This window comes from Gopherus flavomarginatus, chromosome 18 (genome assembly GCF_025201925.1).
Source record: "Gopherus flavomarginatus isolate rGopFla2 chromosome 18, rGopFla2.mat.asm, whole genome shotgun sequence".
NCBI classification, from domain to species: Eukaryota; Metazoa; Chordata; order Testudines; family Testudinidae; genus Gopherus; species Gopherus flavomarginatus.
The window spans coordinates 24,797,087-24,922,570 of NC_066634.1; the positions used below are offsets into that span (position 1 = coordinate 24,797,087).

General features: G+C 65.9%; 3 protein-coding genes and 1 long non-coding RNA gene across 13 annotated transcripts; 2 read left to right on the forward strand and 2 right to left on the reverse strand.

Moving 5' to 3' along the window:
- Window positions 1–936: 936 nt before the first annotated feature.
- Window positions 937–7,962, reverse strand: BLVRB (biliverdin reductase B). Its single transcript, XM_050928662.1, has 5 exons — window positions 7,830–7,962; window positions 3,552–3,713; window positions 3,113–3,202; window positions 1,814–1,945; window positions 937–1,543 (listed from the first exon to the last, which is right to left on the reverse strand). Exons 1-5 carry the CDS (start codon window positions 7,909–7,911, stop codon window positions 1,380–1,382), a joined length of 630 nt encoding a protein of 209 aa, XP_050784619.1. The 5' UTR covers window positions 7,912–7,962; the 3' UTR covers window positions 937–1,379.
- Window positions 3,907–6,437, reverse strand: LOC127037176 (uncharacterized). The gene is made up of 2 exons (XR_007770288.1): window positions 6,126–6,437; window positions 3,907–5,601 (listed from the first exon to the last, which is right to left on the reverse strand). It is a non-coding gene; the product is annotated as an uncharacterized LOC127037176 (long non-coding RNA).
- Window positions 7,963–11,397: 3,435 nt separating the features above from the next.
- On the forward strand, window positions 11,398–85,713 carry SPTBN4 (spectrin beta, non-erythrocytic 4). 8 transcript variants are annotated; one of them, XM_050928321.1, is made up of 38 exons: window positions 11,398–11,451; window positions 21,675–21,837; window positions 22,239–22,390; window positions 22,947–23,120; window positions 23,712–23,803; window positions 25,596–25,676; window positions 26,184–26,299; window positions 26,867–26,979; window positions 29,853–30,040; window positions 33,584–33,701; window positions 34,211–34,369; window positions 38,152–38,454; window positions 39,766–39,916; window positions 40,884–41,754; window positions 42,838–42,975; window positions 45,567–46,323; window positions 48,872–49,074; window positions 49,435–49,525; window positions 54,457–54,591; window positions 59,320–59,583; window positions 61,367–61,591; window positions 62,919–63,008; window positions 64,114–64,392; window positions 65,892–66,022; window positions 66,104–66,308; window positions 66,757–67,134; window positions 68,352–68,596; window positions 70,338–70,476; window positions 71,886–71,970; window positions 72,506–72,702; window positions 73,482–74,149; window positions 75,773–75,842; window positions 76,214–76,491; window positions 77,051–77,224; window positions 79,799–79,841; window positions 80,455–81,534; window positions 81,779–82,181; window positions 82,736–85,713. In XM_050928321.1, the coding sequence occupies exons 2-36, from the start codon at window positions 21,690–21,692 to the stop codon at window positions 80,614–80,616; spliced, it is 7,623 nt and encodes a 2,540-aa protein (XP_050784278.1). In that variant the 5' UTR covers window positions 11,398–11,451; window positions 21,675–21,689; the 3' UTR covers window positions 80,617–81,534; window positions 81,779–82,181; window positions 82,736–85,713. The 8 variants fall into 8 exon arrangements, with proteins under 8 accessions (XP_050784278.1, XP_050784277.1, XP_050784279.1 ...); XM_050928320.1 differs by having other exon boundaries at window positions 80,455–82,181; XM_050928322.1 differs by having other exon boundaries at window positions 80,455–82,181; window positions 82,920–85,713.
- A 2,717-nt stretch (window positions 85,714–88,430) lies between these two features.
- On the forward strand, window positions 88,431–107,036 carry SHKBP1 (SH3KBP1 binding protein 1). Of its 3 annotated transcripts, XM_050928434.1 has the most exons (18): window positions 88,431–88,510; window positions 88,615–88,668; window positions 91,566–91,611; window positions 97,511–97,584; window positions 97,905–97,963; window positions 98,740–98,820; window positions 99,042–99,212; window positions 99,623–99,713; window positions 100,975–101,165; window positions 101,273–101,388; window positions 102,242–102,329; window positions 102,655–102,771; window positions 103,259–103,429; window positions 104,042–104,197; window positions 104,482–104,578; window positions 104,850–105,028; window positions 105,611–105,743; window positions 105,951–107,036. In XM_050928434.1, exons 1-18 carry the CDS (start codon window positions 88,443–88,445, stop codon window positions 106,495–106,497), a joined length of 2,439 nt encoding a protein of 812 aa, XP_050784391.1. In that variant the 5' UTR covers window positions 88,431–88,442; the 3' UTR covers window positions 106,498–107,036. The 3 variants fall into 3 exon arrangements, with proteins under 3 accessions (XP_050784391.1, XP_050784392.1, XP_050784393.1); XM_050928435.1 differs by lacking the exon at window positions 99,042–99,212; XM_050928436.1 differs by lacking the exon at window positions 100,975–101,165 and having other exon boundaries at window positions 88,466–88,510.
- The last annotated feature ends 18,448 nt before the right edge of the window (window positions 107,037–125,484 follow it).

Genomic DNA, 125,484 nt, shown 5'->3' on the forward strand with positions numbered 1-125,484 from the left:
AGTCGCTGCATTGCTCCGTGCCTCGGTTTCCCCAAATGGGACCTGGGTGCTATCCCTTTAAACAGTCTGCAGCCCTGCTGAGGTGCTCCCTGGGGTGCAGAGCCCATCACAGGACACTGTGGCTCTGTGGCTTGGCCTGGCACCTTGTACAGGATTCAGAAACATGGTTATTAGTCCAGGTCTCCCACGTGCCCCAGGCCGGTGGTCTAACCACTAGGCCATGGTGCCGCTCAGCCCCCAGCAGAGCCCATTGTTCTCAGGGGCCAGTGCGATCCTCAGTGGACTAGCCCTTCCCTCTTCAGCAGCCGGGTCCCCCTCTGGCACGTGGGGATGCCTGCCTGCCACGCAGGGCACAAGGGGCTAATTGGCTAATATCTGTACAGCTGTTTGGGGGCTGAGGAATCACCCCACCCCACCCCTCGGATCACACCAGAGCCCATCTGGCCCGGTATCCTGTCTGCAACGGGCCAGCAGCAGCTGCTCCAGAGACCCCGCAGTGCCGTCCACAGGGAGACGTGAACTCTCTTAGCTGGAGGGTTAGAATGGTGCCCGGGCAGACAGGACACTTAAGGCCTGTTCCCAGCTAGGGCAAGTCACTTTCCCGCTCTGTGCCTTGATTTCCCCAGCTGTAACATGAGGATAATGGTCCTGCCCCGTCTGTGTGAAGTGCTTTGAGATCCAGGGCGGAAAGGTGCTTGGAGCGTGACATGACGATGCTGCCCTGCAGCCAGGGGTGCCCACTGTCCCAAATTCTCCACTGTAGTTTTAATCCCTGCATCCGGAGCACTGGCTATTCCTGCTCATCGGAGCCTTGTTTAACGCTCCATTGCAATCCAGTGGCAAGGAGGTGCACAGGCTAATCCCGCAATGACCCCCACAAAAACCCCCACGCGCGCTGCGGAGCTGGCTGCTCAGAGATGAAAGAGACTCACGAGATGCAGTCTGAGAAAATAGGAAATCTTTACTCGTCCCTGCGCGGCAGGTGGGCAGAGGCTCCTGCCGCCTGCGAGGAGCAAACCACAGCTGAATAGCAAAGGCAGCCCGAGGCCTGGGCTCGGCAGCAAGGGGTCGCCATGGGGTGAGCAGGGCAGCTCCAGCCGGGGTGGAGCACTGGCCCTGAAGGAGCTTCGCGAACTGACCTGTGGAAAGACGCTGGGGAGCTGGAGGCTGAATTTTCTCTCCTGTCACGGGCCGTGGAGGACAGACCTGAACTCAGATTAGCTCATTTGGCCCCCGATCCAGGGGCCCAGCCAGCCCCACTTGCGCTGCGGTAGTGGCTAGGAGCTGGGCCGAGCCCCCCGGATCCGGAGCAGGCAGCGAGGTTGCGGGTAAGTGGTGGCAGGCAGCTGGATCCAAGCGGCAGGGGCAGCACGGCGCCCTCACACCTTGGGGTAGTTCCTGGAGAGGTAGACACTCTGCCCGTCGTACTCCGAGGTGGTGAGACATTTCAGGAAGAAGTGGCCGAGGTCGTGCTTGGAGATGACCCGGGCGCCGCCGGACGTGTTCACCGTCACTGTATAGTCCCCGGTCAGCGGCTGGTCGTCTGGTGGGCAGAGGGAGGGACAGCTTGGGACAGAGCCGGCACGGAGGGTCACCGGCCCCTTCTTCCCATGCCAGCCCCCTGCTCGGCCAGCGAGCCCGTCTGGGGGGTGTATGCGTGTGTGCGTGACGTGGGGCCCCGCTCCAAGTCACCCACCCACTCAGCCCTCCAACTGGGAGGGGGTATCCTGCCCCCCCATTGCCCCCCGTGACCCAGGGGGGAGCCCACCCGGCCCCCCACTCCAGCTGGTCCCAGCCAGAGCCCCCTACCCACCGGCGATGTGGGGCGGCATGACGGAGACGCAGTCCAGCCCCGACTCCAGCAGGATTTGGTGCATGCGGATGTGATCCTCCGTCACAGGCAGGAGCTTGGCTGGCACCTTCTTCAGGTCCCACATCAGGAAAGCTACAGGGGAGGGGCATGAAGGGAGAGTCAGAACAGGGGAGGAAGGGCAGTGGCGGCAAAGCCCGGACTCCTGGGTTCTCTCCTCAGCTCTGGGAGGGGAGGGGATGGGAGGGGAGGAGGGGCTAGTGGTCAGAGCAGGGGGAGTGGGAGCCAGGACTCCTGGGTTCTCTCCCCAGCTCTGGGAGGGGAGTGGGCTCTAGTGGCTAGAACAGGAGGGTGGGAGCCAGGACTCCTGGGTTCTCTCCCACTGATTTTCTGTGTGACTTGGGCAAGTCCTTTTGTCCCCCAGCTGAGAGGTGGGGCTTACCCCGAGGGATGCGAGGATAAAGCCGCTGGTGACTATGCTCTGCCCATGGAGGGAGACGGGGGTATCCGGTAAGGCAGGGACATGAGGCGCCTGCAAGGCCCGTCAGACAGTAGCAGGTAACCCTGGAGTGTTGCACGTGACGAAGCTGCCGGGCGGCCCTGCGGCCAGATTACCGCAAGGGGCTCGTTTCTCCCAGCTTGGGGCAGCCCCACAGCCCCCAGGACACCCGGGGGGAGCGAAGGGGCGGACGTGCTACTGAACCCGAGGCAAAGGGGTTAGGAACCCGCGGGAGCAGGCCCCTCCCTGGCAGGGGAGGAACGACCAGGAGGGGAACCCTCCCAAAGACCCACGAGGCATCGCTGTATGACGGGGCCAGTCCAGGACCATGTGACGAGGGAGACGCCGATAACCCCCCACCCCAGGGTGCTCTGCCGGACGCAGCTGCTCAGCTCCCTCTGGGGTCTCTCCCCCCGGCACTAGGCCAGAGGGCTTGGAACGGCGCCCGCTGAACCAATTCCATGGGGTTTCTCCTACGAGTTTGCGGCCGGCCGGCCCCCAGGGCTCCCATCTGCCCCATCGTTCTGCTAATCCCGGAGCTGGCACAAGAACCTGGCAAACCGGAGCCGCTAACGCGGGGAGGGGCTGAACCAGAAACCTCCTCCATAGCCTGGGTGCAGGGCAGGGTCCCCCCGTGCTCAGAGAGCCGCTGAGCCCAAAGGCTGCACAGCTCGTGGAAGGACCTAGCCGGAATCCGGCCCCCGCATGGCCCATGCTGGCCGGCCACGAGCCCAGGGAGCCGCTGGCAGGGGCATGCACCCAGCTGGTGCCCCACAGCTCAGGGCAGGGGCCACTGGACTCACCCGACAGGCACACGACCACCTTCCGGATCCCGTGGGCCTTCATGGCAGCCACAATGTTCCTGGTGCCCTCAGACATCATGGTGGTGGGGCCTGGATGGGAGAGCAGATGGGTCAGGGGGGCTCCAGGGGTTGGGGGGCAGTGCCAAGGGTAGGGGGATTCGTTGGGCATGGGGGCTTTGTGGGATGGGGCAGGGGGAGCTTGGGGGGGTGCAGGGGGTGGGTCAGAGGGTGCAGGGCTGGGCAGGAGGAGCAGGGAGCACGGGGGCTGGGGGAGGGGCCCAGGGGGGAGGAGTGGGGAGCGCAGGGGCCGAAGAAGGGGCCCCAGGGGGCAGGAGGAGCGAGCAGCGCAGGGGCCGAAGAAGGGGCCCCAGGGGGCAGGAGGAGCGGGCAGCGCAGGGGCCGAGGGAGGGGCCCCAGTCCCTGGGGGGGCGCGTAGTACTGAGGTCGTTGCGGGTGCCCAGGATGATGATGACAGCGTCCTGCCCCTGAATCGCCTTGTCCACGTCCGCCGGGTTCAGCACGTCGCCCACCACGACCCGCGCCGGCCGGTGCTCCGGAGGCAGCCGTGCTGGGTCCCGCACCAGCACTGTCACCTGGTACCCTGCCAGTGGGAGAGACAGCGAGTGGGTGTGCGCAGGGGGGAGCCTTGGGTGGTGCCAGAGGGAGTGGGGTCTAGTGGTGAGAGTAGGGGGCTGGGAGCCAGGACGCCTGGGTTCTATCCCCGGCTCTGGGAGGGGAGTGGGGTCTGGTGGTTAGACCGGGGGAAGGGGGGAGCCAGGACGCCTGGGTTCTATCCCTGGCTCTGGGAAGGGAGTGGGGTCTGGTGGTTAGACCGGGGGTAGGGGGGAGCCAGGACTCCTGGGTTCTGTCCCTGGCTCTAGGAGGGAAGTGAGGGCTAGTAGGTACAGTGCGGTGAAGGGGTTTGGGAGCCCGGACTCCTGGGTTCCCTTTCTGGCTCTGATACTCACTGTGTGGCCTCAGCCTTGCCACGTCCCTGTGCCTTAGTTTCCCCTGGCTATTCACAGGGGACAACACCTTTGACACCAATCTCTTGGCAGTTTGCAAAGCGCTAGGAGTTATTGTCAGTCTCTGGCTGGGTAGTGGGACCCCTCTGGTGTGGGAGCTTCGGCCAGAGACCCAGCAGCCCCCTGGTCCCATGCCCAAAGGTCACGCTGCACTGCGCAGGGCACACCTTGCACCTGCAGCACCTGCTCTGAGCCAGTAGAGGGGGAGCTCAAGCCCCCTGCGTCTCCCCCAGAGCAATCCTGGGGCGTGGGGCCGCCCTGGGGGTGGGGGAGTGTGACTAGGCTGTGTGGGTTGGGGCTGCAAGGAGGTCGGTACATTGAGAACCCCCCGGTCCTACCGAGAGTCCCTGTCACCAGGGTCTCTGTGCCCCACTCCGCTGATCGAGGTGCACTGCGCTGTGGCTATTCCCTGCCCCCTGGGGCCCATGGGGGCGGAGCGGGAGTTAGAGCAGCCCTGAGGCTGCTGTACCGACTCCAAAGCCAGGCAGGGCCCAGGATACGGGGCAGCAAAGCGGCTTTAACCCCACATCCCTGGCCCCCACGGAGGACCAGAGACCCAGGCCTGGGGCCAGCAGGAGCAGGCTGTTCTCCCCTCCCCTATGCTCCCCGCCATGGGGTGGTGAGAGAGCACCAGGGGGCAGGGGGAACCCGTGACTCAGCAGGATCAGGGAGCTCTGCCTTGTTGGAGCATCTGAGCTGCGGGACCAGACGGACCCTCCCTCGCTGGCAGCTCTGACACAGAGGTTGAGTCGCTCCGGACCTGTATGACACCAGCGCACACCAGGTGTGAGACGCTGCCCGGCGCTCGGCACGTGAGACGCCAGTGCATACCGGCTGTGAAATGCATTTGACACCAGTGCACACTAGGTGTGAGATGCTGCCTGGCGCTTGGCCGGAGTCTGGGCAGCGTCCGGTCCAACGGGGCCCCGATCTTGGCTGGCGCTTGGGCAGCACCCGGCGTGATGGGGCCCCAATCTCAGCTGGGGTCTGGGCGGCGCCCGGCGCGACAGGGCCCCAATCTCGGCCGGGGTCTGGGCGGCGCCCGGCGTGATGGGGCCCCGATCTCAGCCGGGGTCTGGGCGGCACCCGGCACGAGGGGGCCCCGATCTCAGCCGGGGTCTGGGCAGCGCCCGGCACGAGGGGGCCCTGATCTCAGCCGGGGTCTGGGCGGCACCCGGCGTGATGGGGCCCTGATCTCAGCCGGGATCTGGGCGGCGCCCGGCACGAGGGGGCCCCGATCTCAGCCGGGGTCTGGGCGGCGCCCGGCACGAGGGGGCCCCGATCTCAGCCGGGGTCTGGGCGGCGCCCGGCACGAGGGGGCCCCGATCTCAGCCGGGGTCTGGGCGGCGCCCGGCACGAGGGGGCCCTGATCTCAGCCGGGGTCTGGGCGGCGCCCGGCACGAGGGGGCCCTGATCTCAGCCGGGGTCTGGGCGGCGCCCGGCATGAGAGGCCTTGGGCAGCTCCTGCAGTATAAATGGTTTTGTTGGGTTAATCCTACCCCAGGTCCAGCACAGCACTTCCCATTAGCTGACAACTCTACAGAAGCTGCCGGATGCTCCTCACTGAGGAAGTGAGACTCGGGGGGACCTGCCCAAGTCACGAGCTGGTCACTGGTGGAGCGGGGAAGAGAACCCAGGCATCCGGACTGGCCCTCCCCAGCTAGGTGGCATTTCACACACAGTCCTAGTGGATGGGGGCAAAGCCGGGACCTCCCACGGACAGAGCCAGTGCTGCAGGGCCAGGCTCTCCTTCGGCCTGGCCCCTGGCCCCTGGCCCCAGCGATTGCAGCCTCAGGGAGCTTTAGGCCACAAGGGACCCCACCCAATCTGCCATTGTGGTAACACAGGGTGGAGGGTCGCACCCAGCCCGAGCTGGTGGCCTTGCTGGAGGGGGGCTGTTGAAAGAGACGCTCGGGCTGGATCTGCAGGCGCTGGCTGCTGGGGGTCCCCGTCTCCCAGGTCATTTGCTGCAGCGCCTGGGTACCAACCTGCCTGAATTTACTCGCTGCAGCGTCCAGCCGCTGGGTCTCGTTCCTCACTTAGCGGGGCAGGGCCCGGCTGTTGTGGGCCGTGCAGCACCCGGCACCGCAGGGTCCGGCTCCAGGACTGCGGCTCCCTAGTGCTGCCGTAATACACCTAACCGCTCTGCCTTTGTCTCCTGGAGTCTCTGGTGCCCAGCGAGCCCGATCCAGCCCCTCTCAACCTTCACGGCAGCAGCGTTTCCCAGGGGAGTACCGGGTTCCTGGCCCCAGCTGCTCGCTCTGAGGGTCCTGCAGCCGAGAGCCCACCCGCTGGCTCCTTGGGCACTCACCCAGCGCTGATCCTGCACCGCTCGGGCTGGGGCTCGGGGAACCAGGGCACAGCATTCAGGTGCCTTGCGCGGCAGCCACACCAGGGCCGATCGCTCAATGCACCAGGCTCGTGCGGTGCCGAGATGGGGACGGAGGCAAGTGCTGCCTCTGGGAGTGAGGGAAGCGTCCCATTCCCACGCCTAGATCTGTGCTGGGGACTGGTGGCCCTCCACGAAATCTGCCACCAAGTCGGGCCACTGGTAGCGTTTGACCTCCCAGAGCGAACAGGGCTGGAGCAGAGAAAGCCCAGGCACCGGTTCGTAGCCCCTTTCATCAGAGGGGCAGCAAAGTGCTCCACCCTCCCCATCCCGCAGCTGGGGAAACTGAGTCACGCAGTGCCAGGCTGTGTCCCATTTCTGCAGAGTCAGTGGCAGAGCTGAGCCTAGGACCCACAGACACCAAGGCCCTCACCCTGCGAGCCTTTCGAGTGCCCGCAGCACCAGGACAGTCTATGCTAGCGCCAGCTCAGTGCAACGCAGGCTAAAAACACCCCACCCGTCTACGCTGGCTCTGTTCAGCTGTTTCTGGCCCCTGGCAGCCCTGATACCAACGCCCCCATCTTATCTCTCCAGCTCACATGTGCCTTCCCCACCCAGAGACCCAGAAGTCACGTAAAGCCTGGGCGCTGCCCAGACCCCAGCTGAGATCAGGTCCCGTCAGGCTGGGCACCACGCAGACCCCAGCCGAGATCATGGCCCCGTCGGGCCGGGCGCTGCCCAGACCCCAGCCGAGATCAGGCCCCGTCGGGCTGGGCACCACCCAGACCCCGGCTGAGATCAGGGCCCCGTCGGGCCGGGCGCAACCCAGACCCCGGCTGAGATCAGGGCCCCGTCGGGCCGGGCGCAACCCAGACCCCGGCTGAGATCAGGGCCCCGTCGGGCCAGGCACCACCTAGACCCCAGCTGAGATCAGGGCCCGTCGGGCCGGGCGCCCCCCAGCCCCTGGCTGAGATCAGGGCCCGTCGGGCCGGGCGCCCCCCAGACCCCAGCCGAGATCAGGGCCCCGTCGGGCCGGGCGCTGCCCAGACCCCAGCCGAGATCAGGCCCCGTTGCGCCAGGCACCACCTAGATCCCAGCCGAGATCAGGGCCCGTGGCGCCAGGCGCTGCACAGACACAGCAAGACGCAGCCCCTTTCCCGAAGCGCCCCCGGTCGCAGCAGACACGGGGAGGATCCGCTGCCCGATGTTCGAGGAGGGGAAAGTGGGTCCCCAGCAGAGACCCCGAGAGGAGCGAGTGACGGAGGCAGGACTGGAACCGGCAGCAGGTGCCTCCCTCGGACTCCGCCACCCCGTGCAGCCCCTGTCTGTGCCCGGGCACCGGGGGGCCCCGCGCCCCGCTTACCCGCCTGCAGGGCTTGCTCCAGGGTGGCCAGGCCGGTCATGCCGGTGGCCCCGAAAATGACAATGTTCCTGCAGGCTGCCATGCTGGGCGGCTCTGCTCCGGCTCCGGCTCCCGACTCCCCGTGCGGGGAGAGCCCTCCCCTCGCAGCTCCACCCCCGGGGGCCGGGCACAGCGCGAGCCAGCCCCCTGCCCCGGGCCCCCATGGCCGAGCTCCGGGTTCCCCGCCTGTCTCTGGGGGCTCTGCCCGTCTGCCCCCACCACAGCCACAGGCTTCGTCTCCCTGCCCCCAGGGCCTTGTCCTGCACTGCCCGGTGCCCGCGGCTGAGACCCGAGACTCCTGCCAGGCCGGCCGCCCGCCGAATGCCACCTGCCTGCGTCCGCCCAGCCCCGGGCTCAGAGGCCCCCGCGCAAAGGGGGGCCCCGTGGCCGTTCAGAGCTGGGGCCAAGTGTCGGGGGCACAAACGAACTCAGGACTGGAGCCCACCTGGGGCATCGAGTCCGGCACTTGCCACGGTGTCCTGTCAAGTTCACGGGAGCGGTCAGAGCAACGGCCCCTCCAGGCCAGTGCCCCGTCTCTGACAGCTGCCGGAGCCAGGTGCCCCAAGGGAATGAGCAGAAGAGGGCGGTTATCAGTGATCCATCCCCTGGCATCCAGTCCCAGGTTCTGGCTATCACAGATCTAGGGACACTCGGGGCACGGCTGTGTCCCTCAGCATCCTGGCTAATGGCTACTGATGGACCCAGCTCCAGGAGCTCATCTCACTCTGTTTTGAACCCAGTTATACTTTTGGCCTTCACAACATCCCCTGGCAGGGAGTTCCACAGGTTAATCGTGTGTTGGGTGAAGAAATACTTCCTCTCGTTTGTTTTAAACCTGCTGCCTGTTAATGTCATTGGGTGACCCCTGGTTCTTGTCCTTATGAGGAGCAAATAACACGTCCCTAGTCACTTCCTCCACACCCATCACTATTTTGTAGCCCTCTATCCCATCCCCCTTAGCCGTCTCTTTTCCACGCTGAACAGCCCCAGCCTGATTGATCCCTCCACACACAGCAGCCGTTCCAGATCCCTCAGCATTTCAGAACCTTTTCCAAGTCCAATACCTCAGCTGGAGATGGGGCGAGCACATCTGCCTGCAGTATTGCAGCTGTGGACGTCCCATGACTGATATGAGAGGCAACATGATATTTTCTGTCGTATTCTCTCTCCCTTCCCTCCTGGTTCCCAGCACTGGTGGCGTTTCTGGTCACGGCTGCCCACTTCTTAGCAGATGCACTTCATGCCTCGGGTGGCACATGACCAGGATTCACCGAACCTGGCCTCTGGGTCGGATCATTGACCTCCTGGGTGTTTCCGGAGAACCAGCCACAATAACTCAAACTCACTAAACTCCATCTTCAAACCTGCCGGGCTGTTTTCTGCCTCTGTGCGGACAAACCTCCCTCCTCCTGTGACTGGAAACCATCTCCCCCCTCCAAGCTGTGCTGCCTCCTGGCCGGGCTCCCCCCATTTCTTCTGGTGCCAACGCTCCGGCCGCGCTCCCCAGAGGCTGCTCAGCTCTGCCTCCCATGGCAGCCCCTCCTGCCGCCTAGAACCGAGGTTCCTCCCCAGGGCGTGCGGGGAGCCCGCAGGGCTGCCCCTCCAGCCAGGCCACGTGTGGCCAGGCCAAACCGGAGCGTTGGTGCCACCTGGCCCCCTGCGTCACCGCATGGCCCAGGGCTGGCCCAGCGGCCCTGGGCTGCTGCCTAGTTTGTCTGCAGTTAGAGCAGTTCCCCTGGAGGCATTTCCAGGGAGCAAACCGATCCCTCCTCCCCCGCTTGGCACGCCGTTCCCCACAGCCTCCCAGCCACCCTTCTCTAGGCCAGGGCCAGCTTCAGTTCCTCTCTCCTGACCACGGGGGCCTGAGCTGGCCGCAGGGCCCCAGGGGAGGTGGGGAATCAGAGCCCCTGTCCTTTTCTTTGCCCTCAATCCTGTCCACCCTCCCACATCACCCGCGCGGGATCAGGGGGTCTCAAACTGGGGGTCGGGACCCCTCAGGGGCTCACAAGGTTACTACATGGGGGGTCACGAGCTGTCAGCCTCCACCCCAAACCCCGCTTTGCCTCCAGCATTTCTAATGGTGTTACATAGATAAACAAGTGTTTGTAATGTGGAAGGGGGGGTGGCACTCAGGGGCTTGCTGTGTGAAGGGGTCACAGGACAGTCTGAGACCCCCTATGCTAGATGCACAACCAAGGTGCACTGTGCCTTCCTGAGTCTGCAGAGAGCCTGGAACAGTAGCTGGAAGAGGGGTGAACTGCTCCGGCTCTCAAAACTCTGGCAGAGGCCACAGCCAGACAGGGCTACAGTATCGGAGAGGCCCAGTAGGATGGACCTTGTGACCCAAATTATCTTCATTCAGCCCCATGTCCCTGGTCCTGCAACTGGCTCACGGTAACCAGTGGGAACCAAGGAAACAATCCAAACCCAGGCACAGGTCAAAAGGCCAGAGTCACCGGCGCTGCTCCCTGGAGCTCCTGGCTTCAGCTAGGCTCCTGGGGGGGCAATTTTAACAGCCCCATAAATCTACAAGGGGCAAACTCCCCTTTCCTGCTGAGACTTTAGTCCATGGAGACTGGGCTGGTAAAATTCTTTTATTAAAAAAATTGTAAATAAAAAATCCAAATTTGGAGGCCCCAACTGAGATCAAGTCCTGCACTGTGCTGGGCGCTGCCCAGACCCCGGCCGAGATCAGGGCCCCGTCGGGCTGGGCAGTGCCCAGACCCCAGTTGAGATCAGGGCCCCATCCGGCAGGACGCTGCCCAGAGCCTGACCTAGATCAGGTCTCCATCCGGCTGGGCACTGCCCAGAGCCCGACCTAGATCAGGGCTCCATCCGGCAGGACGCTGCCCAGAGCCTGACCTAGATCAGGGCTCCATCCAGCTTGGCACTGCCCAGACCCCAGCTGAGATCAGGGCCCCGTCAGGTCTGGCGCTGCACAGACCCCGACCGAGATCACTGCCCCATCGGGCTGGCGCTGCCCAGACCCCGGCTGAGATCAGGGACCCATCGTGCCGGGTGCCCCCCAGACCCCAGCTGAGATCAGGGCCCCGTCAGGTCTGGCGCTGCACAGACCCCGACCGAGATCACTGCCCCATCGGGCTGGCGCTGCCCAGACCCCGGCTGAGATCAGGGACCCATCGTGCCGGGTGCCCCCCAGACCCCGGCTGAGATCAGGGACCCATCGTGGCGGGTGCCCCCCAGACCCCAGCTGAGATCAGGGCCCCGTCAGGCCTGGCGCTGCCCAGACCCCCAAGGGCCAGACCCCGCTTGGCAGAGCCCACTGACACTCGCCCCCAGTGGAGGGGGGGGGTTGCTCGCGGCTTGCGGCAGGAACAGGACCCAGGCGCCCTGCAGCTGCATCCCGAGCGCATCCCGCCCCTCTGCCCCTGGCGCGCCCCAGCCCCGCGCCTCGCTCCGCGCTCCGGGCCGGCCAAGCCGCGGCAGCCGGGCGGGGACGGGGGGAGGCTGCGCCGCCGAGCGGGATTGGCCGGGCGCGGGGGGCGGCGGTGACGGCGGGGCTGCCTGGCCGGGCGCTCTGCGGCGCGCACCGGGCCCGGATGCTGCGGGAGGCGGCGCCGGGGTGAGTCCTGCGCCGCGGGCATGGGGGGCGCGGGGATGGGGGGAGCCCCACTCGCGGGGGGGGCGCGGGCATGGGCAGGTGGCGGGGGAAGGGGGGCGCAGGCATGGGGGGGTCGTGGGCAGGTGGCAGGGGAAGGGGAGACGCAGGCAGATGGCGGGGGAAGGGGGGCGCAGGCAGGTGACGGGGGAAGGGGGCGCAGGCATGGGGGGGTCGTGGGCAGGTGGCAGGGGAAGGGGAGACGCAGGCAGGTGACGGGGGAAGGGGGGGCGCAGGGATGGGGGGGTCGTGGGCAGGTGGCAGGGGAAGGGGAGGCATGGGCATGGGGGGGAGCCCCCTCGTGGGAGGGTGGAGGGCACCACCCCAGGGTGCCAGCTGAGCTCTGGCTCTGGGTGCTCACTGCCCGTCGGGGTCACCAGCCGGAGCTGGGTGTGTGCCAAGGGGGGGCGCTTGTCCCTTTGCCCCCAGCCAGCTGAGCCCCGAGCTGCCCTGCGTCTCTGGGCCCCAGGGGAGCTGGTGGCTGGGGGGCAGGTTGGGATTTTGGCCGGGCTGGCGTTTGCCAAGAGTGTCGCGCCGGCTCTCTGGGCCCAGGCAGGTGGCGGCCCTGGCCGGACCCAGGCAGAGGCTGTTATTTATTCTCTGCCTTGTGGCCCTGGTCGGTGCCCATGGGACGAGGAGACCCTGTGGCCCCCCTGCATCCCTGCGTCAAGCAGCATCTGTCCCTCTCCCGCACCGTGGCTGCTGAAGGTGAATGGCAGGGCAGAGACGCTCCTTGCTGTGAGCTGAGCATGGCCCCCCCAGCCGCTGTTGTACCCTGGGGCCTGGCCAGGAGCCAGCTGGCTAGCACAGCTCCGGCTGGGGGCAGACGCTGCGGCCAGCCGGGGAAGGTCCCATCCCAGCCTTGCCCAGGTTTTAATTTATTCCTCCAGCCCCTGGGGGGCAGGGGGGGTTGCTTTCCCGGTCGGGTTGGAGATTGTGGCTAAAACAAAGCTGGTGGCATAGGGAGAGCGTGGGGCCGGAGGCTGGGTCCCACCTGTGCGTCTCTGTATCTACCCCTTGGCAGCCTGTCTGTGTGTCCCCCTCTGTCCATCTGTCCCCAGCTGTGTCCTCTCTCTGTCCTCCCAACGCGATTCCATCTCCCCCCCCCGACTGCGTCCTCCACCGTCCATTGCAGTAGCCCAGCTTGCTGGCATTTTCCAGGCCGCCAGCTGGACGAGCGCCTGGGGACGTATGTGTGAGCGCGGGCAGGCAAGGGACAGAGCGACTCGGCTCCCTACCTGCCTGCGGCCTCCGGCTGCACCGGGGCTTGGGTTGGGTCAGGTGCCCTGCCAGACACGGTTGATTTGCTGCTCCTTGCTGGCTGGCAGACCCCAGCGGGCCTGGCTGGCCGGGCGTTCTTTCCAGGCATTTCCAGGCCAGAAGGGGCCAGGCGGACTCCTGCATCACCCAGCTCAGAGCATCTGCGGCAGGCTCTGCCTGGCTGGCGTTGGTCCCTGGAGGGAAATCCGGGCACCAGGCCTCCTGTTTTGCCCAGGATGAGAGGGAATCATTCAGTTCTGAAATGGTGCCAGGATCCTGCCCTGTGGGGCTGTGCCCCAGCACCGGAGCAGGGGGGGGTGAGAATCAGGCCATCCACCCCCTTGCTCTGCTGCATCCTGACCCTTCCGAGGGAGACGGAAAGACCCATGATGCTGCCGGGACCTTGGGCAGGTTCACGTGCTGCTTTCAGGCCAGGCAAGCTCCTTTCCAGCGCGGGGACCCCGTCCCGCCCTCTGCCAGAGACTCAGCGTGACCAGCCCCTGTGGCTAACGGTGCCAGCCGCACAGCCACCTCACCAGGCCTCAGCTCCTCCGGCTCTGGGTACGGGAGCACCTGTGAGGCGAGAGAGCCCCGCTATCTGGGCCTGGCGCTGAGCAAGCCGGTTCGGGGCAGCGCTCCCTGCCATTGGACACTGCAGGGCACTGGACGGAGAACGGGCCCAGCTTGGGTGCGAACTCGGGGCTTGGAGCCGGCGAAGGCAGCAGCCAGACGCTCGAGCAAGACGAGCTCAGGCTAGAAATGACGTGCAGAGCTGTCGGCGAGGGGCTGGGCATCTCCTTCCCCAGGCTCTGCTCCAGCACAGCCGAAGTTCTGGGCTGCAGGCCGGGCGCCGGGGTGAGGGGCTCCAGCTTGCGCTAGGCACGAGGCCCCTCCAGCAAGGCGATCGCAATCCCTGCCCGGCTGGGAACACGGGGATGAGCCCGTTTACCCGGCTCCCTGCCAGGCGCTGTCCCAGCTGGGTCCTTGCTCAAAGAGCCCCCGGCAGCGGTTCCGCCCCCGCTTTCCTCCTGGCGTGGCCTCTCACGGAGATCGCCGCGAGCCTGGTGGGTTTGAGCCTGGTGGGTTTGGCCCTGGCTCTCAGGCTCGTCTCGTTGTGACGTTGCACTACAGAATGTTTTGTGGAAATGTGCTGATGAGGGTGAGTATGATGTAACTGGAATATGCTTCATGCAAAAGGTCTCTTGTAAGGTGGTATTACGAAGCTTATCATCTCCCGAGTGTGGGCAGCCTGTTTGTGTGAATGTACCAGTCTTGTATCTAGGAGTATGAAGTTAACTCCGAGTCCTACTGTAATCATGCGAAGTGGGGGCCATTAATGGTGGCTTGGAAGCTTGACAGCTCCCATTGACCGGGACAATTGGGTGTAAATGGCTCTGTTTACCTGGGAGTCAGGCCAGAAGAATGGAGGCCAGGGACATGTGATCATGTCACCTGGTACAGTGGCACCTTAAAGACTAACACATTTATTTGGGCAGAAGCTTTTTACCTGGGAAAGCTTCTGCCCAAATAAATCTGTTACTCCTTAAGGTGTCACCGGACTCCTCGTTGTTTTTGTGGATCCCGACTAACACCCCCTGATACGTGTCACCTGGCGCTGGAATCCATCTTAAACCTGGGGCTTTTCCATTGAGATGTGGGGGGACCCAGAGAGACAGAGGATTCCCGCCTTGGGCAAAAGGTATATGGGGGCGTGGAGCAGGACAATGGGGGCTGCAGTCATGAGAACCCCCCTAGGCACCACCTGAGCTGGGCTAACACGGGCTGTACCGGGGAAAGGATCGGGCCAGGTTAGGTAGGAGGCTGGGCTGTGAAAGACGCTGACTGGAGCATCTCTGAGGGGGAGATTTACCTGGATTCAGTTTCTTACTGTATTAGGCTGAGACTTGCGTGTTTTGTTTTATTTTGCTGGTAACTTACTTTGTTCTGTCTGTTATTACTTGGAACCACTTGAATCCTACTGTTTATACTTCATAAAATCACTTTTGTTTATTAATTAACCCAGAGTAAGTGATTAATTCCTGGGGGAGCAAACAGCTGTGCATCTCTCTCTACCAGTGGTATAGAGGCCGGACAGTTTTATGAGTTTACCCTGTATGAGCTTTATACTGAGTACAACGGTTTCCTTTGGGGTTTGGATCCCGTTGGGAGCTGGGTGTCTGGGTGCTGGAGACAGGAGCACTTCTTACGCTGTTTTCAGTTAGGTCTGCAGCTTTGGGGGCGTGGGTCAGACCCTGGGTCTGGGTTGGTGCAGGCTGGCGTGTCTGGCTCAACCAGGCAGGGTTCTGGAGTCCCAGGCTGGCCGGGAAAACGGGCTCAGAGGTAATTCACGTGACAGTCCCAAGGGGGTCTCTGTGACCAAACCCGTCACACTCATCTCACCAGGGCCTTTACCGGGGCACCAAGGAGGAAAGTATCAAACCTACCCCCAAAGAGCTGCTGGGAAGGGGAGACAGAATAGACTGGGGAGTGGAGAACAGGCGCTTGGGAAACCAGCATCTGTCCCCTGGGAGTAAAGGTGGCAGAAAGTGGCCAAAACACCTTAAGCAGCCCTGGGCTCTGCCTGGACCCTGGCCGAGATTGGGGCCCCGTCAGGCCAGGTGCCATTCTGCTGGCTGAGGCCCTGGCGGGGGTTCAGCCAGTCCTTGTGCCAGAGCCCGGGCGCCCCTTCTGATGGGGGGGGGAAGCCATCAACAAGGGCAAGTGGCTCTGTTGCTCCTTGAGGCTGGTCTGTTACTTGCTGGGGAGTGGGGGGGCTGGAGCAAAGGGGGGTGCACAGCTAGAAGCAGAGGAGAGCCCCTCACACGTCTCCCTGGCACAGCTGCCCCCGCGCCCCCCCTCAGTTTGCGGCTCCCCCGAACTCCATGGAGGGAGCTGGGGCATCGGGGTGGGGGGAGCTCTGGCCCCCCAGAAATGCCCAGAGATTGGGGCCCCGTCAGGCCAGGTGTCGCCCAGACCCCGGCCAAGATTGGGGCCCCGTCGGGCCAGGTGCCACCCAGACCCCAGCCGAGATCGGGGCCCCGTTGGGCCAGGTGCCGCCCAGACCCCAGCCGAGATCGGGGCCCCGTTGGGCCAGGTGCCGCCCAGACCCCGGCCGAGATTGGGGCCCCGTTGGGCCGGTCGCCGCCCAGACCCCGGCTGAGATTGGGGCCCCGTCGGGCCAGGTGCCACCCAAACTCTGGCCGAGATCGGGGCCCCGTTGGGCCAGGCGCCACCCAGACCCCGGCCGAGATCGGGGCCCCGCCGGGCCAGGTGCCGCCCAGACCCCGGCCGAGATTGGGGCCCCGCCGGGCCAGGTGCCGCCCAGACCCCGGCCGAGATTGGGGCCCCGTTGGACCGGGCGCCGCCCAGACCCCGGCTGAGATTGGGGCCCCGTCGGGCCGGGCGCCGCCCAGACCCCAGCCGAGATTGGGGCCTCATCTGGCCAGGCGCTGCCCAGACCGCAGCTGAGCGCCTGTCACTGCCGATCTGCACAGCGGGACCGATCCTGCCCTGCTGAGAGCCCCCGGGTCTGCGTGGCCGAAGGGTGGGATCCAGGACCCTTCCCCCAGCCCCCCGTGGAGCCCCCTCCTCTTAACCACACAGGGCTCTATCAGACCCCCCTTAGCCCCTGGGGTGGGGGCCCCGGTCTGACCTCTGGCCTGGCCTGAGAGCTCCCTTGAGGGTGGGGACACTGCGCTTTCATTCTGCTGGCTGAGGCCCTGGCGGGGGTTCAGCCTGTCCTTGTGCCAGAGCCCGGGCGCCCCTTCCGGGAGTGGGGGGAAGCCATCAACAAGGGCAAGTGGCTCTGTTGCTCCTTGAGGCTGGTCTGTTACTTGCTGGGGAGTGGGGGGGCTGGAGCAAAGGGGGGTGTACAGCTAGAAGCAGAGGAGAGCCCCTCACACGTCTCCCTGGCACAGCTGCCCCCGCGCCCCCCCTCAGTTTGCGGCTCCCCCGAACTCCATGGAGGGAGCTGGGGCATCGGGGTGGGGGGAGCTCTGCCCCCCAGAAACGCCACAGCATGAGGCCCTGGAACAGGGGACTCTCCCGTAGGAGCAGAGGTGATTCCCCCTGTGTTTGGCCCTGGTGCAACGCTGCTGGGAGCCTGGGGCCGGTTCTGGGGCCCGCTGGTTGATTGGGGGGGCCAGGAGAACAACCGCCGGGTTTGAAAGCTCCTGGGGGGTGACAGACAGCGGGAGCTCCGGCTGCCTAGCTGAGCACAGAGACGGTTCAGGGGTGCCCGAGTCCCAGCCTGGGGCTGCCCACAGGGGAACACACATTTCCTGGCAGGCTCGTCAGGCTCGCAGAGGGAGGTTGGGCGAGCCGCTGGCTGGACGCTGAAGCTGGACACATCCAGGCTGGAAATGAGACGTCCAATAACCAGGGGAACAATTCCGGGGGCAGGGGCGATTTGCCAGCACTGGCAAAATCCGGAGGGGCTGTTCTAACAGATCTGCTCCAAGAGTGAGTTCTGTCCCCAGCTCTGTGGGGCTTTAGTGGTTGGGGGCAGGGGGGCTGGGAGCCAGGACTCCTGGGTTCTATTTCTGACTCAGGGAGGAGAGTAGGGCCTAGTGGGTTAGAGCCGGTGGGAAGGCTGGGAGCCCAGGTTCATGCACAAATCCCATCCCGTCACTGTGCCTCAGTTTCCCCTGCCTGTCCAGTGGGGGTAACAATCCTGGCAGTTAGCAAAGTGCCAAGTCCCTGCAGGCCCCATGGGTGGGGAGCACTACCTGGTGCTCTGTTGATCTATCCATCACTTCTGGCACCACGCCATCTCGGTCGGGGTCTGCGCAGCGCCTGGCACGACGGGCCGCTGTTCTCAGGTGGAACCTGCGTATGCTGCTGTAACCGAGATAATTATACACAATAGCTGCAGCCTTTGCTGTCTCTACTGCCCCCTTTGTAGGGGTCGGCAAAGCCCTCTCAGAACTCCTGGTTCGTCTCCTTCAGGGCCCAGGAAACCCCCCTTTGCTTGGCAGAGGAAAGCGCCCGCCTCCTGGGTAAAGTGAGATCTGCGGCTGCAAAGCTGTAATATTTCACCCCCCCAGTCCTTTGCCGATCACAAGGGTTCTCGCTCCCCTGTGTGTGTGATTGTGTGACGGAGAAGAGCCCACGCCTTGCTGCCGACCAGGGCTGGGGGCACGTGTCTGTGTGTGCGATGGTTTGTGTCCAGCTTGCCAGGCGCCCAGACACCCACATGGGGCAGAAACACGGGGTGTTCCTAGTGAGGAAAGTCTGGTGAGGGAGTCGTTCAAACCTGGCACGTGCACAGCTCGCAGCTTTCCAGCGCCGCTCTGTCAACCTCAGCCCTGCAGCGGGAGAGGGGCCGGGGGAACTGTTTATTTGCCACAATCTGCATTTCTTGGTTGAACTAGGCGCTAATTCAGGGCAAATGCGGCGAATCCTGGGGTGGCCAGAGGACAGACTTTGACTTTTCCCGGGGCAATGGAGCTGACCTGCAAAATCAAAGAAGAGAGAAGAGAACCCCAGAAAACGAAATGTTTCGTTTGACCCACATTGAAATATTTGGGGTTTTCTCATTTCTCCAACTATAAAACCAATAATCGTCGTTTCGAGTTGGCCATGAACGATTTTTCTGTCTAGATTTTCCATCTCAGCCACCAAACGGAAAGTTCGGTTATTTGCTCATCTCTGCGTATCACTGCAGATGTTCCCAACCTCATACCTGACCCTCCGGCCCCTCGTCGCAGCGGCGTTCGGTGGCTCCGGTTTCCAGGTGGAGGGGGCAAGCGACAGGAGTCTGACCCCCCATTGCTATTTTCAGGCCTTGTCGTGTGGAAATTGAGCACTGTAGCCATGCCCAGGTAGCGCCCCGCATGGCCTGGCTGCACTGCGAGCCCCTGGGGCCCAGAATAGTTACTGTGCGGACGATGCAGTGGTAGCTCCTCCGCTGGCTTCCACACTGGAGGGGCCCTGATCGGTGGCAGGGGGCAGGTTGGCAGAGGAACTTGACATGCAGTGTGATGGGTGTGACGGGTTCAGTCACAGAGACCCCCCACTTAGGGCTATCACCTGATGTGCTGGAATTACCTCTGAGCCTGTTTTCCCTGCCAGCTTGGGACTCCAGAACTCTGTCTGGTTGAGCCAGACACGCCAGTCTGCTGCAACACAGACCCATGTGTGAACCACATGGCCAAAGCTGCAGACTTTAACAAAAATTGCTCAGCAGGTTTCCTATCTCCAGCTCCCAATGGGATCCAAACCTCAAATAAATCTGGTTTACTCTGTATAAAGCTTGTACAGGGTAAACTCATAAACTGTCCGCCTTCTGTAACACCGGTAGAGAGATATGCACAGCTGTTTGCTCCCCCAGGTATTAATCGCTTATTCTGGGTTTATCAATAAACCAAAGTGATTTTATGAAGTATAAACAGTAGGATTCAAGTGGTTCCAAGTAATAACAGACAGAACAAAGTAAGTTACTAAGCAAAATAAAGCAAAAACACGCAAGTCTAAGCCCAATATATTTAAGAAACTGAATACAGGTAAATCTCACCCTCAGAGATGTTCCAATAAGCTTCTTTCACAGACTAGACTCCTTCCTAGTCTGGGCCTAATCTTTTCCCCTGGTACAGCTCAGGTGGTAATTAGGGGATTTCTCATGACTGGCCCCCTTTTATAGCTTTGGCCCAAGGTGTGAAACCTTTGTCTCTCTGGGTTCCCACTCCTCCTTCTAAATGGAAAAGCACCAGGTTTAAGGTGAATTCCAGTATTAGGTGACATGGTCACATGTCACTGTAAGACCTCATTCTTCATTACCCACAGGCTGGCCCCCATGTCCACAAGAAGGCTTGCAGGTAAATAAACCATCTACAACCAATTGTCCTAGTCAGTGGGTGCCATCAAAAGTCTAAACCACCATTAATGGCCCATGCTTTGCACAATTACAATAGGACCTTAGAGTTAACTTCATAGTCCTAGTTTTAGATACAAGACTGGTACATTCATACAAACCGGCTGCCCACACTCAGGAGATGATAAGCTTTGTAATGATCCCTTACAAGAGACCTTTTGCATGAAGCATATTCCAGTTACATCGTATTCACACTCCAAGCATATTTGCATAAAGCATATGGAGAGCAACGTCACAACGGGTCCCGTCCCTCGTTCGCTCGTAGCTCCGAGACGGGCTAGAGAGCAGGAGGCAAACTGGGCGAGCCAGGCGAGACACGTCGATGGAATCTCTCTGTTCCCGCATACAGGGCTGGGTGCAGGATCTCTGGGCGACTCTCTGATGTCGGAGGGCAACTTAGATCATAAAGGCAACTTCTAGGCTGAAAATCTATTAGCCTGAGCAGGCCGTAAGGCCTGTTTGCAAAGCCTGCTGGGAGCTCCGTGGTGCGACGGGCGGGTGTTGCCATTGGTCGCTGTCAGGCGTCTGGATTGTGCATTTATCTAGTCACTGTGTGCAGCGAAGCCCTGGGGGCTGAGTCCTCCTTGCCCAGCCCCGTGTGCTGCCATCGAACCAATGCAAAGGGAGAGTGATGCTGTCGGCTGACGAGGGTGGCATTTTGCACAGAGACGTGAGGATGCAGAGCCCAAAGGGAAAGGCACAGATTTTAGGTGTATTACGGCCTATTGTGCCAGGTGCTGCACAGTCCCTGCCCGGGAGAGTTTCCAGTCTACATTGACGGAGAGCGGGAGGAGAAGTAACCTGCCCCACATCATCCAGCAGGCCAAGGGGCAGAGCTGGGGTAGAACCCAGGAATCCTGGCTCCCAGTGGCCACCCCACCCCCTGCAGCCCTGCTGTGCACCCTACCGGATAATCTCTCTTGCCTTCTTGGCAAGTCGGCATCTGCTGGGCAAATTCCCCCTTCCTTGGCTGCTGTATAACACCAGCGTGGTAACGAACGCATCAGGAGCGTGCGTCCTGCACCAGGCCCCGCTCGGGCCGAGATCTGCGCAGGGATTGGCGCAGCCCACGCTCGGAGAACGGGGCTGTGAGGAGGGCCAAGCTGGTGATCTCGGCTGCGGGGGCCGTGCACAGCTCTGTACAGATTACTCGTGCATCGGGGCCAGCGACTCTCTACAGCTGCCCTTGAAGTCTCCTCTGGGCTTTTGGCCTCTGCGTGCGGCGTTTTAGCTTCATGCTGGGGAGATCGTCGGTTCCTCAGGGTTTTGCTCACCTGTTAGGGCCGTGGCAGTCCCCAAAGCCCCGGTAGGCTCAGGAATCCCTTGTGCCGGGGGCTGGCCAGGCCCAGTGGACAGACAGTCCCTGCCCTGAGAATTCACTACTCAGCGTGGGCAGCGTCGTCTGGGTGACTCGCACATGTGCAAAGCCTTGGCAAGCTAGCAGGGGCCTGTGCATGCTGGGCTGTGCGTGTGCAGCACAGAACCTGCTTCCCCCCCAGGGCTCCGTGCGTGTGAACGCATGAGTGTGAGCAGCAGCACTGTCACACGGGCGATTGAGGGCGCTGCTTTGCGCGTTGCAATCGCTTGTCCGATGTTTAGACACACGGGATGGCAGGTATGTGGGCAGAAGCCAAGTGCATGAACCTGGGGTGCAGCAGGTGCCGGTTCTGTCCCTGGCGTGCCCAGGCATGGCATACACAGACTGCACGTTGGCAGTGAATCGTGTGTGCAGCTTTCCCCCATGCTGATCCCTCGTGCACACACTTGGTGCATTGTCAGTTGCACGATGAGTGATGGGATGGCATGTGAGACCCCTTCCTGGGCGGGGGGAGGGGCAGGCATGCAGGAACGTTGAGCATGTAGCATTGTACGTGCACCAGTACCTGTCATGCCCTGGTTGCTGGAAAGTGCTTGGCACTGTTCACGCTGCTTAGAAAAGAGCAGCCAGGCTGGCTACCAGGCCCCGATCCAGCTGGAGGTTCCTGGGGCTGCCGGCTGGAGCAGGGTCTCCGCCAAGCCCGGCCCAGAGCCTGTCACTTGCTGTCGTTTCTGGTAGACGTTAAACTCCCCGATGGCCAACGGAGCAGCCGAGCTGGATAACATGGAGGTGCAGCTGCAGAACAACAATACGCGCTGGGAGAACATGGACAACCAGGCCTGGGATGACACCACGGCCACCGCCAAGCTGTTTGAGTGCTCCCGCATCAAAGCACTCGCTGGTACGTCACAGGAGTCGAGGGGCCAGAACGCCTGGGTTCTCTCCCCAGCTCTGAGAGGGGAGGGGGATCTAGTGGTTAGAGCAGGGGAGGCTGGGAGCCAGGACTCCTGGTTTCTCTCCCTGGCTCTGGGAGGGTAGGGGGGTCTAGTGGTTAGAGCGGGAGGGCTGGGAGCCAGGACTCCTGAGTTCTGTCCGCAGCTCTGGGAGGGGAGGGGGGTCTAGTGGTTAGAGCTGGGGGGTGGAGCCAGGACTCCTGGGTTCTGTTCCTGGCACTGGCAGGGCAGTGCACTGTGTTGGTTAGAGCAGGGCGTGCTGCAGGAGGCCCTGCACGTGTGGCTTGTAGCCATCTCCACAGGCTGGGCGTGGGCAGGGCAGTGACCGCGCTGCTTTTGACCGCGGCAGATGAGCGCGAGGCCGTGCAGAAGAAAACCTTCAGCAAGTGGGTGAACTCGCACCTGGCCCAGGTGTCCTGCCGCATCAGCGACCTCTACGCCGACCTCCGCGACGGCTACATGCTGACCAAGCTGCTGGAGGTGCTGTCCGGGGAGCAGCTGGTGAGAACGCCTGGGCCAGCTCGGTGCTACGGGGCCCCTTCCGTCCAGCTCCGGGGGCCCCTGGGGGCTGCCCCGTCAGAGTCTGCGCTGGGGTGCCACGCTGGGATGCAGGGCACAGCTGGGGTGGCAGGACGCAGGCGCGGTGTCCCAAGCCGGCGTGGACAGAGAAACAGCCTCCGGGAGTCAGCAGCAGAAGGTGGGGTTGGGGGGTGGTTCTGCGAAGGGGATCTGGGTTGGACATGGCTCCTGTCTGTCCGTCCGTCCGTACCCATAGATAGCCCCCGTCTGTCTGTCTGTCTGCCGGAGCTCCTTCCGATCCCTCTCTTCTGCCTGGGGTGGTTGTCCTGCCCCATTACCGGGCTGTCCCCGTGCCCAGCTCTGGCTGTGCCGAGCACGGCTGGGCCAGGCCTGGCTGGTGTCTCAGGGCCCTTTGCCTGGCCCCGGGCGAGGACGGGGCATTAGCTGAGAGCTCTCCTGGGCGGGCGGGGAGCCTGCGTGGCCCCGGGGCGAGGGGCAGCAGGAGGTGCAGTGCTCAGGCCCCTGCCCTTCGCCCCAGCCCAAGCCGACACGCGGGCGTATGCGGATCCACTCTCTGGAGAACGTGGACAAAGCCCTGCAGTTCCTGAAGGAGCAGCGGGTGCACCTGGAGAACGTCGGCTCGCACGACATCGTGGATGGGAACCACCGCCTGACGCTGGGGCTCATCTGGACCATCATCCTGCGGTTCCAGGTGCGAGGGGCTGGCGAGGCCAGTGCCCAGGCGGGCGCTCGGGGGAAATCAGGTGCTCCGGGGAGTGGGGGTGGCGCTAGGGGACGCTGTGCTGCAGGGAGCGGTGTGGGGGGTCAACGGGGGCGCTCTGCCCTGCCAGCAGTGCTGGGAGCTGCAGCCCAGGAGCATAAAGGCGGTGCCGGGTGCCGTGGGGTAGTGACAGATCCCTGGGACGGCCCCGCCCCAAGGCAGGCGACTCCGCTCTGCCTCTCCCTGCCTGTTACACAGCTGCTGCTGTCCCCCCCAGAGGTGGCTGCATCCCAACGGCGAAGTGATCCCCATATCGATCACAAAGCACCGCCCCCGCCCAGCCAGGCGGGTGGCATAGGACCAGCTACACCCGCTAACCCCACGCAGAGCTCCTCCCCAGGCGGAGCACTGGAGCAGAGGAGCTGCAGCTCACTCTGTTCTCCCAAGGTGCTGTCTTAGGGGGATTCCCCAGCAGGACTTGAGGAGCAAGGGAAGGGGAGCGGCCAGTGGAACCCAGGTGTCCGGCGGGGAAGGGCTGAGCGTTTCCATGGCGCGTGTCAATCATCCTCCCCCCTCGCCCAGATCCAGGTGATTAAAATCGAGACAGAAGACAACAGGGAGACCCGCTCGGCCAAGGACGCGCTGCTGCTCTGGTGCCAGATGAAGACAGCAGGGTGAGGGGGGCTCTGGAGCTGCCTAGGTGCCCCCATGACTCCCAGCTGGCCTTCTCAGGGGGCGTCCCTCCTGGGGCACCTGACAGGCCCTGGGCTGTGACTCCTCACTTCCCTCCTGGCGCGGTCCTGAGCTGTGCCTCGGGCCTCACTTTGCTCCCTGGCAGGGTGGGTTCTGCCTGCTGGTCCCTAGATCAGCATGCGTAGGGACTGGGTGGGTGTAGGGACCGGGTGTTCTCTGGGCAGGAATAGGGACTGGATGGACATAGGGACGGGGCAGGCAGAGGAACCGGGCGTAGGGACCGGGAGGGTGTAGGGACTGGGCGGGCTTAGGGACAGTGGCATAGGGACCGGGTGGGCGTCGGGACTGCAAGGGTGTAGGGACCGGGCAGGCATAGGGACCGGGCGGGCAGAGTGTCACAGAGTCCCTGGGCGATGCTCTGGAGCTGCTCCCCACCAAGCCAGGCAGGACTTTGGGGAGCCTCCTCTCCCTTGGAGCAGACTTGTTCAGGGCAAGAAGCTCCCACGGCTTCACCTCCTGGGTCTCTCCTTGGAGCATTCAGCATCCTCTGCCCCTCCATGTGCTTCCCCCAGCGAGCCCGCCCCAGTGGGGTCCTGGGGGGGCCACAGGGTCCTGCCCCCCCACTTTGCAGTCAGACATGACTCTCAGCCAGCCAGTAACACAGAAGGTTTATTTAGACGACAGGAACACGGTCCAGACCAGAGCTTGTAGGTGCAGACAACAGGAGCCCCTTTAGTTCGGTCCATCTGGGGCCCCAGGGAGGCCACAGCCCCGTTGGGAAACCCAAGACCCATTGGGGCCCCTCTCCATTTCCCAGCCCGCTCCAAACTGAAAACTCCCCCCAGCCTCTCCCCCAGCCTCCCCCGGCTCCACCCCCAGTCTTTGTGTCCTTTGCCCAGGGTCCCTGGCAGAGGTGTCACCTGGCCTCCAACCCCCCTCCTGGGGTCTCAGGTTACCTGCTCATGTATCCTCCCTTCCCCAAGGCAGGCCCCGCCGTCCCAGCACAACACCCTGCCACCTTCCCAGGTCAGTACTCCCCACTCAGCATTCACAGAACACAGCCAGCACTTTTCCACTTTGTCATGCATAGGGACCAGGTGAGTGTAGGGACTGGGTGTGGGGACCGGGCAGGCGTAGGGACCAGGTGGGCATAGGGACTGGACAGGCATAGGGACCAGATGGGCGGTGCAGCTGGTGCCGGGATCCCGGGCCTTATCCCCCCGGTGCAGCTGGTGCCGGGATCCCGGGCCGTATCCCCCCGGTGCAGCTGGTGCCGGGATCCCGGGGCGTATCCCCCCGGTGCAGCTGGTGCCGGGATCCCGGGCCGTATCCCCCCGGTGCAGCTGGTGCCGGGATCCCGGGCCGTATCCCCCCGGTGCAGCTGGTGCCGGGATCCCGGGCCGTATCCCCCCGGTGCAGCTGGTGCCGGGATCCCGGGCCGTATCCTCCCGGTGCAGCTGGTTCCGGGATCCCGGGCCGTATCCCCCCGGTGCAGCTGGTGCCGGGATCCTGGGCCATATCCCCCCGGTGCAGCTGGTTCCGGGATCCCGGGCCGTATCCCACCGGTGCAGCTGGTGCCAGAATCCCGGGCCGAATCCCCCAGTGCAGCTGGTGCCAGGATCTGGGCTAGATGGAGGCTGGCCCAGGCTGTCCTAAGGTTGCTGCGAGTCTGGTCCCCGAGCAGAGCCGAGGTGGAACGGGGCGGTCGAATGGTTGGTCTGCGCCTGGTTGTATTGACTCGTTCCCTGCCCCGCCTTTCGGACCCCTCTCCAGGTACCCGGAAGTGAATATCCAGAACTTCACCACCAGCTGGAGAGACGGGCTGGCCTTCAACGCCCTGATTCACCGGCACAGGTGTGCAAGTGGCTGCCTCCTGCTGGGTGGTGGGGGGCTGGGCGCTCCCCGGTCCCCCCGCGCGGGGGTCCGGATTCCAAGGTCTTTTGGGTTGTTTCTGATGTGCTGGCAGCTTCCCAGCCTGGGTCTGATTTTCTGGAATACATCAGGGCAATGGACTGAAGAGTTCCTGGCTCTGGAAGGGCAGGGGGGTCTAGTGGTTAGAGTGGGGGGGCTGGGACACAGGACTCCTGGGTTCTATCCCCGGCTCTGGAAGGGAAGGGGGGGTCTGGTGGTTAGAGCTGGGGGGGCCGGGAGCCAGGACTCCTGGGTTCTATCCCCAGCTCTGGGAGGGAGAGGGAGGTCTGGTGGTTAGAGCTGGGGTGGGGAGGAGGAGCCAGGACTCCTGGGTTCTGTCCCCAGCTCCGGGAGGGGAGGGGGATCAGGAGAAATGGCTCTAAGCCGGGGGTCTGTCCTGCTGCCCCGCACGTCCCACCGAAAGTCTCTCGTGTTGTGTTGAATTCCCAGGCCAGAGATCATCGACTTCAGCAAACTCAGCAAATCCAACGCTACTTACAACCTGCAGCAGGCCTTCAACGTGGCTGAGCAGCAGCTGGGCCTGACCAAGCTGCTGGACCCGGAAGGTAACTCCACGTCTCCTGGTGCAGCTACCTCTGGGTGGAACAGCCGTGGGGGCTCGGAGACCCCTGACCGGCGGAGTGCCTGTGGCCAACTCCCTTCCCCTGTGCCCTGGGTCTGGTCACACTCTGAGCCGTACAGCAGCTGGTGCTGGGAGGCTGAGAGCCCTGCTCTCCATGCTGGCTGATATTGCTGGGTCGTGCCCTGTGCTCCTCTGGTGGCCTGTTGTCACTTGTCTTACACCTAGACTCGGGGCTCGCTGGGTGAAGGGAGTATGTTGTACAGCACCTAGCGCGCTGGGGAGCGAGTTCATGGCTGGGACATCTGGGCATGCCCATAATACACCTAATAACAATAGTAACGTGGCCTCCTGGGGCCTTGGTTCCCCACCTGTGACCCAGGGAGATTGGCCTGGCCTGGCCTCCCTGGGGGCTGGGGGGTAAATACGGTCCAGGTGGCAAGGTGCTCGGAGCTGTGGGAACAGCTGCCAGCTAAGTCCCTCGCGCTGATATCGGGTGCTTGGCCGGCGGATCTGATGTCTCTGCTGAGCGGTGCTGTCCCTCCCCCGGCAGACGTGAACATGGAGAGCCCGGACGAGAAGTCCATCATCACCTATGTGGTCTCTTTCTACCACTACTTCTCCAAAATGAAGGCCCTCGCAGTGGAGGGGAAGAGGATTGGGAAGGTGGGTGCCTTCGGGGTGGCTGCCAGGGGGCGCTGGGCTCGCCGGTTACTTATGGGTCCTGCTGGGGAACCACAGAGGGCGCTGACCCATGTGCAGGGGACCACGATTCCTTGTCAGATGTTAACAAGGGCCAGTCCCTAATTTGCAATAACGTCCTCGGTTTGGCACAGGGGTACGGCCGTGTGCGGGTCCTGGTGCACCGTGGCAGAGTGTAGAGACAGCTGAGATTGGGACCCCCCTCCTGTGCTGGGCGCTGCGCAGACCCGAGATCGGGGCCCTGCTGTGTCCCGGGGCAGTGGGGCTGGGAGTTAACAGCATGTTGCGATGGAGAGGACAGTTTGCACTCCCCAGAGCGATGGGCTCAGGCTCCCAGCAGACTCTGGCAGTGTCGCTGTGTTGCTCACACTTGGGTCACGTTTTGAGCTTTTCTTCCCGACTGTGAGCTGGAAATCTGCTGGTTTTTAAGAGAGACAAGGTGGGTGAGGTTGTATTTTTGATTGGACTGGAGCCTGTAGACGCGGGGTTTCCGTTTCCTGTGCCTCTATCTGCCCCCACGCTCCCTTCCGCTGAGTTACTTTGGCTTGACCCCAAGCGTACCCAGGAGCTGCTGGTGCCCATAATGGGCCCAGCTCCCCTCGTGCGGCTATTCACACTAGTGCAAAGCTAGTGTGAAATGAGTCTGAGAGGCCCCCCCTGCATGTGGCACTAGTGCCAATGACCATGCAGAGGGCAGGGTCCCAAGGTGGGGCTGGGTTGTACCTGGCGAGGGTATAACGGGGGGTCCGAGCTGACCCTGGAAGAGCTCTGGTGGCTGGCCGGCAGGGTGGTGGCTGGCCCAGCGACGCTGAGGGGTGAGCCAGGCGGGCACAGCCCCTGAGGAGCAACGTTTGCCTTCGGTTGGTGGTGGGCAGCAGGGGGCGCTCTCGGGGTGGTGCCCAGGGAAGGTGCCAGCTGCTCTGTGACCGGGTGCCTGGGAGCAGCACTCGCGTGTCTCCCCCACTCCCCTCAGGCGCCTTGCTGATGAGATCGCTGCTGACAGCTGGGTCCTGCCAGCTGCTCGTCTACGCCCATCTGAGCCGTCCCTCTGCAGCATCGGCATCAGCCCCAGGCTCGAGCTGCCCCTGCACAGGGCTGCCACGGCAAAGGACCGCAAGGCTGCGGAGAGATGCTGGTGGGGGCACCACACCGTGCCCGGGCTGTCTGAGCTGCCAGGGGAGCAGGGGGGCCAGGAGAAGCCAGCGCCTGGTGCCTCTAGTCCCGGATGGTCAGCGGATCCCTCCGTACAGCGGCCACTCCCAGAGCAGCAGCATGGCCAACGGGCTGTGCCGCAGGAGACTGGGCCTGTCCCCAGATCTGCCAGCCACGGTCATGGCAGCTCCCCCCACCCAGCGATGGGCTCAGGCTCTCTGCAGACCTCGGCAGCGTCACTCACACTCAGGGCAGCTCCCCCCACCCAGCGATGGGCTCAGGCTCTCTGCAGACCTCGGCAGCGTCACTCACACTCAGGGCAGCTCCCCCCACCCAGCGATGGGCTCAGGCTCCCTGCAGACCCAGGCAGCGTCGCTGCGTCACTCACACTCGGGGCAGCTCCCCCCACCCAGCGACAGGCTCAGGCTCTCTGCAGACCCAGGCAGTGTCACTGTGTCACTCACACTCAGGGCAGCTCCCCCGACCCAGCGACGGGCTCAGGCTCCCTGCAGACCCAGGCAGCGTCACTCACACTCGGGGCAGCTCCCTCCACCCAGTGACGGGCTCAGGCTCTCTGCAGACCCAGGCAGCGTCGCTGCGTCACTCACACTCGGGACAGCTCCCCCTCTCCCAGCGACAGGCTCAGGCTCCCTGCAGACCCAGGCAGTGTCGCTGCGTCACTCACACTCGGGGCAGCTCCCCCCACCCAGCGATGGGCTCAGGCTCTCTGCAGACCCAGGCAGCGTCGCTGCGTCACTCACACTCAGGGCAGCTCCCCCCACCCAGCGACGTGCTCAGGCTCTCTGCAGACCCAGGCAGCATCGCTGCACCACTCACACTCAGGGCAGCTCTCCCCACCCAGCGACGTGCTCAGGCTCTCCGCAGACCCAGGCAGCGTCGCTGCGTCACTCACACTCAGGGCAGATGGGGGGGGTCAGATTCAAGAGGGGGCTCCCAGCAACAGGCTCTCTGCAGACTCAGGCACGTCATCCTGTCTCATAGGCCCTGCAGCTGGGGGTGAAGAATGGAGAGATTCCAAGGAGGGTGGAGCGGCCTGGTGGGTTTTTACAGGGAGCTTCAGCCACGCACAAGGGAAGAGAAAGTGGAACCATGAACATTGGGAAATATCCCCCCCCCACACACACTCTGCCTGTCTGGTCTGTGAGTTTGTTGGGGCACTCTGTGTCTGTATAGCGCCTGGTGTGACGGGGCCCCGATCTCGACCAGGGTCTGGGTGACGTCCGGCCCGACAGGGCCCCGATCGGGCGGCCGGGGTCTGGGCAGTGCTCATGAGGGTTCTAGAAATGCGTTTGCTTTGTTAATTCGTGTTGCCGTTGCACCCCAGCCATAGCCCAGGGTCCCGCTATGCCAGGCACTGCACAGAGTTACCCCCCGCAGGCAGAGGCAGTGCCAGGGCCTGGCTGCTCCGGCAAAGGGGGTGGGAGAACCGACTGAGACTGGAGTAGATCACCCCTTGGGCTCTGCGGGTGCAGTGGGACATGGCTAGTCCTTCCCTTGCACTGTTCTAAAGCACCGTTAACCCAGGAGAGCCGAGGGACCGTCCCACCCTGACTCGCCTGGCCGCACCAGGATGCAGAGACGGCGTTCCCCGCAGACGGGGCGCCCCGGTGCCCGCTGCTGGGCCCGTTTACTCCTGCCATGACCTCGCCCCGCCCTCCCCACAGGTGCTGGACCAGGCGGTGGAGATCGAGAAGCTCATGGAGCGGTACGAGCTGCTGGCGGCCGAGCTGCTGGCGTGGATCGAGCGCACCGTCGGCATCATCAGCAACCAGAAATTCGCCAACTCCCTGGCCGGGGTGCAGCAGCAGCTCCAGGCCTTCACCACCTTCTGCACCCTGGAGAAGCCGGTCAAGTGAGCAGCTGCCTGCGACGCGCGGGGCGATGGCGTGGGAGCCGGGCAGGGGGGCGCTGCGCAGGGGGTGTTCCCCCCCAGATTCTAACGGGTGCAGCCAATCTGGAGCTGTGGTGGGACGTGGCTTTGGAAGTGGGGTCTCTATACCCAGCGGGCTGCAGGAGTCCTTGGGCTGAGACTTTCCTGGGATGTCCGGGCACGAGTTGCCCCTGGGCCCCCTCAGGAATCCCCCAGAGCAGAGCGGGCCCCGGGAAGAGCCTGTCCCACTTGGTGCCCTTAGTGGGGTGGGGAAGGGTGCAGTCATGGCCAGGGTGGTGGGGGCCTGGCTATGACAAGCTGTGGGTGGAGGAAGCAATGGCGGGGGGGACCATGGCTGGGAGGGGCACAATGGCGGAGGGGGTGTCACGGAGTCCCCAAGGGATGCTCTGGCGATGGCCGGGGGTGTGTGACCATGGCTGAGGGGGGAGCGATGGCGGGTGGGAAGTGATGGCGGAGGGGGAGCAATGGCGGGAGGTGACCATGGGGGGGGGAGCGATGGCAGGTGGGAGGTGATGGAGGGGGGGAGAGATGGCGGGTGGGAGGTGATGGCGGGGGGGAGCGATGGCGGGTGGGAGGGGATGGCGGGGGGTGACCATTGGGGGGGAAGCGATGGCGGGTGGGAGGGGATGGCGGGGGGTGACCATTGGGGGGGAAGCGATGGCGGGTGGGAGGGGATGGCGGGGGGTGACCATTGGGGGGGAGCGATGGCGGGTGGGAGGGGATGGCCGGGGGGTGACCATGGGGGGGAGCGATGGTGGGTGGGAGGGGATGGCCAGGGGGTGGCCATGGGGGGAGCGATGGCGGGTGGGAGCGATGGCAGGTTGGAGGGGATGGCCGGGGGGTGACCATGGGGGGGAGCGATGGCGGGTGGGAGGGGATGGCCGGGGGGTGACCATGGGGGGGAAGCGATGGTGGGTGGGAGGGGATGGCCGGGGGGTGACCATGGGGGGGAGCGATGGTGGGTGGGAGGGGATGGCCGGGGGGTGACCATGGGGGGAGCGATGGCGGGTGGGAGGGGATGGCGGGGGGTGACCATTGGGGGGGAGCGATGGCGGGTGGGAGGGGATGGCCGGGGGGTGACCATGGGGGGGAGCGATGGTGGGTGGGAGGGGATGGCCAGGGGGTGGCCATGGGGGGAGCGATGGCGGGTGGGAGCGATGGCAGGTTGGAGGGGATGGCCGGGGGGTGACAATGGGGGGAGCGATGGCGGGTGGGAGGGGATGGCCGGGGGGTGACCATGGGGGGGAAGCGATGGTGGGTGGGAGGGGATGGCCGGGGGGTGACCATGGGGGGGAGCGATGGTGGGTGGGAGGGGATGGCCGGGGGGTGACCATGGGGGGAGCGATGGCGGGTGGGAGGGGATGGCCGGGGGGTGACCATGGGGGGGAAGCGATGGTGGGTGGGAGGGGATGGCAGGTGGGAGGGGATGGCCGAGGGGTGACCATAGGGGGAGCGATGGTGGGTGGGAGGGGATGGCCGGGGGGTGACCATGGGGGGGAGCGATGGCGGGTGGGAGGGGATGGCAGGTGGGAGGGGATGGCCGGGGGGTGACCATGGGGGGAGCGATGGCGGGTGGGAGGGGATGGCCGGGGGGTGACAATGGGGGGGAGACCGATGGCGGGGGGGGAGGGACGGCCGGGGGGTGACCATGGGGGGAGCGATGGCGGGTGGGAGGGGATGGCCGGGGGGTGACAATGGGGGGGGACCGATGGCGGGGGGGGAGGGACGGCCGGGGGGTGACCATGGGGGGAGCGATGGCGGGTGGGAGGGGATGACCGGGGGGTGACCATGGGGGGGAAGCGATGGTGGGTGGGAGGGGATGGCCGGGGGGTGACCATGGGGGGGAGCGATGGTGGGTGGGAGGGGATGGCCGGGGGGTGACCATGGGGGGTAGCGATGGTGGGTGGGAGGGGATGGCCGGGGGGTGACCATGGGGGGGAGCGATGGTGGGTGGGAGGGGATGGCCGGGGGGTGACCATGGGGGGGAGCGATGGTGGGTGGGAGGGGATGGCCGGGGGGTGACCATGGGGGGTAGCGATGGTGGGTGGGAGGGGATGGCCGGGGGGTGACCATGGGGGGGAGCGATGGTGGGTGGGAGGGGATGGCCGGGGGGTGACCATGGGGGGAGCGATGGCGGGTGGGAGGGGATGGCCGGGGGGTGACCATGGGGGGGGAAGCGATGGTGGGTGGGAGGGGATGGCAGGTGGGAGGGGATGGCCGGGGGGTGACCATAGGGGGAGCGATGGTGGGTGGGAGGGGATGGCAGGTGGGAGGGGATGGCCGGGGGGTGACCATGGGGGGAGCGATGGCGGGTGGGAGGGGATGGCTGGGGGGTGACCATGGGGGGGAAGCGATGGTGGGTGGGAGGGGATGGCAGGTGGGAGGGGATGGCCGGGGGGTGACCATAGGGGGAGCGATGGTGGGTGGGAGGGGATGGCAGGTGGGAGGGGATGGCCGGGGGGTGACCATGGGGGGGAGCGATGGTGGGTGGGAGGGGATGGCCGGGGGGTGACCATGGGGGGAGCGATGGCGGGTGGGAGGGGATGGCCGGGGGGTGACCATGGGGGGGAAGCGATGGTGGGTGGGAGGGGATGGCAGGTGGGAGGGGATGGCCGGGGGGTGACCATAGGGGGAGCGATGGTGGGTGGGAGAGGATGGCAGGTGGGAGGGGATGGCCGGGGGGTGACCATGGGGGGGAGCGATGGTGGGTGGGAGGGGATGGCCGGGGGGTGACCATGGGGGGGAAGCGATGGTGGGTGGGAGGGGATGGCAGGTGGGAGGGGATGGCTGGGGGGTGACCATAGGGGGAGCGATGGTGGGTGGGAGGGGATGGCAGGTGGGAGGGGATGGCCGGGGGGTGACCATGGGGGGGAGCGATGGTGGGTGGGAGGGGATGGCCGGGGGGTGACCATGGGGGGGAAGCGATGGTGGGTGGGAGGGGATGGCAGGTGGGAGGGGATGGCTGGGGGGTGACCATAGGGGGAGCGATGGTGGGTGGGAGGGGATGGCAGGTGGGAGGGGATGGCCGGGGGGTGACCATGGGGGGAGCGATGGCGGGTGGGAGGGGATGGCCCGGGGGGGTGACCATGGGGGGGAGCGATGGTGGGTGGGAGGGGATGGCAGGTGGGAGGGGATGGCCAGGGGGGTGACCATGGGGGGAGCGATGGCAGGTTGGACGGGATGGCCGGGGGGTGACCATGGGGGGGAGCGATGGTGGGTGGGAGGGGATGGCAGGTGGGAGGGGATGGCCAGGGGGATGACCATGGGGGGGAGCGATGGTGGGTGGGAGGGGATGGCAGGTGGGAGGGGATGGCCGGGGGGTGACCATGGGGGGAGCGATGGTGGGTGGGAGGGGATGGCCGGGGGGTGACCATAGGGGGAGCGATGGTGGGTGGGAGGGGATGGCAGGTGGGAGGGGATGGCCGGGGGGTGACCATGGGGGGAGCGATGGCGGGTGGGAGGGGATGGCCGGGGGCGTGACGCTGAGCCCAGCTCCCTTGGCAGGTTCCAGGAGAAGGGGAACCTGGAGGTCCGGCTGTTCAGCATCCAGAGCAGGCTGCGCGCCCAGGGCCGCAAACTCTACGTGCCCAGCGAGGGCCGGGGCATCGCGGACATCAACAAGGTGCAGCCGTGGGGGAGGGAGCTGTGGGGGGATGGGGCTGTGCAGGGGAGCTGAGGGGGTGTGCGGGAGCCGTGGGGGGGACAGGGGAGATGTGGGGGGGCAATGGGGGGTGAGGAGCCGTGGGGGGATGGGGGAGATGTGGGGGGGCAATGGGGGGTGAGGAGCCATGGGGGGATGGGGGAGCCATGGGGTGGCTATGGGGAGTGAGGAGCCATGGGGAGACAGGGGAGCCGGGGGGGATGGAGCCATGCAGAGGGGTCAGGGGGTTCAAACAGACCCACCCCCCTGCGGTCTCTGCCCCACTGGTGCCCTGCACCAGTCTTGTCTGCGTCCACTGGGACTTCGGGGCCTGGGAGCGAGGCCCCTCGCGAGCTCTGGGCAGGATGGTGCCCACAAGCCGCCCCCAGGCCAGCCCAGGCCCCCAGAGCGTGGAGAACCCGGCCCTGGCTGCCCCCCAGCCCCCCAGGGGAGCGCTGCCCCGGCCCCTCTGAGCCCCGCACTGCCCCCAGGCCTGGACCCGGCTGGAGAGGGTGGAGCACAAGCAGGAGGTGTCGCTGCACAATGAGCTCATCCGGCAGGAGAAGCTGGAGCTGCTGGCCCAGCGCTTCGACCACAAGGCCGGCATGCGGGAGGCCTGGCTCGGCGAGAACCAGCGGCTGGTGGCGCAGGTGAGGTCCCACCCGGCTTCTCCCCAGCCTCCCACCCAGCCCCCGGGGCCCACGGGCGATCCTAGAATCTCCGGGGTGGAAGGGACCTCGGGAGGTTCTAGTCCAACCCCCTGCTCAAAGCAGGACCAACCCCAACTAAATCATCCCAGCCAGGGCTTTGTCAAGCTGGGCCTTAAAAACCTCTAAGGAAGGAGATTCCACCACCTCCCTAGGGAACCCATTCCCGTGCTTCACCACCCTCCTAGGGAAAAAGTTTTTCCTAATATCCAACCTAGACCTCCCCCACTGCAACTTGAGACCATTGCTCCTTGTTCTGTCATCTGGTACCACTGAGAACAGCTGAGCTCCATCCTCTTTGGAACCCCCCTTCAGGTAGTTGAAAGCAGCTATCAAATCCCCCCTCACTCTTCTCTTCTGAAAACTAAACAATCCCTGTTCCCTCAGCCCCTCCTCAGAAGTCATGGGCTCCAGCCCCCTAATCATTTTTGTTGCCCTCCACTGGACTCTTTCCAATTTTTTCACATCCTTCTTGTAGTGGGGGGCCCAAAACTGGACACAGTACTCCAGATGAGGCCTCACCAATGTCGAATAGAGGGGAATGATCACGTCCCTCGATCTGCTGGCAATGCCCCTACTTATACAGCCCAAATCGCCATTAGCCTTTGTGATCGTGCTGCCCGTGGGAGCCCTCTGAGGTCACTCAATTAGTGTGAACTGCAAACAAAACGGGGCAGACAAACCCCAAACGCTGGTGGATCTTCCAATACTGAGATTTACCAGCCAGCGCATAACAGCTTCTGTAGCACTTCCCTGGTTCCTCAGAATCCAAACCCTGCAGTTCCCTTCCAGTGCCCAGCCTCAGGCCTCTGTCCAGACACACATGTCAGATATGATGATGGTTACTGGAAATCTTCTCTCATCACATAAAAGAAAAGGTTTTTCCAACCCCAAAGGATCAGCCACACACCCAGATCCAATTATAACTTAGATCTTACCCACAATACACGCTTAGAGCCAGTTCTTATTAACTAAGCTAAAATGTATTACAAAAAAAAAGAGAGAGAGTTGGTTAAAAGATCAATGAACAGACAGACATGAATTCAATTCTTGAGGTTCAGACACAGCAGAGAGGAGCTTGTAGTTGCCAAAAGTCCTTTTAGAAACTGTCCAGAGGTTACAGTCCAATGCCCTTATTCAGGGTGGCTCCAGTCAGTGACTGGGGATCTCAATCCTTGTGGCTTAAGGTTTCCCCCTCTTAAAACCCAAAGCAGATCTGAGATGAAGCAGGATCGTGGCCCAGGGTTTTTATACATTTCCAGCAGCCTTTTGGCCTGAGAAAATGATCGACTAAACTGTAGCAGTGCATGGGATTCTTCCGTCCTAAGTGCAGGACTCTGACTTAGGACTCTTGCTGAACTCATCAGAACCTCGTCCATCCAGCTGAACCCAATGGCACCAGAGACAAACGGGACACAAAGCAGCCCTGACCTTACTGCCCCTCGGGCAGTGCCAGGCCTGGGTGGAGCAGGAGTGGGGTCTAGTAGCTAGAGCACAGGGGCGTTGAGAGCCAGGACTCTTGGGTTCTCTCATGGCTCTGGGAGGGGAGTGGGGCTGGTGCTTAGAGCAGGGAGTTGGGAGCCAGGACTCCTGGGTTCTCTCCCTGGCTCTGGGAGGGAAGTGGGGCTGGTGGTTGGCCCCTCTCTCATGCACACACATACCCAGCAGCCCGGGTATGCCTCTCATGCCTCTGCTGGCCCCTCATGGGATAAGAGGATCCTCTCATGGATCAGTAACTGGTTAAAAGACAGGAAACAGAGGGCAGGAATAACCGGTCAATTTTCAGAATGGAGAGAGGTAAATAGTGGTGTCCCCCAGAGGTCTGTACTGGGCCCAGTCCTATTCAACGTAATCATAAGTGATCTGGAAAAAGGGGTGTCACGGACTCAGATCAAGGCCCCGTATGGTCCATGGTGGGGGGTGCCCCTTCAGTGCAACAGCCCTTCTCGGGGGGCCACTCTCTCTCGGGGTCAGGCCCCTCCACCTCCTGGAGCTGCACCTTTGTGAGCCTCAGCACGTCTGTCTCTGCCGTGGCCCCCCCAGGGAGTCCCCTCACTCTGGACCCCCCCGGGGCCTCCACTCCCCTGTTCTCTAGCCCAGAGTGACTCTTCGCCAGCGTAACACAGGAGGGTTTATTGAGAGTTGAACCCAGCACAGGAAACTCTCCGGCCTCAGGCCTGGCCTCCCTCAGCCCAGCACATCCCAGTCCCCCTGCATCCAGGGGGGCTCTCCCTGCTCCCCCTCTCCAGCCCCGAGCCCCCCTGCTTCCCAGCTGGGCCTCCGATATCCTTGGCCCCAGGCCCCCCCGTCCATTGGCTTCTCTCCAGGTAAACAGAGTCATAAACAGGATGGCCTGGGTCTCCTCTCCTCTCAGCCCCCCTCTGGCTGGAGCCGGCTGGTCAGGTCAGCGGGGTCTCTCCCCACAGCCCATTGTCCCCCACTGGCCAGAACCGGCTGTGACTTCTGAGCTGGGTCTCTGGGTCACCGGTCGCTGGGGTCTCCATCTTCCAGGCCATCGACTGGGGTCCCCAGTTCCCTCCCCAGTCCTGTGTCCCAACAAACTCCCTCTCCCCTCCCCTCGTTAAACCAGTAACACCCGGGGACACCGAGTCCCACCCCCTCTGCATGCAACCCCCTGGGAAACACAGAAAACAAGAAAACCCCCCACTTTGTCACAAGGGGGAAACAGTGAGGTGGCAAAATTTGCAGATGATACAAAACTGCTCAAGGTAGTTAAGTCCCAGGCAGACTGCGAAGAGCTACAAAAGCATCTCACAGAACTGGGTGACTGGGCCACAAAATGGCAGAGGAAATTCAGTGTGGGGAGGTGCAAAGTGATGCACATTGGAAACCCTAATCCCAGCCCTACATATACAATGATGGGGGCTGAATGAGCTGTTCCCATTCAGCAGAGATCTTGGAGTCCCTGGGGAGAGGTCTCTGCAAACACCCACTCGAGGTGCAGCGACGTCGAAGGAGCGAACACAGCGCTGGGAATCATTAGGAGAGGGAGAGATAATAGGACAGAAAATATCATGTTACCCCTGTATAAATCCATGGTACATCCACAGCTTGATACTGCGGGCAGATGTGGTCGCCCCGTCTCAGAAAGATCTATTGAAATTGGAAAAGGTTCAGAAAAGGGCAACAGAAATGATTAGGGGCATAGAACAGTTTCCATATGAGGAGAGATTAATCAGACGGGCTGTTCAGTGTGGAAAAGAGATGGCTAAGGGGGGATGGGATAGAGGTCTATAAAATCGTGACATGTGGAGAAAGTAAATCAGGAAGTGTTATTTACTCCTTCTCCTAACACAAGAACTAGGGGTCACCCAATGACGTTAACAGGCAGCAGGTATAACACATACAAAGGGCAGTATTTCTTCCCCCAGCGCACAGTCAGCCTGTGGAACTCCCTGCCAGGGGATGCTGTGAAGGCCAAGACCATAACAGGGTTCAAAGAGGAGCTAGATAGATTCCTGGAGGACAGGCCCATCAGTGGCTACTAGCCAGGCTGGCAGGGACGGTGTCCCCAGCCTCTGTTTGCCGGAAGCTGGGAATGGGCGACAGGGGATGGGTCGCTTGCTGATCCCCTGCTCTGTTCATTCCCTCTGGGCACTTGGCACTGGCCACTCTCAGAGGACAGGACACTGGGCTGGATGGACCTTTGGTCTGACCTGGTCTGGCCGCTCTTGTGTTCTCTTTCACGCTCCCGCCGCCCCCAGGACAACTTCGGCTACGACCTGCCGGCGGTGGAGGCGGCCATGAAGAAGCACGAGGCCATTGAGGCGGACGTCTCGTCCTACAAGGAGCGCATCCAGGTGGTGGTGGAGCTGGCGCTGGCCCTGGAAGCCGAGGGTTACTACGACGTGCGGCGCGTCAGCGCCCAGAAGGGCAGCATCCTGCGCCAGTGGGGGCTGCTGACCGAGCTGGTGGCTGCCCGGAGGGCCCGCCTGGAGCAGAGCCTGGCCCTGCAGATCATCTTCCAGGAGATGGTTTACATGATCGACTGGATGGAGGAGATGCAGGTGGGCGGGGAGGGGGTGGGTAGCCTGCTTGCGGCCTGGGGAGGCTGGGCCCAGTTTAAACCAGTGCCCACAACCTGGGGGAGCGAAGGCTCTGGTGTGAACTGGTGCCTGAGGCCTGGGGGAAGGGTGAGGGACGGGTTTGGGCTGGCGCCTGTCCCAGTGCCACAGCAGGACGGCTGCGATCTGCAGCTGGTCTCCCTGGCTGTGCCTGGGTTTAGTGCCGTCTGCTCCATGGACACCCACTTGGCTGGTCTCAGCTTGGGCCCGGGGGCCCTGGGGCTTCGCTCTGTCGTGACACGGGGGCCTGGTCCAGAGAGGTGGGGAGAGGCTGCTGTGGGCAGAAATGCAGTGGGGGCCAGCAGCTGGGGCACTGGGCTGGGAACTGCTGCTGCCTGTGGGGGGACCTTGGGCTCGTCCCTCACCCTTGCTGGGCCTCAGTTTCCTTCCACTGTCTGCTCAGACGGCGAGTTTCTGGAGGCAGGGGCTGTCTCACCCTGTGTCTGTGCAGCGCCTGGCGCAACGGGGCCCTGATCTTGGTCAGGGTCTGGGCGGCGCCTTGCGCGATGGGGCCCTGGTCTTGGCCGGGGTCTGGGCAATGCCCGGCTCGACAGGGCCCTGATCTCGGTCGGGGTCTGGGCAGCACCCGGCCCAATGGCGCCCTGATCTCAGCTGGGCATCACATGGAACCAGAGCAGGCAGGGAACCTGCCTTAGCCCTGGAGCCACCGACCGGACTATTAGCAGCGGTGCTGACGGGAACCACCAGGAACCCTTTTCAACCAGGCGTTTGGGTGAAAACTGGGCACCTGGCAACCCTAACCGCCCTGCCCACCGGAGCTCCAAGCCCCCCACGGCCAGAGGAGTCCAGGCTGAACCTCCCCAGCATGCCCAGCCCCACTGCCCCGAGACTCAGCCTTGGCCCGCCCCCGCTACCCTGAGCCCTGACTGGGCAGCCAACCCAAGCACCGGCCCATCCGCCCCTAGTCCCAGGCCACTGGCTGGCCTGACTCCCAGCTCAAACCCCTGGCCACAAGCCTGAGCACAGGCCTGATGCCCTGGCTGCCAAACCAACCCCAGTTGCCCCTGGCTGCTGCTAGACAGAGTCACCCCATCAGGCCCTTGGGAGAGGAGAATCGTGCCAGGCCAGTAACTTCCTGCAGGGTTATGATAGGGGCCTCGGAGGCTGAGCCAAGGAGCGGGGCCCCGTGGTGCCAGGCGCTGTACGTAACAGAGAGGCAGCCCCTGCCTGGGGTCGCTCGCAGCTGGATCCCAGCCCAATGGTGACGGCTTCGCCCGCCTTTCGTCCCGCCAGGCCCCGCTGCTGTCGAGGGAGGTGGGGAAGCACCTGCTGGAGGTGGAGGACCTGCTGCAGAAACACGCCTTGCTGGAGGCCGACGTGGCTGCCCAGAACGAGCGGGTGCAGGCGCTCAACCAGGCCGCCCTGAAGTTCTGCGAGCTGGAGGGTAAGTGCGGGCTGGGGCAGGGTCTCCCGACTCCTGCGGTGGGGGCTGAGCGTCGGTGGGGCTGGGCTGCGCTTTGCATGGGTCTGAGTGATGGCAGCTCATCCCAGCCACTGGTCCCATCGCCAGCGGCAGGGGCAGCTCCAGGCACCAGCACTCCAAGCATGTGCCTGGGGCGGCAAGCCGCGGGGGGCGCTCTGCCGGTTGCAGCCTGTGGAGGGTCCGCTGATCCTGCGGCTTCGTCAGACCTCCCGCAGGCTGCCGCCGAATCCGCGGGACGAGGGACCTCCCGCGCCGAAGGCAGCCTGCCTGTCGTGCTTGGGGCAGCAAAATGCCTAGAACCGCCCCTGACCAGTGGTGCCCAGACTTTGGCTCCTGTAGCCAGATGAGACATCTGAGGACAGACGCCCTCTGCAGAGAACTTGCAGGCCCAGGTGGGCTGTAGGGGGGCTGGGAGCCAGGACTCCTGGGTTCTCCAGGTCTGTAGCCAACAGGCCAGGCCAGGGACTGAGTGCACAAGGCACCATGGGAGACATTCCTGTGCAAAGCCATGGGCACCCGGCTCCCAACAAGGTCTGGGGGCAGGCAGACAATTTTCAGAACAGACGCGGGCTGTACTGGGGAGGGGAGTGGGGGCTAGTGGTTAGAGCAGGTGGGCAGGGAGCCAGGACTCCTGGGTTCTCTCCCCGGCTCTGGGAGGGGAGTGGGGGCTGGTGGTTACAGCAGGGGGGGCTGTGAGCCAGGACCCCTGGTTTCTCTCCCAGCTCTGGAGGAGGAGTGGGGTCTAGTGGTTAGAGCAGAGGGCTGGGAGCCAGGACCCCTGGGTTCTCTCCCAGCTCTGGGGGAGGAATGAGGGCTAATGGTTAGATCGGGGGCCTGGAACCAGGACCCTGGCAGTGCAGGTCTTTCCCCCAGCAGCAATCAGCGGCTAAGAGATGGCCCCGGTGTCTCTCCTGCTCCCCTGCCCCAGGTTACCAGCCCTGCGACCCCCAGATCATCCGCAACCGTGTGACCCACGTGCAGACGTGCCTGGAGGAGCTGTGCCAGCGGGCGGCCCAGCGGCGCACGGAGCTGGAGGCCTCCCGCCAGCTATGGGCCTTCTTCCAGGAGCTGGAGGAGGCGGAGGCCTGGGTGCGGGAGAAGGAGCAGATCCTGGCCTCCAAGCCGTGCGGCAAGGACCTGAGCAGCGTGCTGCAGCTGAGCGGGCAGCACAAGCTGATGCTGGGGGAGCTGGGCGGGCGCCGGGCCCTGCTGCACCAGGCCGTGAAGAAGGGGGCGCAGCTGCTGGCCACCCAGCGCCCCGGCGCGGCCCAGCTGCAGGAGAAGCTGCGGGAGGTGCAGCAGCGCTGGAAGAACCTGGAGGAGGTGACGGGAACGCACCAGCAGAAGCTGCAGGAGGCTCTGAGCTTCTACCAGTTCAGTGCGGAGACGGACGACCTGCTGGCCTGGCTGCAGGACACCTACCGCCTGGCCTCCAGCGACGACTTCGGGCACGACGAGTACTCCAGCCAGGCGCTGCTCCGCAAGCACGCGGCCATGGTGCACGAGCTGGAGCGGCACCGGGCGCCCGTGCTGGCCCTGCGCGCCCAGCTGGCCCGGCTGGCCCCCCAGCACCACCAGGTGCTGGACGTGCAGATCCGCATCGTGGAGGTGGAGCAGCTCTACGGGGAGGTGGCCGAGGTGGCCGTGCTGCGGCACCAGTGGCTGCAGGACGCCCTGGCCGTGTACCGCATGTTCGGCGAGGTCCGCGCCTGCGAGGGCTGGCTGGACGAGAAGGAGCAGTGGCTCTCCGGGATGCACGTGCCACAGGAGCTGGAGGACGTGGAAGTGGTGCAGCACAGGTCTGGTGCCCCGCGATTCTGTTCCTGGCTGGGACCCAGAGCCGGGGGGCTGGGAGCCAGGACGCCTGGGTTCCATTCCCAGCTCTGGGGGGAAGGGCGGGGAGCCAGGACGCCTGGGTTCCATTCCCAGCTCTGGGGGGAAGGGCGGGGAGCCAGGACACCTGGGTTCCATTCCCAGCTCTGGGGGGAAGGGCGGGGAGCCAGACGCCTGGGTTCCATTCCCAGCTTTGGGGGGAAGGGCTGGGAGCCAGGACGCCTGGGTTCCATTCCCAGCTCTGGGGGGAAGGGCTGGGAGCCAGGATGCCTGGGTTCCATTCCCAGCTCTGGGGGGAAGGGCGGGGAGCCAGACGCCTGGGTTCCATTCCCAGCTCTGGAGGGAAGGATTGGGAGCCAGGACGCCTGGGTTTCATTCCCAGCTCTGGGGGGAAGGGCTGGGAGCCAGGATGCCTGGGTTCCATTCCCAGCTCTGGGGGGAAGGGCTGGGAGCCAGGACACCTGGGTTCCATTCCCAGCTCTGGGGGGAAGGGCGGGGAGCCAGGGCGCCTGGGTTCCATTCCCAGCTCTAGAGGGAAGGGCGGGGAGCCAGACGCCTGGGTTCCATTCCCAGCTCTGGGGGGAAGGGCTGGGAGACAGGACGCCTGGGTTCCATTCCCAGCTCTGGAGGGAAGGATTGGGAGCCAGGACGCCTGGGTTCCATTCCCAGCTCTGGGGGGAAGGGCGGGGAGCCAGACGCCTGGGTTTCATTCCCAGCTCTGGGGGGAAGGGCGGGGAGCCAGGGCGCCTGGGTTCCATTCCCAGCTCTGGAGGGAAGGGTTGGGAGCCAGGATGCCTGGGTTTCATTCCAAGCTCTGGGGGGAAGGGCGGGGAGCCAGGACGCCTGGGTTCCATTCCCAGCTTTGGGGGGAAGGGCTGGGAGCCAGGACGCCTGGGTTCCATTCCCAGCTCTGGGGGGAAGGACGGGGAGCCAGGACGCCTGGGTTCCAGTCCCAGCTCTGGAGAGAAGGGCTGGGAGCCAGGACGCCTGGGTTCTGAACGCCTCGTACGATTCTGTTCTATCCACGAGCCCCTGTGTGCCTTGGGCAGGTTTGAGAGCCTGGACCAGGAGATGAACAGCGTCATGGGGCGCATCCTGGACGTGAATGAGACCGTGCAGCAGCTGGTGGAGGGGGACCACCCCAGCGCATCCGAGGTGCAGTTGTGTCGGGACCACCTGAACGGCAGGTACCTCCCCGTGGGGCTGGGGCTGGGGCTGGGGCTGGGGGAGGCTTCGGAAGGGGGGCCCTCGGGATCAGAGGCGGGGCTGGGTTCGATTCCCGGCTGTCCGGGTCCCTGCGTGCGTCAGGGCCGCGTCGGTAACACATGGATAATGGCCCCGTCTGTGCCTGGAGATAGACGGGCTCTTGGCTCGTCCGCTCTGTTCGCTGGGTAGCCCAGCGCCCAGTTCCCTGGCCCAGAGATCAAGGGCTCGGTGGGTAGGAGCCAGGGCAGGCCTAGGGCCCGTGTGCAGCACACAGACGTGGGCAGCCGTCCGCAGGGGAGCTCCACATCCCCCGCCAGGCCCAGGCAGCTGAGCAGGGGTCTGTCTGTCTGCCGGGGCCAGTGCTGCTTTGCGGGTGGATTGAATGCCTCCAGCCGCCCTCCCTGGCGCACGGCTGCCTCCGGCCGGCATGGCTCCTGCTCCATGGGACTCACCGGGGCCGTGCGGCTGGGTCCCAGCAGCATCGGGAACCGCCCCCCCCAGAAGTGGGGCCTGCTTTGGGGTTCATGCCAGCAGCACAAGGTCGCAGAACAGCTGCGAGCACGGGGTCTGCAGACGGCAAATTCAGCTTTGGAATGTGCCCAGCTGCTGCTGCTCCATCTCACTGCAACCCCTGCCCACCCCTGGCTCCGGTCGGGGGTGCTGAGAACCTGCCAGCATCTCGTGCTGCACCCGGGCACCTCAACCTTGTGTGTCCGGGACTCTCCAGAGCCCAGTTGTCCAAGAGCCGCGCGGCCGCCCCTCCAGAACAAGCTGCCGTTCCAGAGCCGGAGGCTGTGACATGCAAGGCCCAGCCCCTCGGCTGGCAGGAAGGGATCCCCGATGCTCCCCTCACGCAGTCACCTGCCGGGGTGTCCACGCCCAAGTCATACCTCCATGCCAGGGGCCCTGCCAGCGTGCGGCTGTCCGTCGGCGCCTGCGGGGCAGATCCCCAGCGGGGGTCGCTCGGGGTCCCAGGCACTGCAGTGAGTGGAGATGCCCAATGGGATTAAAGGAAGCTGGTGCAGAGGGCAGCAGGGTGGGACCCGAGCGTGCCACAGAATCATAGAGCCACAGAATCTTAGGGCTGGAAGGGACGTCGGGAGGTTCTAGTCCAGCCCCCTGCTCAAAGCAGGACCAGCCCCAACTAAATCAAGCCTGACCTTAAAAACCTCTAAGGAAGGAGATTCCACCACCTCCCTCGGTAACCCATTCCAGTGCTTCACCACCCTCCTAGGGAGAAAGTTTTTCCTAATATCCAACCTAAACCTCCCCCACTGCAACTTGAGACCATTGCTCCTCAGTGGCTTTGGGCTCCTCATGGGGATGACTGGCAGAGATTGCCGGGCGCTGAGAATGGTGCCCTGGGCACCCAGAATCCCTGGCACGTCGGTGCGCGGCCCCTAGTGCTGGCGCTGGATGCGGAGGCTGCAGAAGTTGAGGTCACTGGAAAACGCAGAGCTGCGTCTCGTGCCGTTTGTCTGAGGCACGTGGAACGGTGCCCACAGCCCCAGCTCCGCTCTGGGCCTCAACGCCGGAGCCTCTCTGGCTGGGCTAATGGCCCCGCTCTGGTACCGCAGAGGTGACTGGTAAACCTCGCCCGGGACACAGCCCTCGATGGAGACAGAGCCATGGAACACCCCCCTACAACCCTGCCCCCCTCCCACCCCCCCCACACTCACCCCCCCCACATCCACCCCCACCCCCCCCCACACACACACCCCCTGTCCAGGAAACCTAGATGAAGCCACAGAGCAGAGCTGGGCAAACATTCCTTGTTCCCAAACCGGGTTAAAAAACAAACCAGCCAACCCGTTGTTTTCTCCAGAATTGTCTGTTTCAATGAGAAATGATCTTGGCCGATCACCAGAGCAGTGGAATTTTGCCCGTTTTTATCAGCATCTGTTACCTGCCTCCGTCCTGGTCACTGTTCCTGGACATTTGACAATGACCTGCATGTACCAGCTTCCTGCCTGCGACCTGCCCAGCCTGGACATCAGGGGAGGCCGGCGGTGCTGTCTCCCTGGCACAGCACGACAGAGGCCAGGGCTGCACTGCACACTTCCACTCACTCGACCCTGAGCCAGGGCCTTCCACTAACCCGAGCCCCGGGCTGGCCAGCACCGTGCGGCTGGAAGGGCTTCTCCCACGACGCGGCTCCTCACTCGGGGAGGCGGGTTAGCTCCGCTTTCCCATCAGCCCAGCTCCTCTGAGCATTTGGGCCTTGCCCCCGGGTCTCCCAGGTCACAGGCGAGCGCCCTCGCCCCCTTCCCCAGCCGGCTGCGCCTTCTCCAAGGGGCTTTGGTCACCCTGCCGGCCCCCAGCAAGCAAAGCTAGTGGGTCAGGCTGGAAAAAGTCAGCAGACTGGCCTGCGGCTCATGGGATGTGGTGTTTTTAGGTGAATTCCTGTTGGGTTTTGTTTGCCACCTGGTGTCTTTAGCCTTTCCCAGCTTTTCTCCACAGTGGCCGGGGTAGAACCAGCCTGGGCTCTGGGGGGTTTGTTTGGAAGCCGAGCGTCCCTGGCTTTCGGAAAGCCCAAGCCGCTCATGGGCTTCTCTCTGTCTGGCGAGCCCAGGTGGAACCGGGTGGTGGAGCTCGTGGAGCAGAGGAAGGAGCATCTCAGCTCCGTGCTGAGGATCCAGAACTACCTGCTGGAGTGCACCGAGATCAAGGCGCAGGTCCGGGAGAAGCGCCGCGCTGTGGAGTCCAGCCAGTACAGCAGCGGTGACCTGGGTGGTGTCCTGGCCTTGCAGCGCAAACTCTCCGCCATGGAGGCTGTCCTGGTGGTGCTGGAGCCCAAGCTCCTTGAGCTGCAGCAGGAAGGGGAGGCCTTGGCCACCGCCCACCCGGCCCAGGCGCTAACCGTCCTGCTGCACTTCGAGGAGATCAGTGAGGAGTGGGAGGCCTTGAAGAGGACCCTGCAGGGCTGTGAGGACTCGCTGTCCGTGGCCAGCCGGCTGCAGCAGTTCATCCAGGACCTGGACAACTTCCTGACCTGGCTGGTGAAGACCCAGGCGGCCGTGGCCTCGGAAGAGCTTCCCAGCAACCTGGTGGGGGCCGAGCGGCTGCTGAGCCAGCACGCGGCCCTCAAGGAGGAAATCGACCGCTACGAGGAGGACTACACCAAGATCCAGGCGGCCAGCGACCTGCTGGCCCCGGAGGAGGCCGACGTCCCCTGCCTCTCGCTCCAGCAGTGGCTGCAGAAGCTGGACATGGGCTGGACCAAGCTGCTGCAGATGTGGGAGAGCCGGCGGGAGGCGCTGGTGCAGGCGCATATCTTCCAGCTTTTCCTGAGGGACGTGCAGCAGGCTGAGACGTGTCTCTACAACCAGGTAACGGGCCGGGGTCGCGCCTCGCATGCGGCCGGCTTGGCCGGGGCACTGCGGGATTGTGGGTAATTCCTTGCTAGTGGCAAGTGTGAACTTCTACTTACATCTGTGAACAATTAACGGTATTCGTTAAGTATCAGTGGCTTGTTATTAACTGAGATCATTGGCCAATTACTGCTAATCCTGCAAGTTTATTAATATTTGGTAGTGATTTGCTACGTACAAATTGCCATTGGCTAAGAATTAATTTGCAGTTAGCCAAGTTCTTTATTGAGTATTTGCTAATTGTTCACTGATTGGCTAGTTATTACTATGTCAGTTGCTCATCTATTGCCTTTGCTAACTATTAGTATCAGTTAAGAATTAATTGCTAATTACTGATGTTTGGTAATTGGCGATTTCTCAATATTCGTTGTTAATTTATTGCTCTTTGCTCACTGTTTGGTATCTAAGGATTCATTGCTAATAACGACGTGGTATTTGGTAATTAGTGCATTTTGCCCTGTATTAACTGCTAATAAGTTTTGCCATTTGATGATTATTAATCGGTATGTGCTGGATGTTGCTCACTATTCTGTAGCATTTGGTAATTAGCAATAACTTTATTAGCAAATTATCAAACACCAATGAGTAATTACTGCTTAACAAACCCCTTAGCTAGCAAATGGCCTTACCTGGAGAACGGGACGTACCGAAGTGCTCGTTAGTCCTATAGCTGAACTGCTAATTCGTTGCTGTTCGCTCACGGTACACGGGTGTTTGGCAGCTGGTGCGGACGATTCGCTCCCCAGGTTCCCAGATGGGCTAAAGCCCAATTCCTCGCACCGGCGCTGGTGAGCGGCCGGAAGCCGCATTAGCTGGGTGCGAGCGGATGATTTGTCAGCCAGTTGTTGAGCTGGGACGTGGCTCATCAAACCGGCCACTTAGTGCGTGAAATCTGAGCATGGTGGGGAGCCCTGTTCCCACCCGCTGCCCCCCCCTTCGCTGCCGCAGGACCTTCCGCCCAGCCCGGCGTAGCCAGGACAGCAGGAAATGGAGCCCAGACTCTGGGGGAGGAATGGCTAATCCAGGGGCTCGACGCTGTGAGAGCAGCGATGGGCAGCCCAGGATGTGGGGAGTCAGGGCCGGTTGCAGGAAAGCACCTGCGAGTTTGGTTTGCATTATGGCAGCACCTAGAGGCGACAGCCGGGCTTAGGGCCCGTCGCACCGGACGCTGCACAGACAGAGAGAGAGACATGCCTTGTCCTAATGAGCTTCCATGCTAAACAGGCCAGGAGTGGGGGTGGGAAACTGAGGCTCGGAGATGGCAAGGACTTGCCCAGGGTCAGCCAGCAGGTCAGTGGCGGAGCTGAGCACAGAACCCAGGTCTCCTGACTCCCCTGAAACAGGGGCACCACTCTGAGCCTGTGAGCAAGTCTAGGGGGCTGTGTAAGTGCTTTGTGCATCCTGCACTCCCGGCCGTCAGCCGGCTTCTGCCTCCCAGGAGCGGCGGGAAGAGAAGGTCCCGGCTGGAGCCAGTCAGGAGCAGTCGGTAGGCCAGGCAGATGGTTACTGGGCAGCTCTGCTCCGGGGTGTCCCTCGGGCCCTTGGCAGGGCCGGGTCCAGCAGAGCTGGCTCCAGACACGGCCAGAGGAATCTCTGCGGAGAGGGAGAGGCTCTTCCGGGGTGGCACCTCAGCCGGGATCTAGGCTCAGGGATTCGCCCTGGTCTCTGGGGGTTCACCGTCTCTGGCCCCCCTGCAGTGCCCAGCACAAGGGGCTTGACCCAAAGCCCACAGGCTTGGAGCCAGGCCTGAGCCCGGGGGGAGAGGCAATGTGGGAACTGGCGTTTGACGCAGCCTGCGTCCAACTGACGCCAATGCAGAGATGGGTGCCAGGCGCCCCCGAGCGCAGTTGCCTGGGAGTGCAGACACTGTGTGCATGGCCCGAGACGCAGCAGAGAAGGAAAGAGGGGGAGCGATCCCTGGCTTGGGAAGTGGGTGAGGACTAGTGGTTAGAACAGGGGGCTGGGAGCCAGGACTCCTGGGTTCTCCCCAGCTCTGGGAGGGGAGTGATTCTAGTGGTTAGAGCGGGGGGGAGGGGACTGGGAGCCAGGACTCCTGGGTTCTCCCCAGCTCTGGGAGGGGAGGGGGGACTAGTTGTTAGAACAGGGGGCTGGGAGCCAGGACTCCTGGGTTCTCCCCAGCTCTGGGAGGGGAGGGGGGACTAGTGGTTAGAACAGGGGGCTGGGAGCCAGGACTCCTGGGTTCTCCCCAGCGCTGGGAGGGGAGGGGGGACTAGTGGTTAGAACAGGGGGCTGGGAGCCAGGACTCCTGGGTTCTCCCCAGCGCTGGGAGGGGAGGGGGGACTAGTGGTTAGAACAGGAGGCTGGGAGCCAGGACTCATGGATTCTCTTCCTAGCTTTATCCCATGACCTCCTGTGTGACCCCAGACACGTGGCTTCCCCCTCTGGGCCTCAGTTTCCCCCAGCACAGGGGGCCGGTGGGGGGAGTGCGAGGTCTGCAGGCTGCCCGAGGGCTGAGTGTTAACCCCAGCCCTCCTGCTCCCCCCAGGCGTCCACCCTGGCCCACGCGGAGCTGCCCACCACGGTGGAGGCGGCGGAGAAGGCCATCAGGAAGCACAGGGATTTCATAACAACCATGGAGCTGAGCGTGCCGAAGACGACGCTGGCTCTGCGGGCTGGGGAGAGCCTGGTGCGCCAGGGCAGCCCGTACAGTGAGCGCGCCCAGGAGGAGATGGCAGCGCTCAGAGACAAGTAGGCCCTGCGCAGCGCCTGGCGTGGTCCCCTTCCCAGCCCGAGCCACTGGGCCGGCCCCTGCAGCCAGGTTCCAGCTCCCCTGGCCGGGGGCTGCTTCTGCGGGCCTGCCCCCCTGCCGCTCAGCCCCCGCGTGCAATCCCCCACTGCGCCACAGGCTCCCTCAAGGCCCTCGGGCCCAGCTCCCTGGCGGTCTGGGGCCAGAACCCCTCGAAATCGGTGGGCCCAGGTCTCTCTGGGTTTTGGGCAATGGGCAGAGCAGTGCTGCCTGGGCGCAGGGAGGGGCTGGGAGGTGCCCAGAGGCTGCAGTGATGGGCATGGAGACGCAGGGACCCGAGCCGGCACCTTTCGTTTCTGCAGGAGCCACCGGAACTTCCAGCTGGCCCAGGAGCGGATGCAGCAGCTGAACGATCACTTGGATCTGCAGCGTTTCTTGCAGAACTGTCATGAGGTACGGACGGCCCCAGGCCCAGCCCCGTGCGGTGGCGGATGTGACGTCCTGCAGCCGGCAGGCCCCCCCGCACACCTGCTGGCTCCCCCCTGCTGCTGGCGTTTCCTAGGGGCTTTGCTACGGGCTGGGGTGCGCCCCTAGGTGCAGCGAGCAGGGCACTGACTCCGCAGGGCAGAGACTGTCACGGGGTCCCCGGGCGATGCTCTGGAGCTGCTCCCCACTAAGCCAGGCAGGACTTTGGGGAGCCTCCTCTCCCTTGGAGCAGACTTGTTCAGGGCAAGAAGCTCCCACGGCTTCACCTCCTGGGTCTCTCCTTGGAGCATTCAGCATCCTCTGCCCCTCCGTGCGCTTCCCACAGCGAGCCCACCCAGGCGGGGTCCTGGGGGGGCCACGGGGCCCTGCCCCCCCACTTTGCAGTCAGACATGACTCTCAGCCAGCCAGTAACACAGAGGTTTATTCGATGACAGGAACAGGGTCTAACACAGAGCTTGTAGGTACAGAGAACCGGACCCCTCAGCCGGGTCCATTCTGGGGGGCAGTGAGCCAGACCCCCACGTCTGCCCTCACTCCTCGTCCCCAGCCAGCTCCAGACTGAAACCCGCTCCAGCCCGAAACCCCCTCCAGCCCCTCCTCTCTGCTCAGCCCCTTTCCCGGGCCAGGAGGTCACCTGATCCCTTTGTCTCCAACACCTTCAGCTGGCACCTTTGCAGAGGGGGGCCCAGGCCATCAGTTGCTAGGAGACAGAGGGTCAGGCATTTAGGTGCACTGGCCCTTTGCTCTGCCAGATACTTAAGAACTGCCATGGGGACACTGAGGCACCAACACAGTATTCAGAGAAAACATTAAGAACATTCCCAGTTCGGCACAGAGACACAGGGACCTGTTGGGCCGGCCAGGCAGTGCGGCGTTCTGCACCAATTCCTCGCCGAGCTCCCTGGCTCCAGAGGGACCCGGCACTGGGGTCCTGGCTTGGGATGCCTGAATGGGGCCTGGTTTTCGGAGGAGGGGGGCTCAGCACTGTCTGAAGTCGGGGGGACGCATGGGGGGAGTTTGACTCCCGGTCTCCAAACCTCTTCTCCCAAGCTCCCTCGTCCGGCCAAGGGGCCTGGACACGAGGCGAATGCTCCGGGTGCAGAATCGTGGCGGGGGGCTGGGAATCCCCATCGGAAATAGAGTTCAGCCTAGTCTCCCCCCCCGCCCCCAGCTGTGCCCACAAGCACCGGCCTCGGGGGCACGGGCTGGATACACGGCAGCTCAGCCCTCGTGGGGACCGGTGGGATGGCCAATGCTCCCCGGCACTGCCGGGCCACGCGGGCTGCAGCTGGGGGACGCGCCCAGTTCTGCGGGGAGGGTGCCAAGGGGCAGGACACAGAGCTAGCGAGGGGCTGCCCATGGCACCCAGGGGGCCGTACATGGGAGGGAGGATGGCGGATGCTGTCAGGCAGAAGGGGAGCCCCATGCGTCCCAGAGCCGAATTCAGCCCCAGCCGCTGATTGTTTCAGTAGCTAAATGTATTCAGGCTCCTGCCTCATTTGTGTGGCAAGCCCTGCCCCCACCCAGTGCCTGCCTCTAATTAGGGCAGCTGGCGCGTGTTTCCAGGCAGCGCGGGCGCTATGGTGATGAATTGTGCTGGGGGGAGAGGGACAGGCCTAGCCAATGGCGCTCCGCAATCTGCCCCCTTTCTCTGAGCTGGCGCCGATGCTCGCGGGCAGTTCAGGGCCTGAGCCAGCCCTGGGCACAGCTGGGCATTGACGAGGGGCCGTGGTGCCCCCGACATTCCTGACGGGGCCCTTAGCTCAGGGCTGCCCACGGAGCACGTGAGTGCGGGTCAGGAGTGAGCTGGCAGAGCTGGGCAGGGGGAGACCAGGGCTGGGCTAGCAGGGGCTGCGGGTCAGAAATGAGGGGCACCGGCAGGGCTCGGGGGGGCCAGGCCTGGGCTAGAAGGGGCTGCAGGTCAGGAGTGAGGGGCACTGGCAGAGCTGGCGGGGGGGCGGCAGGGCTGGGCTAGCAGGGGCTGCGGGTCAGGAGTGAGGGGCACCGGCAGAGCTGGGCTAGCAGGGGCTGCGGGTCAGGAGTGAGGGGCACCGGCAGAGCTGGGCTAGCAGGGGCTGTGGGTCAGAAGTGAGGGGCACTGGCAGAGCTGGCGGGGGGGCGGCAGGGCTGGGCTAGCAGGGGCTGCGGGTCAGGAGTGAAGGGCACCGGCAGAGCTGGGCTAGCAGGGGCTGCGGGTCAGGAGTGAGGGGCACCGGCAGAGCTGGGTGGGGGAGCCCAGAGCTGGCCTAGCAGGGGCTGTGGGTCAGGAGTGAGGGGCACTGGCAGAGCTGGGCTAGCAGGGGCTGCCGGTCAGGAGTGAGGGGCACCGGCAGAGCTGGGTGGGGGAGCCCAGAGCTGGGCTAGCAGGGGCTGCAGGTCAGGAGTGAGGGGCACCGGCAGAGTTGGGCTAGCAGGGGCTGCGGGTCGGTAGTGAGGGGCACCGGCAGAGCTGGGGGGGATGGAATAACAATGGGGCTGTGGAGTCACTCGGCCAGGTACCAAGCTGGTGTAAACCAGCATAACTGCTTTGATGTAAACAGCATTGGACCAGTTTACTCCAGCTGTGAATCTGGCTCACTCTTGGCCCCAGGGCAGGGGCTCGGGATTTGCCCCGGGGTTTTGTGGGCCAGCCCCTCTGCGGGTGTCAGCCAGCCAGGCACCTGTGGTCCCAGCAGAGCAATGCTGATTTACACCAGCTGGGGGTTGGGCCCCGTGCCCCAGCGCCAGGCGCCCCGGCCACCTCTTCCTGCAGCCAGCCCCGCCTGCCAGGGACGGGTCCCTACCGCCTCTTGCCCGGTCCCAAAAGTAGCCGGCAGGTGAGGCCAGGTTTGAGCGACACCGTGTGTGCCAGGATTCAGCCCGGCCATGACCGCGCTGCTGGCGCTGGGACAGGCCAGTGGTTGAAATACGGGAGGGGGCAGCAGATGGGATTCTCCAGCCCTGCCCGACTGGAAAGACCCAGAACACTGCTCTGGGCCCAGGGACGCCGGCGAGAGGATCCCAACTATCACAGGGTCCTCGGGCGATGCTCTGGAGCTGCTCCCCACCAAGCCAGGCAGGACTTTGGGGAGCCTCCTCTCCCTTGGAGCAGACTTGTTCAGGGCAAGAAGCTCACACGGCTTCACCTCCTGGGTCTCTCCTTGGAGCATTCAGCATCCTCTGCCCCTCCGTGCGCTTCCCACAGCGAGTCCCCCCCAGTGGGGTCCTGGGGAAGCCACAGGGTCCTGCCCCCCCACTTCGCAGTCAGAGGAGACTCAGCCAGCCAGTAACACAGAGGTTTATTCGATGACAGGAACAGGGTCTAAGACAGAGCTTGTAGGTACCACGAACCGGACCGAGCCAGACCCCCCCATCTGCACTTCACTCCTCGTCCCCAGCCAGCTCCAGACTGACACCCCCTCCAGTCCCTCCTCTCTGGCCTTTGTCTCTCTCCCGGGCCAGGAGGTCACCTGAGCTCTCTGTCTCCAACACCTTTAGCCATCTCCTTGCAGGGGGAAGGGCCCCGGCCATTCTTTGCCAGGAGACAGAGTGTCGGCCATTTATGCACACTGGAGACTTAAGAAATGCAGAGGGGAAACTGAGGCTCCCACACAGTATTCAGAGGACACATTAAGAACAGCCCCACTTTGTCACAGGGGGGTTTAATAGTTAGGGGAATAGCGCAGGGGTTTGAGTATTGGCCTGCTAAACGCAGGGCTGTGAGCTCAATCCTTGAGGGGGCCACTTAGGGATCTGGGGCAAAAATTGGTCCTGCTAGTGAAGGCAGGGGCTGGACTCAATGACCTTTCAAGGTCCCTTCCAGTTCTAGGAGATGGGTATGTCTCTATTTATTATAGCTGGGAGCCAGGACACCTGGGTTCTCTCCCTGGCTCTGCCCCAGCTGCCCTGTGTGGCTGGATCTCTCAGGGTCGGTGGCAGCAGGGGGCTGGGGTGTTTGGAATACCTGGGGGAGCCATTGGCAGGGCCCAGAGAAGGTCACGGGCTGTCCTGCTCCAGGGGTCAATGCTGGGTCACACCCAGGGGCCTGACCCCCCACCACAGCCCCTCGGGGCACCAAAGGGAGGTGAATCCAGATCCTGGGGTGTCCAGAATTGACCCGAAAGCTTCCCCTCTGCCTGTCCGTCCCTCCGTCCATCCCCATAGCTACCCCTCTGTCCGTCCCCACAGCTACCCCTCTGCCTGTCTGTCCCTCTGTCAATCCCCAAAGCTTCCCCTCTGCCTGTCTGTCCCTCTGTCCGTGCCCACACCTACCCCTCTGCTTGTCTGTCCGTCCCCACACCTCTCCCTCCGTCCACCCCCACACCTACTCCTGTCTGTCTGTCCCCACACCTACCCCTTTGCCTGTCTGTCCCTCTGCCCATCCCCAGAGCTACCCCTCCGTCTGTCTGTCCCCATAGCTACCCCTCTGCCTGTCTGTCCCTCTGTCCGTCCCCACACCTACCCCTCTGCTTGTCTGTCCGTCCCCACACCTCTCCCTCCGTCCACCCCCACACCTACTCCTGTCTGTCTGTCCCCACACCTACCCCTTTGCCTGTCTGTCCCTCTGCCCATCCCCAGAGCTACCCCTCCGTCTGTCTGTCCCCATAGCTACCCCTCTGCCTGTCTGTCCCCATAGCTACCTCTCCGTCTGTCTGTCTCTGTTCTCACGTGGCCCCAGGACCGCCCCCCTCCCCGCAGCCGCCCGGCCCATGAGGCGGGGGAAGGACGGGGCGGGGGCTCGCTGCAGCAGCAGGGACGAGCGGGGCTGCGGGACCGGGGCTGCGGGGGCGGTGCGGGGCCGATCGGGGCTGCGGGGCCGGGGCTGCGGGGGCGGTGCGGGGCCGATCGGGGCTGCGGGACCGGGGCTGCGGGGCCGGGGCGGGGCGGTGCCCGGCTCAGCCCCGCTCTGTGCCCGCAGCTCGCCGGCTGGATGGGGGAGCAGCGGCTCATGGCCGGGGACCAGGCGGCCAAGCCCCACGCGCGCTGGCTGCGGCACCAGGCGCTCCGGGCCGAGCTGGCGCAGAACCGCGACTGGCTGGACAAGATCGAGCAGGTGAGACGGGGGGGAGGGGTGCTGGTGCCTTCAGCCTTCCCCCCCAATCCCCATCCTGCCCCCCCGGGATCCCCCATCCTGCCCCCCAACTCCCCATCCTCCCCCTCGGGCCTCCCCCCCAACTCCCCATCCCTCCCCAGGGATCCCCCATCCTGCCCCCCAACTCCCCATCCTCCCCCTCGGGCCTCCCCCCCAATCCCCCATCCCTCCCCCCCAATCCCCCATCCCTCCCCAGGGATCCCCCATCCTGCCCCCCAACTCCCCATCCTCCCCCTCGGGATCCCCCATCCTGCCCCCCAACTCCCCATCCTCCCCCTCGGTCCTCCCCCCCCAACTCCCCATCCCTCCCCAGGGATCCCCCCAACTCCCCCCTCGGGATCCCCCATCTCGCCCCCCAACTCCCCATCCTCCCCCTCGGGCCTCCCCCCCATCCCCCATCCCTCCCCAGGGATCCCCCATCCTGCCCCCCAACTCCCCATCCTCCCCCTCGGGCCTCCCCCCCAACTCCCCATCCCTCCCCAGGGATCCCCCATCCTGCCCCCCAACTCCCCATCCTCCCCCTCGGGCCTCCCCCCCAACTCCCCATCCCTCCCCAGGGATCCCCCATCCTGCCCCCCAACTCCCCATCCTCCCCCCCGGGCCTCCCCCCCAACTCCCCATCCCTCCCCAGGGATCCCCCATCCTGCCCCCCCGGGATCCCCCATCCTGCCCCCCAACTCCCCATCCCTCCCCAGGGATCCCCCATCCTGCCCCCCAACTCCCCATCCTCCCCCTCGGGCCTCCCCCCCAACTCCCCATCCCTCCCCAGGGATCCCCCCAACTCCCCCCTCGGGATCCCCCATCCCGCCCCCCAACTCCCCATCCTCCCCCCCAGGTTTGGCCCCGCTCCCGCATCCCGCCCCCCCGCGCTCTCCCCCAACTCCCCATCCTTCCCCCCCAAGGGAGCTGCTTTCTGACCGGCCCTCCCACGTCCGTCCCTGGGGCAAGCCCTGCCCGGGGCTGGGCCTGGCCTGGCACGGTGGCCGGACCTTGCCTTGTTCCCTCTGGGGTGGAAGGTCGGGGGGGGGCCCTAGAAGAACAGGCCCGGGTCATTCGCGTCCGTCTGGCCCGGCCGTGCCAGCTGGGGGGACGTGTCCCTGTCCTAGGCAGCCGGGCCCGGCCTGGGCGTCCGGGCTGGCATCTCTGCTACCGGCTTGCAGGCGCCTGCACGGTCCCTTCTGGGCGCTCTGCAGAGAGCGGGAGGGGACGGGGCTTCTCACCTCCCCGGGCCCCTGCTCTCTGGGGGGGCTGTCACAGCGGGACCCGGGCCTGCAGGCGTGGGTACACGGGGCGGCCCTGCCGGGGGCCCGAGCCGGGTGCTGGTGTCCAGCTGGAGCTGCACCCACGGGGCTTGTGGAGCAGGGGAAGCCCCCACCTCAATCAAACCCCTGAGGTTAAATTGTCCTTCAAACCCACGCGTGGCCCCGGGGGCCGCAGCGTTGCCTGCCAGCAGCTGGCCAGAGCCCAGGGCGGCACCGTGTGTGCGCTGCCCGGATCACGCGCGCCCGGTGCTCTCCCACGCACAGAACCACCTCGTGCCCTGCGGGGGGGGGGGGACCAGCCACCCCCTCTCGGGGTGGGGGGGAGCAGACGAGCTCCTACTGCAGAGCTGAGCCTGTTGTGCACACAGACTGGGGCTGGGGTCTGAGCCCCCCCCCCCCCACAGTGCCCAAAGCCAGGGAGACGTGGAGGTGTCGGGCCTGCTGCCCCAGTGTCCCCCCCAAAAAAAAAATCCCTATGCGCAGGGTCCTGCTGGGCGCTGGGTGCGGCCGGGAGCACAGGCTGGAGCCCCCGGGGGGGTTGCACCAGGGATGGGACCGATGGAGCAGTGCTGTAAAGTGACCCTGCCCCTGTGTCCTCCACTGACCTCCTTTGGTCTGTGGGGGGGGCGGGGGGGCACACAGAGACCTGTCCCGAGCAGGCGCCCTGGAGTCACCTTTTCTTCCTAGCTCATGGGGCTGCGTTTAAAATGTGTGTGCTGGGGTGGGGGAGCCGTGTCCCCCCCGCTGTGTGTGTGGGGAGCCATGTCCCCCCCGCTGTGTGTGTGGGGAGCTGTGTGTCCCCCCCTGCTCCATGTGTGTATGTGGAGCCGTGTCCCCCCCGCTGTGTGTGTGTGTGTGGAGCCGTGTCCCCCCTGCTGTGTGTGTGTGGAGCCATGTCCCCCCCGCTGTGTGTGTGGGGAGCTGTGTGTCCCCCCCTGCTCCATGTGTGTATGTGGAGCCGTGTTCCCCCCCGCTGTGTGTGTGTGGAGCCGTGTCCCCCTCCTAGCTGTATGTGTGTGTGGGGAGCCATGTCCTCCTCCCGCTGTGTGTGTGTGGAGCCGTGTGTCCCCCCTGCTCCCTGTGTGTGTGAGGAGCCGTGTCCCCCCCCCGCTGTGTGTGTGTGGAGCCGTGTGTCCCCCCTGCTCCCTGTGTGTGTGAGGAGCCGTGTCCCCCCCCCCGCTGTGTGTGTGTGGAACCGTGTCCTACTCCACTACATGTGTGTGTGTGGAGCCATGTCCTCCCCCCGCTGTATGTGTGTGGGGAGCTGTGTCATCCCCCGCTCCCTGTGTGTGTGGAGCCGTGTCCCCCTCCACTACGTGTGTGTGTGTGGAGAACCATATCCTCCCCCCGATGTGTGTGTGTGGGGAGCTGTGTCATCCCCCGCTCCGTGTGTGTGTATAGCCGTGTCCCCTCCCACTACGTGTGTGTGTATGTGGGGAGCTGTGTCATCCCCCGCTCCATGTGTGTGTGGAGCTGTGTTCCCCCCCTGCTCTGTGTGTGTGTGGAGCCGTGTCCCCCTCCTAGCTGCATGTGTGTGTGGGGAGCCATCTTCTCCCCCCGCTGTGTGTGTGTGGAGCCGTCCCCCCCCTGCTCCGTGTGTGTGTGGAGCCGTGTCCCCCCCCCCGCTCCGTGTGTGTGTGGAGCCGTGTCCCCCCCCGCTCCATGTGTGTGTGGAGCCGTGTCTCCCCCCCTCCCCGCGCTGTGTGTATGTGGAGCTTCCCCCCCCCCAAGTAGTGTGTTTGTGGAGCCGTGTCCTCCTCTGCTCCATGTGTGTGTGGAGCTGTGTCCCCCCCTACGCTGTGTGTATGTGGAGCTGTGTCCTCCCCCCCGCTCCGTGTATGTGTGTGGAGCCATGTCCCCCCCCAGCTGTGTGTGTGTGGAGCTGTGTGCCCCCCAGGCACAACGGGGCCCTGATCTCAGTGGGGGTCTGGGCAGCGCCTGGCAGGCCGGAGCCCGGATCTCAGCTGATTTCTCTGGGCACTGCTGTGACACGCTGATATATTGATGGGGACTAAGGTTACTGTGACGCGTTTGATCACCAAGACCCTGCTACCTGAAACTACCTCTGAGCCCGTTTTCCCGGCCAGCCTGGGACTCCAGAACCCTGCCTGGTTGAGCCAGACACGCCAGCCTGCACCAACCCAGACCCAGGGTCTGGCCCACGCCCCCCACAAGCTGCAGACTTAACTGAAAACAGCTTTAGAAGTGCTCCTGTCTCCAGCACCCAGACACCCAGCTCCCAACAGGATCCAAACCCCAAATAAATCCGTTGTACTCAGTATAAAGCTCATACAGGGTAAACTCATAAACTGTCCACCCTCTATAACACTGGTAGAGAGAGATGCACAGCTGTTTGCTCCCCCAGGAATTAATCACGTACTCTGGGTTAATTAATAAACAGAAGTGATTTTATGAAGTATAAGCAGTAGGATTCAAGTGGTTCCAAGTAATAACAGACAGAACAAAGTAAGTTACCAGCAAAATAAAACAAAACATGCAAGTCTCAGCCTAATACAGTAAGAAACTGAATCCAGGTAAATCTCCCCCTCAGAGATGCTCCAGTCAGCGTCTTTCACAGCCCAGCCTCCTCCCTAACCTGGCCCGATCCTTTCCCCCGTACAGCCGTGTTAGCCCAGCTCAGGTGGTGCCTAGGGGGGTTCTCATGACTGCAGCCCCCATTGTCCTGCTCCACCCCCCTATATACCTTTGGCCCAAGGCAGGAATCCTTTGTGTCTCTGGGTCCCCCCCCTTCTCAATGGAAAAGCCCCACGTTTAAGATGGATTCCAGCACCAGGTGACATGGTCACATGTCCTGTGGGACACCCCCCCCCCCCCGGCCTCCATTCTTCCGGCCTGACTCCCAGGAAGGGTTGTGAGTAAACAACCATTTACACCCAATTGTCCTGTGGGGGCCATCAGGATTCCAAGCCACCATTAGTGGCTCCACTTTGCCTAATTACAATAGGCCTCGGGTCTATTTCATATTCCTAATTCCAGATACAAGACTGGTCCGTTCACACAAACAGGCTGCCCACACTCGGGAGATGATGAGCTCTGTAACGATCCCTTACCAGAGACCTTCCGCAGGAAACATATTCCAGTTACATCGTCTTCACCCTCATTAGCATGTTTCTATGAAGCATTATGGGCTGCACCATCACCGTCACCTGCTGCAGGTGCTGGGCTGGGTTCTGGCCGGGGGATACAGGCCTGCGCCTGCATTGCTAAAGCCAGGACAGGCACAGGCAGGCAGCAGGCACTGTTGGGGGTTCTGGGCACAAGGGGGTGAAATCCTGCCCCGCTGACCTCACAAGGGCCAGGATCCCAGCCCGCGCAGAGCCGCGGGGCCCAGCATGGGCCTTGGCACCAGGCCTGGCTTTGCAGCGGAGGGCGAGTGTGGCGCTGAGTGTGCCCTCTGCCCGCACAGGAAGGCCAGCAGCTCATGGAGGAGAAGCCGGAGCTGGCCGGCTCGGTGAAGAAGCAGCTGGAGGAGATCCGGCAGTGCTGGGTGGAGCTCGAGGGCACGTCACAGGCCAGGGCCCAGCAGCTCTTCGAGGCCAGCAAGGCAGAGCAGCTCGTGCAGAGCTACGCAGACCTGGACAAGAGGCTGGTGAACATGGAGGGGCAGCTGCAGGCTGTGGATGCTGGCGCCAGCCTGGCCACCGTCAACAACCAGCTGAAGAAACTCCAGGTAGGGCTGGGTGGGTGGGGCCCAGCAGGGAGGGGGCTGGACCTGTGACACCAAGCCCAGCACGTGGGTATGCTGCATGGAGGCACTGTTCCTCTGGACTCCTGGGTTCTCTCCCTGGCTCTGGGAGGGGAATGGTGTCTAGTGGTTAGAGGAGTGGCTGGCTGCGAGCCAGGACTCCTGGGTTCTCTCCCTGGCTCTGGGAGGGGAGTGGGGTCTAGTGGTTGGGGGGGGCTGGCTGGGATCCAGGACTCCTGGGTTCTCTCCCTGGCCCTGGGAGGGGAGTGGGGTCTAGTGGTTAGAGCGGGGGGGGCAGGGTCTGGGAGCCAGGACTCCTGGGTTCTCTCCCTGGCTCTGGGAGGGGAGTGGGGTCTAGTGGTTAGAGCCAGGGGGAGCTGGGCGCCAGGACTCCTTGGTTCTATGCTTAGCTCAGGGAGGGGACAGGGAGTGGGGTAGAACTAGGGGGCTGGGAGCCAGGACACTTGGGTTCTCTCCCTGGCTCTGAGAGGGGAGGGGGGCAGATTGACCTGGGAATGTCATTTAGTTTTACTGGGGCTGTCTGCATGGGGGAGGGGAGAGCAGGGGGTGACTTTAGGTGAGGGATGGTACCTGAGCCAGAAGGCAGGTGGGGCCAGGTGACACTTTTGCCCCAGAAACTGGACAAAGGGAGAGGAGGAGCCGGGGGGAGGGGAGGGAGTCGGCTGGAGGGGTTTTAGTTTCAGTTCTGGGCTGGCTGGGAAGAGGCAGGAACCCCAGGTCTGGGGTCTAAGCTCCTGTCCCCCCAGAGGGACCTGGCTGAGGGTTCCTGGTTGTGCGGCAGGCTGACGTGTGCTGCAGGGGGGTCAGGCTGTGGCAGTCGGGGCTGGGGGGCAGTATTTGGAAAGAGGCTGTGGCATTTGTAACTTTCAAAGCTTCGCTGAGCCCTGCCTGTCCTCCCAGTAGCGTCGGGTGGGTGGGGGGCTACTTGGGGGTCGGAGCATTTTGTTTTGATGGATGGGTGGGTTTCGAAGCTGCCCCCCCCCCCGCTGCTGAGGGCCCTGGCCCCGGGGCGCGGCGAGGGGACCTTCGTAGGCCAGGGAGATCGGGGAGACACTGGCAATGCGTCCCAGGTGGCGTTTCTCCAGCCGCCGCCCAGGGGAGACCCACGCCACCCCCGAGGCAGGAGCGGGGCTCGAGAGCAGAGGGGAAAAGGGGACTCGGGGGGAAGTGGGAACAGCTTACGCTGGCAGCCCCGGGCCGGGTCCCTTCTTGCTGCCCCCCCGTGAAGATAGCACCGTGACGCGATTTCACAGGGGTGGCCAGAGCGGAGAGGCCAGATCCCAAGCACAGCTGCATGGGTCCCACCCGCCGCTGCCTGTCCCCTTTCTGGCCACACCAGCACAGAGCGGGTGGAAAACACCACCAGAGCAGAGGGGAAGCATTTCACGCCCTCTGTGTGCCGGTACAATCGGCCCCGCAGCATGTGGGGGGACGAGCAGCTGGGAGTCGGGCCCCCTGGAGCTACGGGCCGGGGATCTGCTCCTGCTGGCTGCATGCAGTGACACAGGGCCTGATGCGCCGGCCGTGGGTCAGTCGCCCCTCGGGGCTCCTGTCTCCAGTTAGCGTCCTGGGCTGGGAGTTGAGGCCCGTTCTCCAGCAAGAACGAGGCTCGTAAAGGTCGAGGTGAGAAGGGCCCCGTGTGATCATTCGCCATCCTGCGCCGCGCCCGGCCTCGCAGCTCCTCCACGATCCTCAGCCTCGGCCGCCCCCGGCCCTCACCCCTCCGCGGTCTCTCTCTCGCGTGCAGACGATGGAGTCGCAGATGGAGGAGTGGTACAAAGAGGCCGGGCAGCTCCAGGTGCAGCTGGCCTCCCTGCCCCTGGAGCCAGCCAGCAAGGAGGCGGTGGATGAGAAGCAGACCGCGGTGGGGACGCGGATTGTCCGCCTCATCGAGCCCCTGAAGGAGAGGAGGAGGATCCTGCTGGCTTCCAAGGAGATGCATCAGGTCTGCCACGACCTGGAGGATGAGATTGTAAGTCGGGGATGGGGGATTGCTGGGGGCGGGGGGCAGTTTCCCATCCGCTGCCCCAGTTCCAGGAGCTGAGCGGTGCCTGCTAGCCGGCAGGGGCCTGGTTAGAGCCCTGGTCACCGGAAAGGCCAGGGATGGAGGGGGCTGTGGAGGCAGAGTTCCCGGCTGCAGCGTCAGATCGGCCTCACACCTGTGAGGTGGGGCTGGGCACTGGTGCATTCGGAGATCAGCGGAGCAGGATTTGCACCAGCTGAGGGGCTGGCCCTGGTGAATCCAGTGGAGTGACACCAGCAGGATCTTGTCTTATAAGAAGCACATGGGATCTTTTTCAGGGGAAAAGGCAACACGCTGCCTTTACTGAAAATATAACAGTTAGCATATGCCTGTAATCTCTCAATCTCTCTCTCACACACACACACACGCACACACAATCTCTCTCTCTCACACTCTCACACACACACACAGTGTTAACCTTGGGGTTCTCTGCTGTTTTCTCTGATTCCTTGTCTCGCCTTTGGGGGAGGCGTGTTTGCCTCACCTCTGAGGTTGTCGATGCTGATTGTCTCCTGCGTCTCTCCTTCTTCTTGAGCAGCTGGCCATTGGGACGGCTTTAACCATGCACACGGCCTTTCCTCGCCCCAAACAGCTGGCCAGGGGTGTCAGGCAGGATTCCATGCTAGGAAGGGTGATGTGGCTACTAAAGGGATTACAAAAGAACACAGTGACGCCAGTGGAGTGACCCCGATTTACACCGGGGGATCTGGCCCCGGTGATGCCAGTGGAGTGACCCCGATTTACACTGGGGGATCTCGCCCCGGTGATGCCAGTGGAGTGACCCCGATTTACACCGGGGGGATCTGGCCCCAGTGATGCCAGTGGAGTGACCCCGATTTACACCGGGGGGATCTGGCCCCAGTGATGCCAGTGGAGTGACCCCGATTTACACCAGGGGGATCTGGCCCCAGTGATGCCAGTGGAGTGACCCCGATTTACACCCGGGGGGATCTGGCCCCAGTGATGCCAGTGGAGTGACCCCGATTTACACCGGGGGGATCTGGCCCCAGTGACGCCAGTGGAGTGACCCCGATTTACACGGGGGATCTGGCCCCAGTGACACCAGTGGAGCGACCCCGATTTAGACCGGGGGGATCTGGCCCCATTGACTCCAGTGAAGCAACCCTGATTTGCCCGGGCAGGCGGGTTCTGGTGCCCAGGATCTGACCCAGGCACGGCCGTTCCCTCATCTTTGCTTTATTCACCCTGGCCCGGCCTGGGCCCAGCCCTCGGGTTTCATGCCGCGGCTCCTCTGCTCTGTCCCGTCTCCCTCCAGAGCTGGGTCCAGGACCGGCTGCCGCTCGTCACTTTGCGAGATCCTGGGAGCAACCTGCAGGCCGTGCAGCACTTCATCAAGAAGAACCAGGTGGGCTTGGTCCTCACCAAGTGCTGGGATCCTGCAGCATCGCAAGCTGGGAGCCAGGACTCCTGGGTTCTCTCCCAGCTCTGGGAGGGGAGTGGGGGCTGGTGGGTGTAGCAGTGGGGGCTGGGAGCCAGGACTCCTGGGTTCTCGCCCGGCCCTGGGATGGGAGTGGGGTCTAGTGGTTGGGGGGGGCTGACTGGGAGCCAGGACTCCTGGGTTCTGTGCCTGGCTCTGGGAGGGGAGTGGGGTCCAGTGGTTAGAGGGGGGTGGCTGGGAGCCAGGACTCCTGGGTTCTCTCCCAGCTCTGGGAGGGGAGTGGGGGCTGGTGGGTGTAGCAGTGGGGGCTGGGAGCCAGGACTCCTGGGTTCTCGCCCGGCCCTGGGAGGGGAGTGGGGTCTAGTGGTTGGGGGGGGGGGCTGGCTGGGAGCCAGGACTCCTGGGTTCTGTGCCTGGCTCTGGGAGGGGAGTGGGGTCCAGAGGTTAGAGGGTGGGGGGTGGCTGGGAGCCAGGACTCTGGGTTCTCTCCCTGGCTCTGGGATGGGGGTGAGGGTTAGTGGTTAGAGGGCGGTGGCTGGGAGCCAGGAGTCCTGAGTTCTGTGCCTGGCTCTGGGAGGGGAGTGGGGTCCAGAGGTTAGAGGGTGGGGGGTGGCTGGAAGCCAGGACTCCTGGGTTCTCTCCCAGCTCTGGGAGGGGAGTGGGGTCTAGTGGTTGGGGGGGGGCTGGCTGGGAGCCAGGACTCCTGGGTTCTGTGCCTGGCTCTGGGAGGGGAGTGGGGTCCAGTGGTTAGAGGGGGGTGGCTGGGAGCCAGGACTCTGGGTTCTTTCCCTGGCTCTAGGAGGGGAGTGAGGGTTAGTGGTTAGAGGGGGGTGGCTGGGAGCCAGGACTCCTGGGTTCTGTGTCTGGCTCAGTGTGACACTGGGAGGATCCAGCCCCTGCCCTTCTCTGTGTCTTGGGCACTGACCCCCCTTGCTGGGGATGGTTATGGGGCCCAGTTCCTGTCTGCAGTGTGCTGGGGGGCCCCGGCTGCCAGAGCCCCAGCTGTCAAGACCCCTCACCCAGGTATGTGTGATTAGGCGCAACTAACCCTGCCTCCCACACCCCACCCCAGAACCTGCGGCGTGAGCTGCAGGTGCACCAGCCCCGGGTGGCCGAGGTGCTGGAGCGGGCGGCCGCCCTCACCTCCATGAAGATCCCCGAGGTGGCCGGGGTGCAGCTGCTGCTGGAGAAGCTGCGGGAGCTGTGGGAGGCGCTGCAGGAGCAGACGGAGCAGCGCCAGCACCTGCTGGACGCCACCTACCAGGTGGAGCAATATTACTTCGACGTGGGCGAGGTGGAGGCCTGGCTCAGCGAGCAGGAGCTGCTGCTGATGAACGAGGAGAAGGGCAAGGTGAGGGCGGGGCTGGGGGCTGTGCTGGGATGGGGCAGGGCAGCAGGGGGCGCTCTGCCTGGCAGTTGGTGCTGGCCCCAGGAGGGAGCTAGGGGGCACTGTGCTGTGGGGTGGGGGCCTCAGCAGGGGGTGCTCTCCCCTGTCAGGCAGGGCTGGCCCCAGAGCAGCAGGGGGCGATGTAGGGCAGGGAGCAGGGGGCTGTCCCTTGGCAGGCAGGGCTGGCGCCCGCTAGGGGGCACTGTGGGGCGGGAGCAGCAGGGGGCGCTGTGCTGCGGGTGGGGAGCTCAGCAGGGGGCGCTGTGCTGCGGGTGGGGGGCTCAGCAGGGGGTGCCCTCCCCTGGCAGGCAGGGCTGACCCCAGGGGGGCGCTAGGGGGTGCTGTGCTGTGGGTGGGGGGCTCAGCACGGGGTGCCCTCCCCTGGCAGGCAGGGTTGACTCCAGGGGGGCACTAGGGGGCGCTGTGCTATGGGGCGGGGGCAGCAGGGAGCGCTGTGCTGCGGGTGGGGGGCTCAGCAGCGGGTGCTGTCCCCTGGCAGCCAGGGTTGACCCCAGGGGGGCGCTAAGGGGCGCTTTGCTGCGGGTGGGGGGCTCAGCAGGGGGTGCTCTCCCTTGGCAGGCTGAGCTGGCGCCAGGGCGGTGCTAGGGGGCGCTGTGGGGCGGGTGCAGCAGGGGGCGCTGTGCTGCGGGTGGGGGGCTCAGCAGCGGGTGCTGTCCCCTGGCAGCCAGGGTTGACCCCAGGGGGGCACTAGGGGGCGCTGTGCTGTGGGGCGGGGGCAGCAGGGAGCGCTGTCCTCTGGCAGTTGGTGCTGGTCCCAGGAGGGAGCTAGGGGGCACTGTGCTGTGGGGTTGGGGGCTCAGCAGGGGGTGCTCTCCCCTGTCAGGCAGGGCTGGCCCCAGAGCAGCAGGGGGCGCTGTAGGGCAGGGAGCAGGGGGGCTATCCCCTGGCAGGCAGGGCTGGTGCCAGGGTGGCACTAGGGGGCGCTGTGGGGCGGGTGCAGCAGGGGGCGCTGTGCTGCGGGTGGGGGGCTCAGCAGGGGGTGCTCTCCCCTGGCAGGCAGGGTTGACCCCAGGGGGGCGCTAAGGGGCGCTTTGCTGCGGGTGGGGGGCTCAGCAGGGGGTGCTCTCCCTTGGCAGGCTGAGCTGGCGCCAGGGCGGTGCTAGGGGGCGCTGTGGGGCGGGTGCAGCAGGGGGCGCTGTGCTGCGGGTGGGGGGCTCAGCAGGGGGTGCTCTCTCCTGGCAGGCAGGGCTGACCCTAGGGGGCGCTGTGCTGTGGGTCGGGGGCAGCGGGGGCGCTGTCCCCTGGCAGTTGGTGCTGGCCCCAGGGGGGCGCTGTGGGGCAGGGGAGGGGTCTCAGCGGGTGTCGCTGTCCCCTGGGCTGTTGGGAGCCCCAGGAGCGGGAGCCGGTGCTGGTGGGGCCCTGGCACAGTGGACAGGTCCCGAAAGCGGCCGGGCACCGGGCTCGGATCCCACTGCTGACACCAGCTGCCTCCCCCGTCCCAGGACGAGCAGAGCACCCTGCAGCTGCTGAAGAAGCACCTGCTGCTGGAGCAGAGCATTGAGAACTACGAGGAGACGGTCGCCCAGCTGTCCCGCCAGTGCCGCGCCCTGCTGGAGCTGGGCCACCCAGACAGGTAGGTGGGCGCCTGCCCCCCGCCCCCGCCCCGCTGGCCGGGCGCGGTTCTCTGCACTGACCAGGCTGTGTCCTTGCCCAGTGAACAGATAAGTAGGCGGCAGTCTCAGGCTGACCGGCTCTACGTGTCTCTGAAGGACCTGGCGGAGGAGCGCAAGGCCGGGCTGGAGCAGCAGTACTGGCTCTACCAGCTCAGCCGCGAGGTGGACGACCTGGAGCACTGGATCGCCGAGAAGGAAGTGGTGGCCGGGTCGCCGGAGCTGGGCCAGGACTTCGAGCACGTCACGGTGAGCGAGGCACCTGCGGACGGCTCGGGGGGATCCACGCTGTGCCGTGTCCCCGCCCAGCGCCCCCAGGGGCACATGCCCCCTCGCCCAGCGCCCCCAGGGCACACGCCTCCTCGCCCAGCGCCCTCAGGGAAGCCTCCAGGGGCACACGCCCCTCTGCCCAGCGCCCCCAGGGGCATACGCCCCCCTGCCCTGCGCCTCCACAGGTACACGCCCCCCAGACTGGGCTGACTGTTCCCCATGCCCCCGGCCCGGATTCCCTGTGCCCGGCTGGATGCTGTGTCTATGTCGCGCCCTCTACCCATCCCATGGTCACCGTGCCACGTGCTGCGCTCCACCTCCCCCGGCTGGGCTCAGGGGCTTGGCCCAAGGCCAGGGGCTCTGTCCTGTGCCATCCATCGCCCACGCGCCGTGCCATGGTCTGTGTGTCGTGCCCTCGCCCCCCCAGCTGCTGCAGGAGAAGTTCACGGCATTCGCCAGCGAGACGGGCAGCGTGGGCAACGATCGGCTCGCGGCCGTGAACCAGATGGTGGACGAGCTGATCGACTGCGGGCACGTGGACGCGGCCACCATCGCGGAGTGGAAGGACGGGGTGAACGAGGCCTGGGCCGACCTGCTGGAGCTGATGGAGACGCGGGCCCAGATGCTGGCCGCCTCCCACGAGCTGCACAAGTTCTTCAGTGACTGCAAGGACCTGCTGGCCCAGATCGAGGAGAAGAAGCAGCGGCTGCCGGAGGTCGCGGCTCGTGAGTCCCGCAGCTCCGCCGGGGCCCTGCAGCGGGTGCTCAGCTCCTTCGAGCACGACGTGCAGGTGCTGGTGAGCCAGGTGAGGGGCTCTGGGGGGGAACCAGCCCCCGCGCCCCACCCCAGAGGGGACGCGTCTCAGCCCTGGAGCCCTGTCTGACCAGCCCCCGCGCCCCACCCCAGAGGGGACGCGTCTCAGCCCTGGAGCCCTGTCTGACCAGCCCCCATGCCCCACCCCAGAGGGGACGCGTCTGAGCCCTGGAGCCCTGTCTGACCAGCCCCCGCGCCCCACCCCAGAGGGGACGCGTCTCAGCCCTGGAGCCCTGTCTGACCAGCCCCCGCGCCCCACCCCAGAGGGGACGCGTCTCAGCCCTGGAGCCCTGTCTGACCAGCCCCCGCGCCCCACCCCAGAGGGGACATGTCTCAGCCCTGGAGCCCTGTCTGACCAGCCCCTGCGCCCCACCCCAGAGGGGACCGTCTCAGCCCCCGGCCACGGGGCCAGTATAACCAACCCCTGGCCATGGGCCCTGTCTGACCAGCCCCCGCGCCACACCCCAGAGGGGACGCGTCTCAGCCCCCGGCCACGGGGCCAGTATAACCAACCCCCGGCCATGGGCCCTGTCTGACCAGCCCCCGCGCCACACCCCAGAGGGGACGCGTCTCAGCCCCCGGCCATGCGGCCTTTATGACCAGCCCTCGCGCTGCACCCCAGAGGGGATACGTCTCAGCCCCTGGCCACACAGCCCTGTCTAGCCAGCCCCCATATCGCACCCCAGAGGGGACCGTCTCAGCCCCCTGCCACAGGGCCTGTCTGACCAGCCCCCGCGCCACACCCCAGAGGGGACGCGTCTCAGCCCCCTGCCACGGGGCCTGTCTGACCAGCCCCCGCGCCACACCCCAGAGGGGACGCGTCTCAGCCCCCTGCCACGGGGCCTGTCTGACCAGCCCCCGCGCCACACCCCAGAGGGGACGCGTCTCAGCCCCCTGCCACGGGGCCTGTCTGACCAGCCCCCGCGCCGCACCCCAGAGGGGACGCGTCTCAGCCCCCTGCCACGGGGCCTGTCTGACCAGCCCCCGCGCCGCACTCCAGAGGGGACGTGTCTCAGCCCCCTGCCACGGGGCCTGTCTGACCAGCCCCCGCGCCACACCCCAGAGGGGACGCGTCTCAGCCCCCTGCCATGGGGCCTGTCTGACCAGCCCCCGCGCCGCACTCCAGAAGCAGCTGCATTGCAGTGCCAGGTGCAGTGATCCTTGTGCCCAGCCCCAGGGCCGCTCCGCTCAGCCCCCGTTCCCCAGCAGGTGCGGCAGCTGCAGGAGGGGGCGGCCCAGCTGCGGACAGTGTATGCCGGGGAGAACGCCGATGCCATCGCCACCCAGGAGCAGGACGTGCTGCGGGCGTGGAAGGAGCTGCTGGGCTCATGCGAGGCGTGCCGGCTGCAGATCACCACCACCACGGACAAGATGCACTTCACCAACATGGTGCGCGACCTCGTCTCCTGGATGGACGACGTCATCTGCCAGATCGGCACTGGCGAGAAGCCCAGGTACCGGGGCCACCGGGGCTTGGCCTTGGGAGCCTCAGACGGTTCAGTGCAGCCCAGCCCTTGGCCTGCGGTAGCCAGGCAGGCAGCCTTCTTCAGCCTCCCTCCCTCGCAGCATCCCTCTGTCCTGCAGACTCCATCCCTCGCTCCATCCCTCTGTCCCTCCCTCCCTCGCTGCATCTCTCTGTTCCTCCCTCCCTCGCTGCATCCCTCTGTCCTGCAGCATCCCTCCATCCCTCTGTCCATCCTTCCCTCGCTGCATCTCTCTGTCCATCTTTCCCTCGCTGCATCCCTCTGTCCTGCAGACTCCATCCCTCGCTCCATCCCTCCATCCTGCAGCATTCCTCCATCCCTCCATCTAACCATCCCTCGCTCCATCCCTCCGTCTTGCAGCATCCCTCCATCTATCCATCCCTCGCTCCATCCCTCCGTCCTGCAGCATCCCTCCATCACACTGTCCCTCCCTCCCTCGCTCCATCTCTCCGTCCATCCCTCCCTTGCTCCATCCCTCCATCCTGCAGCATCCCTCCATCCCTCCATCTATCCATCCCTCGCTCCATCCCTCCGTCTTGCAGCATCCCTCCATCACTCCGTCCCTCCCTCCCTAGCTCCAGTTCTCCGTCCATCCATCCCTCACTGCATTCCTCCATCCCTCCCTCCCTCGCTCCAGTTCTCCGTCCATCGCTGCATCCCTCCATCCTACAGCATCCATCCCTCGCTGCATCCCTCCCTCCCTTGCTCCAGCTCTCCATCCATCCCTCGCTGCATCCCTCCGTCCCTCCCTCCCTCGCTCCAGCTCTCCGTCCCTCCCTCCCTCGCTCCAGTTCTCCGTCCATCGCTGCATCCCTCCGTCCCTCCCTCCCTCACTCCAGCTCTCCGTCCATTGCTGCATCCCTCCATCCTACAGCATCCATCCCTCGCTGCATCCCTCCATCCCTCGCTCCAGCTCTCCAACCATCCATCCATCCCTCGCTGCATCCCTCCATCCCTCGCTCCAGCTCTCCATCCATCCCTCCCTCTGGCTCTCCATCCATCCCTCGTTGCATCCCTCCATCCCTCGCTCCAGCTCTCCCTCCCTCCCTCGCTGCATCCCTCCGTCCCTCCCTCCCTCGCTCCAGCTCTCCGTCCCTCCCTCCCTCGCTCCAGCTCTCCATCCATCCATCCATCCCTCACTGCATCCCTCCATCCCTCGCTCCAGCTCTCCATCCATCCATCCCTCGCTGCATCCCTCCATCCTGCAGCGTCCATCCCTCCCTCGCTCCATCCTTCCATCCCGCAGCGTCCCTCCATCCCTCGCTGCATCCCTCTCTCCCTCCCTTCCTTGCTCCAGCTCTTCGTCCCTCCCTCCCTTGCTGCTTCCCTCCGTCCTGTAGCATCCCTCTATCCCTCGCTCCATCCCTCCCTCCGCCCTGCAGCAGCCAGCCAGCACTCTCTCTCTCTGTCACTGGCGCAGGCTCCTCACCCCCCCAGGCTCCAGCCCGTCCAATGAGTGGTTCCCCTGTGCGGGACCTGCCCCGGACGCCGTGGCAGAGCTCCTGGGGGCAGGAAGGGACAGAGACCCCGGGCTCCGGACTCTCCCCTCTGGGTGCCTGAGAAAGGGAGGAGGATTGTCCAGGCCTGGGGACCCGGTGAGGATGGGGCTGGCTGGGGGGTCCCCCTGGCGTGGATCCGACGGCAAGGTCGGGGCCCTGGAGCCCACGCGGCCGCTCCTCCCCATTGCCAGGCCTGCCCTGTCTCCCCCCAGGGACGTGTCCTCCGTGGAAGTGCTGATGAACTATCACCAGGGGCTGAAGAGCGAGATCGAAGCCCGGAGCCAAAGCATCGCGGCCTGCGTGGAGCTGGGCAAGACTCTGGTGCTCAACAGAAGCCCCGTGGCCGAGGAGGTAACGCCGGCGCCAGCACTGGTGTGGGGGCTGGGGCGGGATGGGGGGAAAGCGGGCGGGACGGGGTGGGGGACGGGGCTGGGGCTGGGGGGACAGGGGGCAGGGGATGGGGGGATGGGAGGCGGGGGATGGGGATGGGGGGATGAGGGCTGTGGACGGGGGGCTGTGGATGGGACGGGGTGGGGGGTGGGGCAGGGGCTGGGGACGGGGGGCCCGGGCAGGGGGATAGGGCTGGTGCTGGGGGCTGGGGCTGGGGGGACAGAGGGCAGGGGATGGGAGGCGGGGGCTGGGGATGGGGGGCTGTGGACGGGATGGGGTGGGGGCTGGGGCTGGGAGGACAGAGGGCAGGGGATGGGGGGGATGGGAGGCGGGGGCTGGGGACCTGGGGCTGTGGACGGGATGGGGTGGGGGCTGGGGCTGGGGGGACAGGGGGCAGGGGATGGGGGGATGGGAGGCGGGGGATGGGGATGGGGGGATGAGGGCTGTGGATGGGGGGCTGTGGATGGGACGGGGTGGGGGGTGGGGCGGGGGCTGGGGACGGGGGGCCCGGGCAGGGGGATAGGGCTGGTGCCGGGGGCTGGGGCTGGGGGGACAGAGCGCAGGGGATGGGGGGGGATGGGAGGCGGTGGCTGGGGGCTGGGGCTGGGGCGGGGGCTATGGACGGGACGGGGTGGGGGCTGGGGCTGGGGGGACAGAGGGCAGGGGATGGGGGGGATGGGAGGCGGGGGCTGGGGCTGGGGGGACAGAGGGCAGGGGATGGGGGGTATGGGAGGCTGGGGCTGGGGGGACAGAGGGCAGGGGATGGGGGGGATGGGAGGCGGGGGCTGGGGACGGGGGGCTGTGGACGGGATGGGGTGGGGGCTGGGGTTGGGGGGACAGAGGGCAGGGGATGGGGGGGGATGGGAGGCGGTGGCTGGGGGCTGGGGCTGGGGTGGGGGCTATGGACGGGACGGGGTGGGGGCTGGGGCTGGGGGGACAGAGGGCAGGGGATGGGGGGGATGGGAGGCAGGGGCTGGGGCTGGGGGGACAGAGGGCAGGGGATGGGGGGGATGGGAGGCGGGGGCTGGGGCTGGGGGGACAGAGGGCAGGGGATGGGGGGGATGGGAGGCGGGGGCTGGGGCTGGGGGGACAGAGGGCAGGGGATGGGGGGGATGGGAGGCGGGGGCTGGGGACGGGGGGCTGTGGACGGGATGGGGTGGGGGCTGGGGTTGGGGGGACAGAGGGCAGGGGATGGGGGGGATGGGGTGGGGGCTGGGGTTGGGGGGACAGAGGGCAGGGGATGGGGGGGATGGGAGGCGGGGGCTGGGGGGCTGGGGCTGGGGCGGGGGCTATGGACGGGACGGGGGGACAGGGGGCTGGGGTGGGAGTGGGGTGCGCAGGCCCTGGCAGACACACAAATCTCTCTGCAGATCAGGGGCCACCTGGACAGGCTGATGGCCAAGAAGAAGGACCTGAGTGACACGTGGGATAAGCACTGGGAGTGGCTGCAGCAAAGTGAGTGCAGGGCACCCACCCCCCAGGCCGGGAACGGACCCTGTAATGAACCTGGGGGCGACTGCTTACAGCCGGGGGGGCACCTGGGAGCCAGGACTGGGAGGGAAGTGGGGTCTAATGCTTAGAGCGAGGGGGGGGTCTGGGAGCCAGAACTCCTGGGTTCTCTCCCTGGCCCTGGGAGGGGAGTGGTGTCTAGTTTTTAGAGCGGGGGGGCGGGTGTCTGGGAGCCAGAACTCCTGGGTTCTCTCCCTGGCCCTGGGAGGGGAGTGGTGTCTGGTGGTTAGAGCGGGGGGGCGGGTCTGGGAGCCAGAACTCCTGGGTTCTCTCCCCGGCCCTGGGAGGGGAGTGGTGTCTAGTGGCTAGAGCGAGGGGGGGGGGCCTGGGAGCCAGGACTCCTGGGCTGTCTCCTGGCTTAGTTGCCATGTGCCCTGTGCCAGCCCTCTGGCGTTCCATGGCCGGGCCCATGGGGACTGGCCCCCCCGGCAGTGTGCGGCGCCCCCGGACTGGCCACATGCTCACCCCCCGCTCTCCCCAGTGCTGGAAGTGCACCAGTTTGCACAGGAGGCCGTGGTGGCCGATGCCTGGCTCACCGCCCAGGAGCCCCTGCTGAGGAGCCGCGAGCTGGGCAGCAGCGTGGACGAGGTGGAGCAGCTGATCCGGCGCCACGAGGCCTTTCGCAAGGCGGCTGCCACCTGGGAGGAGAGATTCAGCTCCCTGCGGCGCCTCACCACGGTACGGGGGGGAGCCCCATCCGCTTCTGGCAATAGCCCTGATCCCCCCCAACCACGCCCCCGGCCACGCCCCCATCCACCCCTGGCCACGCCCCCATCCGCCCCCTGGCCATGCCCCTGGCAACAGCCCTGATCCCCCCCAGCCACACTCCCGATCCGCCCCCCCATGGGCCCTGGGAGCAGGGAACAGCCACAGCACAGGGGCCTGGCCACGCCCCTGATCTTCCCCAGCCACGCCCTGGTCACTCCCCCATCCACCCCTGGCCACACCCCTAATCTTCCCAAGCCACGCCCCTGATCATGCCCCCCATCTGCCCCCCATGATCCCTGGGGGTAGGGACCAGCCACAGCACAGGGCCCCAGTGCCCCGATCCACCCCCATGAGCCCTGGGGGGCAGGGAACAGCCACAGCATAGGGGTCCCCGGCCACTCTCCAATCCGCCCCCAGCCACACTCCAATCCACCCCATATGGGGCAGAGAATTTCACCATCTCGCTGGCTGGAGATCGAACCCAGGAGTCCTGGCTCTCAGCACCCCCCCCCCCCCGCGCGCTGACCACTAGCCCCCACTCCCCTCCCAGAGCCGGGGACAGAACCCAGAATGCTGGCTCCCAGCCTACCTGCTCTAACCACTAGACACTGCTGCCCTCCCAGAGCCAAGGAGAGAACCCAGGAGTCCTGGCTCCCAGACCCCTGCTCTAACCACTAGCCCACACTCCCCTCCCAGAGCCAGGAGTCCGGGCCGCCCTACGCTTTAACCAGAGCCTGTTTTCCCTGCAGCTGGAGAAGCTGAAGGCCGAGCAGAGCAAGCAGCCGGCCACACCACTCCTGGGCCGCAAATTCTTGGGGGAGCCCAGCGAGCCAGGCCTCAAGGGCCCCTCACTGCTGCGCCAGGCCGAGGCAAAGCTGGAGCGTCAGGACCTGCTGCGGGGCCGGCCCCAGGCTCCGGCCCTCCCCAGCGGGGGCCCGGGGGAGCCCGCAGAGCCGCTGGAGCTCAGGGTGGCCTACGTGCGGCAGGAGATGAAGCCGGAGCGGCTGCAGCCCCAGCTTGACCGCGTGCAGGAGGGCCTGGCCGCTGGCTCCGAGAGGCTCAGGGAGGCTAAGGTGGCAGCTGAGGAGACGCTGGAGGCCAAGCCAAGCCAGCACCTGCAAGTGCCTGCAGCAGGCCCGGTGCTGGCGGAGCCGGCCCAGGTCAGCCGGGCCGAGACACAGCCGGAGCAGCCGCGGGAGCGGCGCCTGGAGCCCAGCGAGCAGGAGACGCCGCGCCACGAGCAGACGGAGAGGCGCCGGGAGCGCCGGGAGCGGCGGCTGGAGCGGCAGGAGTCCAGCGAGCAGGAGACGCCGCGCCACGAGCAGGCGGAGAGGCGCCGGGAGCGGCACGAGCGGCGGCTGGAGCGGCAGGAGTCCAGCGAGCAGGAGACGCCGCGCCACGAGCCCAAAGGGGGCGGGTGAGTGCCACGCTGCACACCGAGGGAGGCCTCCGCTGGCGTCTCTGGGCCCCCGGCACCCCAGAGAGTGACTTCCCAGGGGGGTCTTAGCTCACCGCTCACCTGGGTGAGCCACATTGCCACACCCTGCAGTCTTGGGGTTCAGTCCCGCCAGCGCGTCACCGTTTGTTTGGAAATGTGCCCATGAAACAGGTCCGTGTCCTGGGGCACGGAGGGCGTGGACAGGGGCGGTTTGTTTCTCAAAGCCCTGGCTGGCTGGGGATCCCCGAGGGCCAGTGTTCAACCCGGGTTAGAACTGGGCAGAGACTCAAACATAACCTGGCTGTATAGAAACTGAACCAAGAAGCAAGCTGGCTTCTCAGCACAAGCGTGCGTTTCTTGTGCATCTCGCCTTGTCGCAGGGATGCTGCAAACACGGGCTGAGGGATTTCGCACGCTGCATTCACAGCAAATGGGAAACAATCCAATTCCGAACCAAGGCCCTGAATTACATGTAAATAATTCATCAAATCCACCAAACGGGCAGCCGGTGGATGTAAAAGGAAGTAATTCAATTGCGTGGAATAGAATTCATCTGCCATGAGCAGACCAGGGATAAAGGGCTGCGTCCACGTTCCTGGTAATATCCACTTTGATCTCACGTTTGTTCCTGGGCTTTGTTCTCCGGCCCCGCGGCCCCCTGGGCTGTTGTCCTAATGTCTCCTGGTGACTCAGATGGGAAACGTGGCCCAGGATTTGCCAGCGTCCCTTGGCTAGTTGAGGCCAGTGCCCCCTAGTCCGCGGCTTGGGCTGCTGCTGTCTTCCGCCTGCTTCTCCTGCCTGGGAGCAGGGTCTGCCTGAGCCAGGCCCGGGAACCCGAGAAGAGCACGAGGGCTTTTGTCGGCGCTCAGCTGGGCCTGCGCAGCATCCCGCCTGCTCTGGCCAGCGGTGTGACCGTGCCAGGCTGGCGGCTGCCTCGGCCACCCGAGGGGCAGCTGGCAACCAGCGAACCCCTCCTGCAGCTGCTGTGTCTCTGGTGGGGAGCAAACCGCGGCTGGTCTCTGCCCCTGCTCGCCCCGTCTGCGCCCAAACCTACAAACCCGGCCCCTCTTCCAGCACCGGAGTGAAACCAGTTTCACTCTGTAGCCGTTTACTCAAGAGGAGGGAGATGAGTGCAGCGCAGGGATGTGCCAGGAGGGGGCGTCTCACACCCAGCACAGGACACCTGTCTGCACGGCCCCCCGTGCAGCGCGGCCCGAGACTCCCCCAGCTGCGCCCACCCCTGCTTCCGGCGTCGCTAGGGGGCCTTCGACCGGCAGGGCCCTGGGCTGAGGGGGAAGGTCGGCCGCGCTAGAGGCTGCTTGGCCCCTGGCTGCCGGACGTTGGGTAGAAAACGGCTTCCCCACCAGATCCCACGGATTTTCTTTTCGCCCAAACGAAAAACCCCCCATTGAGTTTTCCTGTGTCAGATCCCAGACGTCCCCCAGCACCACCGGGAAATCTGGGGGGGAACGGGGGGGTGCTGAGCGCCGAGTGCCCTCCACCCATCCCGGCTTGGTCTTGGCTCCCTCCCTGCGCCGGGGCTGCCCATTTCCCAGAGCCCGGCACCGCGGCGTGTCTCACCCTCTCTCTCCCCGCTGGCAGCAAGACCACGCTGGCGGATATTGTGGAGCAGCTGCAGGAGAAGGAGTCGACCGCGCAGGTGCCGGCCCTGGTAAGTGTGTCCTGCGGTGCCCGGTGGTGGAGTCGGCAGAGTCAGAGCAGCAATGGCCCATTTACGCCAGCTGGGGATCTGGCCCTGTGTCTGCAGAGCTAACCCCTTTGGGCTCCTGTTGCAGGGGAAAGCCCCCACGGCCAGTTGCAGAAGGAAGCAGGGGTCCCCGACACCCCATCTCGGGAGAGCGGCCAGCGCCGTGGAGCCAGGGGTCACAGCGCCATGGGGCCAGGCCATAAGCTAGAGCTGCTCCAGAGGAACGCGAAGGGGGTTAGGCTCTCCTGGGCCCCCTGCCCGCGGTCAGGGCCAGAGCCTGTCTCCTGGGAGGTGGGGGCTCCAGCCCCACGCCTGATGTGCTCTTTGCCCCCCAGCCCCGCGACTCCCCCGCTCGCCTTCCCAACGGCCTCGACCTGCTGCCCGAGAGGACGCCGCGCCCGGACCGGCCGCGGGCCCGGGACAGGCCCAAGCCCAGGAGGAGGCCGCGGCCCAGGGACCCCAGCCAGCCCCCGGGGGAGAGCCGCAGGTCCCGCTCGGCACCAGCCCAGAGCAGCGCCCCGCCCCCCCCGCCCCCCACCCACACCGTCCAGCTGGAGGGCTTTCTCTTCCGGAAGCACGAGCTGGAGGCGCCCAACAGGAAGGCCTCCAACAGGTGAGGGGCCGGGGCCGTGAGCGGGGCCCAGCGGCTGGGGGGGGAGATCGGGGGAGGGGAGCTGGTCCCCGCCCCTGGCCAGCACTGAGCAGCCCCCCAGCCCTGATCTCGGTCGGGGTCTGGGGACGGGTCCCTGATCTCGGCCGGGGTCTGGGGACGGGTCCCTGATCTCAGCTGGGGTCTGGGGACGGGTCCCTGATCTCGGTCGGGGTCTGGGCGGCGCCCGGCGCGACGGGTCCCTGATCTCAGCCGGGGTCTGGGCGGCGCCCGGCGCGACGGGTCCCTGATCTCGGCTGGGGTCTGGGGACGGGTCCCTGATCTCGGCTGGGGTCTGGGCAGCGCCCGGCCCCATGGGGCCCTGATCCCAGCAGTGAGATGTTACGTTACACTCCTAGCGTGGAGCGCGGGATCCTGCCCTGCCCAGCTGAGCCGGGCTCCCGTGCAGGGGTCTCCTCCCGGGGGTGCTGTGGGGCCACGGCCCCAGGCCTGCCCCATCTGGCTGGATGGGCAGGGGGCTCCCAGGCGGCCCCGTTCCATCAGGGTCGCTCTGTTGTGGTAGGTCCTGGGTAAACCTGTACTGTGTGCTGAGCAGAGGGGAGCTGGGCTTCTACAAGGATGCCAAGGGGCAGGCGTCGGGCAGCACCCACGGTGGGGAGCCGCCACTCCCCCTGCACCAGGCCACCAGCCACGTGGCCACTGACTACAAGAAGAAAAAGAACGTCTTCAAGGTCAAGTGAGTCTAGCCGCCCCCCCCGGGTCGGACATCCACCCCCCTCCCTCCCCCAGGTCAGACCCCCCGACCCCCCTGCGTCAGAGACACTGACCCCCCCCCGGAGACACCGGGCACCGCCTCCCTCCCGTCCCCAGGTCAGACCCCCCGACCCCCCTGCGTCAGAGACACTGACCCCCCACCAGAGACACCGGGCACCGCCCCCCACCCGGGTCAGAGACACCGGACATCCACCCCCCTCCCTCCCCCAGGTCAGACACCCCGACCCCCCTGCGTCAGAGACACTGACCCCCCACCAGAGACACCGGGCACCGCCCCCCACCCGGGTCAGAGACACCGGACATCCACCCCCCTCCCTCCCCTAGGTCAGACACCCCGACCCCCCTGCGTCAGAGACACTGACCCCCCACCAGAGACACCGGGCACCGCCCCCCTCCCGGGTCAGAGACACCGGACATCCACCCCCCTCCCTCCCCCAGGTCAGAGACACTGACACCCCCCCCCAGAGACACCGGGCACCGCCCCCCTCCCGTCCCCAGGTCAGACACCCCGACCCCCCTGCGTCAGAGACACTGACCCCCCCCCAGAGACACCGGGCACCGCCCCCCTCCCGTCCCCAGGTCAGACACCCCGACCCCCCTGCGTCAGAGACACTGAACCCCCACCAGAGACACCAGGCACCGCCCCCCCCGGTCAGAGACACCGGGCACCGCCCCCCTCCCTCCCCCAGGTCAGCGACACTGACCCCCCCCCAGAGACACCGGGCACCGCCCCCCCTGGTCAGAGAAACCGGACATCCACCCCCCTCCCTCCCCCAGGTCAGACACCCCGACCCCCCTGCGTCAGAGACACTGAACCCCCCCCAGAGACACCGGGCACCGCCCCCCTCCCGGGTCAGAGACACCGGACATCCACCCCCCTCCCTCCCCCAGGTCAGAGACACTGACACCCCCCCCAGAGACACCGGGCACCGCCCCCCTCCCGTCCCCAGGTCAGACACCCCGACCCCCCTGCGTCAGAGACACTGACCCCCCCCAGAGACACCGGGCACCGCCCCCCTCCCGTCCCCAGGTCAGAGACACTGGGCACCGCCCCCCACCCGGGTCAGAGACACCGGACATCCACCCCCCTCCCTCCCCCAGGTCAGACACCCCGACCCCCCTGCGTCAGAGACACTGACCCCCCACCAGAGACACCGGGCATCGCCCCCCCTGGTCAGAGAAACCGGACATCCGCCCCCCTCCCTCCCCCAGGTCAGAGACACTGGGCACCGCCCCCCACCCGGGTCAGAGACACCGGACATCCACCCCCCTCCCTCCCCCAGGTCAGACACCCCGACCCCCCTGCGTCAGAGACACTGACCCCCCACCAGAGACACCGGGCACCGCCCCCCCGGTCAGAGAAACCGGACATCCACCCCCCTCCCTCCCCCAGGTCAGACACCCCGACCCCCCTGCGTCAGAGACACTGACCCCCCACCAGAGACACTGGGCACCGCCCCCCACCCGGGTCAGAGACACCGGACATCCACCCCCCTCCCTCTCCCAGGTCAGACACCCCGACCCCCCTGCGTCAGAGACACTGAACCCCCACCAGAGACACCGGGCATCGCCCCCCCTGGTCAGAGAAACCGGACATCCGCCCCCCTCCCTCCCCCAGGTCAGCGACACTGACACCCCCCCAGAGACACCGGGCACCGCCCCCCACCCGGGTTAGAGACACCAGACATCCACCCCCCTCCCTCCCCCAGGTCAGAGACACCAACCCCACCCTTCAGAGACACCGACTCCCCCCCCCCGAGAACCAGGCATCTGCCCCCCTTGCCGCCAGAGACACCAACCCCCCCCGACGCCAGAGACACCGGGCATCACCCTCCCCCAGAGACACCGGGCACCGCCCCTCCCGAGTCAGAGACACCAACTCCCCCCAGAGACACCGGGCACCGCCCCTCCCGAGTCAGAGACACCGACCCCGCTTCCTGAGTCAGAGACACCAGCCCTGCCCTGAGACACCAGGCATCAACCCCCCCTTCCCGGGTCAGAGACACTGCCCCCTCCCCGCCCCAAGACACCATTCACCTGCTCCCCCTCCCTCCCCAGGTCAGACACACCAGGCCCTGGGGGGGCAGCGACTGTCTGGGCAGGTACTGCCCTGGGGCTTAGGGGCTCTGTGCTGGGGGGTGAGTTGGGCTTGTGGGGCTGGAGCAGGGCAGCACCCTTCATCCCTCTTCCACCTGCCATCCGGGGCCCCCCCCGAAGCCCAGCCCTGGGCCCCCCCACACGCAGCCACCTGGGCTTCCCCATGGCGTCCTGCTCAGCCGGGGCCAGCCCTGGGGTGACTGGGTGGATCCTTTACCAGGCTGCAGCCCAGCGCTCCCCGCTCGCACGTCTTCCCCCTCGCACATTCCCCTTGCACGTCCCCCCTTGCACATTCCCCTCGCACGTTTTCCCCTCGCACGTCCCTTTTGCACATTCCCCTCTCGCACATTCCCCCTCGCACGTTTCCCTCACACGTTTCCCCCTCACACGTTCCCCCCCCAATCCCACACAACACTAACACACCACCTGCTTCCCCCAGGACTAGCGATGGGAACGAGTTCCTGCTGCAGGCCAAGGACGAGGTAGGACACGGCCGGGGTCTCGCTCTTTGGGGCCAGCCGGGAGCTTCGCCGCAGGCTGCTGTGGCTGAGATGGGCTGGGGGTTCAGACGGCACAGGGGGACCCTACCTCTGCCAGAGCTGGGACGAGCTGCCAACGCTCATGGCTTTGCGGCTCCTGAGTCCCGTTTCCAGGACCGGCCGTCGGCAGGGCCTGGGCCCAGAGCATTGGAACCTCTTCCCCTCGCACTCGGGGCCCACAGCCAGGGGCCGGCCAGGGTGTGCCCAGGCTTCGGAGAGCAGGCGGGTGCCTCTCATGGCAGCGCCGGTTCTCCGGGCCCCCGACTGGGTGAAGTTCCACTCGGCTGGGGAGCCTCGCGAGCCCTGGGGCTGGGACACCTCGAGCGTTCCCAGCCGGGCGTTGGGGCAGGAAGCTGGGTCCTGAGCCGCTCCAGCAAGTCGAGCTGTGCCGCTTTCCCATGCTGGGGGGCCAGCCGGGCGTGCCCAGCCCCAGCCAGCTGGTGTATTGCGGGGCTGGGGCCCGATTCTCTGCCCCCGCCACACACACTCCTCCTCCAGAGGCCGTGCAGGTGTGGCAGCAGCTGGGGCTTCATCGGCTCTGGTGTCTGTCCCACAGGAGGAGATGAAGAAGTGGCTCCAGGCGCTGGCTGCCTCCACCGAGGAGCACGCTGAGATCGCCCGCTGGAGCCAGGCTCTGCTCACCACCTCCTCCACCGACGAAGGCAACCCCCGGCGGGAGGGCGACCGGCGGGCCAGCACGTCCGGCAGGAGGAAGTGAGGTGGCCGGGCAGTGCTAGGGCACAGTGCCGGGGCAGAGAGGAGCCACGCCGCCCCATGGTCTGCACGTCCCTCCGTGCCAGGCGCCGAGCCAGCCCCTCCGTCTGCGCATGTCCCGGACGCGGTGCCCCCGCCCGCCTGCTGCAGGAGGCTGTGCCCAAGCAGGGCCCACGGGGAGAGGGGAGCCCGGGCACTGGAAGGACGCCAGCACCACTCTGTTGGCCGTTCGGTGCCAGGAGACCAGCCGGGGACAGCCGGCCCGGCTCCTCGCCACGGGGGATGATATAGGCAGAACCGGCACCATGTGGGGCTGGGAGGGAAACTCCACCGGACTCAGAGACTGTGCAGTGGGGAAGGGCCTCGGCCACTTCATTTCATCCCCTGGGGGGACGCAGGAACCTCCCCCCCCCCAAGGGTGCAGGCCCAGAGAGGGGCGGGCAGTCCTGGTCGCTCCCCGGGCTGGGAAGCCGAGGGTGTTTCAGGGCGGGGGAGGGGGTGCTTTTTGGGCACACGCTCCCAGGGGAGTTAAGCATTTTGGGTCATTCACATAAGAACCAGGCACCTGGCCCTCGCTCAGCCCACTATGGACGTGGGCCCATTGCACGTTCACCAGATTCTGAGCACAGGCAGCTCTGAGTTTCCACGGCTCTTGGGGCCTGTCGCACAGGGGCCAGGTTCGGAGCACGCGCAGCACTGTGTTTCCACAGCTCTCGGGCCCGTCGCACGTTTGCCAAGTTCTGAGCACACGCAGCGCTGAGTTTCCACGGTTCTCAGGGCCTGTTGCACGGGGGGCAGGTTCTGAGCACACGCAGTGCTGGGTTTCCACGGCTCTTGGGGCCTGTCGCACGGGACGCCAGGTTCCAAGCACACACAGCGCTGGGTTTCCATGGCTCTCGGGGCCCGTCGCACGGGGGGCTGGGTTCCAAGCACGCGCAGCGCTGGGTTTCCACAGCACTCGGGGCCTGTCGCATGGGGGCTGGGTTCTGAGCACACGCAGCGCTGGGTTTCCACAGCTCTTGGGGCCTGTTGTACGGGGACCAGGTTCCACCACACGCAGCGCTTAGTTTCCATGCCTCTCAGGGCCTGTCGCACGGGGGCTGGGTTCCAAGCACACGCAGCGCTGGGTTTTCACGGCTCTTGGGGCCTGTCACACGGGGCGCCAGGTTCCAAGCACACACAGCGCTGGGTTTCCATGGCTCTCGGGGCCCATCGCACGGGGGGCTGGGTTCCAAGCACGCGCAGCGCTGGGTTTCCACAGCACTCGGGGCCTGTCGCATGGGGGCTGGGTTCTGAGCACACGCAGCGCTGGGTTTTCACGGCTCTTGGGGCCTGTTGCACGAGGGGCCGGGTTCCAAGCACACACACCGCTGGGTTTCCATGGCTCTTGGGGCCTGTCGCATGGGGGCTGGGTTCTGAGCACACGCAGCGCTGGGTTTTCACGGCTCTTGGGGCCTGTTGCACGGGGGGTGGGTTCTGAGCACATGCATTGCTGGGTTTCCACGGCTCTTGGGGCCCGTCGCGTGGGGGGGCTGGGTTCCAAGCACACGCAGCGCTGGGTTTGCACAGGTCTTGGGGCCCGTCGCACAGGGGCTGGGTTCCGAGCACACGCAGAGCTGGGTTTTCACGGCTCTTGGGGCCTGTTGCACGGGGGGTGGTTTCTGAGCACATGCATAGCTGGGTTTCCATGGCTCTTGGGGCCTGTTGCACGGGGGGCTGGGTTCCAAGCACACGCAGCGCTGGGTTTTCACGGCTCTTGGGGCCTGTTGCACGGGGGGTGGGTTCTGAGCACATGCATTGCTGGGTTTCCACGGCTCTTGGGGCCCGTCGCGTGGGGGGGCTGGGTTCCAAGCACACGCAGCGCTGGGTTTGCACAGGTCTTGGGGCCCGTCGCACAGGGGCTGGGTTCCGAGCACACGCAGAGCTGGGTTTTCACGGCTCTTGGGGCCTGTTGCACGGGGGGTGGTTTCTGAGCACATGCATAGCTGGGTTTCCATGGCTCTTGGGGCCTGTTGCACGGGGGGCTGGGTTCCAAGCACACACAGCGCTGGGTTTCCATGGCTCTCGGGGCCCGTCGCACGGGGGGCTGGGTTCCAAGCACGCGCAGCGCTGGGTTTCCACAGCTCTCGGGGCCTGTCGCACAGGGGCTGGGTTCCGAGCACACGCAGAACTGGGTTTTCACGGCTCTTGGGGCCTGTTGCACGAGGGGTGGTTTCTGAGCACATGCATTGCTGGGTTTCCATGGCTCTTGGGGCCCGTCGCATGGGGGGCCGGGTTCCAAGCACACGCAGCGCTGGGTTTGCACAGCTCTTGGGGCCTGTCGCATGGGGGGCCGGGTTCCAAGCACACGCAGCGCTGGGTTTGCACAGCTCTCGGGGCCCGTTGCATGGGGGGCCGGGTTCCAAGCACACGCAGCGCTGGGTTTGCACAGCTCTTGGGGCCTGTCGCAGGGGGGCCGGGTTCCGAGCACACACAGCGCTGGGTTTGCACAGCTCTTGGGGCCTGTTGCACGGGGGCTGGGTTCCAAGCACACGCAGCGCTGGGTTTTCACGGCTCTTGGGGCCTGTTGCACGGGGGGTGGTTTCCGAGCACATGCATTGCTGGGTTTCCATGGCTCTCGGGGCCCGTCGCACAGGGGCTGGGTTCCGAGCACACGCAGCGCTGGGTTTGCACAGCTCTCGGGGCCTGTCGCACAGGGGCTGGGTTCTGAGCACACGCAGCGCTGGGTTTGCACAGCTCTTGGGGCCCGTCGCACAGGGGTGAGTTCCAAACACACGCAGTGCTGGGTTCCCAGGGCTCAGGGCCCGTTCACCCTTGGCAGGCCGAGCTTAGGTAGGTCACACCTGAGCCTTGGGTGGGAGGAGATGGAAATGGTTGGGGGTGGTGCTGACCGATATGAGGAGATTCTGCTGCAGCCAGTGGGGCTCCTGTTTACCCCAGCAATGGATTTGGCCCACGCCTTGGGATTTGGGGAGGGAAGGGGGCAGGGCTGGTGTCAGCCTTCAGGTCCATGTAGTGATGTGCTGGCCCCTCAATGCCCAGCCAAGGACCTCACGCAGCCGGGGATCGTGGGGAAGGGGGCTGAGTTTGGGGTTGGGTCCTTCCCAGTGGTCCTGGCTGGCCCAGCCTGCGCCAGGACCAATGTGCCCAGGCCCGTCGCTGGCAGGCAGCTCTCCGTTCTGACACCACCTCTCCGCTGTCTCCTTGGCAGCGCCCGCTGCTCCAGATGGGGCAGGTGTTTGGAGAGAGAGTCCTGCCCCTGGCCTGGTCTGTCTCGCTGCTGCCCTGTGCTTGGCATCTCGTCCCCTGGGGGAACAGGCTGTCCTGACACTCGCAGAGCCCCTGGCCCTGACGCTACTGAAGGGTATCTGAGGCTCCCCCCCAGCAAGCCCCTGGTTCCACCTCCCACTCGTGCATCCCCTTGCACATCAGCTCTCGTGCACGCACGTCCGTGCATGCTCACGTTTCAGCATCCCGGGCCTGCTGGTCCCACCTCTGCTCCATGGGTCAGAAGAGCATCGGCAGCGCTTGGCTGGATCCCCCAAGTCCTGCGGCACCAGGGCCCCGAGGGCTGCCGGGGTTTCATTGCCATCCTGGGAAGTTGGACACGCGACTGGCGGCGTCTACGCTCTCTGCAGCGGCAGTGGGGAGAGGTCGGCCCCAGCCTTGGGCCAGGCCTCTCGCAAAGGGAGCCGGGCCCTGCCACCCAACCAGGAGCCGCCTGTGCTCGCCCCATGGGCAGGGGCTGGCGGCTGGAGTGTTTGCACAGCAAAGGGTGGAGCTGCTGGGGCCAGGGCCTCTGTACCCCCCAGGGCCCGTTCAGCCATCTGCCCCCGAGCCCACCTGCGTGTGTCGGGTTTGTGCCCAAGCCCGTGCACAGGGGGATGGTCTCATGGGGGTGCAGCCGCTGGCCCCTCTCCACATGTCCCCCCTGACCAGGAGCCCTCACCCGGTGGAAATCCTGTCCACTGGGGTAGGCAGCAGCCCCCCAGCCCCTGCACCTTCAAGCCCCGGGAGATCGGGACCGGCCCTTGGCCCAGGCGGGAGTTCAGAGGTCCCGGCTGCTGTGGACTGGGCTCCGGTGCCACTAACAAGCCATAGTGTGGGCTTTGCACGTGTGTGAGCAGCCTGGCCCCCAGCCTGCGGCCTGCCAGGCATGGGTGGGGCCCAGCAGGACGAGCCAGGGGGGAGGGTCTCCTCCCACATCTTTATGCAATAAATGGGCGGGGGGGGGAGGCTCTGGGGTAGGGGGCAGCTGGTTCTTGCCCAAAGCAGCCACAGTTGCAGCTGGGCAGAGCCGGACTGGGCCCTGGGGGGGGCTGAGCAGGGATCAGGCCCATGGGCCGATTGCTTCAGGAATCCGACTCCGGATTCAGGCCCCTGGAGAGGAAAGCACCAGGAATGGCTCCAAGGAGCTGCCCCTGCAGGTTGCTGGCCTGGGGCAAGAGCCCCCCGTCTCCATCAGAGCCCGGATGGACGCTGAGCAGACACTCCATTGGGAGTTGCCCCAGCGCTAGCCAAAGCTGCCTTGCCGGGTTCCCAGCCTTTGGGATGTAGCCTGGGGCAGGGGCCAACGTGGGGGTAGAGAACCAGGTGTCTTCCAAAAGAAACAGATGTGGAGTGGGCAAGACCCCAGCTGGCCACGTGGCGGGTGTGGAACCAGCATTTCCTCCTTCTGGTGGCACCTGCCACCATCTCTGGGGCTGGTTCTTCAGACAGAGCAGAGCCGGGCCGCTCGGATCCAGGGGTCCAGTTCTCCAGCACCCTGTGCTGCCGGTCGGGACCATTTCCCACCGGCTCTGCCCTCAAGGCTCCCCCAGTGTTCCCCAGCCTCCAGGAGAACGTCCAACCACCGTGCAAACCGCCCTCGGTTTTGTGTTACCCCCCAGCCACCCCGTTTTATACCCACAGCCTCCCTGTAATAATGTGGGAGAAAATCAAGATGAAGCCACTTCCCTGCCCCAGAGCCGTGCCCACCTTTGGTTTCCCCACCTGGCCGTGGCCCCAGCTTTCTCTTTCGGGTCTGGGAGCGTGTACCATAGTGTAATTTCTCTAAATAATGTTTCTCCTCCTGTATAAAGAAAATCTTCCTGAGAATCAGTGCAGTCGGCTGGGTTGAGTTTATTTTTTCTTGGTTGTAAATCTCTGGAAGGGGGTTTGGAACCAGAGAGTGATTTGTAAAGATTTTACAAGAGACTGTGTGAGATTCGAAAGGGGGGTCTGCCGTGTGCGTGTACTTTCGGCCCTGACGCGGCCCCGAGCCAGGAGCCAAGCTGGGCTGTGAGGGGCAGGGGCTGGACTCCATGTGAATCTGCAGCAATTTCACCCCCTGCATAGAGCTGCGTGGGCTCTGTACTGGTCCCCGGAACCGCTCGCCACCCGTGACCTGCCCGGCGACGGGGAAATGCGCTTTACGCTGTGTAGCCAATAAAGGGGACAGGAACGGCCGTAGAGTCTGGTTGAAAGCGAACTGCTCGGAGCTGTGTGTTTGCAAGAGCGCAGCCGGGGGTGACTCCAGCCACCTCCCTGGAGAGGGGGCCAAGGTCTCCGTCTCGCAGCCCGGGCCCAGGGTGACCCAGCGGCCGGGGGGGCGGGGGGCCGAGGTCTCCGTCTCGCAGCCCGGGCCCAGGGTGATCTGGCGGCTGGGGGGGGGGGGGCGAGGTCTCCGTCTCACAGCCTGGGCTCAGGGTGACCTGGGGGCCGGGGGGGAGGAGGGGGCCGAGGTCTCCGTCTCGCAGCCCGGGCCCAGGGTGACCCAGCGGCCAGGTGGGGGGGGGGGGGCAGGTCTCCGTCTCACAGCCCGGGCACAGGGTGACCCAGCGGCCGGGGGAGGGGGCCGAGGTCTCTGTCTCACAGCCTGGGCCCAGGGTGACCTGGGGGCCGGGGGGGGGCGAGGTCTCCGTCTCACAGCCTGGGCCCAGGGTGACCTGGGGGCCGGTGGGGGGCCAGGTCTCCGTCTCACAGCCCGGGCCCAGGGTGACCTGGGGGCCGGGGGGGAGGAGGGGGCCGAGGTCTCTGTCTCACAGCCCGGGCCCAGGGTGACCTGGGGGCCGGGGGGGGGGAGGTCTCCGTCTCACAGCCCGGGCCCAGGGTGACCTGGGGGCCGGGGGCGGGGGGAGAGCGGCCGGACTGGAAACAAGCAGCAAATTCCCAACGCCAGAGGGACGGATCCTGGGAACGAGGTGGGGGGGACAGGACTGGCCAGGGGCACGTGGGGGGGTGCAGAGGGTGTGTGCGGGGGGGGAGCTGGGGGGGCACGTGGGGGGGCGCAGAGGGTGTGTGTGGGAGGGAGCCGGGGGGGACCGTGGGGGGGTGCAGAGGATGTGTGCGGGGGGGGAGCCGGGGGGGCACGTGGGGGGGCGCAGAGGGTGTGGGGGGGGGAGCCGGGGGGGCACGTGGGGGGGCGCGGAGGGTTTGTGCGGGGGGGGGAGCCGGGGGGGGCACGTGGGGAGGCGCAGAGGGTGTGCGCGAACTGGCCGGGGGGGGCACGTGGGGGGGCGCGGAGGGTTTGTGCGGGGGGGGAGCCGGGGGGGGCACGTGGGGGGGCGCAGAGGGTGTGTGCGAACTGGCCGGGGGGGCACGTGGGGGGGCGCAGAGGGTTTGTGCGGGGGGGGAGCCGGGGCGGGCACGTGGGGGGGCGCAGAGGGTGTGTGCGAACTGGCCGGGGGGGCACGTGGGGGGGCGCGGAGGGTGTGTGTGTGGGGGAGCCGGGGGGCACGTGGGGGGGCGCGGAGGGTGTGTGCGAACTGGCCGGGGGGGCGCAGAGGGTGTGTGCGGGGGGGGGGAGCGGGGGGGCACGTGGGGGGGCGCGGAGGGTATGTGCGGGGGGGGAGCCGGGGGGGCACGTGGGGGGCGCAGAGGGTGTGTGCGAACTGGCCGGGGGGGCGCAGAGGGTGTGTGCGAACTGGCCGGGGGGGGCACGTGGGGGGCGCAGAGGGTGTGTGCGGGGGGAAGCCGGGGGGGCACATGGGGGGCGCAGAGGGTGTGTGCGGGGGGGAGCCGGGGGGGCACGTGGGGGGGCGCGGAGGGTGTGTGCGAACTGGCCGGGGGGGGCACGTGGGGGGCGCAGAGGGTGTGTGCGAACTGGCCGGGGGGGGCACGTGGGGGGCACAGAGGGTGTGTGCGGGGGGAAGCCGGGGGGGCACGTGGGGGGGCGCGGAGGGTGTGTGCGAACTGGCCGGGGGGGGCACGTGGGGGGCGCAGAGGGTGTGTGCGAACTGGCCGGGGGGGGCACGTGGGGGGCACAGAGGGTGTGTGCGGGGGGAAGCCGGGGGGGCACGTGGGGGGCGCAGAGGGTGTGTGCGGGGGGGAGCCGGGGGGGCACGTGGGGGGGCGCGGAGGGTGTGTGCGAACTGGCCGGGGGGGGTCCTTGTGACCCACGTGAGGGGTCAGGGCCGGGTCGGGGACACGGGGATGGGAGGGTCAGAGGTCAGGGGTCAAGAGAGCCTCCCCTCCCCCAACAGCGCCTCTTTAAGAGCGGGGAGGGCGTGGTGCTCGCGTGCTGTGGGCGGAACCGTGCGAGGCGGGGGCCAATCAGCGCGAGAGGTGGGTGGGCTCTGGAAGTCGGGGGCCAATTAGTCCGCAGGGTGGGCGGGCCGGGAGGGATGGCGGCCAATCGGCGCCCGGGGTGGGCGGGCCCGGGGAGGTGGGGCCAAACAACCCGCAGAGTAGGCGGGCCCGGAGGAAGAGGAGGCCAATGGGCTCGCGGGGAGGGCGGGCCCGGGGCGAAGCGGAGCCAATCGGTGCGCGGGTTGGGCGGCGCCCGAGACAAGGCGGGGCCAATCAGCGGGCAGGATGGGCGTGTCTCCGGCGGGGCGCGCGGGGCCGGATATGGCGGCGCCAGACGGGAGCGCGCGGCCGGGCGCGGAGTTGATCCCGCTGAACGTGGGGGGCAAAAGGCGAGTGGGGGAGGGGCCGCCCCCGCCCCGCTCCGGGCCCCCCCCCGGCTCACGCCGCCCCCCCCCGCGCCCCCCCCGGCTCACGCCGCCCTTTCCCGTTGCAGGTTCTGCACGTCCCGGCAGACGCTGACCTGGATCTCGGATTCGTTCTTCTCCAGGTGACGGGCGGAGGCGCCGCCCCGCGGGGGAGCGAACGGCCCAGCCTGGGCAGGGGGGGGGCCCGGCGGGGGGCGGCTCCCGGCTCCCGGCCCCCCCGGCCCGTCCTGCTCCTGCTCTGCCCCGTGACCCTCCGCCCAGCGGGGCCGCTCCCTGGCAGCCCCCCCCCCCACTGCCCCCTACACACACACACACACACACACACAGCCCCCCCCCACACACACACACACAGCCCCCCCACACACACACACACACAGCCCCCTACACACACACACACACACACAGCCCCCCACACACACACACCCTACACACACACACACACCCACTGCACTCACACACACACACACACACACACAGCCCCCTACACACACACACACACAGCCCCCTACACACACACACACACACACACACCCTGCACTCACACACACACACACACAGCCCCCTACACACACACACACACAGCCCCCCCCACACACACACACAGCCCCCTACACACACACACACACAGCCCCCCCCCCCACACACACACAGCCCCCCCCCACACACACACACCCCCCCCCCACACACACACACACAGCCCCCCCACACACACACCCTACACACACACACACACACCCCCTGCACTCACACACACACACACACACACAGCCCCCTACACACACACACACACAGCCCCTACACACACACACACACACACACAGCCCCTACACACACACACACACACACACACACACAGCCCCCTATACACACACACACAGCCCCCCACACACACACACCCTACACACACACACACACACCCCCTGCACTCACACATACACACACACAGAGCCCCCTGCGCGCGCACACACACACACACAGCCCCCTACACACACACACACAGCCCCCTACACACACACACACACACACAGCCCCCTACACACACACACACACACAGCCCCCTACACACACACACACACCCCCTGCACTCACACATACACACACACAGAGCCCCCTGCGCGCGCACACACACACACACACACAGAGCCCCCTGCGCGCGCACACACACACACACACACAGAGCCCCCTGCGCGCGCACACACACACACACACAGCCCCCTACACACACACACACAGCCCCCTACACACACACACAGCTCCCTACACACACACACACACAGCCCCCTACACACACACACACACACACACACAGCCCCCTACACACACACACACACACACACACAGCCCCCTACACACACACACAGCCCCCTACACACACACACAGCCCCCTACACACACACACCCTACACACATACACACACACAGAGCCCCCTGCGCGCGCACACACACACACAGAGCCCCCTGCGCGCGCGCACACACACACAGAGCCCCCTGCGCGCGCACACACACACACACACAGCCCCCTACACTCACACACCCTACACACACACACACACACCCCCTGCACTCACACATACACACACACAGAGCCCCCTGCGCGCGCACACACACACACAGCCCCCTGCGCGCGCACACACACACACAGCCCCCTACACTCACACACACACACACAGCCCCCTACACACACACAGCCCCCTACACACACACACACACACACACAGCCCCCTACACACACACACACAGACACAGCCCCCTACACACACACACACACACACACACAGCCCCCTACACACACACACACACACACACACAGAGCCCCCTGCGCGCACGCACACACACAGCCCCCGGCGTGCATACACACGCGCGCGCGCGCACACACACACACACACACACACACAGAGCCCCCGGCGCGCACACACACACACACACACACACACAGAGCCCCCGGCGCGCGCGCACACACACACACACACACACACAGAGCCCCCGGCGCGCACACACACACACACACACACACACACAGAGCCCCCTGCACACACACCCAGCCCTGGGGCTGAATTCGCTGTTACCGCTCCAGAGCGTGGGGAGCCCAAAAGCAGCGCTTGGGGCGCAGCAGCCGCCAGGAACGCTCCCCTTGCAGGGGGAGAGGAAAGCTGAGAAGATCCTATTGCCTGGATGGAAATGCAGCGTGCGCCCCCACCTCGAACGCCGCGTGCAGAGCTGGGCGCCCGGGCGTCTCAGAAAATACCTGCTGCTCTTGGGAAAGTGCAGAGAAGGGCAACCAAAGTGCTGAGGGGTTGGGACCGGCTGCCGTGGGAGGAGGGATCGGTCAGACGGGGGCTGTTCTGCTTGGAAAAGAGATGGCTAAGGGGGGGGGTGATTGCGGCCTATAACATCATGGCGAGTGGAGAAAGTGAACGGGTGTTATTTACTCCTTCTCCTAACACAAGAACTAGGGGTCACTCAATGACGTTAACAGGCAGCAGGTATAACACATACAAAGGGCAGTATTTCTTCCCCAGCGCACAGTCAGCCTGTGGAACTCCCTGCCAGGGGATGCTGTGAAGGCCAAGACCATAACAGGGCTCAAAGAGGAGCTAGATAGATTCCTGGAGACAGGCCCCTCAGTAGCTACTAGCCAGGCTGGCAGGGACGGTGTCCCCAGCCTCTGTTTGCCGGAAGCTGGGAATGGGCGACAGGGGATGGGTCGCTTGCTGATCCCCTGCTCTGTTCACTCCCTCTGGGCACCTGGCACTGGCCACTCGGAGGACAGGACACGGCTGGATGGACCGTTGGTCTGACCCGGTCTGGCCGCTCTCGTGTTCTCTGGCAAAGCGCCGCTGGTGACGCAGCGTCTCAGCCCTGAGGTTACTGAGGGAGTCGCTGGGGTTCTGTCATTGCCGTTCCGCTCGGTCGGGGCCTGGTGGCCTCCAGCCCGCGGGGGCCCGGTGCGGAGTGGGGCCTGGAGGTGCTGCTGTGCTGTGGAGAGCAGCCGTCACCTCTGTCTCTGTTTAAATTCCAGCCTCCTGAGTGGCCGAATTTCCACCCTGAAGGATGAAACGGGAGCGGTGAGTTACCCCCGTGGCTGCCCCATGGGGAGCTGGGCTGTGGGTCGTGGGAGCCGTGTTACATGCACACACGTGTCACATCAGCACAAGCCCAGCGGCCCGAGGTGTCTGGCAGCCTAGAGCTCACCTTGTCCGTCCAGAGCTCTCGAGTGGGCTCTGTGCTTTCAAAGACCAGCCCTGCCCGCCAGGGGAGAGCCCCCCGCCCTGCCCCACTGCGCCCCATAGCGCCGCCCTGCGTCCAGCCCTGCCTGCCAGGGGAGAGCCCCCCGCCCTGCCCCACTGCGCCCCATAGCGCCGCCCTGCGTCCAGCTCTGCCTGCCAGGGGAGAGCCCCCTGATGAGCCCCCCGCCTTGCCGCACAACGCCACCCTGCAGCCAGCTCTGCCTGCCAGGGGAGAGCCCCCTGCTGAGCCCCCCGCCCTGCCCCACTGCGCCCCATAGCGCCGCCCTGCGTCCAGCCCTGCCCGCCAGGGGAGAGCCCCCCGCCCTGCCCCACTGCGCCCCATAGCGCCGCCCTGCGTCCAGCCCTGCCCGCCAGGGGAGAGCCCCCCGCCCTGCCCCACTGCGCCCCATAGCGCCGCCCTGCGTCCAGCCCTGCCCGCCAGGGGAGAGCCCCCCACTGCGCCCCATAGCGCCGCCCTGCGTCCAGCCCTGCCCGCCAGGGGAGAGCCCCCCGCCCTGCCCCACTGCGCCCCATAGCGCCGCCCTGCGTCCAGCCCTGCCCGCCAGGGGAGAGCCCCCTGCTGAGCCCCCCGCCCTGCCCCACTGCGCCCCATAGCGCCGCCCTGCGTCCAGCCCTGCCCGCCAGGGGAGAGCCCCCTGCTGAGCCCCCCACCCTGCCCCACAGCGCCACCCTGCAGTCAGCTCTGCCTGCCAGGGGAGAGCCCCCCGCCCTGCCCCACTGCGCCCCATAGCGCCGCCCTGCGTCCAGCCCTGCCCGCCAGGGGAGAGCCCCCCGCCCTGCCCCACTGCGCCCCATAGCGCCGCCCTGCGTCCAGCCCTGCCCGCCAGGGGAGAGCCCCCCGCCCTGCCCCACTGCGCCCCATAGCGCCGCCCTGCGTCCAGCCCTGCCCGCCAGGGGAGAGCCCCCCGCCCTGCCCCACTGCGCCCCATAGCGCCGCCCTGCGTCCAGCCCTGCCCGCCAGGGGAGAGCCCCCTGCTGAGCCCCCCGCCCTGCCCCACTGCGCCCCATAGCGCCGCCCTGCGTCCAGCCCTGCCCGCCAGGGGACAGCCCCCCGCCCTGCCCCACTGCGCCCCATAGCGCCGCCCTGCGTCCAGCCCTGCCCGCCAGGGGACAGCCCCCCGCCCTGCCCCACTGCGCCCCATAGCGCCGCCCTGCGTCCAGCCCTGCCTGCCAGGGGAGAGCCCCCTGCTGAGCCCCCCGCCCTGCCCCACTGCTCCCCGTAGCACCACCCTGCGTCCAGCCCTGCCTGCCAGGGGAGAGCCCCCTGCTGAGCCCCCCGCCCTGCCCCACTGCTCCCCGTAGCGCCGCCCTGCGTCCAGCTCTGCCTGCCAGGGGAGAGCCCCCTGCTGAGCCCCCCACCCTGCCCCACAGTGCCACCCTGCAGTCAGCTCTGCCTGCCAGGGGAGAGCCCCCTGCTGAGCCCCCCGCCCTGCCCCACTGCGCCCCATAGCGCCGCCCTGCGTCCAGCCCTGCCCGCCAGGGGAGAGCCCCCCGCCCTGCCCCACAGCGCCACCCTGCAGTCAGCTCTGCCCGCCAGGGGAGAGCCCCCCGCCCTGCCCCACTGCGCCCCATAGCGCCGCCCTGCGTCCAGCCCTGCCCGCCAGGGGAGAGCCCCCTGCTGAGCCCCCCACCCTGCCCCACAGCGCCACCCTGCAGTCAGCTCTGCCTGCCAGGGGAGAGCCCCCCGCCCTGCCCCACTGCGCCCCATAGCGCCGCCCTGCGTCCAGCCCTGCCCGCCAGGGGAGAGCCCCCCGCCCTGCCCCACTGCGCCCCATAGCGCCGCCCTGCGTCCAGCCCTGCCCGCCAGGGGAGAGCCCCCCGCCCTGCCCCACTGCGCCCCATAGCGCCGCCCTGCGTCCAGCCCTGCCCGCCAGGGGAGAGCCCCCTGCTGAGCCCCCCGCCCTGCCCCACTGCGCCCCATAGCGCCGCCCTGCGTCCAGCCCTGCCCGCCAGGGGACAGCCCCCCGCCCTGCCCCACTGCGCCCCATAGCGCCGCCCTGCGTCCAGCCCTGCCCGCCAGGGGACAGCCCCCCGCCCTGCCCCACTGCGCCCCATAGCGCCGCCCTGCGTCCAGCCCTGCCTGCCAGGGGAGAGCCCCCTGCTGAGCCCCCCGCCCTGCCCCACTGCTCCCCGTAGCACCGCCCTGCGTCCCGCCCTGCCTGCCAGGGGAGAGCCCCCTGCTGAGCCCCCCGCCCTGCCCCACTGCTCCCCGTAGCGCCGCCCTGCGTCCAGCTCTGCCTGCCAGGGGAGAGCCCCCTGCTGAGCCCCCCACCCTGCCCCACAGCGCCACCCTGCAGTCAGCTCTGCCTGCCAGGGGAGAGCCCCCTGCTGAGCCCCCCGCCCTGCCCCACTGCGCCCCATAGCGCCGCCCTGCGTCCAGCCCTGCCCGCCAGGGGAGAGCCCCCCGCCCTGCCCCACAGCGCCACCCTGCAGTCAGCTCTGCCCGCCAGGGGAGAGCCCCCCGCCCTGCCCCACTGCGCCCCATAGCGCCGCCCTGCGTCCAGCTCTGCCTGCCAGGGGAGAGCCCCCTGCTGAGCCCCCCGCCCTGCCCCACTGCGCCCCATAGCGCCGCCCTGTGTCCAGCTCTGCCCGCCAGGGGAGAGCCCCCCGCCCTGCCCCACTGCGCCCCATAGCGCCGCCCTGCGTCCAGCCCTGCCCGCCAGGGGAGAGCCCGCTGCTGAGCCCCCCGCCCTGCCCCACTGCTCCCCGTAGCACCGCCCTGCGTCCAGCCCTGCCCGCCAGGGGAGAGCCCCCCGCCCTGCCCCACTGCGCCCCATAGCGCCGCCCTGCGTCCAGCCCTGCCCGCCAGGGGAGAGCCCCCCGCCCTGCCCCACTGCGCCCCATAGCGCCGCCCTGCGTCCAGCCCTGCCCGCCAGGGGAGAGCCCCCTGCTGAGCCCGCCACCCTGCCCCACAGCGCCACCCTGCAGCCAGCTCTGCCTGCCAGGGGAGAGCCCCCCGCCCTGCCCCACTGCGCCCCATAGCGCCGCCCTGCGTCCAGCCCTGCCCGCCAGGGGAGAGCCCCCCGCCCTGCTCCACTGCACCCCATAGCGCCGCCCTGCGTCCAGCCCTGCCCGCCAGGGGAGAGCCCCCTGCTGAGCCCCCCACCCTGCCCCACAGCACCACCCTGCAGTCAGCTCTGCCTGCCAGGGGAGAGCCCCCCGCCCTGCCCCACTGCGCCCCATAGCGCCGCCCTGCGTCCAGCTCTGCCTGCCAGGGGAGAGCCCCCCGCCCTGCCCCACTGCTCCCCATAGCGCCGCCCTGCGTCCAGCTCTGCCCTCCAGGGGAGAGCCCCCCGCCCTGCCCTACTGCGCCCCATAGCGCCGCCCTGCGTCCAGCCCTGCCCGCCAGGGGAGAGCCCCCCGCCCTGCCCCACTGCGCCCCATAGCGCCGCCCTATGTCCAGCTCTGCCTGCCAGGGGAGAGCCCCCTGCTGAGCCCCCCGCCCTGCCCCACTGCGCCCCATAGCGCCGCCCTGCGTCCAGCCCTGCCCGCCAGGGGAGAGCCCCCTGATGAGCCCCCCGCCCTGCCCCACTGCTCCCCGTAGCACCGCCCTGCGTCCAGCCCTGCCCGCCAGGGGAGAGCCCCCCGCCCTGCCCCACTGCGCCCCATAGCGCCGCCCTGCGTCCAGCCCTGCCCGCCAGGGGAGAGCCCCCCGCCCTGCCCCACTGCTCCCCGTAGCACCGCCCTACGTCCAGCTCTGCCTGCCAGGGGAGAGCCCCCTGCTGAGCCCCCCGCCCTGCCCCACTGCACCCCATAGCGCCGCCCTGCGTCCAGCCCTGCCCGCCAGGGGAGAGCCCCCCGCCCTGCCCCACTGCGCCCCATAGCCCCGCCCTGCGTCCAGCCCTGCCCGCCAGGGGAGAGCCCCCCGCCCTGCCCCACTGCGCCCCATAGCCCCGCCCTGCGTCCAGCCCTGCCTGCCAGGGGAGAGCCCCATGCTGAGCCCCCCGCCCTGCCCCACTGCTCCCCGTAGCACCGCCCTACGTCCAGCTCTGCTTGCCAGGGGAGAGCCCCCTGCTGAGCCCCCCGCCCTGCCCCACTGCGCCCCATAGCGCCGCCCTGCGTCCAGCCCTGCCCGCCAGGGGAGAGCCCCCCGCCCTGCCCCACTGCGCCCCATAGCACCGCCCTGCGTCCAGCTCTGCCTGCCAGGGGAGAGCCCCCTGCTGAGCCCCCCGCCCTGCCCCACTGCTCCCCGTAGCACCGCCCTACGTCCAACTCTGCCTGCCAGGGGAGAGCCCCCTGATGAGCCCCCCGCCCTGCCCCACTGCTCCCCATAGCGCCGCCCTGCGTCCAGCCCTGCCCGCCAGGGGAGAGCCCCCTGCTGAGCCCCCCGCCCTGCCCCACTGCGCCCCATAGCGCCGCCCTGCGTCCAGCCCTGCCCGCCAGGGGAGAGCCCCCCGCCCTGCCCCACTGCGCCCCATAGCGCCGCCCTGCGTCCAGCTCTGCCTGCCAGGGGAGAGCCCCCTGCTGAGCCCCCCGCCCTGCCCCACTGCTCCCCGTAGCACCGCCCTACGTCCAGCTCTGCCTGCCAGGGGAGAGCCCCCTGCTGAGCCCCCCGCCCTGCCCCACTGCTCCCCGTAGCACCGCCCTACGTCCAGCTCTGCCTGCCAGGGGAGAGCCCCCTGCTGAGCCCCCCACCCTGCCCCACAGCGCCACCCTGCAGCCAGCTCTGCCTGCCAGGGGAGAGCCCCCTGCTGAGCCCCCCACCCTGCCCCACAGCGCCACCCTGCAGTCAGCTCTGCCCGCCAGGGCAGAGCCCCCCGCCCTGCCCCACTGCGCCCCATAGCGCCGCCCTGCGTCCAGCTCTGCCTGCCAGGGGAGAGCCCCCTGATGAGCCCCCCGCCTTGCCGCACAGCGCCACCCTGCAGCCAGCTCTACCTGCCAGGGGAGAGCCCCCCACCGAGCCCCCCGCCCTGCCCCACTGCTCCCCGTAGCACCGCCCTACGTCCAGCTCTGCCTGCCAGGGGAGAGCCCCCTGCTGAGCCCCCCGCCCTGCCCCACAGCGCCACCCTGCAGCCAGCTCTGCCCACCAGGGGAGAGCCCCCCACTGAGCCCTCCTGCCCCGCCCCACAGCGCTCCTAGCGCCGCCTTGGGGCCAGCCCTGCCTTCCAGGGGAGAGCCCCCCCTGCTGAGCCCCCGCCCCACTCTCTGCCTCACAGCACCCCATAGCGCCGTTTGGGGCCAGCCCTGCCTTCCAGGGGAGAGCACCCCCTGCTGAGCCCCCGCCCCACTCTCTGCCTCACAGCACCCCATAGCGCCGTTTGGGGCCAGCCCTGCCCTCCAGGGGAGAGCACCCCCTGCTGAGCCCCTGCCCCACTCTCTGCCTCACAGCACCCCATAGCGCCGCCCTGGGGCCAGCCCTGCCCGCCAAGGGAGAGCGCCCCCTCCTGAGCACAAGGGCCCCTACTGAGCCCCCCACCCCACTCTCTGCTCCACAGTGATCCCTAGCGCCGCTTGGGGCCATCCCTGCCTGCCAGGGGGGAGCTCCTGCTGCTGAGCCCCCCACCCTGTAGCACGGCGCCCCCCGCCGAGCCCCCCGCCCCACGGTGACCCTAACACTGCCCTGGGGCCTGCCCGTGTGCACTGCCTTGGGCGAGCCTGGGCCTTGCCAGGCTCCTGGGGCCGTGGGCTGAGATGTGCAGAGTGCAGCTCATGGGGCGCTGCGTGTGCTGCTCCTGACAGGAGGGCTGTCTGCCTTGACCCACTCTCTGCCCCCCAGATCTTCATCGACCGAGACCCCACCGTCTTTGCACCCATTCTCAACTTCCTGCGAACGAAGGAGCTCGATCCCAGGTAGGGCAGGGCGCTGCGGGCGCTGGCACCCTGGGCAGGGTGCAGGAAATGCCTCTGACCCCCTGTGCCAGGGATCTCCAAGAGCACTGGGGCGTTCCTGGCTCCTCCTCTTCAGCAGTGGCCCGGGAATTGGGATCTGCAGGCAGTGTCCTGAGTCTGTGCTGCGCCTGGCACGGTGGGGCGTGGCCTGTGCCTTGGGGCAATAGGGGGCTCCCACACATCTGGGGGGCACACCCCGAGCCCAGGCAGATCTGGCATCGCCTAGTGCTGCTCCGATCCCGGCCACTGTCCAGACCATCCCTGTTGCTCTGTCTTTCCAGGGGCGTCAACATCTCCCTGCTGCTGCATGAGGCTGAGTTCTATGGGATCACCCCGCTGGGTACGGCATGGGGGGGGGGGAGGGATCACCCTGCTGGGTACGGCATGGGGGGGGGAGGGGAGGGATCACCCTGCTGGGTACGGCACGGGGGGGGAGGGGAGGGATCACCCTGCTGGGTACGGCATGGGGGGGGGAGGGGAGGGATCACCCTGCTGGGTACGGCACGGGGGGGGGGGAGGGATCACCCTGCTGGGTACGGCACGGGTGGGGGAAGGGAGGGATCACCCCGCTGGGTACCAACAACATGGGGGGAGGAGGAGGGATCACGGTGTGGGGGGGATCACCCGGCTGGGTATGACATGAGGTGGGAGAGATCACCCCTCTGGATACCGCACGGGAGGGTGGGGAGATCACAGCGTGGGAGGGGGAGGGATCCCCCCACTGGGTACAACATGGGGGGGAGGAGGAGGAGGGATCACGGCATGTGGAGGGGATCACCCTGCTGGGTACCGCATGGGAGGGTGGGGAGATCACGGAGGGGGAGGGATCACCCCACTGGGTACGACACGGGGGGGGGAGGAGGGATCACAGTGTGGGAGGGGGATCACCTGGCTGGGTATGACACGGGGTGGGAGAGATCACCCTGCTGGGTACCGCACGGGAGGGTGGGGGGATCACCCGGCTGGGTACCGCACAGGGGGGCATGGGGTCATGGCACAGGTGTGGGAATGGGATCACTCTGGGGGTACAGTGCGGGGAGGGGCTCCCTGCTCCAGGGCTGAGGGGGCACGTGTCTGGGGGGTTCTGCAGCTCACCCCCCGCCCTCTCCTGCCCAGTGCGTCGCCTGCAGCTGCGCGAGGAGCTGGACCGCTCGGCCTGTGGGAGCGTCCTCTTCAACGGCTACTTGCCCCCGCCAGGTGGGTGCTGCGCCCTGGGCCGAGCGACAGCGTGGGGGGCTGGCTGCCATGGGGGGGCGGAGACGGGCTGGGTGGGGGAGGGACTGAGCATGAGATGGGCTGGGTGTGGGCGGAGATGGGCTGCGTGGGGGAGGGACTGGGTGGGGGCGGAGACGGGCTGGGCGGGGGAGGGATGGCTCACCTCTTCCCCCCCCCATGGTCCCATCACCCCCCCCTTGCAGTGTTCCCCGCCAAGCGGCGTAACCGGCACAGCGTGGCAGGGCCGCAGGTGGCCGCCCGGCTGCACAGCGCCGCCGAGAGGGCTCCGGTTCGCCGCAGCAACACCCTGCCCCCCACCCTGGGCCAGGCCGGGCTGCTGGGACGCCTGCTGGAGGAGCGGGGCCTCGGGGCAGGTATGCGGGGGCCTTGGGGTGGGTACGCGGGGGCCTCTGGGCGGTGGCCGGGTCTGGGGAGCTCGGCATTCTCCGGCTGCCTGCTCTGGGGGCAGGGGCCAGGACTCCTGGGTTCTCTCCCAGCTTGGGGAGGGGAGTGGGGGCTAGTGGTTACAGCTGGGAGGGGTGGGGCTGGGAGCCAAGACTCCTGGGTTCTCCCTGGCTCTGGGAGGGCAGTAGGGGCTGGTGGTTAGAGCAGGGGGGGTAGAGCCAGGACTCCTGGGTTCTCCCGGGCTCTGGTAGGGGAGTGGGGGCTGGTGGATTAGAACCGGGGGGGGGGCCGGATGCCTGGGTTCTCTCCTTGATCGGCTGTGCGTGTCTGAGCCGTACTCAGTTACTCGTTTGTGCTGGTTTCTGCTCTCCCGCCCCAGCGCCGGCCAGTGACCCCGGCATGGTCCGAATCGTCTGTGGGCACCACAACTGGATTGCCGTGGCCTACGCCCAGTTCCTCGTTTGCTACAGGTAAGAGCACAGGTCTCCTACCTCCCCACCCATGGGGTCCCTCTGAGCATAGACCGCCGAGCCCCCCACCCCCCGCACTGCTGGGCCAGCCCTGCCTGCCATGGGGGAGCCCCCCCCCACACTGCTGGGGCCAGCCCTGCCTGCCATGGGGGAGCCCCCCCCCCCCACTGCTGGGCCAGCCCTGCCCGCCAGAGGGGAGCCCCCCCACCCCACCCTGCACTGCTGGGGCCAGCCCTGCCTGCCATGGGGGAGCCCCCCCCCACACTGCTGGGCCAGCCCTGCCCGCCAGAGGGGAGCCCCCCCACCCCACCCTGCACTGCTGGGCCAGCCCTGCCTGCCAGAGGGGAGCCCCCCGCACTGCTGGGCCAGCCCTGCCTGCCACGGGGGAGCCCCCCCACCCCACCTTGCACTGCTGGGGCCAGCCCTGCCTGCCAGAGGGGAGCCCCCCAACCCACCCCCCGCACTGCTGGGGCCAGCCCTGCCCGCCGGGGGGAGCCCCTCACCCCCCACACTGCACTGCTGGGGCCAGCCCTGCCTGCCAGAGGGGAGCCCCCCGCACTGCTGGGCCAGCCCTGCCTGCCAGAGGGGAGCCTCCCAGCCCCCACACTGCTGGGGCCAGCCCTGCCTGCCAGAGGGGAGCCCCCCACACTGCTGGGCCAGCCCTGCCTGCCAGAGGGGAGCCCCCCACACTGCTGGGCCAGCCCTGCCCGCCGGGGGGAGCCCCTCACCCCCCACACTGCTGGGGCCAGCCCTGCCTGCCACGGGGGAGCCCCCCCACCCCACCCTGCACTGCTGGGGCCAGCCCTGCCTGCCAGAGGGGAGCCCCCCGCACTGCTGGGCCAGCCCTGCCTGCCAGAGGGGAGCCTCCCAGCCCCCACACTGCTGGGGCCAGCCCTGCCTGCCAGAGGGGAGCCCCCCACACTGCTGGGCCAGCCCTGCCTGCCAGAGGGGAGCCCCCCACACTGCTGGGCCAGCCCTGCCCGCCGGGGGGAGCCCCTCACCCCCCACACTGCTGGGGCCAGCCCTGCCTGCCACGGGGGAGCCCCCCCACCCCCCACACTGCTGGCGCCAGCCCTGCCTGCCACGGGGGAGCCCCCCCACCCCACCCTGCACTGCTGGGGCCAGCCCTGCCTGCCAGAGGGGAGCCCCCCGCACTGCTGGGCCAGCCCTGCCCGCCGGGGGGAGCCCCCCACCCCCCACACTGCTGGGCCAGCCCTGCCCGCCGGGGGGAGCCCCGCTCTGACGCCTGCTCTGGCCCCAGGATGAAGGAGACGTCGGGCTGGCAGCAGGTGTTCTGCAGCCCGCGGCTGGACTGGCTGATCGAGCGGGTGGCCCTGAATGCCAAGGTGCTGGGCGGGTCGCTGGGCGAGCAGGACAAGATGGTGGCCGTGGCCTCCTGCAGTGAGATCATCCTCTGGGCCCTGCCGGCTGACGGCAACGGCAGCGAGATCGGTGAGGGGGCCGGAGCTAATGGGGGGGCTGGGGGGAGCTCGGCGAGGGGGGGGCCCTGGGACGCTGTCCCTCGGGCCCGTCCCCTCACAGCTCCTCTCCACGACCAGGCGTCTTCCACCTGGGCGTCCCGGTCGAGGCGCTTTTCTTTGTGGGCAGCCAGCTCATCGCCACCAGCCACACAGGCAAGATCGGCGTCTGGAACGCGGTCACCAAGCACTGGCAGGTGAGGGGGGCGGCTGGGTGGGGAGCCCCCGGGGGTGCATGAGGTGGGGAGCTGTGGGGGGGATGCAGGGTGAGCAGGAGGGTCGTGGGTGGCATGGATGGGTGGGGAGCTGGGGATGGGGAGCTGTGGGGGGATGCGGGGTCAGTGGGGGGTGTTGTGGGCAGCACAGCTGGGTGGGGAGCTGTGGGAGGTCGTGGGGTGAGCGGGTCGTGGAGGGCACGGCCGGGTGGGGGGCTGTGGGGGGGACACAGGGTGAGCAGGAGGGTCATGAGGGGCACGTCTGGGTGGGGGGGGATGTGGGGCAAGTGGGATGGGCCGCGGGGGGACGTGGCTGGATGGGGAGTTGTGGGGTGAGCGGGAAGGTCATGGGGAGCTGCGGATGGGAAGCTTTGGGGGGGATGTGGGGTGGGGGGCACAGCTAGGTGGGGGGAGATGTGGGGTGAGCGGGATGGGCCGTGGGGGGACGTGACTGGATGGGGAGTTGTGGGGTGAGCGGGAAGGTCATGGGGAGCCGTGGATGGGGAACTTTGGGGGGGACATGGGGTGGGGGGCACGTCTGGGTGGGGGGGATGTGGGGCAAGTGGGATGGGCCGCGGGGGGACATGGCTGGATGGGGAGTTGTGGGGTGAGCGGGAAGGTCATGGGGAGCCGTGGATGGGGAACTTTGGGGGGGACATGGGGTGGGGGGCACAGCTGGGTGGGGGGAGATGTGGGGCGAGCGGGATGGGCCGCGGGGGTTCAAGGCTGGGCTGGGAGTTGGGGGGACACGTGGGGTGGGGAGCTGGAGGGGGCCGCGGGGGGACATGGCTGGGCCGGGCCCCGTGCTGAGCAGGTTCCGTTTTGGCCCTGGCAGATCCAGGACGTGGTTCCCATCAGCAGCTACGACGCGGCCGGCACCTTCCTGCTGCTCGGCTGCCACAACGGCTCCATCTACTACGTGGGTGAGCGGGGTGGGGCGGGGCGGGCGCAGCCGTGGGGGGCAGGGAACTGATCCCCGGCCTCTTGCATCCCAGCCCGGTGCACTAACCACTAGGCTGTGTGGTGATGGGGACGGGGGCAGAGCCTCTTTCAGACACCCCGCCCCCCCCCGGCACTGGCCTCGCCAAGCCCTGTTGCCGCCTAGGGGCAGGGCCCCAGGCTGGGCTTGGGCCCTGCGGGCCGCCTGGGGCTAGCTCTGGCCCCACTGGGCTGATGAGGGTGGGGGGCTGTGACCAGGGGGCTGCAGGTGCTGGGGCTGCGCTGACACGCCCCCCTCCCCCGCCCCAGATGTGCAGAAGTTCCCCCTGCGCATGAAGGACAACGACCTGCTGGTGACGGAGCTGTACCGCGACCCCTCGGAGGACGCCGTCACCGCCCTCAGCGTCTACCTCACCCCCAAGACAAGTAAGGGGCCTGCCCCAGGCTCTGCCGTAGAATCCAGAGGTCAGCCCCACGCGCCAGAAGGAAAAGGACTGTCCCCGGACATCCAGGGAGTCAGTAATGGAATCCAGGAGTCCTGGCTCCTTGCTCTCCCCGCTCTAACCTCCAGACCCCACTCCCCTCCCAGAGCTGGGGAGAACCCAGGAGTCCTGGCTCCAGCCCCCACGCCCCCCAACCACCAGATCCCACTCCCCTCCCAGAGCTGGGGAGAACCCAGGAGTCCTGGCTCCAGGCCCCACCCCCCCCCCCAACCACCAGACCCCACTCCCCTTCCAGAGCTGGGGAGAACCCAGGAGTCCTGGCTCCCAGCCCCCTTGGCTGTGGTTCCTGTAGTGCACTGGATGTTCCAAGTCCCCTCCCCATTGCCCCCCGCAGACCTGTGGCTTGGGGGCTGGGCCGTGACCTGGGCAGGATGGGGGGAGCTCTGCCTGGCTGACCTGGGGCCCCGCAGGTGACAGCGGGAACTGGATCGAGATCGCCTACGGGACCAGCTCGGGGACGGTGCGGGTGATCGTGCAGCACCCAGAGACCGTGGGCTCGGGGCCCCAGCTCTTCCAGACCTTCTCCGTCCACCGCAGCCCCGTCACCAGGATCATGCTGTCCGAGAAGCACCTCATCTCGGGTGGGTGCTGCTGTCCAGGGGGCTGTGGGTCAGGAGCGAGGGGCATTGGCTGGGCTGGGGGGACCCGGGGCTGGGCTAGCAGGGGCTGTGGGTCGGGAGTGAGGGGCACCGGCAGGGCTGGGGGGACCCAGGGCTGGGCTAGCAGGGGCTGCAACTCAGGAGTGAGGGGCACTGGCTGGGCTGGGGGGACCCAGGGCTGGGCTAGCAGGGTCTGCGGGTCGGGAGTGAGGGGCACTGGCTGGGCTAGGGGGAGGGAGGGAGACCCAGGACTGGGCTGGCAGGGTCTGCGGGTCGGGAGTGAGGGGCACCGGCAGGGCTGGGGGGACCCAGGGCTGGGCTAGCAGGGTCTGCGGGTCGGGAGTGAGGGGCACTGGCTGGGCTATGGGGAGGGAGGGAGACCCAGGACTGGGCTGGCAGGGTCTGCGGGTCGGGAGTGAGGGGCACTGGCTGGGCTGGGGGGAGGGAGGGAGTAGCAGGGGCTGCGACTCAGGAGTGAGGGGCACGGGGCCTAGTTCCAGCTGTTGTCCTGTTCATGGCGGGGGGCAGGGAGCCACTTAGGCAGTGGGGTGCAGGGAGCCTTTGGTGAAATGAATCCGTCCCCCCGGCCTCCAGTCTGTGCTGATAACAACCACGTCCGCACCTGGACGGTGACGCGCTTCCGCGGCATGATTTCCACGCAGCCGGGCTCCACCCCGTTGGCCTCCTTCAAGATCCTGTCCCTGGAGGACCTCGATGGGCACGCAGGCTGCAGCGCCGGCACTGACATCGGTGGGTGACGGTGCTGGGGGGCGGGAGAGGGTTGGAGTAAAGGTGCTGGGAGGTAATGGTGCTGGGGGCGGGGGGCATGGTGACGGTGCTCGGGAACAGGGTGGTGGCGCTGGGGGTGGGGGCATGGTGACGACGCTGGGGGGTAGGCGATGAGGCTGGGGGCAGGGGGCATGGTGACAGTGACGGTGCTCGGGAACGAGGTGGTGGCACTGGGGGGCAGGAGGGGCGGGCCTGTCCCTGCCCCCAGAGCGGAGGCCGGGGCACTGACTGGCGCCTCTCGGCAGGTCCCTTCGGGGAGCGGGACGACCAGCAGGTTTTCATCCAGAAGGTGGTTCCGGACGCCAGCCAGGTCTTCGTGCGTCTCTCCTCCACCGGCAAGAGGTGCTTGGGGGCCCCCGAGCCTGGGTCAAGGGCCACACGGCCCAGCTGGTGGTGGGGTGGGGTCATGTGACTTGCGGGTGCCCCCTGTGGCTGGCGTGCACCTGGCGGGGGAGGCTTCGTGGTGCGGGGGCCCCAAGGGATGGGGGCGACGGGGCCTCGCTGTTCTCCCGGCTGTACATAGGGGGAGACAGGCACCGGAGGGCCTGTGGCTGAGCCGGGGGGTGGAACCCAGGTGTCCTGATCCCCACCTCCCGCTCTGCCCCTGCCCCAGGATCTGCGAGGTGCGCTCCGTGGACAGCACGGCCATCACCTCCTTCACGGTGCACGAATGCGAAGGCTCCAGCCGCATCGGCTCCCGGCCGCGCCGCTACCTCTTCACGGGCCACGCCAATGGCAGCCTCCAGATGTGGGACCTCACCACCGCCATGGAGATGCAGGGCAAGCCGCCAGGTACCCCATCGCCAGGGGGACACAGTGCCTGACCCTGCTGATCCCGCGTGTCACCATGGGAACCCAGGGACCAACCCCTCCTGTCACCATGGGAACCCAGGGACCGACTCCCTCCCGTCATCAGGGGAACCCAGCGCCTGACCCTGCTGATCCCTCCCGTTACCATGGGAGCCCAGGGACCGACCCTGATGATCCCACCTGTCACCATGGGAACCCAGGGACCTCCCCCTCCCGTCACCATGGGAACCCAGGGACCGACTCCTTCCCGTCACCAGGGGAACCCAGCGCCTGACCCTGCTGATCCCTCCTGTTACCATGGGAGCCCAGGGACCGACCCTGATGATCCCACCTGTCACCATGGGAACCCAGGGACCGCCCCACCTGTCACCATGGGAACCCAGGGACCGCCCCCCCATGGGAACCCAGGGACCGCCCCCTCCCATCCCCCATGGCCCCTGTGCTGTAGGGGGCTCCTGGCCCTGTCCTGGCAATGTGGGGTGCTACCCCCAGCGCTCCCTTCTGGGACACTCTGTGCCCCCCGGCGCGTGGCCGGCCTGACCCGTGCTCTGCCCCCTCTTTCAGAAGTGGGGGGCCTGACGGAGGAGGAGCTGCTGCAGCAGCTGGAGCAGTGCGACCTGGCCCTGACGCGCACTCCGGACATGAGCCCAGCCTGCTCCTTCGCTCACCCCGGCACGCCCCAGGCCTCCAGCACCAGGTACGGGGGCAGGTGCCCAGGGCTGCGGGCCGGGCTCCTGCAGGCAGAGCGCCCGGTTATACCGGACCCCACGCGTTGGTGCCTCCCAGCCAGGCATCCCAGCCAGGCACTCGAGCCAGCGCCAGGCCGGTGCTGCCGCCCCGGGGCCCGCTTGGTTCTGTGTGAGCTCTGGCTGCCTGACGCCCAGTCCCTCTCCTCTCCCGACAGCCTCCAGTCCCAGGGGAGCGACGGTGCCCGAGACAGACCCGCCAAGGGGGCTGCCAGCCCTGGCCTCCTGCTGAGCTCTGCCCGCGGAAGCCTGCTGCTGCCTAGACCCCGTGAGGGCCCCGTCCCGGTGCTGACGGCCAGCCAGAGCTCCCTGAACTGCAGCGAGGGCCCCACGCCGGAGCCTTGCCCCCGGCAGCCAGTGGAGGGACCGGACGGCGACCCCCAGGCTCCCCACGGGCTGCGTGGCGGGGGCAGCTTCGTCGAGCGTTGCTACGAGCTGGCCCGCTCCTCTGGGCTCGAGGGCAGGCGGCCTGGCCCGGCCGGGGAGCCTGATGGGGGGCGCCTTAGAGCAGAGAGCAAGGTCCTGCTACGTGCCCCCAGCATGCCGGCCCGCAGGCCCGCCGGAGCCAACCCCACCCCCTCTATCAGGACCCTGCCCCCCGCCCTGCTGGGGTCCGGCTCCTCCTCCCTCTCAGCAGCCAGCGAGGCCCTGCCTATTGTCCCATTGGCAACACCCAAAGCCCAGCTCAACGAGACCTCGTTTTAGCATCTGTGGAGGGGCCGGGGACTCCAGCCTGGCAGTGACTGACTCACCACAGAGGCCTTACGCCTGCTGCCCGACTCCGCTCAGCTTGTCCGGCCGGCCGATGCCCCAGACTCGGCCACCCTGGGACCTGTAGCAAGCCGGGGGCCCTCTGCAGCTGTGTCCTGCTGAGGTTGCCCTGCTAGGGCAGGCCAGGGACCCTGTTCGAGGCAGGATCACACTCTGGTCACAGAGCAATGGATTCGCTGCCGTTCCTCCTCCTGGGGGCTACCTCCGCCCTCTGTGCCCTGCTGGGCATTGCATGGCGCTGGGCCTCTCGGGCCGGCTCCCTCGCCCGAGGCAGCTGCGCCCAGGAGGGGCAAATCCTACTGCAGGTGTGAAAAGGTCTCAGCTGGTGGGCGGGACCTACTCCTGGTGGCTCCTCCCATTCCACAGCAAGCCAAAGCCTAGTGGCAGAAATAAGGGGGCGCTGGGCTGGGGGGGGGGCCCAGGTGCCTGTTTCAATACAGGGTTTCTACAGCAAATACACCCGCGTTTCCCACGCTCTGCCTGCGTGTGTGTCTGTCTAGAGGGCTGGCCCCCTGCACGACAACAGTGGTGCTGGGTTCCTGTGATGAACTGGGAATGTTCTTAATGTTTGCTCTGAATACTGTGTTGGTGCCTCAGTGTCCCCGTGGCAGTTCTTAAGTATCTGGCAGAGCAAAGGGCCAGTGCCCCTAAATGCCTGACACTCTGTCTCCTAGTGTTGGGTCTAAACTTTTGGTGAACTTTGGGGAGCCAAAACACACCCAGACTGGCCGTCTCTGCATAATCCTTTCTGAACCCTTTATCGAACAAAGCACTGACCTGCAAACTACTCATGACACCCCCTTTATTAAGTAGCCATTAGCCTTTATCTCTATGCATTTACTTGTTAAACTTGCTTTTCCTGTAAAATCTTGATTGATTATGCATGACCATTATCTTTTGTTAATCACTTTGTTTACTTCTGTGTATAAATATTGATGCTCACCCCTAATAAAGGGGCCACACTTAATCTAAAGCTTTTTAGAGCTAAGGATAGTGTGAGCCCGTTGATCAACGCATTGGTGTCTGGTCTCTGACAGAATTGTGTGCCCCATACCAACTCCGCACGAACTCGGGTGCTGGAGAGGTGAGTGAGGACGTGCTTTATTACCTAACAATTTGGGGGCTCGTCCGGGATTCCTTCTGGTGCGGTACCTCTGTCCAGTGGTCAGACCACTCATATATGAATTGGCAAGGCGCCACAGGAGATTTCTCCCAGCCAATTCAATATTGAGGGGTCGTGTACTGGACAGCAGGGTAAACGCCAGTTGGAGGGCTCCTGTCAGACACCATGGGTCAAGGGACTAGCGTGCCTCTTGAGAGTCCGTTGGGGATTGTAAATAAGTTATGGAACGAAGGGAAACTCCCAGTACAGACAGGAATGTCTAGGAAGAAGTTGTACACACTATGTGTAAGGAATTGGACTGGGTATACCGCGGTATTGGCCGACCCGGAGATGAGGTGGCCTTCGTATGGCTCTTTCGAACAGGCTGCCTTAAGAGGAGTAAAGAGCCTGATCGAAAAAGACCATCCGGGACAGTTATGTTACTGGTTTTGTTGGGACACAGCAGCAGAGCTGTGGAAATCTTTAAAAATTATGGCAGTCAGGTACTCTCCCGAGAGTGAACCCCCTCCAGGTTATTTCGATGAAGGGTGTAGACCACGGCGTGTTTTGACTCGTCAGCTGGTCCCCTCTGCACCTGCCCCTATTCCTCCGCAGGGGGACTCTCTCCATGTAGCAGAGGGGAATCTGCAGAATCCCAAATTGGAATTTCTGCAGAAGGATGAGGAGGAAATGGAGGGGCAAACCTCGGGAGGAGTAGTTACTAGACTAATGTCCAAACAGATACAGCAGGGTGCATGCCCCCCCCTGAGGATAGCCCAGAGGATGTCCCCGTCAAATCTCTTGCGAGTAATAAAAGTATAGTTAGAGAGATGCCTTTACAGGTGCACCACCAGCTCAGCCCAGTCCCCAGGCCTGGATCAACTACGGGAAACAGCAGCAGCTGCAGCAAACTCAGCCTCCTCAATGACAGTACCCCGGGGGCGAAGACAAACAATGTGATGGTCTTATTTCCTTAATGTCTTTAGCCGGCTCCTTTCTCACTTTCTCCCCTCCCAGCAAAGAGCCTCGTTTAACCCTTTCAGTCCAGGGACTGCCTGTCTCTTTCCTCATTGATACTGGGGCTACTTTCTCTCTTTTAAATCATGCCCCCTCTCCCTGGCTATCCTCTGAGGTTAAAACTGCGACTGGGGTGGAGGGCAACCCACAGTCTCTGGAACTCACTTTGCCTTTGAATGTTGTTTATGCTGATAAATGTTTTCCTCACCGTTTTCTTTTTTCCCCAGCTTGTCCGATCCCTTTGATGGGCCGGGATTTACTCTGTAAGCTTGAGGCTACTTTAACATGCACTCCTGAAGGGGTAGGATTATTGATGACAGTGTTAGGAGATTCGGCCCCTACTCAGGGTAATTGGGAAACACCCCCCTCTCTCTCCCCTGACCTCACTGACTTGCCTCCAACCCTCTGGGGAATTTCTGACACTGATGTTGGCCTGCTCCTTTCGGCAGAGCCCGTAAGGATTCAGGTGAAGCCTTCCTTAACCCCCCCGTCAGTCCCTCAATACCCCCTGTCGCTGGAAGCCCGGGAGGGCATCCGCCCCATTATCGAGGGATTCATTGCACAAAAGCTAGTCCGCCCTCAGCGCACTCCCTGTAACACCCCTATACTGCCTGTCAAAAAGCCTCCTAAAAAGGACGGAGACCCTGTTCGTTGGCGCTTTGTACAGGATCTACGAGTTGTTAATCAGTATGTGGTCCCTCTTCATGCAGTAGTTCCTGACCCAGCTACTATCATCAGCCAAATCCCCTGGGATGCTGAGTGGTTCACTGTTATTGACTTAAAATCAGCTTTTTTCAGCATTCCTGTGCACCCAGACTCTCAGTATCTCTTTGGTTTCACCTGGGAGGGACAAAGTTATGTCTGGCAACGACTCCCTCAAGGCTACAGAGACAGCCCCACGATTTTCAGCCAGTGCCTCCGCCATGACTTGGAAGGTTTCACCAGTCTGCAGGGATCCACATTGGTCCTATACGTAGATGACATCCTATTAGGTAATCGCGAAAAAGCTGCCCTCCGCATCGATGGTAAGGCACTTTTATTATACCTACACACCAGAGGCCACAAGGTAGACCCTAAAAAGATTCAGTGGGTCTCACAAAAGGTCCGATATCTGGGCTTCCTGTTAACCCCAGAGGGAAGACAGATGAACCCAGCCCGCATAAAGACTATTCAAAACTGCCCTCTACTGAACACCAAGAAACAACTTCGAGGTTTCTTAAAATTAATTGGCTTCTGTCGCCCCTGGTTGCCGTCCTGCGGGGAGTTAAGCAAACCGCTCCACCGACTCACTGCTAACCTTGCTCCTGACCCTTTGTAGTGGTCCCCGGACACTATTCAAGCCTTTCAGTTACTCAAGGACAGTGTGGCCTCCTCCATGTCTCTCCGTCCCCCCAATTACAGCAAACCCTTTCACCTTTTTGTCCACGAGAGGGGCGGAATTGCTAGTGGTGTCCTTACCCAGCTGAGCGGGCCCCACCATTTCCCGCTTGCTTTTTACTCTCAGCAAATCGACCCTGTCGCTCAGGGAACCCCATCCTGCACCCGGACTCTGGCAGCAGCTGCCCTGCTGATCACAAAGGCAAAGAGCCTAACCCTGGGTCATTTTACCACGGTTTGGACCTCTCATGCCTTGTCAGCCCTTCTGCGTAGGGGCACAACCCAAGTCTTTTCGGCCCATCGTCAGCAACAGCTAGAGGCCGAACTCTTAGAAGACACTAACCTAATTTTTGAAAGGTGTGGACCCCTTAATCCAGCTACCTTGCTTCCTGACCTGCCAGTCCTCCAGGATCAGCACGACTGTGTGGAAGTAGTTTACAGCATCTTACAGATAAGAGACAACCTGTTTGACGTGCCACTGGACAACCCCGATTGCATCCTCTTCTCGGACGGAAGCTCCTTCTATGTTGATGGCAAGCGTTTCACTGGTTATGCTGTCACCTCTGAATGGGACATTCAAGAGGCCGCCTCACTGCCAGGCAACTGGGGAGCCCAAGCCGCTGAACTCTATGCCCTGGCCCGAGCTTGCCAGTTGGCCGCTGGTAAGACCGTTACCATTTTTACTGATAGCAAATATGCTTTTGGAGTTGTGCATTGTCATATCCACCTCTGGAAGTTTCGAGGTTTCCAGACAGCTGCCGGTAAACCCATTCAGCACCTCCCCCTCATCCACAAGCTTTTGGACACCCTCCAAAAACCCTCTGTCCTGGCTGTAGTTCACTGCCGGGCCCATACTAAAGATAGTAGCCCCGTTACCCGTGGGAATGCCCTGGCTGACGCCTCCGCTAAGAAGGCTGCCACCTTACCTTTAGCCATGCCCACATTGGCTATTGCAGCCTCCTCCTTTACTCCACCGCACCCCGTACCAGTACCCGCTGCTGAACTACAATCGTGGGAGAGCCTCGGGGCCACTCTGGTCAAAGGGACCTGGCTTATGCCAGATGGCCGAGCCTGCCTCCCTCGCTCCACATACCCCGTGGCAGTTCGCTGGCACCATGATAAAGGGGGTCACTACGGCACGCACGCCCTCGTGGACACTATCGCTCGCTTTTGGTATGCTCCAGGCATTCAACCCTATTGCCTATCAATAGTGAAAGCATGCAGCACATGTCAGCGTAATGGACCTGCTCCGCCTCTTAACAAAATTAAGGGTGGAAGACCTCCGCCTGCTGCTCCATTTCAACATCTTCAAATTGACTTTGCAGATATGCCAAAGGCTTTTGGGAAAAAGCACCTCCTTGTTTTGGTTTGCCCTCTGACTTCCTGGGTCGAAGCTTTTCCTACTGCTAATTGTACTGCTGCCACAGTGGCGAAAATTCTCCTTAGAGATATTGTACCCCGTTTTGGCATCCCTCTTGTGCTCGACTCAGATCGCGGACCTCACTTTACTGGTCATGTCCTTGGCCGTTTAGAACATTTCACACTCCTTTCATACACCCTACCACCCCCAGTCTAGCGGGAAAGTTGAGCGTATGAATAGGGAACTTATGTTTACATTGGCTAAATACTGTCAGGAAACAGGATTAAAGTGGCCTCAGGTACTTCCCTTGGTCCTGTTTCACCTTCGTACTCGCCCAACCCGCGCATTGGGATTATCCCCCTTTGAACTGCTCTATGAACACCCCCCCTTTTCAAAGGCGGGGCGCTACCACGTGCTGATGTTTCACTATTGGGAGGGGATCATTTAACCGCGTGTCAGTTTGTCTCCCTACAGGCTCGCCTCCATACCCTTTGGAAAGCCTCGCAGTTTTCCCAGACCGTGCCGCTGGAGGAACAGATCCACCCGTTCCAACCAGGGGACTTCGTCTGGGCCAAAAAGTTCGTTCGTGACGACACCCTCCAGCCAAGGTTTACTGGACCCCACCAGGTTCTTTTAACAACCCAGACTGCAGTGTTCCTGGAAGGACGCAAATCTTGGATCCACCACTCCCACGTCAAGCCAGCCGTAGTGGACCACAGTGACGGACCAGCAGCTCTTGTCACCACTGAGGACACTGCCTTCGACCAGTGGACCAGCTTACCTCTCTCAGACATTAGACTTAAATTGACTCGAAAAAAATGAGAGGACCCTTTATTCTGACAACTGTATGTTTTGTTTTTTTTTTGTGCTTTTTTAGTTTATTTTCTGCTTATGAAGAATGCTGTGTTTTTGTAAATGACACCTACTCTAACACTTTTCAACGTACCAAACACCTAAGGGAAATGGCTAAAACTACTCCTCTGGCCAGCCACCTTATGATTGGTGGGGAGCCTTATGAAATTGGCTGCCCGGATTTGGGTGGGTTAAAAAAAAAAAAAACTCTTGGTGGGTGTTGTTGGGGCCATAGTAGTCCTTATAATACTGTGTTGCTGTATTCAGTGTGTCCCCTCCCTCATAAACTCATGTAAGTCAGTTTATTCTTTTGCCACTTCAGCTAAAAGCCTTACTCTCTTCGAATTGGCCCAGGCTGAAATTGCCAAGCGGCCCTTGAGATCTTGAAATAGGGTGTAGCTTTTTGATTAATAGTTATCTCAAAGCTACAAATGGAGGAATGTTGGGTCTAAACTTTTGGTGAACTTTGGGGAGCCAAAACACACCCAGACTGGCCGTCTCTGCATAATCCTTTCTGAACCCTTTATCGAACAAAGCACTGACCTGCAAACTACTCATGACACCCCCTTTATTAAGTAGCCATTAGCCTTTATCTCTATGCATTTACTTGTTAAACTTGCTTTTCCTGTAAAATCTTGATTGATTATGCATGACCATTATCTTTTGTTAATCACTTTGTTTACTTCTGTGTATAAATATTGATGCTCACCCCTAATAAAGGGGCCACACTTAATCTAAAGCTTTTTAGAGCTAAGGATAGTGTGAGCCCGTTGATCAACGCATTGGTGTCTGGTCTCTGACAGAATTGTGTGCCCCATACCAACTCCGCACGAACTCGGGTGCTGGAGAGGTGAGTGAGGACGTGCTTTATTACCTAACACTAGCAACTGATGGCCTGGGCCCCTCCTCTGCAAAGGTGCCAGCTGAAGGTGTTGGAGACAAAGGGATCAGGTGACCTCCTGGCCCGGGAAAGGGGCTGAGGAGAGAGGAGGGGCTGGGAGGGGTTCTTAGTCTGGAGCTGGCTGGGGTCAAGGGTGGAGGGCAGACCTGGGGGTCTGGCTCACTGCCCCCCAGAATGGACCCGGCCGAAGGGTCCGGTTCTCTGTACCTACAAGCTCTGTTTTAGACCCTGTTCCTGCCATCGAATAAACCTCTGTTTTACTGGCTGGCTAAGAGTCACGTCTGACTGCAAAGTGGGGGGGGCAGGACCCTGTGGCCCCCCCAGGAGCCCGCTGGGGCGACTCGCTGTGGGAAGCTCACGGAGGGGCAGAGGATGCTGAGTGCTCCAAGGAGAGACCCAGGAGGTGAAGACGTGTGAGCTTCTTGCCCTGAACAAGTCTGCTCCAAGGGAGAGGAGGCTCCCCAAAGTCCTGCCTGGCTTGGTGGGGAGCAGCCCCAGAGCATCGCCCAGGGACTCAGTGACAGTTCCGAACTCGCCCCCTCTCCTGGCAGCGGAGAGCTGGGCTGCAGGCCTGTCCCTCGGCAGTCGGCGTGGGGCAGGCCCAGCTCCCTGGCACGCCGGCGCGGGCCCCAGGCATTATTGGCTCCACACCCAGGTCCAGGCCATGCGGGGAGAGGAGCCGGCCTTGTGGGAGCTGTGGCGGAAAGCCAGGGGGGTGAGTGGCTGAAGCATGGGAGGGGCCTCCCAAGGCCTGAGCCCCACTCAGCTCTCTGGGGTCCTAGGCCCTGTGCAAACTCCTAGGCTGCGGGCTGGCTCCCCGGAGCAGCATCAGGCCCCCTGGCCCATGCCAAGGGCTAATCCCTGGGCTGCCAAACAGCCTTGCCTGCACTTGGGAGAGCAGCAGCAGCGGGGGGGCCCAGGGCAGGGGCCCTCTGCCAGAAGGGCAGGCAGGAGGTTCCCCCCAGCAACCTGTGGGTGGAGCCAGCCTAGCTGGACCCCCTCCCCGGTGCTCCTGGCCCCTGGGTAACCCTCGCACACTGCAGCCTGGACTGTTGGGAGGGGGCGCTGCACGGCTGTGTGGGGGAGTGCTGGGAGCATGGTCTATTCCGGGCTTTGGGGCATGTGCCCTGCGCTGACCCCAGCCTGGCACATGTGCTCGGGGCTCCCCAGTGCCTGAGCCCTGTGCCCACAGACCCCTGGCCTCGCGGCTAATCCTGCCTGCCCGCAGCCTGGGCCTGGTCAGAGTGCAGGGAAACGGAGCAAGGACGTCAGAGTGGGATTTTATACTGCACGGACACAAGCACGCTCTGTGCACAGAAATGGGGACACACCCCATGCACGGACACGGGGACACACCCTGGCCGCAGAAATGGGACACATGCTCTGGGTTCAGAAATGGGACACACACCCCGGACACAGTGATATATCCCATGCATGGACACAGGGACATGCCCCGCGCCCAGAATCAGGGACACACACATGCCCTGTTCATGCACACATCAGGAGACACGCCCCGTGCACAGGAACAGGGACACATACAGACATGGACACGCCCCGTGCAAAGGAACGGGGACACACACATGCCCTATGCACAGACACTCTTTACAGTTATGTGCCCGATTTAAAGTCCAGGGAAATTGCCCTGTGCTCGGCCCTTGAACCCTCGTCCCTGCGTCCTCCTCCGTACCCCCCAAACACCTGCTTTGGCCCATGGGGGCCGCGCCTGCCCACAGGGCCCCCCACCTCCTCTGTCACAGTGCCTGTTGCTGCTGGTGGGGCTTGCTGGACACCCCCTGGTGAAGGGGAGGTTGTGGCACCTGGCCCAGCCCCAGGCTGGCAGCAGGGGCTGGGGCTGTCCAGGAAAGGGACCCCCCCCTCCCCGGGACCTTCCCGCTTGTTTATATAACAGCCTGTGAGTCAGCTGGAGCGGAGCCTGCACAGGGTTATGTAACCGGGGCTAGTGCAACGCTGGGGCGGTTTCTGGAGCAAGGGGGGCTGGGAGCCAGGACTCCTGGGTTCCATCCCTATCGCTGTGACAGACGTCTCGCAGGACTTTGGGCAAATCCCTGCTCCGACTTTGTACTTCTGTTTCCCCATTTGTAAAACAGAAATAATGATACTGACCCCTGTCATACAGCACCTGGAGTGTTACGATCTCGCCGGGCGCCGTCCAGACCCCGGCCGAGATCATGGCCCCGGCGGGCTGGGCGCTGCCCAGACCCCAGCAGAAATTGGACCGGGCGGCCCCCAGACCCCGGCCGAGATCAGGGCCCCGTCGGGCCGGGCGCCCCCCAGACCCCGGCCCAGATCATGGCCCCGTTGGGCCGGGCGCCCCCCAGCCGAGATCCGGGCCATCAGGCCAGGCGCCCCCCAGACCCCGTCCGAGATCAGGGCCCCGTCGGGCCGGGTGCCCCCCAGACCCCGGCCGAGATCAGGGCCCTGTCAGGCTGGGCGCTGCCCAGACCCCAGCTGAGATCAGGGCCCCCGTCAGGCTGGGCGCTGCCCAGACCCCGGCGGAGATTGGACCGGGCGCCCCCCAGACCCCAGCCAAGATTAGGGCCCCGTCGAGCTGGGCGCCACCCAGACCCTGGCCAAGATTGGGGCCCCGTCACGTCAGGTGCCCCCCAGACCCTGGCTGAGATTGGGGTGCCGGGCACCCCCCAGACCGCAAATGTGAGACCCCCCCTGCCGCACAGACCCTGAGTGCAAGACACCCCCTGCCCCACAGAGCTCCTGGTCTGCGTAGCCGGTGGGTGGTTCTCCCCATGGCAGGGCCTGAGGCCCAGAGCAATGCAGGGGTCTGCCCAGGGTCACGCAGCATCTGGAGGGGAGTGAGCCAGGGGCCCCAGCAGGGAGAGCTGGGGGTCCGTGGCTTTGCCCCGGCGCTCGGCACGCAGAGGCTCATCTCTCTGCTTCGCCCGCTCCGGTTGGTCTGACTGCAGGAGATGGGGCTCCGGGTTGTGCCCTCCCACCAGCCTCTGACCCCCATCCCCGTCTCTGGGTGCCCAGCTCCCCCCACAGCCCAGAACACCTGTGCCCCGGCCCATGGGGTTGGCGAGCCAGGATTCCCATCCAAGCGAGCGGGGAGCTGCTGTGCCTGGGGAGGGAGGCAGCTGATGCCCGGTGGCAGAGAGGGTCAGGAACTTTGGCATGGTCACATTTGAGGTAGCAGAAGAGCCAGGGAGAAAACCCAGGCGTCCGGGCTCCCAGCCCCCCCTGCTCTAACCCACCAGCCCCCACTCCTCTCCCAGTACTGGGGAAAGAACCCTGGAGTCCTGGTTCCCAGCCCCGGCCCCTCTAACCAGCAGCCCCCACTCCCCTCCCGGAGCCAGGGAGAGAACCCAGGAGTCCTGGCTCCCAGACCAGCCCCCCCCCAACCACTAGCCCCCACTCCATTTCCACAAGGCACCTCCTCACTTCGCTCCCTTCTCAGGCCCCCTCCCCGCAGAGGCTCAGCCCTCCCAGATACCCCCTCTCTGCTGGAAGCCCCGGGCCACCTGCCCAGGCGGGGGGGGGGGGCGCAGCCTCGCACCGCTGGGGGACTGGACGCCTGGGTCCTCAGCAGGGACTCTGCGGCCTGTGTGCCAGCCCCCCCCAGCTCCTGCCCCCTTCGCGCCTCGATCAGTCGGTGCCCCCCCCCAGGGCCTCCCCCCGCGCCATCGCTCGAACCTGGTTACGATGCAGGATGTTGCTCCCGGAGGCAGTTGCTTAGCAACCAGCTCGGGCAGCTGCAGATGGAGGCGGGGGGAGCCCGCGGGTTCGCCTGGAGCATCCCCGGGCCGGGCTGGGGGGGGGCGGTTCTAGGCGCTTCCAGGCGGCGGGCGGGGAGATGAGGCCGGAGCCCGCCCCTCCCCGTGGCCTCGGGTACCAGCTGGAGCGCGGCCAGGGACGACCCCCGGAGTCCCCTTGCACACTCACAGCCCCTTGCACGCTCATCTCCACCCTCCCCTTGCACACTCACCCATCGCCCCGTTGCGCACTCATCCCAGCCCCCCCGCCGCCGCCGTCCCCCCCACCGGGCGGCCCGACGCTCTCGCCTCCCTCGCGCGTTCGCCCCCCAGATGCTCAGTCCCTTGCACGCGCCCCCGTTGCACACTCACGCGCGGGGTACGGCCCAGGCCCGCTCTCCCCCTCCCGCGGCTGGAGTCCATCGGGGGAGGCGGGGGGGGGGCTTAGAGCCGCCCCCCCCGCCCCTGACGTGCGGCTCCGTCTCCCCAGCCCGCCCCAGCCGGCCCGGAAGGAGCCGCGACGCGCCGGCTGCTCCCGATGCAGTGCGTGGTAGGTGCCCCCGACGGGGGCGGGGGATGGGGCCGCGAACCCAGGCGTCCGGGGGGACCCCACTGCGCGTAGAGCCCCCCTAGCTCCTCGCCAGCCCCGGAGACAGCGGGTCCCGCTGCACCCCCCGCCCGGTTATTGTTAACAGGGGGAGAGGGGGCAGGACTCCTGGGTTCTCTCCCTGGCTTGGGGAACCCGGACTCCTGGGTTCTCGCCTGACCTTTCCTCTCTCTGGGCCTCAGTTTCTCTGTCGGTAAAATGGGGACACTGACTTTCACCTGCCCCCGGGATTTTGGGGGACCCTGAATAACCCCCATCACCTTCTCCCCCAGGAGCTGCGCCCCCGCCCCCAGGCTACCCTCTGGGCCATGCGGCACCGCAGTTGGGCCCCCCAAGGGAGGGGAGGGATCAGGCTCTTGTGCCTCCCTGGTGCCTCCGGGGGGGGACACTTCTCCACCTCATTAATATCAGCTGGGGGGCTCCGTCTGTGGCTCTGCCCCCCAGGGATCCGACGCCCCCCTTGTGGGATTCAAGCCCCTCCTCCCATGGCCTCCCTGAGAGCCCAGATCCGGGGAGCCCCCGACCTCGTCCTGTCCCCCATCATACCAGAACTGGCTGGAGATGAGGTTTCCCGGGGGGGGTCCCCCCTCATGTGAAAAATGTTGGTAGAACTGTGGGACCCCAGGGCTGGGACAGCAGGGGCTATAGGTCAAGAATGAGGGGCACTGGCGGAGCAGTGGGCTGCGGGTCGGAAGTGAGGGGCACGGGCATAGCGGGGGGGGGCAGGGGCTGCAGCTCGGGAGTGAGGGGCACCAGCAGGGCTGGGAGGGAGCCCAGAGCAGGGGGCTGCAAGGTGGGAGTGAGGGGCACTGGCAGAGCTGGGGGGGGCAGGGGCTGCAGGTCAGGAGTGAGGGGCACTGGCAGAGCTGGGGGGCAGGGCTGCGGGTCAGGAGTGAGGGGCACTGGCAGGGCTGGGGAGGGCAGGGAGCTGCGAGTCAGAGTGGGGGACACCAGCAGAGCTGGGGGGTGGGATCAGGGGGCTGCAGGTTGAGAGTGGGGAGCCCAGGGCTGGCGGAGCTGGGGGCTGTGGGTCGGGAGTGGGGGACACTGGCAGGGCTGGGGGAGGAACCCAGGTCTGGGCTAGCGGGCTACGGGTCGGGAGTAAGGGGCACCAGCAGGGCTGGGGGGGTGGGATCAGGACGCTGCGGGTTGGGAGTGGGGAGCCCAGGGCTGGGGGAACAGGAGGCTGCAGGTTGGGAGTGGGGGGCACTGGCAGGGCTGGGGGGGGAACCAGGTCTGGTCTGTGGGTCGGGAGTAGGGGGCACCAGCAGGGCCAGAGGAGCAGGAGGCTGTGGGTTGGAGTGAGCGGCATCAGAAGGGCTGGGGGGGCAGGGGACTGCAGGTCAGGAGTGAGGGGCACTGGCAGAGCTGGGGGGGCAGGGGGCTGTAGGTCAGGAGTGAAGGGCACTGGAAGAGCTGGGGGGCCAGGGGCTGCGGGTCAGGAGTGGGGGGCACTGGCAGGGCTGGGGAAGGCAGGGGACTGCGGGTCAGGAGTGAGGGGCACTGGCAGAGCTGGGGGGCAGGGGGCTGTAGGTCAGGAGTGAAGGGCACTGGAAGAGCTGGGGGGCCAGGGGCTACGGGTCAGGAGTGGGGGGCACCAGCAGAGCTGAGGGGTGGGATCAGGGGGCTGCAGGTCGAGAGTGGGGAGCCCAGGGCCGGGGGAGCTGGGGGTTGCGGGTTGGGAGTGGGGAGCCCAGGGCTGGGGGATCAGGGGGCTGCAGGTCAGGAATGGGGGGCACCGGCAGGCCTGGGGGGGTGGGATCAGGAGGCTGCAGGTTGGGAGTGGGGAGCCCAGGGCTGTGGGAAGAAGAGGCTGCAGGTCGGGAGTGGGGGACACTGGCAGGGCTGGGGGGGGAACCAGGTCTGGGCTAGTGGGCTGCGGGTTGGGAGTAGGGGGCACCAGCAGGGCCGGGGGATCAGGGGGCTGCGGGTCAGGAGTGGGGGGCACCAGAAGGGCCGGGGGATCAGGGGGCTGCGGGTCGGGAGTGGGGGGCACCAGAAGGGCCGGGGGATCAGGGGGCTGCGGGTCAGGAGTGGGGGGCACCGGCAGAGCTTGGGGGTAGGGCTGGGGGGAGCCCCACTCTCCCTGATGACGTAGTGCTCATGTCAGTGGGGGCTGCTGACAGTAGCGGGGGGCGGGGGAGCCCAGCCGTTTGTTCATTTGTCTCAGGCTGAGCAAACCCTGTGGATCCGCGTTCCTGCCCCCACCCCCGGGCTGGGGGAAGTTCCCAGCCCCTCCCCCAGGCTCTTCACGCCTGGGGGGCGATGGAGGGGCCCACATTGTGGGGGTGTCACGTCTGTTCCTGCCTGGCACTGGGTGGGGGGGGGTCTGGGCTCCTGCTCTGCAGCTGGAATGGACCCTTCCCCGGTGCGGGGGCAGGGCTGGGGGTACAGCGAGGCTGACACAGGCTCATGCAGGGGAGCAGGTCACAAATCTGGGGTCTCTTTTGGGTGGTGCTGGGCAGTTGGAGCGTTCCCTGCCCTTCTGATGTGCAGCCTAGGGCCAGGAAAGTGGGGGGCTGCAGGTCAGGAGTGAGGGGCACCGGCGGGCACTGGCAGAGCTGGGGGGAGCCCAGGGGTCACTGCCAACCCACCTGGCCTGGGGCAGCAGCTCGAGGCAAAGTGGGGATCAGATCCCCTCCCAGGTCTGTCCAGAGGGGTGTGGAGCCAGCCCCAGGTTCTCCCCCAGCGCCATGGGAACTGCGGATCTTCATGTGGAGAGACCTGGGGCAGTGGGGGAGCTGGAAGGGGACAGTGAGTGGGGAGGGCTCTGCCCCTGCAGTTGTGGAATGAGGGGAGGGAGGGAGGAATCAGGGAGCCCTGCGCCTCACCCTGTCCTGACCCCCCAGCAGGTGGACCTCAAGCTGCGGGTGGAGAAACTTGATGTGAAGATGGTGCCCGGGGGCGCTGGCAGCAAGGGGCTGGGCCCAGGCCCAGGCCAGGAGTCCAAGGAGGACCATGAGGAGCGAGTCCTGGCCATGCTGGGTATAGTGGGCACCATGCTCAACCTGCTGGTCATCATCTTTGTGTACATCTACACCACCATCTAGTGCCAGCCAGGTCCATGCCGGGGTCTCGCCAGCCATCGACACATGCGCCAGGGTCCCGCCAGTGACACCCGCGCCAGGGCTGTGCCGCGATCCCACCAGCCAGCGACACCCGCGCCAGGGCCGTGCCAGGATCTCGTCAGCCAGCCACACCTGCACCAGGGCTGTGCTGGGGACCCGCCAGCCAGCGACACCCGCGCCAGGGCCGTGCCAGGATCCCACCAGCCAGCGACACCCGCGCCAGGGCCGTGCTGGGGACCCGCCAGCGACACCAGCGCCAGGGCCGTGCCGGGATGCCGCCAGCCAGCGACACCCGCGCCAGGGCTGTGCTGGGGACCCGCCAGCCAGCGACACATGCGCCAGGGTCCTGCCAGCAACACCTGCGCCAGGGCCGTGCCAGGGTCCTGCCAGCCAGCGACACCCACGCCAGGGCCGTGCCGGGGATCCGCCAGCCAGCGACACCAGCGCCAGGGCTGTGCCGGGGTCCCGCCAGCCAGTGACACATGCGCCAGGGTCCCGCCAGCAACACCCGTGCCAGGGCTGTGCTGGGAGCCTTATGGGGCCTGGCAGGTGCCTGTGGGGCAATGAGATCCTCTCCCCCCTTCCCTGTGTGTGCCCTGGACCCTGCCCCTGGGCACGCGGAGATCTGCCCCTGCCAGGCACCCAGCGACCTGCTGCCCCCACACAGCAACAAGCACAAGGGGCTGCCCTCCAGGACAGCGAGCGGGCACTGGGGGGGGGCCCACACTGCACCTGCTGCCTGGCCCCCAAAGCCTGGATCCAGGGGACCTGCGAAAGGAGACACTGGGAGTGAAAGCCGGGGCAGGGACTGTGCTGTGGGTCGGGGAGGTGTGTGGGGCTCTGAGCTGGGGGGCTCCGGACATGGGGCTGGGAGGGGCATGGGGGCCCAGGGGGCGTTTGCCCTGGCGGAGATGCCAGGGACAGGGTCTGCTCCAAACAGGTGATTCTGAGCCGGCGGAGCCCAGCCCAGCCTGGTGCTCTCGGGGCCTGATCGTGGGCTCTGGGGCAAGTGCTGGGCCCTCCCCATTCCCAACCCCTGTCCAGGCCACCCCAGAGCCATGGGGCGACCCCGCCCCCGGCAGCTGAGTCTGCACCAGGCTAGGGGGCCACCGGTGAGCAGGGACACTGGTCCCGCTAGGGAGTGGGGCTGAGACCCCCTGATTTCAGCCCCGGGACCCTGAGCAAAAGCCAGGCCCATGGCTGAGAAGTGCAGTCTTTTGAACAGCTTGTGGGGCTGGATGGGAGCTGGCGCCTGCTAGAGGGGACAGGCCCCTGCCCCATTCCCGCCCCCCTGAGCCAGCCAGTCCCTGCCCTGGGGCCGGGTGGGAGCCGGCGCCTGCTAGAGGGGACAGGCCCCTGCCCCATTCCCACCCCCCCTGAGCCAGCCAGTCCCTGCCCTGGGGCTGGACGGGAGCTGGCGCCCCCCGAGGGGACAGGCCCCTGCCCTGTTCCCACCCCCCTGAGCCAGCCAGTCCCCACCCTGGGGCTGGGTGGAAGCCGGTGCCCCCCGAGGGGACAGGCCCCTGCCCCATTCCCGCCCCCCTGAGCCAGCCAGTCCCTGCCCTGGGGCCAGGTGGGAGCCGGCGCCTGCTAGAGGGGACAGGCCCCTGCCCCATTCCCGCCCCCCTGAGCCAGCCAGTCCCTGCCCTGGGGCCAGGTGGGAGCTGGCGCCTGCTAGAGGGGACAGGCCCCTGCCCCGTTCCCACCCCCCTGAGCCAGCCAGTCCCCGCCCTGGGGCCGGGTGGGAGCCGGCGCCTGCTAGAGGGGACAGGCCCCTGCCCCCTTCCAGTCACCTCGGTTGTTGAGAGTCTCTGTTTTGATGGGCTCTCGGCTTTCCTGGCTCATCAGAGGGGGTTGCCCGGCGCCCCCAGCCTTAAACCCCAGCTGCCACACGGGGGGCCCAGCTGGGACTTCCCCAAGGGGCGACAGGAGCTCTTCCCATCCGAGTGCTTTAGGGGATGTCAGGCAGCCCCCAGCTCACCCCAGCCTTCCTCTCCGAGCACTGGGGGGATCCCTGCCCCCTCCCCCCCGCTGTGCAGAGCCCAGCGGATGAACACAGGCCAACTCCTGCCTGGGGAGGAGAATCGCTCCCCCTCCCCGGGCCGGCACCGCGCCTGGGCAAATGCTCCTTGCAAGGGGGCTCGAAGGCCAGCAGAGTCTTGGCCCCTTTCCAGCCACAGCCGGCAAGGGGGCATGGAGCAAATCTGCAGGGTGAGCCCCTCACCTGTCCGGCGAGCCAGGAGAGTCCCCGAGGCCCCTGCCCGGGGTGGGGGCTAGCTCTCGACACCCCCAAACACCACAGCCTGAGCTGGGAAGAGTTCCAGACTTTTCTACACCCCCGCCCCGGTTCTTCCGTACCCGGTGTTTGCTCTGGTGAGGGAATTGAGCCAAACCCGGGGGGGGGGTCTTTGTCCTCCTGCCTGGCGGGAGGCAGCTTTTGTACCAATCCTGTGGTAATTTGGTGGTTTTATATGCAAGGGGGGTGTGAAACAATCACAATGAAATATTGAGAGACTTCAGGGCCCGGCTGGTGGAAATGCTGCTGGATGGGGCGGGGGGTGCAGGGAGCCCCTGGTCTGCCCCGCCAGGGGGTCTAGCTGGGTGTCCGTCTGTCTCTCCCCGCTCCCCACCGGGCACCTTGCGGCCCCATCGTTCAGCTCTGTGGAGCTCCCAGGCGCCAGTGGCTGGGGATTCCTGGCCTCCGGGGTCAGCAGTCAGGTCGGGAGGCTCCGTTCTCTTTCTGGACGCTCCACTGACCTGGCTGGGGTTCAGAACCTGCCCGTCTCAGCCCCTCCCATCTCTGTGCCACCCCCAGGGCGGCTTTAACCCCTTTGCACCCACTGGGTAGCTAGGCCAAGGGCAGAGGGAAACTGAGGCACCATCAGAATAATACAGGAAATCCCCACGTGGTTAGTGTGTGTCACTGGGTCTGCCTGGGTATGTCTCTGTGGGTCTGTCCGTCCCTCTGGCTGTCCCATCAGCCATTCGCCTTCCTCCCCTCACCACTGGCTGGGGCGGGGGGGCGCTGTCCAGGGGTGGGATTACAGATCAAGCCCAGGCGGCAGGGTTAGCTCCTGTCCACCCCCCATGCTCCTTCCCCAGCAACCCTCACAGGGCAGCCCAGAAACAACACAGGCGGGGGGCGGGGGCTGGAGCCAGGACTCCCGGGGTTCTCTCCCTGGCTCTGGGAGGGAAGTGGGGGCTGGTGGTTAGAGCAGGGGGGGCTGCGGGCCAGGACTCCTGGGTTCTCTCCCGGGCTCTCGGAGGGGAGTGGGGGCCAGGACTCCTGGGTTCTCTCCCGGACTCTGGGAGGGGAGTGGGGGCCAGGACTCCTGGGTTCTCTCCGGGCTCTCGGAGGGGAGTGGGGGCCAGGACTCCTGGGTTCTCTCCCGGACTCTGGGAGGGGAGTGGGGGCCAGGACTCCTGGGTTCTCTCCCGGGCTCTCGGAGGGGAGTGGGGGCCAGGACTCCTGGGTTCTCTCCCGGGCTCTCGGAGGGGAGTGGGGGCCAGGACTCCTGGGTTCTCTCCCGGGCTCTCGGAGGGGAGTGGGGGCCAGGACTCCTGGGTTCTCTCCCGGGCTCTGGGAGGGGAGTGGGGGCCAGGACTCCTGGGTTCTCTCCCGGACTCTGGGGGCCAGGACTCCTGGGTTCTCTCCCGGACTCTGGGAGGGAAGTGGGGGCCAGGACTCCTGGGTTCTCTCCCGGGCTCTCGGAGGGGAGTGGGGGCCAGGACTCCTGGGTTCTCTCCCGGACTCTGGGAGGGGAGTGGGGGCCAGGACTCCTGGGTTCTCTCCCGGACTCTGGGAGGGAAGTGGGGGCCAGGACTCCTGGGTTCTCTCCCGGGCTCTCGGAGGGGAGTGGGGGCCAGGACTCCTGGGTTCTCTCCCGGGCTCTCGGAGGGGAGTGGGGGCCAGGACTCCTGGGTTCTCTCCCGGACTCTGGGAGGGGAGTGGGGGCCAGGACTCCTGGGTTCTCTCCCGGGCTCTGGGAGGGGAGTGGGGGCCAGGACTCCTGGGTTCTCTCTCTGCTCCCAGTCTGTCTCCCGGGGTCCAGGCGCTGTCTCCCGCTCGGCCCCGCCCCAGGGCTGCAGCCCCCTCCAGGCACCTGCGCTGCGGGGCCCCACCCCGGCCCCCGGCCATTGGCTGCGGGGAGGGAGGGCCGGAGACCGGGCCTGGCCGGGCTCCCATTGGCGGGCGGCGAGGAGCCGGCTCCGCGCTTCGCTCTTATCTCCTGCCGGAGGGAGCCCCGAGCCGCGCGCGCCGAGCCGCGCCCCGGACCTCCCCGGACTCCCCCGCGCCTCGATCCGCGCCCCGGGACCCCCCCGCGCCCCAGGACCCCCCCGGACCCCCCTGCGCCTCGATCCGCGCCCCGGGACCCCCCCGCGCCTCGATCCGCGCCCCGGGACCCCCCCGCGCCTCGATCCGCGCCCCAGGACCCCCCGCGCCTCGATCCGCGCCCCAGGACCCCCCGCGCCCCGATCCGCGCCCCAGGATCTCCCCGCGCCCCAGGACCCCCCCGCGCCCCGATCCGCGCCCCGGGACCCCCCCGCGCCCCGATCCGCGCCCCAGGACCCCCCCGCGCCCCGATCCGCGCCCCAGGACCCCCCCGCGCCCCGGGACCCCCCCGCGCCCCGATCCGCGCCCCGGGACCCCCCGTGTGCCCCGCCCCGGGGGATGCTCCAGGGCTCCCCGCCAAGATGCAGCCCCCGGCCCTGGCTGCCCTCACCCTGCTGGCCGCGCTGCAGCTGCTGGAGGTGCGAGGTCTGGGCGGGGCGGGGTCCCAGGTGCTGAGCGCCGCCCCCAGGGACCAGCCCCCCCGCCTGGAGAAGCGCAGCCGGAGTCTGGCCCGTCGGGGGCAGCGGCCCCCCAAGGCAGGCAGGTGAGTGGGGCCCCCGTGGGGCTCTGGGCTCA

Coding starts and splice junctions, on each gene's coding strand:
- SPTBN4 (XM_050928320.1), top strand. CDS start 21,690: ATGGCCAACGGAGCAGCCGAGCTGGATAACATGGAGGTGCAGCTGCAG. Junction 23,804..25,595: donor TGCCAGATGAAGACAGCAGG/GTGAGGGGGGCT, acceptor ACCCCTCTCCAG/GTACCCGGAAGTGAATATCC. Junction 39,917..40,883: donor GAAGTTCTGCGAGCTGGAGG/GTAAGTGCGGGC, acceptor CCCCTGCCCCAG/GTTACCAGCCCTGCGACCCC.
- SHKBP1 (XM_050928434.1), top strand. CDS start 88,443: ATGGCGGCGCCAGACGGGAGCGCGCGGCCGGGCGCGGAGTTGATCCCG. Junction 103,430..104,041: donor CGAGAAGCACCTCATCTCGG/GTGGGTGCTGCT, acceptor CCCGGCCTCCAG/TCTGTGCTGATAACAACCAC. Junction 105,029..105,610: donor GATGCAGGGCAAGCCGCCAG/GTACCCCATCGC, acceptor CCCCTCTTTCAG/AAGTGGGGGGCCTGACGGAG.
- BLVRB (XM_050928662.1), bottom strand. CDS start 7,911: ATGGCAGCCTGCAGGAACATTGTCATTTTCGGGGCCACCGGCATGACC. Junction 3,714..7,829: donor GGAGCAAGCCCTGCAGGCGG/GTAAGCGGGGCG, acceptor TCCCACTGGCAG/GGTACCAGGTGACAGTGCTG. Junction 1,544..1,813: donor CATGCCGCCCCACATCGCCG/GTGGGTAGGGGG, acceptor TCTGCCCACCAG/ACGACCAGCCGCTGACCGGG.